General features: G+C 43.0%; 1 protein-coding gene across 1 annotated transcript; it reads right to left on the bottom strand.

The window, feature by feature from the left end:
* Positions 1 to 38,179: 38,179 nt before the first annotated feature.
* On the bottom strand, positions 38,180 to 112,378 carry SYNDIG1 (synapse differentiation inducing 1). Its single transcript, XM_008504989.2, has 4 exons — positions 112,303 to 112,378; positions 99,533 to 100,102; positions 88,432 to 88,569; positions 38,180 to 38,338 (listed from the first exon to the last, which is right to left on the bottom strand). The coding sequence occupies exons 2-4, from the start codon at positions 100,010 to 100,012 to the stop codon at positions 38,180 to 38,182; spliced, it is 777 nt and encodes a 258-aa protein (XP_008503211.1). The 5' UTR covers positions 100,013 to 100,102; positions 112,303 to 112,378.
* Positions 112,379 to 144,179: the final 31,801 nt, after the last annotated feature.

The following is a 144,179-nucleotide window of genomic DNA, read 5'->3' as shown; positions in this document are numbered from 1 at the left end:
CAAGCTCTGTTTAAAAATAGAAAATAAAACTAGGTGAGAAAAGGTTTTCTGAATATATCTGAAGTATCTATATGCTGATGAAAATGTGAAATGTGGAGGATTTTGCAGCTGATGTCTGAATCACACCAAATCAGTTAGCTATGGAATTGGCCATTTATCTTTTTTTCTCCCCTTAATTAAAAAAAAAAAAAAAAGAAGAAACTTAATCCATTTTGATTTCAAAGGAATCTCAAATCAGAAGCCAAAGATTAAAGGGGAGGAGTGGGAATGGCACATGGCAGTTTTGTTATCAGCACTGCCTCTTTCCTCAAGAATACTTTTGGTTTGTTTTGAACTTCCTTCTTTTTTGGTGGAGGCGAGAGAAGTAAAATAATTTTCTCATTATCTTTTCAGTGGAGAGAGACTGCAAAAAGACAGCTGGTCAGTGTTCCTTCTGGATGTCCTCTGAAAAAGTGTCTTGCATTGCTGTGCCTCCAGGAGAAACTTCTTTGTCATACTTTTCACTGCCTGTTTTCTTCTTCCTTGCTACACTGGTATTTCTGTTTAGTTTTTCTTTCCTGTGCCCTGTGGTTGCCCCCTGCCCTCTTCTCACACTTATTTCTACCTCCAGTCCCAGCAGTGGTGACAAAGAACAGAAGCCAAATTGGGTTCAATTGGTGCTGTCTCAGGGTCATTTTTCACAGCAGCTGCAGGGCTTATCAACTTGGTTATGTGCTTCCTCCACTCAATGCATTACAGATAGGACTGTACAGCTGAGTGGGTGGATGAAGTACCCTGTGTTGTCTGTTGTACTTAAAACCTATCCTAGTTCAAGTGACAGCTCACCATATCCCTGCTTGCTTTAAGCAAGAGTAAAGGAATGCTTTGTTCTAGTTCAAGACCCAAAAGAGGCAACTTCTCAATTTTTCTGTAAGATGCCAGTGAAAAGACTGCTCAATGAAAAGACTGCTTCCAAAAATGTATTCTGGGCTCCACAACTGAGTGCTTTAATTTTGTGATGGAGACACACATAAGAATGAGACTGATTCTCTGCTTCCAGTGCAGATTCCTTCCTAATTGAGCTGCTATTAGCAATCCGGGGCGGTGCACTGTGTATTTTTATGGACCAATAATAGATGTCGAGGGTGATTGGAAGCAATCAGCCTTCAGCCTAGAATTTAAAAAAGACCCAGATGTGTAAAATGATAGTCCTCTGAAGTCTTCCCTTCCAAGACTTACAAATACCCCAAGGTCCAGGAAAGCAGGCCAGCTGTTAACCAATAGGGAACAATCAAAAGACCTGTTGCAATGGTGTTGTGTATGGCCTGGGCCACTGCCAGCTGAATCAGAAGGGTTGTGGCAGATGTGTCAATGATCTGTCAGTCACTTTCAGTATGAAGAGGTTTTGTGTGTTCAAAATGTGCCAGTTTTGCTAGAGGTGGGCATGACATATCACAGAGGTGAGGCTTATGGCTGATCTGGAACACTAAATGCATTTCCTGAACTGTCTTAGAGAGCTGGGTATTACCAGTGAGTCTGCAGAGGAGGTGAGCCTTGTACAAGAAAATGCTTGATTTTGTTGCAATGCTCATGGGTCCTTGAGCACAGCTGTGCCAAATAGTATTGAATTTAGAGGGGCTTCCTATGCTAGAAGCAGTCATAGAATCAGACAGTCAGAGAATATGCAGAGCTGGAAGGGACCCATCAGGATAATCAAGTCCAACTCCTGTCCTTGTATAGGGCACCCCCAGGATCACACCATGTGCCTGGGAGCATCATCTAAATGCTTCTTGAACTCAGGCAGGCGTGGTGCTCTGACCACTTCCCTGGGAATTCTGCTCCGATACTCAGCTGCTCTCGGGGTGAAAAACCTTTTCTTAATATCTAACCGAAACCTCCCCTGATTCTGCTTATTATGTGTGACCATCTCCTCTGTCCCCAGAGGAGGTCTTGGACCTATTTGGGATAATGAAGTCATTAGTTCAGTCTTCGTGATCCGGTATTGCTCAGCATAAATCAGGACATCTCTTGCAGCTGCCTTTCTTCTGGTGCTCAGGAATGAGTCAAAAATGTTAATGTCTTCTCTTCAGATTTAGCAGCCATGGGTGCACACAAACCTGCATGCATGTGGGGAGCCCAGTGGTGGTGTTCAGAGTCACTGCCAGCAGTGCAAGCGAGCAGTATGTACAGTGCCTCAGACAAGCAGTATCCTCAGCTGAATTTGTACCGCAGAGCTACTGCCCTGGTGCTTCTCAAAAAATCCAAATCTGTTCTGTTCTCTAGCAGGCAGTGAGCCTTTTGACTTTGAATGATCTAACAAATGGGTGAAATGATGGATGCTAATATAAAAAAGATTCAGCTGATGGAGGGAGCAGAATGGGGAGGCATTTAATGTTTCTCAAGTGAGAAATCACTAGGGAAAGAGCAAGCAACCTGTGATTGAAAATAGATGCCAAAGTGTTTAAAGCCAGAGGAGAAACCTAGATCAAGGTATTCTCCATTTTGAAAGTGCAATGAAGACAAATTTCCACTGCTTTAATAAAGAAGAGTCGATTAACCATAACCTATGCTTACCAAGGACAGTCAGTTGTGCTATAATGGTATGAGATGGATAACTTTGAAGTCTCTCCCTGAACTGATGTTGCACAATGGTGTTAGTTGCAGCACTAAAATACTCCTTTCCTGGCAGTGCTCTGCTTCATCTGGGAAGCAGCTTCTGTCTGTTGCTTTATGCTTTCTTTTGTATTCCTAGCTGAATGTGAGTCTGTAGGGATATCAGAACAAGTGGAGGTTTCTGATGGAGTTCATGCCTAGGAGCTTTGTGAGATGATGAATGAAGATGCTTGGCCCAATGATGGGTTTCACATGTCACATTTAGAAGTGCAGAGGTTTTTGTGTGAAAAAATAGCTGCTCAATTGGAGGTATTAATGTTATTAAGATTGTGGTTAATTAAAAACACTCCCAAACCGGATCTAATGCACATTAGCCTGTAGGGTGGCAGCGACTGGGATTTTTCCTGTTTTACTTGTTTTTTTTCCTTTCTCACTCCCTCTCTTTTTTTTTTTTTTTTTTTTTTTTGTGTGTGTGTGTCCCCTGGCAAAGGTATTTGCTAAGAACAGAAAAGCACCATTTTCTGTGGCATATCCAGTAGCTAGTAAAGAAAAAAAATTGTTTGAGACCATTAGTTGCTGTGTTTCTTTTTCTGCTGCCTGTATAGCAAGGGAAATTTTGACTGGAAGAGAACTCTGGCTGAAAAGCAGTAAAGAAGTGCTTCTCAGTTGAAGAGCAGGAAAGGAGCAAAATTAAACCTGCACTGATCTCTTTAAACTGATCTCATAAAAATAGATGAAAGCCCTTTATGGATCTGCAATGAATGTGGTGATAAATCAGAAGCAGCTGATAATGTAAGAGTAATGCATATTTGCAATACAATCACCATGCGATATTAAAAGATAGATGTCCACTTACAAAGCAATGATGAAGCTGTTCTGGATGCCTTGAAGATCACCTTGTGAAACTGCTAGGTGAAACGAAAGGGTCCCTGTGTTAGATTCAAAAGAAGTTTCAGAGAGATTGGCGTTTGTGGAAGAAGGTGAACTGCCTTTGCTTTCCTAGCAAGGCTGGCCTGCAGATTGTGGCTCCTGAGCTGATCTGCCCAGGTCACAGTTCCAAACCTGTCTTCAAGATGAGGGATTCTACCAAGTGAGAAGGACAAGAATCTGCCTGCAGTGCTACCAGATTGAAACAGTGCCCAAAAAGTAGTGTGAAACCCTCATAAAGCATGCAGTAAATAAAAACATCAGTTGTGATTGTGATAAGATGGAATGAAAGCAGTAACTAACAGCTGGGATTAACAACCGAAAATTTCATATTGCTCTATAAACCTTGGGTTAGGCATTGCAGCAATGCACAGGGATGCCTAATTAGAGCCACAAAAGTGCAAATGTTCTCAGCACCCTCAGAGCAGAAGAGTCAGATGAATACTGCTGAGGTTGGGAAGCTGTTAATTTGTTTCATTTCTGTAAATTTCCATCCTTTAAGATGTATCCTCAGCTGGTACCCTCACTTACTTAACTTAGATCCAGTGTATGCAGTGGAGATATGGGAACTTGCATCCAAGACAGTGGCTGGGTGAAATTAAAGCAGAAATAACTGCATTATTCACGACTTTTAAGGCTGGATGGGGTCATTATGAATCTGTATCCTGCACTTCTACAACAATTCAAGCCTTTAAACTTTACCCAGCAATTTCTATGTCTATCCTATAGCTCCTGAGTTAGGATGCATCCTTCAGCCAGCTGGCTGTACAACTCAGGTTATGGTGATTCTACTAGGTTCCAAGGGAAGTTGTTGAGTGATTGGTTTACCTCACTGTTAGATATGTTGAGCTTTCTCAGTTGGCCTGTATTTTGGGGTTTTTTTGTTTGGTTGGTTGGTTTTTTTGTTTGTTTGTTTGTTTTTTTTAAGTCAAAGAATTCATACTTCCAAGTAACTTTTTAAAATTACATTGAAATAATTTAATACAGGCAAGAGCTTGGTGCTCTCCTCTGGATCCTTCTTGCTCCTGTCATGGTTAGCAAGACACTGTCTATTAAAAAAGTGAAATGAATGGATCATTGTTTTCCCTGTCTTCATCCATTAATTTTCCTGTCTGTCTTGGAGGTGAGCTGGCATATTACCAACCAAAGTAAACAGCTCATTTACAACCTTGATAACACTAGCTAATGACCTTGGGTCATTCTTCTGGAGCAGATGGAGATAGAAATGCTTCATGGGATCACAGCAGTAGTTGTTCCTGTCTCTTTCATTTATGCTCTACATCCCCACCTAGTGATTAACAGCACCTAAGATCGGTGCTCTGATCAATTAAAATCTCATGCCTGGATTTTCTTCTCTGGTCCTTCAGAGTGTTTGGCCCTCGTATTGGGTGTCATGTTGTGACCTGATGACAGGCACATACAAGGTGTGGAACTGTGCAGCATCTCCAATGTCACTGTATCCACCGTGTGTTGAGCTCCATCTTATGTTCACCAGTCATCTTGGAAGACTTAACCTGGAACAGCAAGATATTATGATGATGCATAAAACCATGGGGAGACCCTGCATTTAGTTTAAAGGTCTGATTAAGACAAACTGTATTTCTTTCGTATTTTCTCAGTTCCCTCTTGTAGAGGGATAGTATCTTTCTTCTCCCTGGTAATGAACTTAAAAATGAGAGGGTGGAAAAGGCTCTAGAAAACAACCTCTAAAGCATATGTGTGATGAGTTGACAAGCATCCCTTGATCTGATTAGACATGTTTTGAGCAAATGGATAGGTTAGTTGACCTCTAGAGGTCCCTTCCAATAAAAAACATTCTATGTTTCTATGAATAGGAGTCATTTGAAGCTGTGTTGTTATTTTAACATGTTTGTATGTTTTTATTCTGAGGCTGGCAGTTTATTTGCTGGGTTCACTTAACCAACTGGCTTGACATTTTTAATCATTTCAACATTTTTTTTTTCAAGTGCCTTAGCAAACCAATAAAGACCAATTAAGAAACCAAACAGATAAATTACATAGGGGAGCCCTGCCCCATAACAACTGATAAAATCACCAAGGTGCTCAGTGCTGTATGACCTCAACCAATAGTGTCAGAAACACTGAAACAGAGGGAACCTTTGACATCTAGATGGTCTCCTTTCTCTTCATCCTGGATCATTAAAATCTAGAACCAGTCTGATTTATGTGTATGTACTGGTTTGGGCTCCAAACCTTGCTCTTTCTTATTCCTTCTCCTGAAGAGAGTTTGTTGGGAGCTGTTTGTTTGCCCTGCCTTTTTATTCCTCAGAGGCAGCCGGCAAGTTGTCCTGTTTTGGATCATAATTCTCTTCTTTCTGAAGTGATGAAGTGGATGGCAGGGGATGCTCTTTGAGATCAGCTAAGCCATGATGGGTTAGCCTTGTCTAACAGCCTAGCTCCCACTCAAATACTCACCCACCCACCCCCCCCCCAATAGGATGAGGCAGCAAATAAGAAAAAAAACCACCACCCAGGAACTAGAAAGCTCATGTGTTGAGATAAATACATGAGGAGATTGCTTACCAGTTACCATTTCAGGCAACAGACAAAAATTATTTTATTGACATCTGATTTTACTACCTTCTCCCTCACCCCTCAGAGGAGGGGGGTTGGCAAATGAAGGATTGTAGCCATAAGAGCTCCTGTCTGCCACTCATTGTCCCTCATGCTTTTCCACTGCTCCTGCATGGGTCCTCTTCATGGACTGCAATTCTTTCTGGAAAAATCTGCTTCAGTGTGGCCTCCCCCATGGGCCACAGTTCCTGTCAGGAAAACCTGCTCCAGCATGGAGTCTCCACAGGCTGCAGTTCGTTCAGGAGATATCTGTCTGCTCCAGTGTGGAGTCATCCCCAGGCTGCTGTGTGAATATCTGCTCCAGCATGGTCCTCTTCATACACTGCAGGAAATACCTTCTCCACGGAAATCCTCTGCACAGGCTACAGGAGAATATCCACCTCTGTACCTGGAGTACCCCTGAGATGTGGCTGACCAGTCTGTGGTTCCTTCAGTTCTTCCTCTTGCCTTTCTTGAAGAAAAGAGTGATGCTTTCTTCCAGTCCACGGGAATGTTTTCTAATCACCATGGTTGGTCAAAGATTACTAAAATTGACCACAAAATCACATCATCCATCTTCCTTAGCAGTCATGGGTGCATCCTGTTAGGGCCCATGGTCTTACATATGTCCATTTTGATTAAATAACACCTGACCTGATCCTCTTCCACCAAGGGTACGCTTTTCTTGCTCCTTGGTCACCAAGGTCTGGCATTTTTGGAAGCTAAACTTACTTCGTAAAGACTGAAGTGAAAGCAGCATTCAATACCTCATCCTGTGTCACGAGGTTCCCCACCCATTCAGCATGCCCACATTTCTCTTAATCTTCCTTTTGCTATGTATGCACTTGCTTCTTGTTGACACCCTTGCCAGATTAAATACTAGGTGGTATGGCTTTCCTAAACACATATTTACGTGCTCTGGTAATGTCTCTATATTCCACCCAGGTTACCAGTCCTTTCTTCCAACTTCTGTGTACTTCCTTTTTATGTTTAAGATTTACCAGGAGGTCCTTGATTGTCCAGGAAGATCTCCTAGCACTTGTACTTGACTTTCTGCTTGTCAGGATGGAATGCTCTTGAACTTTAAGAAATTAAGTTCGCTTAAGCAGCTTTCATACCTGAAGATTTAAATTTCTAATATTTCTACTTTTTTTGAGTTTTCCAGGTATAACTTTTGTGGTGCTTGCTCTCCATGGCAATTACGTACTTATCCAGAAGGAGAGAAAATTCTTATCCTGGACTTAGTGGACTCCAAAACAAAAGAGTTAAAAAAAAAAAAAAAAAAGCGAAACCCAAAAAACCCAGAAAAAACACAACCCAGTAAATACGGCAATCCTGTTTGTGGAAAGTAATTTATGTCATTAAAAAAATATATTTTGTCTCAGTTTTTATTTGATGGTCAAATTCAATCTTATCAGAACTTACCCTAAACTTTAACAGGACTATACCAGTTTTGATCAAAGGAGGATATAATCTTCAGTTCCTCTGCACTAGCACAGCACCGTGGTTGTAGGTAGAGTACAGGATGAGGGACATGCATCCTCCAGGTCTGGATTTCCTGGTTTGAAATTTTGTACATTTTTCTTGAGAGCTTATTCAGAAGAAAGTGGTTCAATAATTTAGGTGTGGATGAAGCTATCTCTTTCTGGCAGGTTTGATCTCCTCTGTGGTTTTTTTTTTAGTGCTCAAGATCTACTACAAATTAGTTTCTCGGGGGAAAACTTACCTGTAGAAAGAAAGAAACTGTAAGTAACCCTCCAGCTCAGGCACCCTGGCCAAGTGCCTTATAGTGTCTTCCTCTTAGAATTTAATTTGTTCTAGTGATTTAAAGCACAGCATCACACTGAGCTCAGAAGCCTCTGTGCTTCCTTTCATCCCTGTCTTTACCGTGATCAAATGAGTGCTTATGGTGTACAACGAGACATTTCCGCATTATTAATAACAATTCAGGCCTATAGAGGTCCTGTTTGTTTCTGGTTGGGGAAATCTATCTGCGATGGCTCAGCAGCAATTGTATCTTCCTGTGCTTGCAGGTGATCATTAGTCAGTTTTATACATGCTGCAGTTCTGCACAGCCCCCGCCACCTCAGCTGGCAAAGAACAACACAAAAGGCAGAGTTATGGTTTTCAGCTTGACTGAACCCAGAGCCTTCAGGAGGTGTTAGTGGGCCATTGCAGGGAAAAAGTCTGCAGTGCAGTCACTTTGAGTTGCACCTGGTGTTCAGACAGTTAAAGACACTTAATTAAGCGCTCTGCTTTCTTGAGCTTCTATGAGCATCCTATAAATCACTTTCAAACTGGAAATTTGGGCTGACTCTCAGAGCAATTGGCCAATAAACATCCAAGGAAGATTTGCAGGATTTTTTCACAAGTAATCATGCTCAGTCTGAATAGCTGAGGTATGCTGTTTTTGTGATGTGTACATTTATGTTTCATTATGATGTTTCATAAATGTGATTTACTTTCAAGAGAAGTATGCATTAAAAGGCTATTTTAACTCAGAGGTGTTTATAATTTTTTCATCTTCTTTTTCTTTGAGTTGTTGCAAAAACTATCCCAGCCTACAGGATAGTGTGCTGTTACTACCTATTAAGCATACTAAACTATACAGTAGGTTCATGCATAGTAGATTTCACGGGTATAGATGGCTGAACTGAGTAAAGAAAGATAATTTTCCTCGTTTGTTTCCTTATTAAAACATAACATTTTTACTTCCAATATGGCTCTAATTAATTTTTCTAATGTGGATTTCATTGACTAGATTTAAAACTGAGCAAGAAATAAGTAAAATAAGGAAAGACCTGAGTTAGTGATAGCTATGTTCAAAATTTTCACTATAAACATTGTGATGAATATTTAATCAGAATTTTGAGAGCAGGAGAAAACATCTAGTTTCAGTGTTGAAAGCAGGTTTCTGAGGGAAGATCTGTTCCATGTCTTTTAGAAGTGTAAGGGTTGGCTATAGGGCAGCTGTTTTTTCTCATGAAAAGTATGAAAAGAAAAAATGTTTCATCCAAGCAATGCTTCAGGTTACAAGCATGCAGGCATAGCTTGCCACATAAAACCATATAGCTGCCATCGCAGCCCTGGTGACCCATATGCAAGAAGAAAATCCCAACCATCTCCACAAGCAGCTTTTCCACATGGTGTCATTTAGATTTTAACTTCTGGCAGCACCCACTCAGGCATCTCCTGACAGACACTCCTGATGAATCTCCCAACCTGTGAGTGTTGGGGCAAACTTCATTCACCTTGGCCAAATGAAATAAGTCCTGGATGCATTCCAGTTTCTGAGATATGTGGGCAGGGATAACACAACTTTTACCTTGCTAATATTTCTTGATAAAACCTTTTACTTGATCTCCCACATAATGGGGAAAGTTTTTCTACACGTGCTCCATCTCCAACATGGAGTCCAACTCGTAATGAGTTCATTGGTCACCAGCAAGGAAGGCCTGATTATAAGGAAGATATGATGCCTAAAAGTTACTGCAGGGCAACAAATGTGTTTGTTTCCACAAATCCCACTGCAATTTAGCTTTTCCTGAGACAGTAACTGTTGTCAGTGTCTGCTGGAAAACATGTCCTGCATAAGTAATGCTGACTGCAGTGTGGGTGCTGGAGGGGGAAATGAGACAAAGATATGCATAGAAGACAGAGCAGTGCCAAACAGACAGTTTATGAGTAAGTGCCACATGAGAAAGCTTCCTGAAGAGCCTTGGCCCTTGTTGTGCTGTTAAAAGCTGCCATAACTGGGGCACAATCTCCTCTTCTCTTTCACCTTTTCTGTTGTACAGCTCTATGGCAAGGAAGTTAATTCTTATATATTTGAAGAAGCAGCCACTTGGCTATATAGTGCCTGTTTTTCCTTTCACTTGCACTGGTTTTATTTCAGCCTCCTTTGTTGCTGTTTGTTGTTGGGCCAGTTTGCAGCAGTAATTGCTTGTGCTCCAGGAGAGCACATTCAGCTTTGTTTGCTGAATATGTACCAAATCTGATGATACCCCAAAGAGATCTGTAGTGTTATTGCCATGCTGACCTGCAGGTTCTTCAGGGAGCAGATGGCCCACCTGTAATGACAAACAGTCCAAGACTTTGATGAGATGAGCTCCAGCCATGTATGGGTGATTCTCTGAAAAATCATTCTGTCCTTCTAAATGCACTGTTAGCCAGATTCCCTATCTAGCCAGTAAGTGTCCCACTTCTGTAAAGACTAGCACGGAGGTCCTTATTTCTCTTATGTCATCTTCCCTGGCAGGGAAAAGCTGTGTATTGCATCCATGAGGTCTTCCTAGTCGAGTGAAGATCTGTCTCACACAGAGGGACCCAAAAGGCTTGTTCTCCACAGCAGCTGGAAAAGGAGAGAAGGCTGCTCCCCAAACAGGATCATCCGTGTGGGAAGATGGATGTCTCCTCACAGCTGAGTTTTCCTCTAGCAGAAATGGGTAACAACATCCCAAACAGCCACAGCAGGCAGGCTCTGGTTGGAAGATGACCTAAGTACATGACATCCTGTCTGCCCTTCTAGCCCGCTCTTATGCCTGCAGCAAGAAGGTCCTTTTTCCACTCTTCTCATGGCCTGGAGGCAGGGAAGACATTTCCTAAAGGGCATAAGAGGTGTGGAGTGTGTTAGAGAAGTGAAGCTGAAAAGCTGGATGGCAAGATGGAGTGGCATAAGAGGCCCTTAAAAATTTGCAGGATCTAAGCTTGTGATGCTGTTGTGTGTCCTCCAGAAAGCTTCCTGCCTGCATTTTTAGCAAGGCACTGCAGCTCTCTTACTGAAGTGACATAGGTTGCTATTTTCATTCTCTTTCGTTACTGTATTTCTTCTTTCGTCTTAGTCTTTTTTCTTTACCTTAAAAAAGCAACAAAAGCAAAGAAACAACAAAATCTTCAAAGCAGTTCAGTCTGGCAGTCTCAAGATAGCACTGCTGAATTCACCTTGGCAAGCTCTACTTGGCTAAAGAAATATTTGGCAGCTTCTTACTGCTTTTCTTAAGGAAAGTCTGCCCTTTTTGGTTTGTTAAGCACCTAAAATACCTGGGTGAGATTACAACGCTGTCTCTTAATGATCCCAATAGAGGCTGATGCTACTTTTTAAAGGCATATACTGCTCATCTTGTAATTGGTAGCAGACGATTGACATGCAAGTGTCTCATTTGGGGAAAATTGCAAATTAGAATGATTACGATGTTGCAAATTATAGAGAGATAGCACAGCCCATTTTTCCCAGTCCTGCTTGTGTGACTGCCACAGGGCACTGCTGAGGCTTGAATATCACCGAGACACTCTGAGTGATGTCTGCAGGTCTCCTCTACCTGCAGCAAGGAGCTCTGTCTGAGAGGCTGTGTCTGGTCTTGAGGCCTCATATCACAGGACTGTGTCAGCCTAGAGGAGCCAAGCTGTGGGTGGACACAGCCTTTGTTCATTATCTTGACTGTTCAGGAAGAAAGAGGAATCCTTAAACCTGAATGGTAATACTCAGAATAAAGGAGGATATATAGGGTGAGGGTAAAGGCCTGCCACAAAGCTCTTGGCAGCTCAAGCTGTCTTAGTCTCTCCACTAACGCATTCCTCTCCCCAACCCAGAACACTTAGAGAGTTTTGGTAGCATTTTTCCTCAGTATCATTGACTTTTCTGTGCTTTCTTGATCTCCAGATGCCAGAAGGATGCATAGTATTTCAGGACTGGTCTCGTTGTCACAGAATGACAAATCACGTGGTTTGTGTCTTTTTTACCAAATACTCATGCTCAGGGGTAACACTCAGTCCTGTGGACATTGCAAACCCATTTTTGGGGAACAGTCTTGGTCTTATGTGTTTCTTCTTGCTAGACACATTATTTTGCATATTCAGATCAGCTTAGAGTGATTTGTCCCTGCTCCCTCAAGTGGCCCAGCAGACTCATTCCCATCATTTTCTGCCGAGCTGCTGGCATTTGTGTCACCTGCCAGTTTTATCTCCACTGACTCCCAGAGCACAGCTGAAAGCAGGAAATTATTCTGAGCATATTTCTGCTCCTTGTGCCACCACTCTGAAGCTGTTCCTGTTTAGTGCTAGTTTCCCCTGACTGGCTGCTGCTTCATAGGAGCAGGTAGACATTTCTTAGTCTGTTTAGTACATGCTTTATTGATGCTATATAGTACATTTTCTTTAAAAACAAAATGTCATTTGATACTAAGTCAAAAGCCATCCAGAGATCTAAGCCTATTACATCTGGACAGTTACCTTTATCAAACAAATTTGTAATCTCATCACAGCATGAAATCAGGTTTATCTGACAAGCCCTATTTTCCTTAAGAAGAGATTGATTTACATTGCTGCATTTCCTTCTTCTTCACAGAACAGATACTGTATAGAGATTTATACACCAAAGTAGATTGATGTTAAAAATTCCTTTTCCTTTTATTCTGCTTGTGTTTTTGTAACACTGGCAAGACGTTACTAGCCTCTGAGGCTGCTGGGTGTATTGTGCTGCTCTAGGAAGAGAGGAAGAAGTAATTTCTCATAAACCAGAATGTGTCTTAGAGCAAAGGAACCAATGGGTTGCAGTTTGAAGGGCAAAGGAACTTTAGAAAGGTGACTCGTCTTGAAGGACAGCATCTTTCAGATGCAGGAATGGGACATCCTGATATTAAGAACTCACAGGACACCTCTCACCAAGGTAGCTCTGGTAGAGCGGGTAATGCTCTTTCTCTACATCCCCTAATGAATCCTGTACCTCTAGGCAGCAAATCCCTCTTATGACTCCCAGAGATGGTTGCCCCTGGCACATGGGGCTGATGGCTCTTCTGTGACAAATTATTAGGAAACAGGGTATCCTTTATTGTAGCTTTCCTGCCACTCTTCCTCTGTGAACTAGAGGCAAGATTTTTTTCACATAACCTACAAACTCAGAAAGACAGTTGCAGCAGGAGGCTGGCTTAGCTAGGCAGGGAAATTATGATCTGACCACTTTCATGTTCACCAAAAATGGAAAGGAAACAAACCAGTTGTTTTGTAGTATTAAGGACTGAGCACTCAGGAGCTTTGGGCTGAGGTGGGAATCTGGCTGGTTGCTGTAGTTTAGACAACTCATGTGGCTACACTTCAATTTATAGATGTCCTTAGTCTCCTGCAGTGAGCGAACCAGAAACATCCAGATAAAGGTGTTCACTTAGATGGAAACTAAAGCTCTAAATGCAGCTTCTTACCATATTTACCTTTGTTACCTGCTCAGAATAAAGCCAAGTACAACACATTAGCAGTGACAGTAGGTACCAGCCTTAAGGAGACCTTCTAAGAGCTGTCAGTAAAGATTACCTTTTGAATGCCTCACAGGTAATCTGCTTCCCAGCACAGGGAAGATCACAGTGTTTCCAAAAGTAATAGCCAGATCAATGCAGACTTACCATCTGGCTGATGAAAGACAGCTTTGATAAGCAGTATAAGGGAGGCTTGGTGAGTCTACATACTTCTGTGTTAGTGTACATTTCTTTAAGTTCACCTGTGACCATGTCTGTTTCCCCAGATTTCCCTGGAAATCCCTTGTTCACCTGACCTATTCCAACATCCTATTTTGTCCACTTGTGATGTTCTCCTTTTGGATTGCTGCCCAAGCTACATAAAAAGCCAGATCTGGGGCATCACCTCCTAGGGCTAAGCAGAGGTTGCCTGCATCACTGCACTGGCAGTCATTAAAAAAAAAAAAGGAAGAAGGCTGATGTGCTTGAATGTGGCAGCTCAGATACTGATGTTGGGCACAGCTGCTTCAGTGCAGCAACTTCTCACACTCCTTAGTTTCACTGCCTGTGGTCTCCTGCAACTAGCTGTAATGGCTGCAGGGAAGGTAGGTAAGTTCATCTTTCAAACAGGGGTGGGGAAAAGATGCTATGAAGGAGATGGAAGTATTCTTAGGAGACTGATCAAAGATATCCGTCTCCCATAGAGGATCTTTATACTCTGTGGTTTGCTTTGTTTTTGTTTTGTTTTGTTTTTTTTCAAAATGAGTCCAATTTTTCCCCATCTTATTTCATGGAATGGCCTTGTGTGTTATAACACTTTCTCATTGCCAGTGGGCTGCCAGTTTTTCCAGATATGCAGCTTAGGGAAGGCAAAAGGCTTACAGTAGAAGACATAAAGGCAGTACCTTGAAGCAGTGCTGTGCTGGAGACTGGGGCTGGTGTTCATGCTGGAGATGAACAGTGTTGCTGTTCAGCTTCACATATAGTTTATAAAGTGCGCTGGATCAGAACCAAATGCTGAGGAGTCCTTTTCTAAGAAGTCCAGCCAACTTACAGAGGTGGAAACGTTAGATGTAGAGTGTGTCTTGTATGGGTGGTGTCAGCCAGGCCACTTGGAGGATTGAGAGGAATTTGTGCCCCACAGCTGCCTCTTAGAGGTGAGGAGTGATGGATGACTTACCCTGCATCAGAGGATGCTAGATGTGTGGTGATGGAGGTTAGCACAGCGTAGTCCCCAGTTGACCTATTCAGCAAACAGGAGATGTCACAAGGAGCTGAGTAGCAGCAAAGCTTCCCACGGATGTAAGGAAAGGCTGGGCAAGCAGAAAGGCAGTTGCTTGCAGAAGACACCCCTGCCTACAAGGTGGGACATAACCTGATTAGGACCAATTGCTCTCCCCTGCTGATGAAGATGATCTAAGCTACTGCCAGTTTATATTGGTGATGCTGAGCTCAGTTTTAATGACCCCTACACCATAGCTTGGGTAGCAGCTGGAAGCACACTTGAGAAGAAAACATGTGAGCAAGAACAGCTAAAATTGGGCAGCAGCCTTCAAGGCTCAGAGCGTTCAACCAGCTGTGTTCCTCTCCTCCTGAGAGAGCTCCAGTGCCATGGACTGAGGCTGCTACTTCAACTCAGGGCTTTAAAACCCATCTTCATTCTTATTTGTGGATATTAAGAAAAGGCCTTCTTCCCTTGCCTCGTGGAGGCCTTGTGATCTCTCATCCAGCAGAAATTTGCCCCACGGGAAGACTGCAGCTGGAGGGAGGGAAACAGACTGATGTGGGTAATGCTTCTGAAACCACCTGCCTTTAACCACAGAAGTCCTATTTTTTCATCTTTTGTATGTGGTAACTGCAATTTTAGTCACCTTCCTCAAGACTAGTTTAGGAAACAAAGTTGCAAGTGAATTAGACTTCCTTGGCCGACTTTTTTTTTTTTTTTTTTTTTTTTTTAAAGCTGTCTCCAAATCACTAGTTGTCTCTGTTGTTAAATGCTTCATTCCTGTCTTAAGCCAGCCTTGGTGGCCAAGTACATCAGAGCTGGGTGTCACCACTGCAGGGGACACAGCTCTTCTCCCTATACCTCAGGCAGTGGGTGAAGGTCTGCAGCGACCAAGCTGTTTTGTGTTGGTATCCACATCTATATATCTATCTACCTGTCTAGATATCTATCTAGATGTCTATAGTATTTATACTGTACCTACCACCATGTGTGTGCAAATCTGGTGACTGTATTCCTTGTGAACATCCCTCTTCCACCACACACATTTGCCACAGCTCTTTATACTGCTGCTGATGCACAGTAGCCAATGTCTTCTTTCTTAGGTGCTTTGTCAGCTTTAGTGACATAGGGTCTGGTCCTTGTTGTGATTACTTGTGACAGCTGTTACAACCATCTGAACCCAGCACAGCGTGGAACTGATTTGACTGGAAGTTTTCATGGCATGTTTTTTTATGTGTTGCATATGAGTAGTAAAGCAAAGGAGAAAACCTTTGGAGTGACTTTTTACAGAAGAGTGGGAGGGACTTTTGAGCCTCTGTTTTCAAGGCTCCTGAGACTGAGGACTAGAGCCTCAGAGTGTCTGAGTGTCAAAGGTGGCTACTACACACTGTTGGAAGTGCCTGCAAGTAGGTTTGAAGCACAGCTGGGCATCTCATCCAGGTAGACTCTTGGAAGAACTTTTTATGAATTTAACATGCTTAGGAAGTGCTAAAAATATTGCTGGGAAGGGACCTGCACCTGTAACCTCCTACAGCAATCAGAGCTGGTTGCTTTTCACTGCAGGGACTGAGACAGAAGTCTTGTTAGGTGTTGTTTGAATTAGCCTCCTCTTGGGAAGGAGACTTCAGTTTCAAACTTCATATTTCTGAAAAGGGTATCTGTGACTGGTACCTCAAAGCCCTGTCTGCAGTGCTGGGATAACAAATCCTTGGAACCATTACTGTTTTGCTTTTCCTGTCTATTCAGATGAAGGTCTCTACTAAACACATACACAGCACCAAACACTCAGATCTTATGTGCTTCTGTCCCCACTCCCCTGTAATTATCTAAGTTCCCAGAGGGTTTGGCAGATTTTCAAGCAGTTTGAAGTTTTGCACCAATTCATGGTGAACTGTATGATTTTGAGTATCTAAATTTCAAAGATTCATCTAACACTGGCAAGAAGATAATTTGGAAGCTCCAAGGTTGAAGAAAGATTGGTGAAAGTTAGGGAGATATGTGATTTTGGCAGGCTTTTGAGAAGTATAATTTTTGGACACAATAGAACACCATGTAGATGAGAGAGAAGAAACAAGTGAGGATGGAAAAAGTTCTCTTTTTTATTTTATATGAAGGATCTGTAGAAGGCAACTTTGACAGTTCTTTTGCCATACTCTGCTTATTTTGCTTTGTATTTGCTGTTCCGTTATTTCCACTTCAAGCTTTATCCTCAATAACTTCATTTCTCTCTGTCTTTCTTTATCTTTAAGAAGCAAGGCATGAAGGAATCAAGATAAAACCAAGCCTTCTTGTCTCAGGAACGTTTGCAGCCACAAATTTTGGAAAACATGACCACTTAATGCTCCTTTAGCATTTTAAAATAAAATTAAATAACCTAGCAAAACAGTCCTATTTGTAGTTTGAAACTAAGTTATAAAAATTAAATGTCACTCTGGGGGCTGGGTTTTCAGCCAATTGAAACTGCTCCATCAGAGTCACATATGCTAATTAGCAGGACCTGAAAAGCTCTGTCTCTGCCTAAAACCATACAATGCTGTTAGCTTAATTTTTAAACTAACTCTGTACTTTTTGTAAAAAAGTACTTTTTTCCTAAAAATACATATATACATATATACATGTACATATAAAAAGAAAAAGAGATACTATTTCAAGAGAATAAATTAGTTTCCCTGCAGCCTTATCATAGTAAAACGAAACATATGTATCCTAGGAGATAAGAAGATCGCCTCCTTGACTAGGTTTTTAAAAAATAGTGTTGGGATGAGTAGCCATTATCTCAAAGAGTACAAACACTTAGCACAAGTGCATGGAAATAAAAATTAGCATTTCCAAGTCCTCAGCACATGTGGGCCATTGGAGCTTTGGATTTGCAGCGTCCAGGATGTAAGGATACTAATAAACTTCCTGCAGTTTTTACCACAGAGCTGATGGCTGAATTCCTAGATCCCCGCTATTACATGACCGTCTTTCAGCTTCCTTGTTTGTTTGTTTATTTTTCCTAACTAATGATAATCTGGATTCTTACATCATCAGAGCCAAACCCAAGGTTAAGTCTTGTTTCTGTTAGATTGGCATGTGTTACTCACAGGTGGGTATGCAGCAGAGCACTCCTCCTATTGTTTTGGGATTCACAGTATAAGGGTGAGAGACCAAAAGAAACAAAGCAGGAACCAAAGCACAATGATCGCTATGCTGGGCTTTAGCACCAGTCCTGAGCTTAATTTGGCCATGCTCAGCTCTGCCTGATGTTTGTTAGTGCCTCCTACAAATTAAGGCAACTGCAAAAGAAGCCCTTAGAACTTCAGGTTGGTGATGGGAGAGTGTAACTGATCTAAGCCTCACTGAGCCTTTCTGTAGTCTTTAAAGACACTGAAGTGATTGTCCCAAGGACAGAGTGCAGGATGTGCCCTTCAGGTTCTACTCATCATCCTCTCTCCTTTTTTCTCTCTATTCTTCTGTGAGCATGGCCTACCAAGCTGCCTCTTCATCCCTTCCTCACGCTGGCGATTGGGAAGTACTGAGAAGTACTTCTCATCCCCAAATATGCCTTTCTCCATCTCTGTCTCACAGGAAGGAAGGTAAAAGAGAGTGGGGCCCATTCGTCCTTCCTGAAGTCAATGAAAGATGGGAACAAATGGATCCCTTTCTGTATTGCTGTACTTGAGTGACTCCTGTAACCCAACAACAGAAGGAAAAACCCAGACCAGTAGGTCCCTGGCTGAGTTGCACAGATGACCATCTAAATACTGCTCAGTGGCAAATGGCTTTCCAGCTAAATGGAAGGTGCTCAAGAAATAGCCTGTTTTCATAACAAAGGAACATTTTTTTTCTGTCAGAAGGAAAATAGACTCCAAAGAAACTTGTCATTTAGAAAAAAAAGACACTGGAAACCAAAGATTTCTTTGTGATGCACCTCACATCAGCAACAGTGAAAAAAATCAACAGCCACAAATGAAGAAAAAAAATTAATTCTGAAGAAAGGAACAAGGTATGGAAAGAAGCAGGAGATGCTGATATATCAGTCTGTGTTTGAGCTTTGAAATTCATAAAGACTCAGCTGACACTCTGCAAACAAAAGTACATTTCCCTTCACTCAAGTTTTTTAATTCTCCAGAACTAAAAAATATGGCAAACAGATACTTCTTGGTATTAGTTCTATTGTATAAGGTAAATGCATACATCACTCCCACGCTTGTGCAGAAAAACTGAACAGTCAAAGTAGAATTTAGTTATACATTCCAGATATATCTACCACTCAGTTCAAAATAGCCATCACATGGTATTGTTCCATAGCCAGTTTCACCAGTAAACTGGTTATGAAGATTTGATAACTCCCAAAGCAAACCATCAGTGGACGTCCTCTGGAAGGGATGGGTTTCACAGTTCTTACAGCAAACTGGGTGCAGACGGGATAAGAATATTGCAAAGGCTGCCCCAACCCCAAGAAAAGCTGGGAAGCTGCTTTAGATGCTTCTCCAACTCATGGGTTTGAGTCCAAAAAGTGTGGTGAGAAAGGGAGCTACTGAGCTTTCCCTCTCCCTGACCTGTGGGTGATGGCTGTTCAGCCAGCTTGCTGCATGCAGGGGTTTCAAGGCAAACCTGAGAAGAGCAACCTTGCCCTAGGAGATTTGTAGACTACCTGCAAACCAGTGTGCACTCACACCTTTGTATGTTCACTATCTTCACTACCACTGAGCCAGCCTGTGCTGCCTCTCCCAGGCAATTCATGCAGCTGGGCAGTCCCTTGTAGCCTCCAGACTTTGCTGCTGTGCTGGATTTGAGCTAGGATGGGACACATAGCCTAAATTTTGCAGGACTTCAAGTCTGGTGACCTCCTGGAGAAGACACAATTAAAGATTGGTGCTTATAAGAAACAACAGTTGCCTGGATTTTAGTCATCAAAAATTTTTGCAAAGAGGTGTATGCTAAAGCAGCACCAAAATAGCTTGCTAGTGAATCACACCTGGGGAACTCTGGGGGAAGACTGCTGCCCCTGCCTAGTTTTGTTTGGAAGGTGTATGCAGGAATTGTGGGCTATATGGTGTTACGTGTTTCAAAGGTGGTATGTGGCCATGGAATCAATTTTAGTGCATGGCAGACTATCACGTGGTAGCTTTTTGGTAGACTGCTGAGCTGAGACACATAAGCTGTTGGATGCATATTTGGCTTTTCCCAGGTCTAGAGCAGCATGCAGCAAGCTGTAAACCAAGAGTGCCTGGGAGCAATTGCTCTGTGTTTCTGCATCAGGTTTTGCCACCAGAAACATCTCATTACGCTTGTTTTACCCCTGCCTCAGCATCCAGGACCCACCTTTGCCCCAGATGTCACTGAATGGACAGTAAGACTTGTGCTGGGTACCTGTGCAAGGCTGGGAAGTGGCAGCAGCTCCTGCACCTAATCCTGGCCCAGATGTACTCTCATGGGTATTATCTGCTCATTGCAGTTCTTTTGGAAACTACAACAGATGGACAAACATCCTGGACTTGCAGCTCTTTCTTGTTTTAAAGGACCAATGCCCAGAAAGTCCAAAGGCTCTGTCAGAAACCAACTGGCTCAGAAAGTGAGCAAATATGTGCCAATTCTGATGGGCAGCTTGTAATCAGAGGCATATCTCTGGATCTATTGGCATTGCTCATGCCTATCCTGCCTCTCTGACAGCTCTTGCCTATGTGTGCAGCGGTGCTTCTGCACCCCCCCATGTCCCTTGGCTCTGTTTTAGGAACTGCAGTCAAGGGATATGACAGGTTTGGAAATTCCTGACTCTGGAGGGGGTCACACCTGTGACTCTACCAGTACTGCAGTACTTGTTTTCTTCCCTGTATAACCAAAGTTTTCAGCATCTGTTTGCAGAAATGTTTCTTTGTTTCCCTTCTGAGCCCTGAAGGAGCTCATAGGCCTTAATGTCCCTGAGCAGGGTACTCCACCTGTGAACCCTGCCTAGGACCTAGGATCTCATTTAAACTTGGGCCTCGGTCCCTAGGTTGTCCCAACCTGAGCTGTGCTGTATATGAGTCTGTTTCCAGCTCTAACTCTGCCTGCTGGAGGGACCTTTCCCATAAATGTTATAGCTGTTATAGCTTTATCTCCTACTCCATGTCCAGCTCCAGCCTGGGCTCCCTGAAGGGAACCTGGCTGCAGTTCATGCCTTCACTGTCTCTGGGACTGTTTACCCTGTCCCACTCTCAGCTCTACTGACAATGCTGAGATCCTGTTGGGATTGTGCCCTGTTGGTGAGGTCACAGGCAGCACTGGAGTCCCCCCATCTCCTAAATGAATCCCTCCTCATGCTGCTCCCTGACACCCATGAATGTACAAAGCCTGGCTGGGTCCCTCCCTTCCTCCGAGTGAGCAGCTTGACTTTTTCTTTCCCTGCTCTTAGTCTGCCATGAGCCAAAGTGCCACAGTAGTGGGGGTATCTACAGCCCTGGTTTGCCATCAAGGAAATGAGACAAGGTGACAGTCCAAGGGTTTCATAGAGATGTGATAGCAGAGCTAAAGATAAAAATAGATCTGTGATCTCTGATATAATCTACAAGTAATCTTTGAATAGACCCCACAGAACATAAGATCATCCTTTTATTTTTGGCTCGTTACAAGATTTCTGGGCAGAAGAGTTGGCAGCACAGAGGAATACAATCTTGATGGGTAGAGATAGGTCTTCGTTTGCTAGGGTGTGAGCTGGAGTGCCTGGAGGTTCTGAGATGGTGTATCCTGGAGGATTGTGTAGTTATACAGACTTAACCAGAGTATTAATCTGATCCCAGGTTTTGGTGGGATCCTGGGGTAATGCATGCCAAACCCATATCAAAGTTCTGCAAATGCTGGCTGTGTAGCTTTGAACTACAACATCTTGCAACTCCAGCATTGTGTATTTCAGTTTGCTATGTTGAAATAGGATAGATAAAGCAAGGGAGAGATCAAGGTTCCCTACTGTTTGGGGGAGATTTGGATACTATCCAAGATGTTGAAAGGCTCAAATGCCCTGTGGGGTTTAATGAACTGGAAAAGGAAACTAATCAGATGATCACACAGCACAGAAAAATAAAATAGGAAAAAAAAAAAAAAAAAAGGACTGCTGTCCAGGAAATGTAAAAAAGTCTGAGTCCAAAGCAGAATCAAGGTGTCATGGAACAGGGCAGCTTTACATCAGAGAATGATGTCCTTTCTGGAGAGATGTCTCCAGTCTATGCAACTGCTCTTAGATGAGTTTTTCCTGACATGACTCCCTTCTCAGAGTGTTTCAGAATGGGCTGTCTTTTCTTTATACCAGTACCTCTCCACTCCCTCTGTTCCATTTCTTCTTGATCACAGCCCAGAGTCCTGTCTCTCAATTACTTCATACTGGAGGAGGTGTATAGCAGCAGGTGTGCAGCAGCTGGATCTAGGTTGTCTTTTTCTCTTTATTTTCTCCTGTATCTAGCCTTCTTGCTACAGCCTGTCTAGTCCAGTGCTAGTCTTACTCTCAGCTCCCATAGTGGTACTGGTGGAAGTGTTACAGTCAGTCTTGCTACAAACTTGGCCTTCTACAGCTTGGAGGAAGTCACAAGCAGGCACTTTGCCTGCAGGTTCTGTGGTGGAAGAGAACAGTCAGGGGCAGAGGAGCTGGCTGAGGACTCAGCTGCAGTTGTAACTTGAAGACTGTAATGGACTATGGTGATGGGAAGAAAGCAAGGGAGATACCAGCTCCACAATCTCATCAGGGAAACAACAAGAAAAGATTACTTCACTCACAGAGTCATAATTTTATGACATCACAAAGCAATCAGTAAAGTGGCTCCCTGGCACACAGTGTTTCTTAAATAGGCTTGATAGACACTGCATAGCTTCTGTTTCAAGTCTATTTGTATTTTGTCTTAACAGTACATCAGTGACTTTCAACTGTTCTGCAGGAGCATTTCAACAGTTCTTTGGGAAAAAAAATCTGTAGGTATTTGCATTTCCTTCTTGCCAAACAAACCAGACATCTGTCTTGCTCCAAAGAAGACACAACTGTTACTTTTGTTTTGCTTCATTAATACTGACAAAAACAAGGAGGACAGATCTGCAGCATTAACACAGCAACTGGGAGAGCCAGAGGAATCGATTCATGCAATCATAGAAGCATAGAATGCCATTTTCTCTTCTAATTATGGTCTTTGTCAGAAGAGTATGTTTTTAATACATCATGCATTCTGGTAAGAGATAGTGGGGTGTCTGAAGACTTGTATTTGCTGTGGACTCTAATTTGCCAGGCCACTGACTGCTTTCAGTTGCCTTGCTGCAAGGAGAAAGGAGCCAGACAGAACTGATGAGTGGAGATGGTGCTAAACATGTGGCACTGTGGTAATGGTGGGTATGAGCCTAACTCAGGGCTGTCTCCAGCCCTGAAAGACAGGATCTTTCTATCTTTCCCTGGTTGGGATTATCCTTAAAGGATGTGGTTGTACTGGAACAGCTGTAGGGGGGCAGACTGCTGCCCCAAATCACTGTAGAGCTAAGATGGGATGGTCTTTTGGACATGGATTCCCAGCTGTCCTGGCAGGACCCAGGGCTGGGAAACATGGAGGAGCCGTGTCAAACCATGGCTATTGGGAGAACAAGATCAGGGAATACACTGTTCAGCATCTGATCCATAAATAGCTTGTGGATTGCTACTAGATGCTAAAACCAGATGGTACTGAGGTGTGGTATCCCTTATAGAGAGATTCAAAGGCTTTTCAAAGTTGAAAGCTAGACTAGAAAGGCCAGCGCTCCAGTTTACCCCCCTGGGCTCACATTTATAAAGCCAGCGCTCAATTTTGAGTTCAACTGTAGGTTTCTCTTCTCATCCCAAGCAGGTCCCTTAGCAGTACCTTGGTGCTCCTGCTTGCTCTTCTCATCCCTATTGGCACAAACCAGAAAGGAAATGGTGCAGTGCTCAGCTTTTCAAGGGCTGACATAACCAGTTAAATAGGACAGACTTTTATTTCTTGTTGCCTGAGTTGAGAAGGATAAATTTTTAGTGACACCAAAGGGTCTCATGGTTCTGTGTCTTTTGTTGGTTTTGTTTGTTTGTTTTTAATTTCAACAAAAATTAATTGAGGCTTCCAAAGCCATTCCAGGCTTGATGGTGTCAAAGTAAATAAAAAATCAGTTCTAGGGACATTAGAAGCCAGTTTTTATTTAAAAATCTTTCACTGTAAGGCATTCCAAAAGAGCCTCAGAATTAGAAGCCCAAAGTTGTAACTGCGTATTGTGACTGACCTGAAATTTTTTCATCCACTGGTAGCTATAGGAGGTAAAAAATTATTTCATTCAAAATGATTTTTTTCTTTTCCTCTATCCTACTTCTTCAGTAACAGTGGTCTGAATTTTGGTGGTGTTTTTTTAGTGCTCTGAGACACTTAACATAGGACAGGTAGAAGATGACAGTGGAGATAATCAGACAGGAGAAGCTAAACGAAAAAGTAGAAAACTGGAGTAACCTGGAGAGAGAAGGTTTAGTTTCCAAATTAGGTCAGCTCAAGTCCTCAGCTCCCATGAGAAGGTGAATCACACACACTGTCTACAAAGTCCTGTTACGCATAGAAAAAGGTTTGCTTAGCCTCACATTACCCAGGGGCATGTAATTGAAACTCAGCCCTTGCCAGTGGGAAGGAAGGTCCCCAGCCCTCTGCCTGCTCCACAGGCAGTGTCCCCAGGGGTAGTGCGATAGGGGCTTGGGCTCTTCAGCAAGGATCCAGATCTGGAGCAGAGAGATCCAGTTTTGTATTGATTTGTAAACATTTATGGCTCATCTCAGGTGTTATTGTCCCAGGAGCCAGAGTCAGCAGGAGGGAGCTGTGCTGGTGCCGAGGAATGCTAGGAGGAGGCAGGGCCTGTCCCAGCAGCACCACCAGCACCACCCTACACCTTCCATCCTCACCGCTGACAGCCGCACCGCATCCTTGGTGCCTGGCAAGGGCCTCCTGGTTCCGGGCAGGATGGTCCAGGACATCTGCTGCTGTGGCTCCAGATGGGCTCTGTCATGGGGCTTGGGAACACGCAGGGCTGTCACTGAGGGGCCCCGCAGCAGCTCCCCGGCCTTGCTCATGCCCACTGCTCCCTGTTCTGCAGGGACACTCTCACTGATGCCAAGCAGGTGCTGAGCGTGGACGTGCGGCTGACCCGGGGCCGCAAGAGGAGCGAGAGGCACCTTCTCCTCCTCCCAGAGGAACTGATGGTCGCCAAGTTGCAATAAGCCCCTCAGAGCCCAGCAGCCTTTCCCTCAGCCCTGGTCCTGGAATCAGAACAGGGACACCTGGCATCAGCCCCAGGCCTTGACACCTCCGTGCTGGGTGCACCGCCATCCCAAGGGCAGGTGGGGCACAGACAGGGCCCTGCTGATTTGGGAGACCCTGAGGAGGTCACCTCCAGCTCACTGCCTCCCTCTCTTCTCTCGACAGCCTGTGGGTGCTGAGTTGTGAAGAGGGTGTGGCATCACTCTTCTTCATCTGGCCCACCAGGTTCTTCATTGCCAATTTCGGGTGAGTCCTGCTGCCATGGCCCTTGGCTGGGCAGGACAGCTACTCAAGCATGTCCCTTCCATCTTGTGAACAGCGCTGCCCTCCATGTAGAATCTGCGTGGGGAGCTGGCAGCATGCCATCAGAGATGCAGGGCCCTTTCCCAGGTACTGCATCCCCTGGTCACCTTTGGGTCCCCAGAAGGGAAGGGCAAAAAAGCAGCTGCTCTGGCAGGATGGAGAGAGCCAGGGCTTGGGCAGCACCTCTGTCTTGCCCCAGGGCACTTTGTCCATGTGTCCTTCCTCATGGTGTATGGCTACGCAGACACCTGCCTCTGCCCAAGGCTGAGGAGCAGAGGTGCTGGTTCTCCTCTCTTCCTGCAGCTCCTGGGTGCTGAAGGAGCAGTGTCCCTTTGATGCACATTCTTTTGCTTTCCAGAGCTGCCTTTGGAAAAACCACATGGCCCTGCAGGAGAAGCAGCCAGGGAGCACCAGGTAAAAGCCTTCCTGGATGCCCCACCCTCCCTGCTCATCCTTCAGAAACCAGCAGCAGAGACAGATACAGTGGTGGGATCAGAAGTGGCAAAGATATGGCAGGTCCATCAATACTGGGATAACTTTTCTTCTGTAGGACAGTTCCTAAGGAATATAAGCAGCTGCTGTTCCTCTCCCTGGCATTTAAAGTCTTGTGACTTTTCATAGGTTTTTTTCCCCTGGAATGACACATTGTCAGTAAAATGGGAGAGGTTGTTTCTCCAAAGTGTTAGGCATGTGCTTAATCAAAGGAAATGCCTTCAAAATACAACTGACTGCAGAAGCAAAACCTCCTGCTGAAGAAAGTGATATTGCACCACAGGGATATCTGCAGAGCTCTATCTTGGTAAGGTGGAAGAAAACCTGGCACAATGAAGTGGGCAAATCTTTTCTCGCCTGGAGAGGAACCACAGGGTTCCTGCTGAATAGCCCCCCAAACCAACCAAGTGTCACACACCCATGTGAACATTGTGTTCCAGAGGGAGGCCCTTGGCAGAAAGGGTTGCTGCTGCAAACCAGCCAAAGGGATCTCCTGGGGAGAGCTAAGGTAGCAATTTGACAAATGGGCACATACCACTCCAGGTCATCTCTTGCCAGCTGCCAGCTCCAACATTTCTGTCATAGGCACCTCCAGCTTTGCCACTAACCTACAACCCCACCCCTGAGAGCACAGCAGCCTCCTTGAGATACTCAGAAGAGCTGGTGATCCTTGCCAAGGACAGAAGGTAAAAAAAGTTGGTTATGGCTAAAATCAGAGCTGGCTCCAGGGGATCATGGCTTTCCCTAGATAATAGCACTGTGATGTGGAAAAGTTTGAAGGGTCTCCATGGGACAAGATAAAGAAAGGAAACATAATAAGAGGACAGACCTGGGGAGTGTGCAGTGAAGGCCTTACCAAAGAGAAGAGGAGAAAGAAAGAAAGAAAGAAAGAAAGAAAGAAAGAAAGAAAGAAAGAAAGAAAGAAAGAAAGAAAGAAAGAAAGAAAGAAAGAAAGAAAGAAAGAAAGAAAGAAAGAAAGAGCTAGAAAGAAAGAAAGAAAGACACTTTCGGCATTGGACCATGGAGAAGATTTTGGAAAGTCCATCAGATCATGAAGCCCAGGTGTGTACCAGGCTGTAGTGCTTATCTCTAGCACTGCTGTAACTCAGTCTAAGTCACTGCCAAGGAGTGATGATTTTTCCAGAATTGCATCAGCAGTCTCATTTTCAATTCTCTCAGTCACTACTGAGATATTTATTATTGTTTTTTTTGTTTGCTTAATGCCAGCCAAGGGACGAACCACCTGGCAAAGGAGTGCCACATTTCTCCTCACTAGGGGCTTGCTGCTCCTATGGTTTCTTTTCATAGACATTCTTGGCCATATCTGTTCCTCATTTTCCAGTTTGTCAGTAATGGTCACATTATGTATAAAGTGCTGACCAATTTGTTGGTGACACCTTTCTGGCTGTGTCTTCACATACCCAATACCATACTCTTCCTCTTGGGGATTGCCAATTTCTACTGAAAGGCCTCCCCATTGCATGAATTTGGCAACATCCTGCATATTTTCCCACAGAGGGTGTACCTTTGAGACACTTTACCTTATACATGCCTCTTGAGGGGTTGTACCTGTAGATACAAGTGCCATACTGACATGCTTCAGCAGTGGGGTCCATTATCAGGAGATAGACCCTAGGGAATCCAAAACCTAGGAATCCTCTCTTCTAATAAAATTTCAGAAACTCCCTGGCCTGATTGGCAGTGAAGAAAAAGCTCTGGCCATCCTGAAATGCTGCTTTCCAGAACAAGCAAATACTTCCATGGATTGCAATTTGGTGACTCAGAAAAATCTGTTAGTCTGTTATGGTTTGAGTGGGCCAGGCTAATTTTACAGTACTGACACAAGGACCTAGAGAGAGACATGAACCATAGGGTATCCCTTTTTCTGGCGTTCATGAAAATGAGAACAAATCCAGCAAGTGGACCTGTTGCTCATTTTAGCTATTTCCTGGGCCAAGCTGGTGTGCAGCTCACTTCTGGGATGGAAAGAATTTCTCATAAATGATGTTCCTCAATGAAAGTGGAAAAGAGTCATTCCTATTCCTGCCTTTATTGCTTTACCAGTCCTTTCCATTTCTGCTATTGCAGGTGCTGTTTTCATATTTATGACTAAATCCCTTTGACTCCTGGGCTGCTCCCCACCCCCACCATACAGCTGACGTTCACAATAAAATTATCTTTTCTCTCTTCTGACTATATCTGCTTTATAGTATTCTGAAGTGGGGAGATGAATCCTAGAGGAGGAATTTGAGATCGTCCCTTGCCCCAGCATCTTTTCAGTAGGCATCAGAGGTTCGTAGGCTTTAGGAAGCAAACCAAAGACCTCAGTCATACATAAAGGCTAACTTTGGAAGTCACCTGTGGAGGTCCTCTGGTCCAAACTTCCTGCTCAAGCAGGACTGCCTGTTTCTGCAACCTCTCTAGAAAACTTGTGCCAGCGTTTGGCCACCCTGAGAGGAAAAAGTAGTTGTTTCATGTGCAGCTGAAATATCCTGTGTTTTAATTTGTGCCTGTTGCCTCTGGTCCTCTCTATGGGCACTCTGTAGAAAAGCCCAGCTGCCTCATCTTTATTGTATCCCAGAAGGTATAGATATCTACACTGACAAGACACACACTCCTCACATCCCCCAGTTCTTCTCCCTGCTGAAGTGTGCCATCTTGAAAGCACCAGGGAACATTGGTATTCTTTGAGGCTCCTTGTCTTTCTGTCATGTAGGTGTCAGTGGTGTTTCCACCACCTCACATAATGCCTGAAGTGCTACCTCCCTCTGTGGAAATAGCTCAGAAAGGGAAACAGACCAGCCTGTGCACAAAGAATAAGCTAACTTGCCTAGACCTTTTCAGTTGGGTGAAAAATGGCTAATGGAAGACATGCCAGGGATGTGAAAATGATGAATGGCAAGGAAAGACCATCAAGGGACAGACAAGCATGTCTAATTCCAGACAGAAGACGTGGTTGTTATCTAGGTCAGAGTGAATACAACAAGGTGGTTCTTCATAGACCACATCGTTAAACTATTTGCTGCTAGATATTGTGGAGCTTGCAAGGTTTACAATTACAGCTTTTCTTATTAAAAATCCTTCCAGGAAGAATTCTTAAAGGATGCCATACCTGGAGATTGTGAACCCCATTCCTCCGTGTGATTTGGCCCATCTCTCACTGTGAAACAGCCTGAAGCAACAGCATTTTATCCTCAAAGCCTGGTAGCTCATAAAAACTCAGAATAGAAAATGGGCTTATATACAACATAAACATTTTAATTTATGCAGCTGATACAGATTGATATTATGCTGTAATTAAATTATATTCCCATGGGGTGTATAACATCAGTGTTGTAGTAATACAAAAAATTAGTAATTAACTCTAATCAGATCACTTTGCAAATGGCAGATTACAGATGAATAAGATAGCCAACAGTGTGTGTGGTGAGAAAAGGCAAGTAACAATGAAGAAAAGCTAATTTGTGCTGATGGATAAAGGAAGTGAAAATAACAGGAAATTGATTTTCAAAGGAGAACTTCTCTATCAAAGAAGACAAGAATGCAGTCTTAAAAGATCCACTAGTCATCATCCTGCAGTTCAGTTCTTGAAAGATATGCTACTTTGGGCTGTCACACTCTGCCTTAGGTCCCTCCCAGCTGCTCGTGCCTCTTCCTACACTTTGATGCTGAAGTGAATTAAGGGCCAGGAGAGCAGAATACACAGAGACCTGCAGCCAAAGGGGCCTTCCTGAGCTGCCTCCCAGCTGACAACCCCTTACTGATGACAACTGATGATGGCATTTCAGTGTCTTCCTCAGCATGCCAGCAGCACCTTGGCATGGAAATTTGGGTGCTAAGCAGTGGTTTCTACTAATATCCAGGGTCCTGCAGTGGTGCAGAGGCAGCTCTGAGCTCCAGAAAAGGATGGGATGGGAAGGCCCTGGCAGATGCAATGGGAAGACCAGTCTGAAGATGCACCTGGGCATGGGACTCAGAAGGACTGCAGCACGGGTCAGACGAAATGACAGATAGTGATCAATTGAAAGAAAATTCAAGATGTGCTCTTTCTAGCTGGACTGCACTTTGATCAGTATCAGATATTTTAGAGACCAATAATTAAAAAAAAAAATAGTCTGTGATGCATCTCAACAAGGTCAATTTGAAATGTTCTTCTATTTTGAAAGGGGTTTGGTTTTTATTTTCTTAATTATAAAATGTCCTTGAAAATTATGTCTTCCTGCAGCCAAGCTTTCCTTTTGATTTAATGACAGTTTCTGATGGAAATTGTTCTAACTGAACATAAAATGATTACAAAATATGATCAGCTCTAATTGATGTTGTGTGCCAAAACTATACCAACAGGCCCTTTCTTGGAGGGCAACAGAAGGGGAGGTTGTCTGGGTTTTTTTTTTATTTGATGATTCAACAAGTCACTGGATACTTGAAAGTTAGTAGTAAGAGTTCACAGGCAATGCTCCAGAAATTATCAATTGAACTAATTAATCAAATTAAATAATGAAGGAGGGTAAGGACAGGTTGTAATGGGTAAATTAATTTCAGTTTATTTTCAGAATCCTACAAAAAGGTGAAAAAATGAGAGAGGCATGCATTTGCTTCCATCATTTAGGGTGGGAGCAGTGCTCTATAGGTCCGTATAACATGATAGTGGTTTATCAAGTTTTTTGATGACACCATAGAATGGAAAGGAGTCTTGCAACAATGTATGTATGTGCATTGCCCTACCTGAAAGTGTGAAATATTGTTAAGCATTTTGCTGAACCAAGAACTGCCTGCATTTTCATGTCTGCCTCCTTTCTTCATTAGAGAGGGTCTCCACAGCTTTGATGTAATTAGAGAAGTTGGCATAATAGGAATTTTCAGTATCCCAGTTTTCTACCAGATTCAGTGCCAATTGTTGTTCTGAAGGCTTGGGTCACCTAATTACTTTCAGATATAACTTTTTCTCCATCTTCTACTTGACCATCTGTTTCCAGAAGTGCCACTGTAAGATGTCAGTTCTTTTCCTCTTGCATGCAAGGAAGTGTTATGCCTTTATGAGATGTTTTGGTTTACTTATTTCATAGTTCAGTTTTAGGGGTTGCCATTTGCTACCAACATTTGCCCCTTACATACTTGTGGCAGTCAGAAATTTTGGGGGCTGCTGGAGCAAATCATCCCTCGGCCTGCTCTTCTGGGGCACAGGGAACAAGAACCTGAGATTTCCAGTCTTCTAACTGAAGTCCAGTCAGTCAACACTTTCTTTTTTTCCAGTGTTTCACAGAGGAATAGACACTAGAAGTAGTGTCAAAAAATTCCTAGGATGGTCCTTCCCACAGGGATTCTGGTAGACTTTTGCCTTAATCATGTATGCCAGAACATCCTGAGGAAAGTATAGCAGATCATACTGATTTTTTCCCCAGCAGTGGACTACCAAAGACTATAATAAAAGGTTTGTTCCCATCCCTAATCTACACAGGAGTTTTAACTCTCACCCAGAGGATGGAATGGGTCACACAGCAGCTGGTGGGGTCCCAGAGACATGCCATGGAGTTTGACTGTGGGTGACCCAGGTGACAGGACACTGGCTTTAGGATGCTTCTCATCACATTCAGTTTGGCAGGTTAGAATCTCTAGCTTATGGTATTCACTCTTCATCAAAAGGGCTTGAGACCAGGAAGGAAACCACGGAATTTGCACCATGAGAGCAACAGAGCATTGCACTGGGGAGCAGCCTGCAGCCAGCTCAAATGGACACACAGGTAAAGAACGGAGTGTTGTACAGAGACAGAGTGTCACTGTGGAGAACCTTCTACCAATCCCAGGAACTGCACGGACCTTGCAGTAACACAGAAAGCTGTTGGATGGAGGCCAAGAGGAAGAGAAAGGTCCTGATATACCTAGACATAGGGGGTGGGGGTGATTTTCCTACAGAACATTTTATTTTAACGTCTCATGTGAGATTTTCCTATTTGACTAGTCCACCTCTGCTAGTCAGAGCTGTTGACAACCCCAGAACCACTTGTTGTGGACCAAAGAGATGGCAGAGCACAAATGCTGTGTGACCATATGCATTTTTTAGAGACTTCTAGGAGAGCCTCTTCAAGACACAGTTGCTTCTTGCAACTGTTCAGCAGTATATTTGCAAGCTACTTTCTTAATCTCAGTGTAGCAATTGTACCTATGTCCTTTCTGGTCTACAAGATGGCTCACTTCCTCAATAAAGCTATTACTCTTTCATGGCTCTTAAGTTGCTCATAACCAAAGCACTTTAGTAGTAATAAAAGCTGTTGCTTCAGAAATCTGTTTTTGAAAGAAAATCTATAGTGCTTAGCTTGCATATTGGCTCATTTTAACATTTATTTATTGTGGATAGTCTTCTTTCTTAGGTACATCTCAGATGAGGAGAAAATAATGAATACGTCAAGCATGTAGTAGGTATTCTTAAAATAGAAAGCATAAACCCATTCTTGGACAGAATGTGAAAATGTGGCCCCAGTTCTAAGTGTGAGACAATCACAACCCCCTGGGGCTAAAATTATCTGGCAGTCTGGGGGACTCTGGGGATTCAAAGAGAAGAGTTGAGACTTCTACTGGAACAGAATCTTAAAAATGGTGGTCAGCCTATATGCTTTGCGCCTTTTTCTTTTGATTTGCACAGGGAAAATGTCATTCTGTGGGTCATGCAGCAAGTTTGTGGCAGATAAGAGGTAGGGGGAGCAGGCAATACTCTGGAGGGAAGATCTGCCTTTCAAAAGGATTTGGACAGACTGGAGAAATGGATTGACATTCACCTGTTGAGAGGGACTCATGTAGGAGGGGTTCCTGTAGGACTCTCTCCCATGAGAGGGACCCTGCGTTGGAGTAGGGGAAGGCTTGAGGAGTCCTCCCCCTGAGGAGGAAGGAGTGGCAGAAACAACACGTGGGGAAGGGACCCTACACCACCAGTGCCTGTCCCCAAGTACCTCTGAGAGGGAGGTAGGAGGGAGGGTGGTCATAAGATACAGCCATGTTTATCTTTTTCCTTGTAGATAAAATTAGGATTATTTTCCTTCTCAAGTTGTACCTGTCTGTTAAAACAGTTAAACCTCCCTGTCCTTGTATCAATTAAGGAGTCTTTGTGTGGATTTTCCTCACCCTGTCCCACAGTGGGGGTGGGGGTGAATGAGCAGATGCCTGGTTGGTACTGGCTGAGCCTAAACTGTTGCACTTCGTGCTCCTTCTCTGGGGACAGTGATTGGGTATCTCTCCTCTGTTGCACTGCTCCTTTTCATGAAGTTTACAGACATTTTATCCTATTAAAGAGGTCAACATTCTCCCTCAAGTCCTACTGAAAATGGTTACTAAACTAAAAAGTCCCTTAGGTTAGACACACCCTGCAGGCACTGATGCTGGAAGAAACTGAGGTGATTCCAGAGCAGCTGCTGGGAGTTGGCTGCCTGTGAGTTTCCTTTGCCTCTTACTTACCAAGTGACATTTCCCAGGCTGTGAAAGGTGCACGGCAGCCAGCCCAGAGCAGGTGGTTTCCAGAGCCATGGGCAGGCAGGCTGATGAACTCCCTGATCTCTTCCAGCCTTGGTGTGCAGTGATGTGCCTTGTTATGCCCTCTTCTTGCCTCAGCAGGGAGCTCTTGTAAGTTAGCCATATGGTGGGTATTGCAAGGAAGATGGGAGAAATTAATTTCATACTGACAGAGCGAAAAAAATGCTCATGCTAGAAAGATTCTCAAAAGAAGACACTGAGAATCAATGGAGGTATCAGGGGATTATGGAATCCCATCAGATGGCAGATGTGTAATTAGTCTCTAACCCCAGCATATTATTTGCTAGGAGTCTCTCTGCTCCCTTGAGGTCTGAGACTTTGACAAAGACAGTTTTATTTTTCCCTCTCAGTGAGTCTCCAGCACTCCCAGTGCATCTTTTGAAGTTAATCCACAATGACATTGTACATTATATGATTAAATTGGAGCCTTCTGACCCTGGACTTTACAGCTTGATATTTTTCCTGGTAGTAAATCTTAGCTATCACTACTGCTTGTCATCTGGTAAAGATATCAGTGCCACCTCTTTGACACCTTGATTTTGAGCCAATTGATTGAGCCAATGCAGGATGAAGGTCTCACTTAAGAAAGAAAGGGAAGAAATGAGGCAGCTGTAGGCTTTGAGACTGGATTCTTTCCTCTCTCTGCCAGACCGCTTTGTAAACTGAACAGGATCTCCCTGTGTCCAATCAGACTAGGACAGAGCATGATGATACTTTCAAAAGTGATACCTACTTTAAAAAAAAAAAAAAAAAAAAAAAAAAAAAGTTGCCTGAAAGCCTGGTGAGAGCATAAAAGGAGTAATGGCTTCTGAACAACAGGTAAGTTTAAGGGGCACGTTCAAGCTGAACTGAATGACAGGTACTCAGTTTCAAAAAGTAGCTTTGAAAAAAGGAAAGCACCCAGAGTAATTTTCTTGCTGTCCTTCTGCAGATAAGCAGACTTTCAAGGGTCTACATTTACCAGTCAGTACTTCTTCCAGTTCATCATTCACAGATGTAGAATCCCTGTCTCTCCCTCCCTGGTCACACAACCTTTCCTTTCCCAAAGGAGAGGTTGCAAACAATGAATAATCACTCGCAACAAGCATCCAACAATGAGTAATGATCATCTAAAGAGTGCTTTCTTGGCTCAACAATCGCTGACAAGATTTCATAGCCAGTCTGGAATGGTATGGCTGTAAAGAAGCAGGAGTGATTGCTGTAGCTATTTAAGAGAATTATTCCTCTGTCTTTCTGTGATTTCCCAGTTCATGCAGCTTTGTACACCGTGGCATCACTCAGAAATACCAGTATCATCTGAGTAAGGGAGATGCACATACTGGTTTTTCTGCCAAATTTGCCTGAGTGCACCATATGAAGTTCATGCCAGATTTATTCTGGCTGGGGGTAGACAGGTGGGACTTGCTCTGACTCAGAGCTTGTGTGTGGAAAGATAACATGACAGCTTTTTAAAAATATATATATACATCTAAAACAGTAGACTGCTTGTCAGTCCATGTCCTATACTGGTTTAGAGCTGGTACTCAGAAAGCAAAAGCTGGTAGTGTGGTTTCAGGTGTGGTGTGGGTCACACAGGCTATCCTGAATGAAAGAACACAACACTTATGTGGCTGCCCAGTTTCAGAACTGTGTTTCCAGCTCAAGCAATAGGAATTCAGGATTTCAGGCCTCTTTCCTCCTGCTGAAAAAAATAGAAATACCCCCATGGAAGCTTGAAAAACTGTTTCCTCTGCCTGTTTAAGTATTTCATCAACATCAAACAAGGTCATAGGCACCCCAAGGCATCACTTTTACCTTTGGTTCTCGCTTCTCCTCTTGCTCTCAGGTATTTTATGAAAGTCTGGACCACATTTATCTAAGCTCTTTTTATCTGGGGCCAGTAGAATAACAAACATTTCCCACACTGATGCAGAAGGAGGTATTGGTATGCGGTACTAAAATATATTTACACAGCTGGGTTCTTCCAAGACTGTCTCTGCAGATGGTGAGATACATAGCCCACTCAAAATCTGGGTAAGCCTCTCCTTCAGAGAGGCCCTGTGTGCATGCAAAACTCAAAGTGTTTGATATTACTTGTGTGTGTGCATGTGTTTGCTGACTTCTTGTGAAACCATACATCTTTGCAAGGTCACCCCATTCACTTGCTCTGCTCTTCCAGCTATGTAAGAGTCGAGCCACTTTCTTGCCAGAATGGCCCCACTGGTGTGCTGGCCTGAGGCTGCTGGCCCAGAACACACCACAACCCCACAAGAAAGATTGTTTCAGGTGCACATGTAAACCAAAGATAGATCCTAAATTCTGTCTGTGCAACAGGCTGCTTCAGTGTCTCAAATGGGTGGTAATTTATAGCTGCCTCTTCAGTCCAGTGTGAAGTGAATGTGCTAGCCTGCCCATCTGGAAAAGATTTTCTAGATCCAGAGATGGCTTTTGCCTCTCATATCAATATCCAGCCTGCACAACCATCATCAAGGCAGATCTCTCAACCACAAGACTGGTTTGAATATTAGATTATTATTCTTGTTGGGCATACAGTTTCTGTATTTCCTTTCCAAAATTTTGAACTCCAGGCTAAATTCAAACTGGGACTAGGAAATATTAGTTTCTTTCTTTTTTAAATTAAAACCCTGTGTTTCTTCTTCAATACCATGTGCTCCAAAGTTCAGGCTTTGAAAGAAAGAGCTAATTCCCTACAAATCACACTAAGTGAAGAGCATGCTACATACAGCAATGTATGCTTGATACTTGCTTGTATGTTTCCAGAGTGACCAAGGTTGAGGGCAGTTTTGACTTCCCATTGTTCCTGAATGGGGAGAGTAGTTTGAAATGGGTCAAATGTGAACCAAAGTGAAATTAGACACCTGACTTCCAGGGGGAATGTAAGGCAGTGACTGCAACACATATCCCAGGTTGTTTTGTAAAACCACAAAGACCTGGTTGTTTTTTTACAACCATGATATACTTCGTGAGAGCCTGCTGTCAGCATTGTAGATGGAAATCCTGTGCATCATCCTGGAAGAATAAGGAGGCAGCAAACTGTGCTCTTGTCCCTCATCCAAGCCCAGATACTGCCCAACACATCAAACAAACACAGCGTAGGGACTATAACCTGCCCACTCACTACTGCCTTCCTTCAAAGGGCCTTCATGACAGTTACTAGAAAAAAGAAGTTGAAGCGGAAGAACTCTAGGAACTGACTTTACCTTAGTAGGGCAACCTGGCCAAAGTTCTGCATTTACTGCCCCCTCAGCTTTAGTGGTGGCTGAGAACTGATGAAGATGACTATAAGTACATTGCTAAACTCCAGGCTTAGTTTGGAGCCCAACAAACCAGCGCAAAAGAGGAACTGTCAGCGACTACAGTAGGCTTTTGGGTCCATATAGGTACTTCTTCAGGTAGTTGAACTCAGGGTACTGGGACAATTTTCACTCACTCTAATGCTTCACATCCATCCAAAGAAAGTGTCACACGGAGCATCAGCAGCTGTTGTATCATGTGTTTTAATAAACTGTATAACTAGCAGAAAAATAGTTTTGGATGTTTTTCTCCTCCCCCACCCCTAAAATAAAGAAACTTAAGTTAAAATTAAAATAATGCCAACCCCAAAACAGAAGAAAAAGCTGTCCCAGAGCAAAGCTGACACACTTACTACAGCATTGAAAAAAATGGCTTTGATGGCATTCCTAGGTAAAGAAAATATGTTTATAAAACATAAGGTAGTGAATAATAAAACACTTCTTGTGTAGATCAATTTTTTTCTCTCTGTGTAAATATATGTAGATACATATATACCTATGCTGATACACCCTTGGTGGAATGAAATGGTACATCTGTAAGACAAAGAAAAAAATAAATAAAAGGGTGACTGTAGGGAAGAAGTAAAAAAGAAAAGAAATTTATCATTTCAGTCAATCAAGTAAGGACAATGCTGAATTCCCTTACAATGTACCATTGCACTGTTTATCAAGGGACACACTTGTCTCTTCATGGCTATGCTGTGTCCCCAGTCCATGGATGAGCTTTGAGCTTGTAATCTGAATTGTCTCCTTCACTGCTCTGTGTATGAGCAGTAACTCAGAAATGTATGAAGCATTCCTTCCCATGGTTAGTTCCCATGCTTTACCATGATTTTTAGTTTAAAATTGTTTAGAATTTCAGTTTGCATTTTTTCCTCCAGGTTTCTTGCACTGACTGCTATGCAGGTCTCCATGGTAAGGCAGAGCAACCCAGATGAGCAATATGTACCATTATCATGAAGTGACTGGATGAAGGAATTCATTTTACAATGGATCCCGTGCTACTTTGACCTCACACTCAGTCTGCGGAGCCAAGACATGCAGTTCTGCATTGGATGGGCCTGTGGGTCACATCTTAATCCAAAAACAAGGATAGGAAAGAAAAAAAAAAAATTTTAATTTCCTTTTCTCTTTCCGTGGAAACCTACCCATGCAAGAAGAGTAGGCAATACCACTCTACACTGAGGTCTCTACTTCAGCCTTAGGCAAATCAGTCCTGCATTCAAAAAACAGAAAACATATTCTTCCTCCTGTTCTTATATTGCTCTTTCAGAGAACCAGCCACTGTCCATGCTTTCCTAGATCTCAGTGCTGTGCTTAACAAGCAAACTAAGCACAAGCTCGTGCTGGCTGCAAAGTTCAGGTGACCAAGAAAGTATTAAGAGAACAGCTCAGCTTGCCAGATTCTTATAAACACCATATTGCAATGAAGGAAACGGCAAAATACCCCTCCCCATATACCTAAATGCCTTCCTTCTTGTTTGTTTTATTCTCCTTTCTCTCTCTTATTCTTTCTTTTCTTTTTCTTTCTCTCTTTTGATCTTTCTTTTTTGTTCAGAGAGTCATGAAGAGAAGCAAGACTTGTGCATCACAAATGATGGAACTATCCCCACCCCAGCCAGCTTCCCACCCTACAATAAAGCACAAGCCCATCTTATCCTGTACCTGCCCCCCAGAAGGTGTTTCTTTCTTAGTCTCAATTTTTTTGTTTTCGAAAATCATGCAGTCTGATCTGCTGAGGAGTTCTGCAATGCAGGTGTCGGGTGGCTGGTTCTTTCACTTTCCTGAGTCTCATAAGTGATTGTTTTTGGACAGGTAGGCAATAAGAGCCACAGCCACCCCAACGTAGATGCCAGTTCCGATTGTGATGGACAGGACAGCCAGGAAGAGTGCTCGCCGTGAGCTGGAGCTTGCATGGTGGAAGTCCCCCTTGGCTACTGCTTTGTTTGTCTGCAAGATATACAACAACAACAATGCAATGTATTTATTTGTTTCATCTGGAAAGGTAATGCTTATTTCTTAGCTGTAACCTGATCACGGGACATGACAGAAAATCAATTGTAAATCAGATAATTTTTAGTCAAATGAGGTTATTTGCACAATTAGAACAATGTTAAAACTAATAGCATCACAAGTGGTAATTTTAAGTGGATTTAAGCTTTCCCACATCCTAGGACTTAATACGTCGCATTATGATGGCTTCTGAGATGACTCGGCCTCCCCTGAGAACATGGACAGATGGGCTATTAGCCAAGGGTCATGTCCCAGTAGCTCAGAAGGCTAAACCAAAGCTCTGGTATCTTGTATCACATCTTCTATGTAGCTCTGAGAACCCCAACAGGTGCCTTCAATAAAAATCTGATCAGCTGGAGTTTCCAAAATTACATGCAAGGCATTTAAGCTTGAGCACAATGAACCTCACAGAGTTACAGCTTGTTAGTACCACTATCAATAATGAACATAAAAACCAAACAGCAGACCAGTCATGCTTTTTTTGATACAGCCCAGGATATGGTTGGCACACCTTTCCGGTGCCTTCCAAACTTCTAATACACCTTCAAGGCACCTTGGAGCACAGGAGCCGAGAAAAGCCTAATATCTCTGCTTAAAACAGGTAAAGGAAAGCTAAAATTGAACAGGACTGATCTGTCCAGTGACAAGTCCAAGTCCACCTCACGCTATTACAGTGGGTCACAGTCTTGCAGCATGATGAAAGAAGGATGTCAATTTTATAGAGCATGGTGTGATATCAGCAAGGTCACGTGGCAGCCAGTAACAGGTCTCTTACCTAAAAGAAATATCTTGTAGAAGCATATGAGCTCCTGTGAGTTCTGAGACAGTCTTTGATCCCTCATTACAATGATCGGGGAATTCATAATGCTTTAAATGTATTTCTCCACAACTGCTATATTTGCTGAGACACTGCTTCAGTTTCACCTATTATTCTATTTTTGTCTTGCTTTACTCAGAGCAATTTACAGCAGCCAAATGACAAGCTTCCATGCTGTAAAAAAGGGCTTCTGGCCTGTCTGTCAATGACTTTATCAGGAGAACCATCTCTTCTCATTGATTAACCTGATTTTTTAAGCCTAATGCTTTATAAATGTTTCAGGCAGAAACACTGTCAAATAATACATATTAAAAGACAGACAGACTAGGCTATAGGCAGAAGGAAAATTATAATTTCAAACCAGCAATTTATAAACACAGTTTACACTTAGTGTCATGTCCTTTAGTTGAGAGGGAGAAGGCATCCTACTCACTTTGCAAAGAATGTCCAGCCAGGCTGCTGCATGGTGACCTGGGATTTAATGAACTGCTTCTGTGGGACATCCAAACACTCAAGCCAAGAGCCCATTCAGGAAAAAATGCCAGGGGTTTTGGGGATCATGAAAATATGTCTTAGGGTAATTTGAAATTCCTGACAAGGAAAGCAGAGAAAGCTTTATAAAGAGTTGGTCCTTCAGCTCTCCTTGAATATTTCCTTCTAGCATTCACTACCCATCACAGTATTAATAAAAGGCTTGAACAGAGAGGCTCCTATTCATAGAAATTAGATTGGAATTATCAGGTGAAGGTAAATGCACAGCACTGAGGGTATTTCAGCCTTTGTATAAACGGAGGTAAGCAGTCTCAGCCCTTGAAATAGAGGGAAGGTTTGAAAATGCTGAAACATTTCAATTTGAAAGTTCTGAAATGTTGCATTATGAAATTCTGCGATATTTTGGGTTGACCTCTTTTAAATGAAACTGTACAGTTTCAAAAAAGTATTTTTTCACTTAAAAATATTTGGAAACTAAAAGGGAAAAGAAACTGTTAACCAAAATGTAAAATTATATGAAAAACCATCAGTATGTCTTGATTTGATGCAATGAATGAGGTTGTTTTTACCCAAAAAGAGCGCTAAGCAACCCAAAGGAATTCAGAAGGTGATTTGTCAAGCACTAATAGCCTCTTTTCTGATAGGATCTCCAACCTAGTTACAAACTTGCTCACAGAAAGCTTTTTTTTTTTTTTTTTTTTTTTTCCTTCATGTGCTCTTCAGGGACAGTACTGACCCTTGTGAAAGGATCTGGCCTATGCTGAAAATGCAGCTTCTAATTAAAACTTCAGCCCAGCCCAAACCAGGTGTCTTGTAATTAGTCACATGCTGCCACAGAGTTACTGAATTTTGCAGCTCCTGTAATTACCATATGGCTAGACATTGCTTGAGGAACAACCCTGCACTTTCAGAGAAGTTCTAGTTTCCAACAGATCACCTAATATGAGTGGTGCTGTTTGCTGTTGTGTTTTTTAATTAATCAAATGCTTACTCTGTGACCTAGTAAAATTTAATCCCTCCTATACTGAATTCTGAATGTAGAGTGCATGGGTAAGGGCACATTGGAAGGACAACCTTATATTCCTCCTTTATTCTATTCAGAAATGTTCCAGTTGAGATGGAGAAATCACAAACCACATCCAAACCACACTCCATTAGTGTAAGAGTAGTGTGAAAAGATTTGCTTATCACTAAGAAAATTCTTTCTTGCTCTTTCCTAATTAGCAAAAACATTCCATTACTTCTCAATGTCACTATAAGCAAATTACAGCCATTCTGAAGGTTTAAATAAACAGCTCGAGAAAACACAAAGTGCAATTGAGGCCAATTTTTATAGGTTAGCATCCAGCAGTTTTTCTTGATTTTTTTTTAAACAAGAATATCATATCTGAATTTTGAGGAAGTCCCTTAGTTTTGGTACCCATCTAACAACTTATGACCAAGCACATTTGATGCCTGACACAGAGAAGTGGCACTCTTTTTGGAGGCTTCTATACCAGGAATACCTGCACTCTAGCAAAATCCATGTGGGAAATCAGGACAAGAATTGTGTTGAGCACATCAGGGAGCTCAGCCGGACCCAGTCTCACCATCTTTTCCTTGATGTGGTAGAAAAGGTAAAAGCAATGGTGATGAGTAAAAACAATGGTGATTAAACATAAAAAGAAACCAAGACCTCTAAATGCAGGCAGTGGTCAGTGTGTTCACTTCTCTCCATAGCGTCCCTACCTTGGGTGCAGCTGGCTGAAAGATATAACATCTCTACTTAGAAGGAACGACCATCCAAGCCCACAGTCAGACCTTGATGACACAGCAATTCAAATCTCCAGAGCCAAAATCGGCTGAAGGACAGAGAGCAATTATCTGTTGTGGACCTTTCTTGGTAAATGCTGCCAGACACAACATTGGGACCTCAGGCACCAAGACAAGCTCAGTCTTGCTTTTGGACACATTTGTAGGTGAAACAATAAGTGTTCTCACAACACCACTGTGGTTAAAATTATAAAATTATCCTATATATAATTTTTCATAAATTATTTTCTGTATAAAATAATTTTTAGAAGAATGTGTTTCAGATAAAAATAATGAGTAACGAAATTCCCCACCAAATTTTCCTTTAAGATGTGCTAGTCTGCAAACTAGTGCAAACCAGGATGTTTTAGAATGATGCTGCCTCTACTTCAACTAAACAGCACCACCATGGATGCCCACAGTGCCTATGATGGAGATTCTCTGTTCAGCTTTAGGTGCCAATCCCTACATCCATCCAGGTGTTTCTGCTCAATCAGAACTGGGGATGTGTACCACCAGGGACCTTGCCAATGCCCTGGGGCTGATGTACCAAATGGTATAAAAGCACTGTTTGTCCAGCCATTCATGCCCAACTGGGAAATGGATTTCTGTGAGAGACTTTTCACAGACTCAGCTCTGGACTCAGTAAATTGTATTTGTTTTGTTACGCCCTTGCTCTGAAAAGCAAAGCCCCAGCTATTAACATCACTGGTATTAACATCATACTGGACTCTGGAGGGTAATGCAGCCAGGACTGATGCAAGAATGAAGATCCAAATGCCTGACTAGTAAAGAGCTTGATTCATTACAGCCTCCTCAAGCTAAATGCCTTAATTTAAGCAGTAAGGAATACAAACAGCTATTCTAATGGGATTAAAAGTGGATGCAGAAGTATGCTCTTTTCCTAAACAGAATTACATTATCTGTGGAGTTTTACAGTACTTCTATCCATTCACTTCTTCCTTTCCTTGTCAAGACTGTGGCTGAGAGCCAGATGATTGATGAACCAATTTAATATAGTCTTTGGGCAGCAGCGGGATCAACAGGTTTGATAAACAGAGCAAGGGACAAGTGCAAGACATGGGATGAATTATAAGTGGGGGATAATTCATTGCATAGCACCAGACAAGTTCCCTCACTGTAAAGCTGGAAGATGAGATACTTCTCTTGCAAAGAGTTTGTATCCCTGGACTATCCCGCCTTTCAGTTTTCTCTTGGTCTGCATCCTTTGAATGCCCAGATATGACTATCAACTTGCCAGCTACTGCTACCAGTTGTGATGAAGGCTGGGTACTCCAAATCTGAAAACAAGGGCTTGTGCAAATACCAGCCCTGAATCAATCCTCTATTTAGATGCTTTGAAAGTAAGCCAGGAAAGTGAACAGGGCCATGGGAAGCAGAGGTAGGGAGCTCTGGGAGGTTTATCTTACTTTGTCTAACTAACAAAATTAAGGTCTTGTTGTTTAGAAACCAGGAACTTCCCTAGAGTTTCCACCTAAGCTTCCGCAAAACATATTCATCATGTCTCTAGGCTGCATGTTTTATAGGCTAAGGGAAGACGAATACTGTACCTCCACAGCTGCAAGGCCAAAAATTCTGCTGCATCCCACAGTGATTCATATATCACACTCACAAAATACCTTCTGATAGGCTGTGTCTGGAAACAAGAAACACATTGATCAAAATTATGAATTCTGCCTCATTCCTGCTGGGGAGCAGGAATGGCTCCATGCAGGGTATCCTGACCCCTTTGGTCTGGTGAAGTGAGGATTTCTTTTCTCTTCATGGGGAGACATCGTTAGCAGAGAGGAGAAATGCAAAGATTCCATGCAGCCACTGTCCAAACCCTGAGTATCACTTCTTAAAAAAACATCATAGAATGAGAAGCAACTCATACACAAAATCCTTCTACTTTTGTATCTTCTATCTTTCTTCTAGTCAAAAGCTCTGGCTACTGTTTTTAACCTGCCTAACTTGTACTTCTGCTGATCTCAAATTTCTGGGCAATATCTTCTGCCTTCAGGCTTACACTTCTTTTCAGTGATGGTGAGAAAAATTCTTTACTAATGATATAGAAAAGGGTGAAGTCAGGATTCACCTCTGAAGCATGAATGACATCAGGGAGGTGTGAGTCAGCAGGGGAAATCATGGGGCTTGCAGTCACCCAGTGTAGGGGCTAGGACATGGCAAGAATGTTTTCAGTCCTGAGAAGAGCATCAAAGGGACTATGGAGTTCCACCAAACAGCTTCACAGTCAGAAATGGTGATCTAAATAAATGACAAATTGTTCATTGCTCTGTCAGCATTTACAAATTCCACTGTGCCCATAGTGTAATAAGGAGTTGAGCCTGTGGCAGCCTGCCTTTCAGATGCTGAAGAGCTCTTTTGGAGGTTTCCATCATTTCTGCAGAGGAGTTAGCCCAGGAACTGTACACAAGTTTCAAGCAGCAATTCCCTGTCTGGAGCTTGCTGTGGAAACAGTGGGGAGCAGGCATCCCCTGAAATGCAGGCACTTCCGAAACAGATACACAAAACTCTTGGGCTTAATGGTGTACTTAATCTCTGATGATGATTAAGTTTCTTTTCCTCTTCAAAAAAAAGTATCCAACCTATCCTGAGATAGCCTTCTGACTGCAGTGTCTAAAAACAATTGCTGGATCATGAGAGAATTCCACATTACATTGTTCATAGGTAGAGACTAGCTCAGGATTAATGTTTTTCCCTCAGTGAGGGATCAACCCCACTCTGAGCATCTACAAAAAGCCTAAGATCTTGACCATATATGATCTCTCACTGTATGGTAGCACTGAGATTCAGTTGGGATGGCTGATAAAGACCTTGAGATAGCAAATGACTAGACCACGTGGAACTGCCTCTGGGGCTTGCTGAGACAGTATGAGGACTTGGGTAGTAGTGACAAAAGGATGATACAGGCATACTACCAGAGTTCTATTAGCACACAGGGAAGGGACAGATAAACTAGCATATGCAGCTGCTGCTACTATTTTGCTCAAGGCTTTGCCAGATGTCCGAAGTGCTCTGCTGCACTTCAGAGTGACAGAACAAAATCCAATGTGAAAACTATACCCCCAAAGCATTTCTTTCAACAATGAATCCTCATTGTAGAAAAGAGGCTTGTGCCCTCAGCAGCCAGAGCACATCACTGTGTAATGCAGTGAGTGCACTGCAGCAGACACATAAGCAGCCCTTCTGCCTCACCCCTTTCCTTGCCATGACTATCCCAAAACAAATCAAGCATGGTGGAGACAGAAAGAACAACCTGTGGCCAGGCAGGCTGGACAGTTTGGTGGCCATCCTATGTCTGGAGTAGCCTCTTGCATTGCTCTTTAAGGACAAGTGTAGTTTAACCAAATGTTATTCCAGAAAGCCCTTCAAGTGGCACTTCCTTCTCTGTGAGCATCCCCTTCTTTGCACTGCAACAGCATAGGAACTTCCAGCCTGGTCAAAATTGCACCAACTTGCTGAATGGTGATGGAGCAGAAAAAAAAAAGTGTCCTGAGTAAAGAGATTTCTTTCAAATTAAATGGTGCTCTATTGGTGGAAGGTAATGTATTTGAAATAATATTTATTCCTGGAAACCCATGAAAGAAGAAGAGAGTGTGAGTGGGGAGAAGAGGGTATAGATGCAGACTAGCATGAGTCAGCCTGTTCTGCATTATTGTTTCATAACATCTGGTTTTGAGCCATCAAATCATTTTGATATCAATATTTTCTACTGGAATTTGAAAATATGACGTAGGTGAAGACATGATTAAGCCCCCGGCTGGTTCTGCCTTTGGCATTTGATTGTGTATTCAACTGCAGATACAACTATAAATGTCCGAGTGAGATTTGGGCACTTGGAAAAACAAGAGCATAATAATGAGAACAGCAGGCGTAAAAGGCCTGAATGAGCAGAATATGGAGAGATGTTTTTAGACAAGCTCCACAGCAACAGCAGTTCATTTGATTGCACTTGAGAGAACGAGACCTCAGCCTGTGATGTGAAAGCAATTCTGGCATATACAGAAATTTGGATGTTTATGGTAAAGAAGATTATTCCCCCACTCTCCTTTGCTTTCAGCTACCCTTTTGCAGATGCTACCCTTTTGTGACGAAAGAGAAGAAAATTTAGGAAAACTGACATGTGATGAAGCCTAGTTTATGCACATACAAACACGTACCCACACAGACTTACACAGAGGTGACATAGATTTGTGTCTACACAATAGACAAATACATGATCTGCCTAAAAGGTTGGATGCAGCCACTGAGGTACCACTTGTTTATGAACCAATTACTAGTGAAAAATTCAGGCCCAAAGAAGCTCCTTTGTTTTTCCCACTGACTGTTTCTTCATTGTTTGAAGACACAGAGTTTAAAATGTGACAATTACTCAAGAAGGGAAATCTGGAAATTATCCATAGTTTTCATATTCCATTTTGTTCGTGGCAAGAAAATGCTGTCAGCTCAGGGGACATCAGAAGCTATTTCTTGCCCACGTTGACCCTAGCCCTGTTGCCTGATCTGGATTGGGATTGTCTGGACAGTGACACAGATGAGTGTGCATTTCAGGAATGTCAGAGTACCCTGATGTTGTATCTGGTGTGTGGTCAATAACAGAGGTCAGACACCAAGAGACTGTGGAGTCTCAGTCCTGGGACATATTCAAAAGCCCACTGCACATGATCCTGAGCAACCTGCTCTACCTGTTTTAGCAGGGAGGATGGTCTAGATGAGCTGCAGATTTCACTTCCAATCTCAACCATACTATGATTTTGTGAATTTTGTAAATTGTTGTGCAAAGTTGTGCAAGGTGTTATTCAACTGCCAATGTCCTTATACACAAACATGCCTGGAGAAGTTCCTGTCTCTGTTTCACAGGCAAAAGGAGGACTTTTAAAGTCATGTGATGATTTTGCTATGGTACTTCAGAAGGACTTGCTGGAGGTAGGTTCTTGAATTTGGAAAAAGATTTATTCAGATCTTTGTACCTCTGTCTTGCAATGCGAGGTTGGTGTACAGAGTGGTTTCCTGCTATCCATACCCAGCCTTACTTCCCTTGACCCTTCAGCTCCATTTGTATTGAGGTACAGTGCATGGTCCCAACTTGGATAGTTGTGGATTACAGACCTCATTGTTGGAACCTTTTCTGTCCATGAGAATGACCACATGACCCCACACCGAGCCAGGTGGATATGTGTCTAATGTGAAGCAGCAGCAGCAATCCCCAGTTCCAAGTTGGGGGCTCATAATTTTAGTTCAATTTGCTGTGTCTTGGCACAGATGAATAATTCATTATGTAATATCCTTCCAATTCAAAATGTCTGCACTACCAGCTGAGAGGGACATTCCGAGGCACCAGCTCTGTGTCATTTGTGGCGACCTGTCTTTGTTTTGCTTTGGATTCTTCTGTCTGCCTTCTGTTCCTCATTTGTCATGGAAGACAACGTTAGTGGGCACTTTATATTCAGTGTAGTGGCCCTGGTCTCTCTTACACAGACAAGAAAGGGGTTGTGGGACAAGGATGTGATGGGGGTTTCTGCCTTGGGTACCCTGAGCCACAGTTGGGAGAGGACAAGAATGTGGAGAATTAGAGACACTGCAGGTTTGAAGATGTCTCTGGGGTGGTTTCTCTTCTTGACAGGAAGAGATTTGATCAGAGAATGATTTTCTTCTTCTGACTTCTCAGTTTTCTAACCTGTAGGTGCTCCTATCTGAGCTGAAATTAAGCCACTGGGATTTAAGAGATTTATACAATCTCCTATCTAATAGACCATTAATGACTTTTTGAGGCAGGATTAAGAACTCTTGAGGAAAGATTCAACCTTGTTTGTTGATAACCAGATTTTTCTCAGCTTTCTGTCACAATCAGCCATGATTTCTCTACACATAATCTGTGTTACATTGTTCTTTATCTACTGCCAGTTTCATGTGTTGAGGACATTAAGAGTAGCACTTTCTGATCTGCTGCTGGCAGAGCTCAGTTTCCTCAGAACAGCTTTTTTCCCACCTTGGTTTCCCAGCACATGTGTTGGGTACCACAACAGTTATATGGAAGTGTCTCCTGAGTATTAATCCCTGGGTGTGGCATTTGCCAGTCAGCCCGCAAACTCTGCAGTGCAATTCCTCTGATCTCCACTGATTCTGTGGTGGCATCTTTCTAGGCAGAAAACCCAAACCAAGCCAATTCTGAGAAACATTTTGTCATTTGATATGGTAACTAGGAAGGTAGGAAGTAATCAGGTAACTCTTCAGCATGTGACATTAATGTGAGGTAATTTACTCTTCCTTGAAGGAACAGGTTTACCTTGAATGAACTCAACTTTTCGACAGAGTATTTCAGCCATGCCAAGATAGTCACTAGAGATAAAATGATGACGGCTACTCTCATGTGACAAGACCCTTTCTCCCCTTTCCATTCCTTCCACTTCCACAGAGATTACAAAAACCACACTTTTGCTGGCCCTAACCCTCACATGGAACCCTACCCACATCACCACCAACAATCTGGCTACGGGTTTGCTTTAGTACCAAAAACCTCGAATATACCAAATATACCCCCCCTCAGTGGCCACTCTCCCACTGTTGCTCAATATGGCTCCAAAACTCCATATGAAAGGGCCAGCAAAAAAATGCCAAGACTGACACAAAAAGTCACAAAACTGTGTTTTTTTTATTGCATCTGTTCTTTTTTCTAGTTTTAAACCTCAATCCTCTTTTCTCCCCCTCTCCTGCACCAAACATCCAACAGGGTAAGACTCTGGATCCCTTGCCAGCATTAACCAATGTCTCTACAACCTCTCCATTCTTTAGTCTCATCCCTGGGTTTAATTTAAATTAAAGAATAATGCCCAGTTTTCATTCATATTTTTAAATCAGTGAAATTTAATACCTTATATTAGGGTATTTAATTATATATTAAGGAATATTATATTTATATATAATTATATATAATTATATATTTATATATAACTTATATATTTATATAATATTATTTATATTATATATTAATATATATTATATATATAATATATATAAATATATTATATATAATATATTTATATATTATTATATATATAATTATATATTATTATTTATATTATTTATATATATATAATATATTTATATATTTATATATAATTATATTATATTTATATATAATATATATATAATTATATATATTATAACTATATATATAATTATATATAATTATATAATAATTATATATTAAGGAATTTAATACCTTATAAACCTTAATATAAAAGCAGGGAAAATGAGGCAGGAAAAGAGAAGTGGAGTAATTCTGCAAGAAAAGGCAAAAGCTGCAGCAAACCCAGGCTCCCTAAAGGTATCCCAGTGCCACTAAACTTTTCTATTTTAACATCAATCAAAAGGAAATCTAAGTGAATAACAAAGTCTTTAGAGAACAACTACAGAGAGCATCTGCTGGTTTAACTGTGCTGCTTTAGGAGACAAATCAGTTTACACTCCTACAGCTTTCTGTATCACCCAGCTCTGTTATACGTTCACCTCCAGAGTACCATCAAGGCTGCTCTTCCCAGTGAAGAAAGACTTAGTTTTTGAAAAGAGGCAAGGAGATTAATTTATGAGCCTGCAGTGGAAAGTGACTTCAAATTCATTTGTGGGGTGCTGTTAGAAGGATCCAGCTGACATAGTGTGAAACCCTAAAGGGACTCCTCCCCTTGCAAGAATGCCAGATACCTCATGTATCCATGCAGCTTGAATGGTGGGAGAGAGCTGCTGCATGGGATGAGCATCTCTTGCCTTCTCCCCTGCTTATTTGGACAGCAAATGGACCTCATCATCTATGTGATCCCTACCGCCCTGCTTACTTGATGAGCAAAATTGGCCAATGGATTAAGAAGTTATCAGTGAGGGCTGATGGACAAACAGACAGTTACAAAGGCCACAAAAAATTAATTCAAGATGAAAATTTCCCTAGTGTATGGACTATGTGTGTATGGTACCAGCAAAGAAATGTCTCATCTTGATTTACTATTGTTTGCATTGGGAATGCCCTCACAGATGACAGATATGAGAGCTAAATAGCAGCAAGCCATAATTCAATTCCTGCAAACCACTGATGGTCTGCTTCTCAAAGGAAGCAGGAAATCTCAGGCATGGCTCTACAGAGCCCAGGGGAAAAACACAGGATCCAAACTTCAGTCCCATATCTTTCTGCCCACCTCCCTTCCCCAACATCAGCAGCAGGTCCCTACTCTCTTGATAAGCACTTATCTGTCTCCCAACTTTGACTCCAAGCCCAGATGACAGTAGCAAACCTGTGGGCTGCCATCAAATTCTTGTTTCAGCTCTGGAATCCCTTGTGAGCAGTGGCAGAGATATAAATTCACTCTTCCTGGCAGACACTTTATGTCCTGCTTTGATTTTAAAAAATTGATGTCCCTTCTGATTAAAATTATGAACTTCTCCCCTATAGATAAAACAAAATGTTTTGGACAAATAAAACACTTCATTTATTTGTATATACTTCTGCTGTTGTGGGGGTTTTGTTGTTGTTGTTGTTTTTTGGGGTTTTTTTGTGGGGCTTTTTGTTCGTTTGTTTTGGTGTTTTGGTTTGGTTTTGATGGTCCATTCCCTGAAAAATGTCAAAGTTCATAAGGGACTCCCTTATATCTCCATATATATCCATATATCTCCATATATGTAAAACTTTTTTTTTTTTTACTTTTTTTTTTTTTTCTACTCAGCTCAGTAGTTAAGTGTTTTCTTTCAAGGGACTCTGTCTGCTGGAAAATTCTTTTAGAAGCTGTATTTCTGAATTCATCGTTGAAATTTTACCAATGTACATACAGTGGATATTACTTGGGAACACCACCAAGAAAGTATTACAGAAGTACATGCTTGCTCTTTTCTTAAAACACTCACTTCCTGTCTGCTTACAGCAGCACTTGAGACAAGTTACCAAGTTCGATGAATCCCTTGTCTGACCCAGAATTTAAATCTATTCTTTGGAAGGTTCAACATTGTTCATTTATATAGTGCAGGGCGATACACTAAGATAATCCATTATGCTGAGATGTTACTTATTTGGTTAAGAGAAGATTTTTTATTTTGTTGACATTGGAAATACACCTGTTTAGCATAGGAACTAAAGCCACTACATTTCAATTAAAAATAGTCATGTTATTCTTAACTGAAGTATGCAAACAGTATGTGAAATACTGGCTGAGACTTTTGTTCCCATTTTTACCAGAATCTTCTGGTCTAATGAAAGGTAAGGGAATAAGACAGTGTATTTCTGTCTGTCTTATTTCTTTGATTTTTTCACTGTTACCACTGCTTTTACAATAGTTTCTATATTAACATGGCAAAAAAAATATTGAGTCGAGTCCTATGAAAGTCACAACTGTGTCATTTCAGAATACAGAAACTTCAAAAGCTCTGGAGGAGAAAAAAAAAAGTAGGAGAACTTTTAATAAATTTAAAACAATCCAAACAGGATTAAGGACTAAACAGAGATATAAGCAAGGGACTAAGCATGAAAAATGACATTTCTTTCTGATCAAGGGCAGAAAACCACAAAAAATGTATTGAAAACAAATATGCGCTAGCGTAATTTTAAAAAGAGGTAAAGTAGTTTAAGTACTTTATATAGATAATTTTGAAATATTTCACATATTGAGTATTTCTTAGGGTTTATATATATATATACACATATGTAGTGAAATGAGGCAACCAGGTGCCACTAATTGCCAGGGAGTGAGCATGAGCTTGTGTCAAGCCCACCTGTGCCTAATTAGGGTGGGCCCCCACTGCACATGAGCAGGACCAGGGGGCCAATAAAAGGGTAGGGTGAGCCTTGAGTGGCCCAGCCAGCTAAGACACAGTACTGCAATGCCCAGGCCCTGGGTTCGAGACTCCTCAGAGCCTCACCCTGAGGGCGATGAGCACTAGTGGTGCAATGAAGGTAATACAGTGCTCCAAGAGCAACCAGCCTCTCTGCAAAGCGTGCTCAGGACTGAGCTGAGCCTGTGCTTCAGGACTCACCTTTTATTGGTCCCCTGGTCCTGCTCATGTGCAGTGGGGGCCCACCCTAATTAGGCATAGGTGGGCTTGACACAAGCTCATGCCCACTCCCTGGCAATTAGTGGCACCTGGTTGCCTCATTTCACTACATATATACACACATACATTAACCAAACTTTGCAAATGAAAAGTATCTTTCCAATTGAAAAAATTGATTTGTTTTTTTCTGCTTGAGAATGTATTGGTATGGGATGATGCAATGCTCCAACCTTTTGAAAATGTTTTTTGAAAAACTTCTGTGACAAAGTTCTCAAAACAACTCTTTTTTGAAATGTATACTATACACACAAATATGATCTTAACAAATCAAAATTTTGGTAGAAAAACTTGCATTTGGCTCCAGTATCAGTCACCATTTGTTCAATTTTTAATCACTTCTCAGTAACCAAGACATGCTACTTCTTCAGAAGCGTGACCTTTTCTAAGGATGTTAGCTCCCCTTTTTAGGGCTGGGATGGCCTCAAATGAATAAACTCCTGTGGAGTAGTGACCCTCCTGAAAAGACATGACCTAGACTTATGGGGTATTCTGTGCCAGTTGCTGGATGGAGACGTGGTATTGACTCTGTTACCCTGGAAAACACCTAAAAGAGGGATCCTAAAATAATTATTATGGCTTGTCTGCTCATATTGTGGGGCGGATTTGGACACTGCAGTTGGCTGGTGATGTGATCACTGAAGTACAAATATTTTCTTCATCCTTCATACCTAATCCCCAAAGCTAGGATGGGGAAATAATGAATAAGGAGAGAAAATATGTAGTGTAAGACAGGCATCCTACCCAGACACCTACTAGCATCTACTAATGCCAGCTACACCTCTGCACAGGCTGAAGAAATGGTATGGCATGCTTATCTCTTGACTCAACTCTATTCTCCTCTAGAGGAGGATTCAACAAGATCTCATTTTTTACTACAGGAAAAGTTCATCAGCTGACCTGAAAAAAGTAATTTGTATTTGTCACCATTGCTGTTGGCATGGAAATGGAAGGTCTAACCTTGTATTAAGCTGTCAACACTCTGTAATGACTGCTCTGTCTTTCCTATGACTCAGCACCTGCAAGACAAGAACTTCATGTTCTCCAGCAATAACACATCACAGTGTTGTCATGCCAGCAGATACCAGCTCCTAAACTCATATGTACAAAAGTCCTCTATCCTCTTACTTCTGTACTCCCAGTCAGATGGTCTTGTGTTTCAATGGTGCAGTGGCTTGCACACCTGGGGAGTATGTCAAAGGGGATTATCTCAGTCCTTGCTCTTCCCCTGCAGACTTCTTCCCCCTTGATCTCCTGTACTCGGTTCTGATTCTCTTATTACTCTTTCACTGTTCCTATTTCACTCTTTTTTTCCCTATCCAAACAGCAGCTCTGCTTGTGCTTTTTGTGGACATGATCTCCACCCTTTAAAAGGGGTGCAGGCTGTCTGAAGGCTGGGAGATGCAGGACGATGGGTTCTTACGCTGATTTTTCAGCAGGAAAAGAGGTCTCTGCAGAGCTGAAGTGTGGGTGTACAGAAGACATCCAGGCAGCATCCCTTCCAAGGGATGGGAAGCTGGAAGGAGCCCAGTAGCAGCCAGAGTGAGCTGGAAAGGTTTTGCTCATTCTTCAGCTCCACGGTGAGCAGGGCAGAAAGTTGGTGGGAGATCAGAGAAGCTCTTCAGAAAAGCTGCTGCCGAGGAGTGAGTCACCTGCCTGAGCACTAGTAATAGCCTTTCAAAAAAAACCAACCGAGTTTGTCTGCGGGCATCACAAAAAGGCCACTGAGACTCCACACCTGCAGTGCTTTAATCAAAAGAGTGAGGGACCCCTGCAAGTCTTGAAGCACAAAGACGCTGGTTTCGAAGGCAAGAATATCCTGCTAATGTGCCTTCATCATGTCTGAGTCAGCTCTTACTCCTGCTCTCAGAAAGAAATCAAACTGGTTTGAGACATACATCCTTATGGATTCTCTAGCTTTAGTACTCTCTCTTTCTCCAGCATTTTACTAATGCCTGCAAGTAACCACCTTATAATGTTTCCTCACTGCAGGCTTACTTCCTGAATCTCTGATTGCCATATTAAGAGAAAGAAGCAGGATGGAGCAGGGTTCCAGCAATTCTTACACTGGCATACTGGGACCATTTTACTTTTGAATCATAGGGACCCCAGCCAGAATATTTGTTGCTTTCTTGACAAATGGTGGAAGGAAGAGACCATTCCAAATGTCTCTTCTCTATTTAACAAAATGGTCCACGGGGGTAGAGCTCTTCCTTGGTGTAAACCCATTAGCATATAAACATAAGTCCTGATTGTCCAATAGAGACAGCACGGTTGGCTAATAAGGATACTGCTTAGTGGCTCTGAGGGGTCATCAACAACCTGGCCAAGTTTTTTAATATCAAATTATTCCAGAATGCACAAACAAAACCACAAAGTCTGTTCCTTTTTCTTTCCCTCTCCTTCATTTTGTTGCATACACACAGCAAATATCTCACTCTCCGTGATTTAATTTGCATTGCTGTATTTGCCAAAAGTAATGAAAAATGAAAATCAAGCTCCCTCTCTCCAGTCAGTTGGCTTGTCTAGCAGCAGGCAGATCAAGCTTGAACAGCAGCTGCTGCAGATGCCAGGTCCCCATCAGCAAGGAGGCTGTGTGTGTGTGTGTGTCCCCCCGTCTGCACATCCTGTGCCGAGCGGGACCACGTTGGAGAGACAGGGAATGCACAAACACATTCACCGTGGGAGGACTCGACCCAGATGCCACTTTCTGTCTGTGAAGAGGGATAAAAGCCTCAGCAGGATGCCCTGGTTGAACAGAGGATTCCTTCTGTGAAATGCAAACCTCAGGAGTCAGAGCAGGCTCCCTTTGATTTAAAAGGACTTGGCTTCTTGCTCTTCAGTCACATCCCTTTAGGATACTGGGAGCAGAGTGTGCTACTCTGGGCACCTGGCAGGATGAAAGCTGCAACAGAGAATATCCCTTTTACATTGAAGTCCCATTAGTTTAGCCATCTCATGTCCAGGACTACTCCATCACATATAGGCAGGCAGAGGAATGCTATGAACCTGCCTTGGCTTTTCCTGCAAAACCCAGTTGAAAACGTGCCTGGTAAAGACAGACTTTTTGTGGCAGGGTTCAGCACCCCTGCCAGCTGAACTGTTGACAGAACACAGTCAGTGCTCTGCCTGTCCCAGCTTGCAATAACACTGGGAACAGGAACAACAGTCTGTTGAGAGCTGAGCTATGGGCTTTTCCTCAGCTGGAGAACCAGTCTGCCTTGGGATCTGACAGCTCATGGGCCACATAACTTCATTTTCACCAGGGTTTTCCCAAGAGCTCAGACAGCTGGGGACAGAGGGAGGGTGCAGGCAATGTTAAAATTTGACTCCTAGGAAGGTCCCTGAGTAAGAGTAGGATAGAGAAATAGATCTGGTCTGCCCCTGGGGACCAAGTCTTCAGAACTTGCTCAGAGTGATTTCAACCATGTGGTGAGGGGTTACAAGGAGTAACAGAGCCATCTCATTCATGCAGCTGAAGTTTTGCACAAAAGGATATGGAAGAGGATGGGCCATGTCCAGAGGCAGCAGCAGCAAGAGAGCAGCGTAAAAGTCTGGATGCAGATGCAAACTGGGTGTGTGCTTAAGCATCCTTCACACTACAACAGAGGAGCTACAGAAGGGGGACTGTGTATTAGTCAGGCACAAATCTGGTCCTGGTCTAATACTTCCACTGTATTTGTCCATCAGGAGATTTCTGCAGGAAGTAATTCAAAAGGGGAGGGGTTTGGTAATCAATTATTTCAGAGATCCATTGCTCTTCTCCTCCCCCTTCTCTCTGTTTTTCATCTCTCTGCCCTGCTGGGCTAATACATGCTTCATGATTGAAATACATGCTTTCTGAAAATATTCCACTAAAATATTCATTAACATGTTTTCATAATTTGAAATTACTTCATGATAGCTATGCAGCCAGAGTCTAAAGCAACCCTCTGCCATTGGTGTCTGGTGCTTGCCCACTGTCTCCTTCTGCTTCCTGTCTCTCTCCCACTTTTCTAAGCTGCAAGACCTTGGGGATAGACTCATGCTTTTTTCTTATCATTTCCAAGGTGTTAGCTTTCATTTGTAGAGCACCTAGACAACAGGGATCCTTACCCTAGACAAGTGCTGGTGGCAGTCAAAAAGATAGTGACCTTACCAAAAGTGACAGTAAGTTAATTGCCCACTCTTTTCTTCTCCACTAGAAATCAGGACAAGGCCAGACTAACTATTTTGGGTACAGGATACAAATGTTATTGCAGGATGCTCTCTCAGCCTTAGTTCCCTTTCAGTTCAGAAGAAAGTTCTCAAACTAGCAAGGATTCTAACTGCAAAAACACTCTCTGAGTATCCGGTAAGATATACTGTGCTTTTGCTTACATTTCCATCTACCACTACAGAAAAAAAAACCTGTCTGCAGATGAAGGAAATACTTCTTTCTAGTATAACTATAGGTACAGCTTTTCCTACACTGTGGAGTTACTGTGTAGTTCCTCATGGAAACAATATATGCAAAACTTTCAGAGATGGGAAATCACTTTCACAGGGCACAGCTCCACCAGCTCCTGATGAAAGTGAGTTCTGCGTTACTTTGTCCTTGACTCCTTCAGCAAATGTCTCTGTGACATTTTAAACCTCCAGGTGAGACAGATATAAGACATACTCTATGGTGTCTGCATGCTGGAGTGTGGACAGCAGCTGAGGAGGTTTCCTTCCTATCCACTTGAAGGAAACCTTTCAGGGGATGTGAGCAAATAAATCCCATAGGCTAGGAACGGGCAGAAAGAGAGATTTCAAGTGTACAGGCATACCTGGGATTAGGGAAAGGAAAGGAAAACAGGAGGTTTTTGAAGCCAGAATGCCTCCTGACATCTCTGGAAGATGGTGTGAAACAGCCACAACTGCCTGAGATTCTCTTAGCCCTGAGCAGCAGGACAGATTGCTAGTGGTGTCCACACCACTACAGATGTCTTGGTCTGAGATAAGAGATAAGTGTTTGTGGATATGCTTTCCCTGCACAGTGCCAAAGGAGCTGGGTAAAGGAGCCCAGCATTGTGTTTTGGGGCACTTCTTTGTCTCACTACCAGTGCTATGTCCTAACTTGGACCCACCAAAACTCCTTGCTCAAGCTGTGTGATGCTTTTTACTTGGGCTAGCTGCTGGAGTGGTCAAACTGTCTGTAGGAGGCTGCTAACAACATTCTTATTGTCCATTCTCGTGAGAAGGCCCAAGGAGAAATTTATTCCACCAATGGGAATGACACACTTGGAGGTTCACCTCAATAGAGCACAGAGGACTGGAGAAAGTGCTTTCCAGGCCCCTGACTATGCAGACAGGAGACTCATCCCCAGACAGTGTCAATGATGTAGCAATGAGTGCAAGTGATTGGGGTTGATACAAGAATACCTTCTGCTGTATGAAAACTGTATGCAATACTGGCCATGCAGGATCTTCATGGGAAAGGAGAGAATGCACAATTTTATGGATCAGCCAAGCAGATCCAACAGTACATTGCTAAGCTGTTATTGGGTCATCAGTGATGAACCAAGCACCTTTGATCTCACATATGTACCAAAGCAAGGGAGTTGCTTTCTGGAGCACCTAGGTGAGCAATTCTCTGGCGATCACCACTTTGGGCTGGATAGTGTGAGAGCTGTGAACAAGCTAAGGCAAAGACAGTGACTCCACAAAAAGAAAACCATCGATACTGAAAACAAAAGCTGTCTTGCCAGGCTGGAACGAGCCCCATTTCAAGAAGCCCTTCACTAGGGAGGAAAAAGTGGTTTTATTATTTGCAAGCATGTGGCTTGGAGCAAAGCACCAGGTCATGACAGCAATCTCGAGTGTGTTCCCAGTTGCTGTCGCTGCTGTTGGAGCAATGAGGCTGAGTCACTGCAGTGCTTTTTAAAAATCATCTTACTTCCTCTTTAACTTCATATGAAAGAAAACTGAGGTTCTGGCCCTTGCCCACAGAAAGAAAAGTAATAAAAAGGATGTCTACAGCAATTTGAGGCTACCTTACTCCCTGCTTTAAGATTCCCAGTGCTTTTGGAGAGTTTTAAACACTGGAGTCCTAGTGCAAGTACATATATATATATTCTCAGACAGTTCTTCGCCTTGTTTGTCTCTCTTTCTTTGGTTCCTAATTTTGCCAGAGTGCCTATGGGAGGGTAAAGCAAGGGAGCTGTACTTATTCGAGGGGATAACTTAAATAAGTGAATTAATTGATAACTGATTCACATCCATTATTGTACTGTCTCTCTGCATTCCATGAAGCAGCATCTGGCACCCCTATAATGCTGTGGCCCTATACAAAAGGTGGATGGAGGAATGTGAACTTACACGACTAGCTTCACAGCCTTTGAGGGACGGTTGCTCTTTGACATTTCCCAACAGCAGAGCTTATGAGGTCTACTGATTGGCTGCAAGTGGGGTCGTAGGCTCAGGCTCTTTCTCCAAAATGTCCTGTTTACTTCTGGCTTTCCTGTGGTCTGATCTGAAGCTAGGTGAAATGTATGGGACACTTCCCAGTGGCTTGAGAAACTGTGAACAGGTTCCTTAGACAAGCCCTTGAAATCTGATTACTTAGAGAATTTCTTTAGATATTAATTTTTTTGTAGAATTCTGTTAATATTAAGGTCAGCTTTTTCACTATCTCTCAGCTTTGATCTGGAAAATAACTTTTTAATCTGGCTGGGGTGGCAGAGAGAAGCTGCCTGAGTGTACATAGGATATGATAATCCTCTTGAAGCAGTCCATGTGTGGACACGTTTTCCTTCTTCTATTCAGCTGTTCCTTTCTAATACAGGTTTTCCTACTTCAGCAACTGCAAAGGCAGACTGACGAATTCAATTACAGACAAGAGTAGTACTCAATTTTCCCCTTTCTACTCAAGAAGTGCTTTCCTTTCATAGAAGCAATGTGAAGCTTATCCATAATTGAGCCTTGCTGGAAAGGTTATTCCAACAGGGTATTAAATTCTTCCTGTCATAAGGTTATTCACCTAGGGATAACATTTCTCATGCTCAACTTCCTTCTTCATTTCCATTAACATTTTACTGTGAGTTACTGTTGTATTTGTAATTTCCAATAAAAATCTAGAAGTTTTCAATGCCTTGTCAAAAGACCAGAGTGAGTTTGTGAGAATTTGTGAAGAATATATGGGGAAAAGAAAGGGGGAGGCTGACACATTTGCACAAACACTTCCACTGGGCTGGAAATGGTAATGCACAAGGAGGTCTCTCACTAAGCCCCAGTGAGCACTTTTTCTGTAGTGTATGTGCAGATGAGGTGGGACATGCACATGGTATTGCCAAAGATGGGAAGCAAAGTGGAGTGCTACCTGCAGCAAAGCATAAAAGATGAAATGCATCTCATGAGACTATATGCCACGAGGTCCTATCACCACTTATAAAACAAATATTTAAAAGGGAATGGAGCAACTAGAGACAATTGGACACAGGCACTGCTGAAATTATTGAAATCCAAGCAAACAAGGATATGAAGATGTGTGTAAACCCAAAAGACAGTAGTGCCCTTTATGGGCCAGTGTCCCCCCCACTAGCATACCTGTCCCTCTTGCACTAAGTACTCTGTAGAGAACAGAGATATTCTGTCTTGGAACACTCCCCACCAACAGCAATCAGTATGATTTTGCTGCAAGAAAGCCAGGAAGGAGTTCATGCCTGATCTTCCAAGGGCAGAAACCATTTCATATTTGGAAGAAGGCCCTGGGATTATCCAGATCTAATGCAAAACTTGTTTTCTATAGGATGCAAATGCAGGAGACCACTTGCACACCCAATACAGCCTAATGGCAGAAGAAAGGTGAATCAGATTTAGTGAGACAATTTTAGCAGCTCATTTTCAAACAATGTGACTGAAATGTAGCACCTTGGAAAAAACATCCACACCCACATTCACATTCTGAATCAGTGCAAGCCTATGTGCTTGTTACAGGATTTAATTCAAAAAAGGAAAACTCCTATATAAGAAAGGAGAAGCTACCCTCTCAGTGCTGCCTAAAGCTTAGTGGCAAAACATCATTTTCCCTGTGTTGTATGATAGGGATGGACTTGGAAGCAGCAGCACAATAGTTAATTGAAACATACTGAACCATCAAAATACGGTCACTTAATACCTGACAATATTTAAGTATATGTTGTGGCTTAACCCCAAGCATCAACTTATCCAAATATTCAAAAGATAGGATTTTTAAAATGTGTTCTATTAGCCGTTACCACTGTTCTGTGGCTGAATTAAAATTAAGACTATTTCTGCACTTTTGATACACTCACCTATTACTCTGTAGTAACACCATTTTAAAAAGTAACATTTATTTATTGTCAGCCTTTAAGAAGAGAGTTAGTGATTCAAATTATGGTGAGTGGATGGAGTTTCAATAATTTATTTTATGTCTTTTTTCCAGTTTTTATAAAATTTGTGCATTTGTATAGATGTGTCTTTCAGGGGTAGAAGGCATTTTAGTGGTGGAATAATTGCATCTCATAGAGTATTGAATACAGGCCAGTTACGCACAAGAGAATGTCAGGGACATTCCTAGGTCTGTATCTTAATTAAGGGTCTCAGTTTTTATACTCACTTGCATTACACTGACATGAATAATATATCTATGGAAAGAAAGAGCAGTTTAGACCCCTCTAAAAGCAATACCTGTCTTGAAGTGAGGGGATGAGTGATAAATAAATCAGCAATGTAAAACTGGTGTTACTGTAAATATTGGGCAATAGCTTTAATAATACAGTTAGTTAATAATACATACTGGCTTCTTTCTTGAAAAGGATATAGTTATTTAAGTTTCAACTGCTGCTAATTTATTTTATTATTCTAACTGACTTATTAATACCAGACAAGTGCTCTTCCAGCTTGTAAAGGGATAGAGCACAACATATACTTTTCTTTAAATGTGATAGAAGCACATGTGAACAAGCAAGTTCTTGGAAGGGTTCCCCAGCACCTAAGGATACACAATCTGCCAGCTTTCAATGTTTCTGCTATTAAAAATAATGCTAAATTACCTCAGTAGTAACATTTTTTGCATGCCAAGTGCCACAAGGTTGCTGAGGAATATAAAGTAAGTGGCACTTTTGGAAGATGCATGCCCTCCTCCTCTCAGCAGGTCAGGCTTTTCATCAGCTTCTGGAGAGCAGGCCTGTAGGATGGCTACAAAATCATGCTTCACCAACACAGCCCACCCATGTGGAGCCAGCCTGAGCATCCAGGACATATGTCTGCAAGCCAAAATCACATGAAGGTCTTCCAAGGAAATCCAGGGATATACAGCTCAAAATCAAGGCTCATAATCTGATGTTGTAAAGCAGAGCATTTTTCTGTTACCACAAGTTCTGCTTCTGAAATCAGATGGATGAGTTGTTATGGCAGTTCCTGCATTGATCATGGTCTTGAAATTAAAGATGGTTAAAATCTGATGCCTTACCAGCATGCAAAGCTTTTTCTGCTTCACAGGGATACCTGTCTAGCTCTAAAGTAGAAAGGTGGGTGACTGAAAAGCAGCCCATTCATGGTAGTGTGGGAATCCATCAGACAGATCTCTTCATTGCTGGTCCTTGAGTGGATCTGGGCTTATCTGTCTCCATGTGCCAAACCTGGATATTACTCCTTGGAAGCAATGAGTGGAAAGGAAAGGTCAGAAATCTTGCTGTCAGACATCCCCCTAACTTGTTGGTTGTCTCATGGTGTTTACTCCACTCTTCTGGGATGAACAGGGACTGGAGTCAAGTCCCTGGGGGAAGATTCACCAAGCAAGAGAAATCAAGAATGATGCTTGAAGACTAAGCCTGTATTTAATATCAGTCATTCAGGAGGTCACTGATACTTCCTCTTCACATGCAGATGGTTAGGATAGTATTGATATTTTCATTTTACATAGAGCTGCTTATCTGGGAGTTGAACAGTGTCAAGTGCAGAGGGGACAGAGGTGGCTAATTGCTTATTCCAGTCAAGATTTTAGCAAAGGAGAGAAAGTGAAAGAGGAGAGGGTGAAAGAGAGAGAGAAATCAGTTTATGAACTGTAGTACTGGGGATGTACTCTGTAACTGAAAGAGACTTAAAAAAAATTACAAAGCCTTGCTGCAATTAAAGGCCCAGAATAAACATCAGGAGACTGCAAGCAGCTCCTTTTGGTGACCCTTAACTTCTTTGGAATTCAAAATATATTGACATTTGTACTTTATATCCAAAAAAGTCCTACTGAAAAATTCAACAGAATGGGAAGGTTGTCATAGCACAGAGTGGACTGTCAACGATGCTTTGATCCAGTAAAATACTGAGTGCTTTGTGAGCTCTGGTTTCTACCCTGCCCTACACCAACCTTATCAAACCCATGGGAATGCCAGTACTGAGTGTGTCTCAGCAGCACCAGTGGCAAGGGTGTTATCCTCCCCTTGGTCCTGCTTCACTGATACATCTGAAGGCAGAAGAAGGAAAAGCAGCATCATATGTACAGCTGGAAAAGTGCACACAGAAAAGCAGATGGAACACACAGTGATGAAGAACTGCTCTGAGAACTACACACTGACCAGCAAGAGACTCAGGCACAATCCAGCAAGGGCAACAGCAGCCCAAAACCCAATGGTCTGTGTCTGTAATACCATTAGAAAGTCCCTGTTAATCTTCAAGCACTGGAAGTTTCCACTTGTATATTGTTATAAAAGCCCTTGATGTTGTTCTGACTGTGGCAGAACAATGTATCTGCATGGTGAAAGAGTTAGAGAAGGAGCACTCCTGATGTTCATCTTTGATGCAGTGACAGACCTCAGAGCAAGAGAACAGTTCTTGACACATCCAATTTTTTTAGCAAGGATGTAGTCAGTTTTATATATTGCACTGGTTTCCACTTCACTGGATCATGGACCACCACTCATCCTCAGAATTTTTGAGAAAGTGCCATACTGGACTCAATAGTTTGGTCATCACTGGTCTCATGGGCAGAGCAAGCTGGGATACCCAGGTCATAGCGCACATACCAGGTTCAGCAATCACTTCACGGTTTTAAGCAGCTCGTCTTTTGACTCTTGACACTGGTTAATGGGACATATCCTGTGCTTGAATTAATTGCGAAGTGACATCTTGATTATACACAAACCTATGTGCACTTGAACATACATAACCATACATGTATATAATATGCAAATAAAATCACTGTAACTCAGATGTTGGCCTTGAAAAGAGTTCAAAACCTTCTGGATCAAGTTTTGAGTGAGGATCATTCCTCTTTTTAGGGACGAAATCACAACTTTCCTGCCATTGTCAGATGGTCTCTGTGCTAAGTGGGGGTGGCATTTGTGTTTTGCAAATAGGCCTGGGCTTATCAGCATGGACTTGCAGCTTTCCTCACTGTTGTTAAGCTTCCTCTAAAACTTTCTGAAACAGTGTTTTTACACCCACCCACACAGAGGATGGCGCACTGGCAGGGCTTTTTGGGGAATTTAGCAACACATGTCTGTTGGGAAGCCACATAGGCAGTAGCAGCTGGATCAGAGACACCTCTTGGTGCCTGCACCAGCTCTTCCTCCCACCTTCCCTTAGACAACTGCAAGGACAGTAAAAAACCTTGTCAGGGGTCTCACCTCAAAAATCAGAACTTATCCTTTGCATTAGTAATTTTAATGTGCAGTTGAGAAAAGAAGGGGAAAGCAAAATCTCAGGTCATGCAGTAGAACCAAGAAAACCTTTTGGGTTTCTTAGTCCCAGCTTTCAGTTGAGGTGGCCTGTTCTTCTTCTGGTTGATGTTTGAGCTTAAACAACTAGAAAGTTGTTAGAGGAACCAGTGGCTCCTCAGAGCAAGGATACTTGGTGATGTGGCACAGCTGCAACTGGGAGAAAAATGCAAATGTGAAGCACCAGCCTAAACTGCACTGGAGTTTGTTCATGTCTTTGGCATGCAATGCTACCTCTGCTTGCTGCAGAGGTACATGCAGGGCTTACCAAGCTCCATCCATGCACACAGAGGTCAGGACAGGCTTCTGCAGATGGGTAAAGGAGACAGAGGGTCAGTGTGTGTCAAGTCTTTCAGGAGATGTGGCAAAACATGACCCAGAAAACCTAGGATACCCTACAAGCATTATCAGCATTGGCAGCCACATAAAGGGGAGGGCCCTACTAAGAGAAAGCAGCAGATGAATCCTTGTGGGATAACAGAAAACTTAGAAAAGGTTTGGGGGCAGAAAGAGGTAGGAAAGGTAAACAAACTTCACAAGTGAACCAACCAGGACAAATCCCTAGGGTCTTCCCTAGGATCTCCTCTGGCATCTTCTCACCTATTCTGAACAGCTGGTGGAGTAAAAGCCTGTCTCTTCCAAGGAACAAGCCCCAGAGACCTCTGCTAGTTTCTCACCCCAGTGATGCAACAGTGAAATGCCATCTGTGGGGCAGACCTCAAGTGGCCCAAGGACAGAACATCTCCAGGGAAGTTTGATTCTGCAGTTCCACCTTATGAATCAAAGCCCAAATGATGATCAGCCCATGATGAAAGCCAAATAACCCACGTGAGGACTGAACATAATGCTCGCATTTTGTCTGTATTGATCCAAACCCTTGGAAGTCTCATCTTTAATGTTGCTAGGCTTGGGGAAGAGACTGTCCTTAGATACAAAAAAGCTGGATATCATTGCTCACTCCATCAGCAGCAAAGATGTTCCTCAGCAAGTTTAGAAAGAGCAAAAACTAAGAGCATAACATGAAACAACAAACACCAATAACTGAAGAAAGGCTCTCTATACATAGCTTCCAGCAGTGGGAAATACCTGATGTCTTGGGAAGTGTAAAAGGGCAGGACAAGGACATCATGCTACCTCCCTTAAACAGTCCTCTACTCTTCAAGGGAAGGTTGCTATGGAAAAGAAGTGATTTAAAAATCTCAGAACCCTTTGTTCATTTTGTTCCTTTGTTCATCTCTTTTTGCAGTGAAAATCTCAGCAGAACCATCAGCCTGGCTAATATAATCACTGACAGATCTTAAATATCAATAAACATATCTGCCTTCTGTAATTTCAAGCAATGTTCCAGAAGGGGTGCTGCAAAAGCAGATGTTTGCTTGCATGAACTGGTAAAGAGGACGTGCATGTCAAACGGGGGATGTGCAGAATGCAACATTTGCAAAAGAGGGTGATAGAAATAGCTGTGACTCCTAGTGGAGCACACTGTAAAAGTGCTCCTGTTGTAAGTGGATAAGTTGCAACGGAGGAAATAGCTGTCAGCTGGCACAGCTATATAACCCAAACAGCCAGAAAAAGACCCCTGAGGGGAATTTGTCATAGCCTTTTCTTCACCAGTAAACGTGCAAGGCAGAAGCCTAGATTTACAGAAGCAAACAGAAGAGCCTGGATGGGAAGAGTTTCTCTCAATATATTTATGATGTTTGCCTGCATATAGAATTTGACAGAATTAGATTGTTCTGTGTGAATATCTTTCTGGAAATGTGGAAAAAAAAGCACCAAGAAAAGGAAAATGTTTCAGTTCCAACAATCCGCTGCAGTGCTGCTCCAAGGCAGCTGCAGTTTGCTGGCTGAATGTCTCCCTCTCAACTAAGGATCACAGTTGCCACTGGGACTACCTCCCCACTATCATGCACCGTGGCCAGGAAGCCCTGGGATGTTACTGCAGGGAGTCCTGTCAATACTCAGGAACACAAATATAAATCATAGAATCCCAGAACTGTTTGGGTTGGAAGGGACCTTAGTCCCCCAGTTACAATTCTCCTGCATGGGCAGGGACACCTTCCACTAAACCAGGTTGCTCAAGGCCCCACCCAATCTGGCCCTGAACACTTCCAGGGAGAGGGCAGCCACAACTTCCTTGGGCAACCTGTTCCATGCAGGAGAGTAAATGTGTATGGAGTCATGGAGCCTTTCAGCTACAAAGTTGGGTGGTTCTCTCTTGTTTTGCTTCTCCTTGTGCATTCTCACCCAAGCATTTTTCTTGTTGTTGAACTCTTTCTGTAGGGAGCTTAAAAAAAAAGAAAAAAAAAGAAAAACTCTGCTCTTGGCCAAGCTGTCAAAGCTTTTTTGATGACCATAAACATCCTAAGCATCCTAACACAGTCTGCTGGCATGAACTGGTAACTACTCTTAGTCATTCAGTATGAGTTTACGGAATACTAAGAAACCCATACGACTTTTCCTCCTGCTGGAAGAAACTACTTTTTATTTTCAGAGTATGGAGGGTTAGCATAATAAAGCACCAAAAAAGTAAACATCAATCCAAAAATACACAGTCAAACTCAGCAATCCTGCAAAAGCAGTTAGCTCATCATCTAGGACAGCTGCCAAAATAGTACATTATATGCCGGTTTCATATGACATCAGACCAAGCAAATCTGAGCAAGTTACAAATGGGACTGAGCTCTCCTGTCCATTTGATGAGATTACCTTCACCAATCAAAGGACACAAAATCAGCAGGAAGAACTGAGACACAGAGGACCATGCAAAGATGAAACATTATTCTTCAAGGTAAGAGATTCAAAATAAGTCTTACTGTGTAGACAGCACAAGGAACAGCTCACATATAACAAGAGTAATTCAGAAAGAACCAGGCCAGAGTTCTGATCTCTCCTATTACTCAGAAACAGAGTATAGAACTTAAACTGAAACCTAAACCCTAGACTCTTAAATGCACTTTTAAAATGGCAAATGGAGGACTCTCACCCAGTACAACACAGTGTCCAGATCTGGAAATCTCTTTCTTATCTCTTAATGAAAAACATTAGAAGTTAAGAACTGGAATTTAGGATGCTAAAGCAAATTTTTGAAGTCTGGAAAGACATCTCACAGGATGGAAAATTATTTTTTTTGCTCCAGTTGATGGACAAAGTACTTGTAGGAAGAGTCAGGCACTAGGTATTTACTGCAAACTCTACCCTGGTCCTTGAAGTATTACTCCTGGTATTACTTTTTATTTCCATCCACCTGCTTCTGTGGCTTTAAAGAGTGCTGGCATCATGCTTTCTAACAAAGCTGAATGGTAATCTTGACAGGAGTAGTAGCCCACTGGAATTTGTAAAAAGGCTAGTTCAGAAAAGGCTGGAAATGTACTACATATCAAGTAACCAACAAACTAATTTAAGACAGATTGCTGCTGTGTGAAATTAAACATTACTGTGTTTTTTTCCACCTGAAATGAGTTCCAGAGCACAGAGCAGAGGTATAATAATATATGTGCCAGTATATATCAAAACAGCATCACAGAGGATTTGGGCAAAACCAAATAAGAATAAGAATAAGAATAAGAGTAAGAATAAGAGTAAGAGTAAGAATAACAATCACAATCACAATAATAATAGCACTATCTATAAAAGCTGCAAAGCCATTCTTGACTGTTCATCTTGACTGTTCTCCATCCTCTGCCCAGGTGAAGTGTTACTGCACTTCCCCCTCTAGAAAGTTTTTTCTGAAGCTGAACCATGACCCACCTTACTGAAACCTACGAGTGATTTTTTAGCTGTCCTGCAGTGGATGTAGAGAACGTATTCCTGCCCTGTTTACACCTGCCCTTCCAACACTTGGAGAGCATTCCTGCATTGCTTCCTGTTCACCTCTTCTCCAGACTTTTCCTCTGTTCGGATCTACAGCAACAAGGAGCCTTAGCTGTTTTAGAAGCTGATAACACTGCCACACACTGAAAATGTAGGCAACAGCAAGAAGAAGGGCTGGCACAGGCACAGGTAATAATATGTATTATGCTCAATTTTATGTCAGGACCAGAAGGCTCTTTATTACATGTATTTCTTCTTTACAGCTCCCAACAGAGCAGCAAATGCATATATTAGACATTAAAACTTTACAATGCAATCTATGTAAATCACAAATATAAAGCTATGTAATGTTCTCCCAGTGATCTAACACGAGCATCATCAGCACTGTCAAAGCCAAAGGGGATCCATTATTGCCTTCACTGGCATGAATTCACTGGCAGAGGTTAAGAGAAAGGACTCCTCCCTTGCTTGGGTTGTACCTTCCTAGCCAAGAAGCCTAGACAATTCCTGCTGACTAAAGGACCAGCAGCTCATTTTGTCACAGAGAAACTGGCATGAAAGCTGATCCACAGGATCTTGTGTAAACGAAGTCCTGCAGATTCATCCCACAAAGTTTCCTCTGTTGTCTCCTTCTGGAGGTATCTGGGAGCTGGAGGCTGAGCTAAGTCCTAGAGAGTCAGAACACCACATGCTTAAGTGGGAACCCCAAAAACTTGCATAATGGCAACCTATCTTGGACATTTCCTTGCAGTCAGGGGTTCGATGAAAGGGATTTTCTGAGGATGGTGCAGAGCTAGAGGGGCGTGGGGTATCTCTTGGCAGTGCCATTCCCAATGTAAGGAGACTTATTCAAGAAATTTAGAAGATGAAGAAGGAAGTGCCAAGGGTACTGAAGTTCCCCTTGATTTGAGGGAGAAGGAAGCCGTGACAAAATTGGTTTAGAAATCCCAGAGGTCTTGCCTTTATTCCTAGCTGGGGTTTTAAACCAGAAATGTGTTCCCATGCTCCTGACCTGCACACACCCTGCCCAACCCTGATGTGTTAATGCCACCACAGAGCAGCAGCTGATGGAGTTTATCACTGCACCACTGGCTTCCCTCTGAGGTGAAAGATCACTGTAACCTTGTCTTGAGTTTTGGGGCTTCAGCATGTTTCCTGCCCATTTTCCCAGCTGGGGCTTGAAAGTAAATGTGGAGGAGGCAAAACAGAGGTACATGTACCATTGCACAGGAATGCCTGCAATCCAGGGTGCAGGTGGCATTTTTCTGACATTGGGGATGTTTCTGGCCCCTTGCAGCACCTGCATGGGAAACTGCCCACAGACAACTATTCATTTCACACTCACCTCTGAGGAAGCAGATTCATTTGCTGTGAATGATGCTGTTTGAAGACGTTTCACTAAAGGAAAACTGGCTTGTGAACCTATCAGGAGCCCTGGGTGCTGAAATGGTCAATGGCACATAGTTTCATGTTAAGAGGCATTTGCCCCCTGAGGGCTGTGTTAATGGAGTCTGACTGGGTGTTGATTTGGTTATCCTTTGTTGCTATGTATATGGATATCATTTTCCACAGGCAGGCAGGCAGCGGGTTAATGATCCTTCCTTGGAGAGGCTGAGAGGCACTGAACTCTCACAGAGATCCCTGTCACAGACAGATAATCAGAGAAGTCAGGGCATTCCTGTGGAGAAGGCTCAGCTGAGGGGATGGCTGCTCCAGCCACCCATACTACAGAGGGAAGGTTTAGCCCATGTCCACATGCTGCTGAAGTCACTGCAAAAGCGATCCTGGGAGATAAGGAGTGAACTTGTCAAGCTTCCTGGGAGCAGAACGGATGCAGATCACCAGAAATGTATTATGTCTTAACATGTCCTGTGGATAATGATTCTGGGGGGTTCTCATGACATTAGAGAACACGTGTAGCAAGTTGAAAAGGTTAGCATCCAAATTGCATGCTGGCATTTGCTGAAGTAAAGCTGTATTGCCAGGCCCTGCAAAAATGCTCTCAGGAGAAGCAACCAAGAACCTAGGCTTGCTGTCAGGAGTGACAGCAGAGATGTCAGAACAGCAGTAATGAATGAGTAAGGAGAGAGGCAGGCAGTATGGACTGGCTTATGTGATATTTCAGCTTCTGAGAGTTTCAGGTGAAACGCATGCGCTAAATAAATACAACTCTTTGCTGTGGTATATTTCTATATGGTATGTGTTATATGTGGTATTTAGGAGCCCCAGATGTGAGTATGCATGCAACAATCCCATAGCCCTTTAGGATGGTCCCAGCCCCATGGAAAGGCAGTGATGTGAAGACCTTTGACACACATCCCTCAGTCTTATCTCAAGGGCATTAGGGTCCAGGTATGCCAGGTATGACCCTTTCCTCTCCAACAGCTTTTGTTTCAAGACCTGCCTCTCATAACTCTGGATTTCCAGCAGATCACCTTTCTTCCTATCAACCCATTATTTTTGACTGCTGAACCTGGAGCATTTCCAGTCACAGGTGCCCCCTCAGCAGGGATGCTCTGTGGCTTTATTGCTCCCAGTGAGTTCAACCAGTGGTTCCTGAAAAAACAATAGCTCTAAACCCCAAACCACTAAATCTAAAGGAAGTCACCAAAAGTGACTTATGACCAAAGCAGTTGTGGAAAGTCATGCAAGCAAGAATACAAGCAAGAACGGGTGGAGGTAGAAACAAATTATTTCCCTATGGAAAGACTCTTTCAGCCCAGAAAGGTGAGATCTGTTTAAGCCTCATTTGATGCCACCTGGGTATTCACTTTATTTACGTCAACTGCAAGCTCCCTACTCACAGACCCACAATTCTTGAAGAGAACATTGTGTCTTGCTGTAACGTGGTTTTCTTGTTTACCATTCTAAATAATGAGATGGTAGGGGCAGACAGATGGGCAAGATGAACTTAAAGGTCTTTGCCATGCCTAATGTCTATGATTTTATGAGTCATTTTGGTCAGAAAAAGAGGAGATGAAATGTTTGAATGGAATTAAAAAGACATGACATCATGGTACTGTTTCCTTTCTTTGGAAGTAGCAATAAACTGAATTATGCTCAGCCACTTATCATTCACAAAAAAACTTCAACTTGCTTTCTCTAAAATATGTTTCCACTCTCTCCTAAATCAATTCACCAGAAAAAAGCAAGAGGCTTTCTCTTGTATACGCAAAGCAGAACAATTTGGTCTTTGCGAAAGTAATAGAATTTCAGGCATCACAAACAAATCAGCAATGTCTCGGTCATACACAGAGCCAAACATCAACTGAAATACCTCACTGCAGCCTTTAACAGCACTTTTTTGTTGTGGCTGATTAGTTGAATACCCTGTCCAACTAGGTCTACCCAAAATTACATAGTGAGATCCCTTGGCATGGCTGTTTATGCTTTGCAAGAGAAATGCTTTCACTTACTTATTTGTTTTTAAGGTGAGAAGTCACGATTTTCCCCAGCGGACTTGATGGCACAGTGAAACTCTCAGTGTCACATGATTTCATATGAATTTGTGTTGGCTCACAAAGAGGCTTGAGGTGGTTCCAGGACTTCATGTTGTTCATTATCATTACAAAGACAGGGGCTCACCTGCCACCCAGCACATGCCTCTCCTTTATTCACTCCCTTGAAGCACAGGAGCCCTTCCTCCAAGCACAGCTCTCTCACTCCTGACACCTCCGAATCCCAGCCATGGTCCAGGTCTTTGCTGCAGAAAAGGAGGATCACAACTTGCCAAGAGTGAGCGAAGGAGGAGCACTGCCCATCTTCTGTTTCTCCTTTGCTCCAATGCAGGTTGAAACACTGCCTGGTTGCAAGAAGGGCTTTGAGACAAAGACATAGCAGCAGACAGTGGCAGCCTGCTATGAGCTGCAGTTTCATCTGTAAATGTTTGCTGTGACAGAGATATTGGAATATAATTCACCTCATTTTAAAAGACTACCCCCTTCAGTTTTGACAGCTCAGTGACCCTTGAGACTTCACGTGGGGAGAGAGCAGATGGAGCCTCACAATGTGAGCATAGGTTGCATTAGTTGACTTGCCCCTTTTATAGTGATTAAATGCTAGCAATGAGGAAAGAGCTTCCCAGCTCATGTCAAGGTTTCTGCTTTTTTTTTTTCTTCTCTGTCATGCACGTGGTATAGAGAATAATAAAAATAAGTGCTACACATATTTGCTTCTGTATCTGCAGGGCTGTAAAAACAACCTCAGAGATACCATAACTAAACATTACATCTTACCAGGACTTCTTCCCTGCCCTAGATCTCCAGAGCTTCCTAATCAAAATGGACAAAAAATCTTTCCCCACAAATGGCCAGATTTTCCTTTTCTTCAGAGAGAAGCCTCCCTTGCCCTTTTTGCTTTGCACCACTCACACTAATGCCATCACACCCTTCCAGCTCTGTCCCCCACCCATTAGCTATTGCACAGCCTGACCCCTTCTCCTCCAAATTTCCTACCACTAACTCTTCCACTCAAGCTAAAAGAGCTATTTGTTTTTCAGGTGTTCACAGGCACAGACTGAAGCTGAAAAAGCAGACACCAATTGCTGGAAGGCATCATCTTAATCTACATCTTTGACCAAGTATGGGAATGCACTGAAATGGCAGAAGAACAAGCAGATCTACTGTTTAAATGAATAGATGACCATTTGCTCCTGCTGCTGACTAAGTCTTCTGAACTCCTCATTGTGAAAATAGGTTTCAGGTCTTACGATATGTGCCATCTTGTAAGAGCCCAGACATTTTAACTCAGCCCCCTACATATAGGAATGTTTTCCCTAAACAGTGATCCATGTCTCCAGGAAAAGGCATGCTCCAAATATAATTCCTGTGGTTTCTGCAAAGGTAGAAGGGTAGGTACCTGGCATCAGGGCTTTGAGTGCAGCAATGGGCTCTGTAGTCAAGTGCTGTGGGATCGCTCCCAGTGATGATGACACTGTCATGTGTAACATCATCCCTGGCTTCCTGTTACCCATCCCTGCTGCTTCCCAATGCCTCTGAGCGAGGGAGATCACTAAGAAACTATTTGCATGGGATGAATGAAAGTTTCTGTACAAAAAAAGTTATTATAGAGCCACCAAAGTTTTACCCTCAGATTTTATCAATGCTTGTGGCAATCAATTTGAGGTTTATTCTCAGGGCTGAGGTTAGTATAATTCTCTGCTCCATCTGGTCACCCTGAAATGGAGGCTCTGGCATTCCTAATGTGGATGCCTGAGAAAGACCTGAACTAGACAACATTTCCATGTCTGTGCAGCAAAAGAAATACCAGGCTGGGTATCTAGCCATTGTCACTTGTAGTAGCACCACTGCCTTCAATCTCCCAATTCTCTCCTGATTAATTACGCAGTCAACAGTGCATAAGCAGTTGATCCCAGCAACCCATGCACTGGTACAAAGCCACATCCCTGCAGGAGCAGGGAGAGCACACATCCTCCTGACTGTTACAACAATGTCCCCAGCCTAGACACCTTACAGGATAAGCAGTGCACATCATTTGCCAGAGTTTACAAATGGTGGGCATTTCTACATTTTGCCCTTGCTTCCCAAACACAGCAATTGCTAGGAGGACTGATCCTACTTGCTTTGCTAGGCAGATGTAAGCACATACGGTTGAAAACTCCAGGTTGGTGAGGTATGGCCTTGTAGATTAAAAGAGAAGCTGAACACACTGAAAGGGTGATTTAATGTCGACAATGCATCACCACCATGTGCTCATACTGGAGATAGCAGACTGCACATTCTGCCAAAGAGATTTCACAGAGGCTGTGATTTTCCTTTGCACGGAGCTATGACAGCAATCTCTCAGCTTAATTAGCAATTGCTGAAAATGTCACACTTGGTGGGTGGTAAATTATTTTGGCCTTATCAAATAATTTTCAAACATGTGGTTTCCTTTGTGGTCACAAAAAATGTTACAGCCTCAAATCTGCAAGGGAAGATATTACAGAGGGGCGGGGGAGGTTTTTGTGATAGCAGCATGTCTCTGTAACAAAACTATGACTACAGTGAAAACAGGAGTCTCTGCTACAGGTTTCACCATGACATTGCTCACTGTGAGATGTTCAGGTCTCACTGATTTCCCAAAATGAGTGGAAGCAGCTATTAGCCCCAAATCACAACAAACCAACATAATCTCCACACACGTACTAATTCACAAGAAAAACAGACATGGCATCGCACAAGCCCCTAGCTCCAGCTCTATCTGGGCTGTGTGGTCTGATCTGCAATGTAGAGAGAAGTTCAGATTCCCATCACTTGACCCTTTTTTTCTTTTTTCTAAAGACCTCCTGAATTTATGGCCTTGATGACAAACTGTGGCATCTTTAATATCTAAAGCTAGAAGCCTCAGATATGACTCTGACGGCTGCACTGGCAAGCCTGGCCTATAACAGAGAAGAAGGCTGTTCTCCTCCTTCTGAGAGTTGCACCCCTTGGATTTTTTAAGAACCAGCTTGGACTTTTGGTTGCTGCACTCCCATAAAGGACATGTTCAAATGCCTTGATTGCCTTTGCTGTCTGGAAACCTCCTTGAATTCCTACTAAACACCACACCATCAACTGACTCTTTCTTCCCCTTTTCTAGGGGGCCCTATCTGATGTGCCAGGTGATGAGAGAAAACAAAAATCTCCCATCTACAGTGGGTTTGCTTTCGACACTTTTTGCCTATGAAGTTGCTTTTCCAGTGCTGATGAATCACTCAGCAGCTTAAATCTCACTGGCATTCAATTTGATCCATGTTCCTCTGCTTCTCTGGGGTTTAAAGATAAGCAGGAAGGTCCAAAGGTCCCTGGCACCAAATGATAGGTGCTGGTTGCAGCAACTTCCGTCGACGTACCCTGCCATGCCTCCCAGGGCTCCGCAGCTTCAGGGGGCTGGTCTGCTCTTTTCCCCAGATTAAAATGTCTTACTGTATGCAAAACCACAGGCAAGGCAGATTTAGTTCTCTTCTGACACAGCCAGCTTCTGTTGTTTCCCTTTCCAGATCTTCCAGCACTGTCATTTACATGTCTCTCCCCAAGTAAACCACCCCAGCCGCTCATCAGGATAGCACATGAAAGTAAGTTCAACCTGCAGATTGCAGTGGGTATAACTGCACCCAGCAGGATGCTATTTTTCTCTTCAAGATAACTGTAGCAGAGTGTGCCAGCCTATTCATGCTTCCTGCAGGATAGATTACTCCTTCTACACATTCTCTTCTTCTGGGAGATCTCTGATATAAAGGACATTGACACTACTGGCTGCATTACAGAGATGAGCTGCCTGAGATATTGCTGCTCTAATTAAACAGTATGGCTTTTTGTAATTAATCCCTAATGGGTTTTGAAGATTGGATTGTTCATATTATCCTGACCACAGTAAATGGGAAATTTCCAATCCAAGGAGCAGTGGATACAAGGTGCAGATAGAGCAACACCAAAGCATTCAGAACCTGACAGCAAGGATAGCAACACAAGGTAAAGCTGCACCATGGCCAGAGAGTCTTAGTCATGGTCCCCTTCCAAAGGCATCCTGCAGATGCTCCTTCTTTTGTCTTCTGCAAATGAAGTGGAACCAAGAGTCAGGTTCAGCCCTTTCTGAGGCCATACCACAAGACATCTCCGTGCCAAATCTGGCAGAGGCGTAGGCAGCCTTCAAATGTACTTACTGCTGCTTTATGTACTGATAGATGAAACTGAAACTTGTGCCATTATTAAATGCATTAGAGGTCTAATCACCATAGAAATTCAGGAGAGTAGAATTACTTCCAAGAGTGAGCAAGTGCTTTTATTGCAGTGTTCCTAGCTCATTCCTGCTACCAGAAGAAGCAATGGTGCCTTCTCAGCATACTGGCCAAATGGCTTAATGAGGTAAGTCATAACCTCTAGTCATAATGAACATTGCAGAAATTTACTGGTTTTACTCAGTTTCTTTTTCTTGAATATTGGAACTGGTCATGTGCCCAAGCACAGGATGATCTGGGTACCCAGTGGCTACGGATGCAAGAGATCCTAGAGAAAAGCACCATCCACAGAGAGTGACATCATCAGGAGATGCAGGAATGCTCTTATAACCTTTACAAGACGAAGGCCTTTTTGTTTCTGAGATCCCATTTCCCTCAGTGAAGGGGAGCCACTCTTAAGCCTCATTCAGACACACTGTGTATAAAGCAAAGGCTGAGTTGGTCTCAGTTCACATAGGAATACAGGAACCCTGAACTGAGACACTCATCCAATGCCACAATAAAATGTTGTTTCTAGATCTTACCTTTAATTTTGCTTAAGTGCCACTTCATTCTTTCTTTTCAACGTTTCTGCTAAGTAATTTTAAGAAATGTACAGAGAACATAAGCCTCCACTTGCAATTCATAGGCAAAAAACAGGCAAATAATGTCACTGATTCCCCAGGCTGAATTCAACACCCTGTAATATGTTGAGATTGCTTGATGTTAATAATGAAATGAAGGGAAACTAATGTTGCTTATTGCTTTTCCAGCCAGAGTGCATACATGTACTGGAAACTTCTATGATAGCCTGCTTTCCCATTAGCAGATACATAAAGTATGTATTATGGTTTTGTTATTATACAACAGAGAAGTTATTAGAAATGGGGTAGAGAGTCATAAGGCATTGCCTCTATGGCACAGTTAGAATCAGGATATCTGAAGGCTTGAAACAAAATTGACAGGAGGAAAAACAGCTGAAGTGATGACAGAACAAAGTGAGATACGGAAGAGTAAGAGCCAATGCCCGAGTGATTTGAATATTCATTATCATTATGGTAATATTGAAAGCCCTGGAAAACAAGAAATTTGTGTTCACCACAATTTAGGAATAGCCACTGAATGTCATGGGACAAGGTGGTCTTCACCAGGAAGGAGGGAAACATAAGTGACACATCCTGAAGACATATCAGGAAAGGCCTGGATGATGCTCGAGGTGAGTCTAGCTTAAGCTGAGCCAACCTGTCACAGCTGTGCTTCAAACTGAGATTAGGGGGATGCACTGAAATTTTTCAAAGACAATCTGAACAGTCTTTAGACTGATGCTGTGTCGAGGTCCCATAAGGTTACAGAAGTTATCGCTTTACAATAGCTTCTGTGTAAGTGCAAGCTCCTAATTAATTGCTTAATTTGTTGCAGTTTGTAGAAACCTGCTTAGAACAATGCCATCTGTGTGACAAGGTCAACAAATTAGGACACATTCGGCACAATTACCAAGTGGGGTGTACTGAATGAAATCCAGAAATTCCAGTCTGGGACAATTACTATTTAAATTAGTTCAAAGGCCCACATGTCTCTGGACACTGAATTGCATTTCCTGGGTTATCACACACAGGAGGCTTTGCAAGTTACTCTGTCTGCCATTACCAGCCAAAGAGCCACCTTCAGCTTTTGTAGCAGATCCTTGCCATAAAGTAGGGAAGTGCCAGCAGCAGCTACTAGTCCCTGAACCATGGGCAGGGTATTTTCCACCAACTTTTTGTCCCCATTGTGAAGAGAGGACATGATTCCATCCACAGATACCCCCCATCAGATGACTGAGCAATAAAAAGTCCAAATTCAGAAGTGGCTCCTTAAGAGGGCCTGGGAAGAAGGGATTTGTTCTTTCCTGCTTCCACCATCACATCTACACTTCCAGCTAGAGACAGTAGCTGTAAGGAGAGGTTCCTCATGGTGATACACATCATGATGCTGGGATGGACACAACATCCATTGGCTGTCTTTGGGACCAGGGACTGGGAATTCTGGGTAACAGCTGCTTTGAGCTGCATCCTTTATCCTGGACTTCATGATGGAAAAGTACTCACTTGAACCAAGTCAGGATTAGGAATATGGTTCAACAGGGACTGTCAATTCCATCGCTCCTGCTATGACCTCTCTTCCTTTAAGTCTGGCTTCCTTTGCCCTCTTTTAGGAAGCTGAGTCTCTCTATAAACACGCATGGGCTTGCATTCACTCAACCAACCATGACTTTCACACTTCATGGAAATAATGCAAGAAATGCCAAGATATGGAAATGTCATTCACAGCTCATTGCTCATTATGCTCCATAATGGGTGTATTTTAATACCAAACTGGCACAGGGGAAGGGAAAATAAATATTTTCACACTGTGGTGTTTTCCCCTCCCAAGCACATAAATACTACATTAGCTTTATTGTACAACAGTACATTAAGATCACATGCCTTGATAGGTACATTTTAATGCCCTGCCTACATCTGTGGATACAACTGGAGGCAAAGCATCCAGCAAATGCTATTGTTTATTAGGAAACAGTGCTTGGGAACAACACAATTAGATAATTAACTCATTTTTTAACTTCTTATAGAAAGATTTCCACCATTTTAGGCACAAATGAATCAAGGGCTGGAAAAAGGGTACCACAGAGAGTATGGTATGAGATAGAGACTGTTACAGATCTAGGCCAGGGCTAGGAGGTGAGTATGTGTCTATCTGTATGCCTGCAGCAGCCCCGATTTCTGGTGGCTGCCTCAGGGAAACGGTTGCTGCTGGGCTCAATATTTTGTCCAGACTCATGGGAAAAAAGTGCAATCCCTACATCTACTTTAGTAGGACAGGTTTATTTTCTGTTGGTCTTCTTGGCTCTCAAGCTTCCTGGCTGGCATAGAGCTTAACTTCTTCATAGAGGTCACTGCCTCTATGCAATTGACGCTGCATAGTCACCTGCCTGGACACTGCCACCAGCAATTGGAATCCATCTTTTACTAGGCTGCTTTTCAGGATCCCATGATATGACTTTTTTATCAGTTTTAGTTTTCACTTGAAGAAACCCTTGCACTCAGTGGGCAAGCCTGTAGGCTCACTGCTGGGACAGCCATAACAACCATTTTCCCTGGAGTAAAACCTCAGTGAATAACCACAAGGGAGGTTCATGCTGCAAAGGCACAACACCTGAAAAAGGAAAGTCTTCTCCCTTCCTGTCTCAGATATTACATCTGTTTGTACAACATCTGCCTTCCTTTCCCAGGTTCTGCCTTGTTTGTTTGATACAATGGATAATCCAGTATTTATTTAATGCTGGAGAGCATAGTCATCACTGATGAAAATTCAGTGAACAGTTTTAGATATAAACTGCACAGCTGCAGGTGGGTCCCAGTCCACTCTTTCTCACCTGGTTCTTATAGTTCATCCCAAAATAAATATTTAAAAACTATTTCTTTTCTGCTGCTGAGAAGTTCATCAATCCAATGAAAAATTACAATTGTCTGACAGGCATTTGTGGGTGCCTAGATTGCCAGAATCAAGTCTACACTTGTTCTACAAGTGTTTTTCTGCAGCCCATTTGAAAGAGATAGGTAAATTGTAATCAGAAATGATCAATTCCCTTTGCTGTGCATCCAAACAAAGCAGTAATTCAGTAGCTCTCACCAGAACATCTACTTAGCTGTATATTCAAGACTAGAATATAGCCCCAGGTCTTTGGTATGTGATGTTGATCTCTGAGAACAAGGAAAATAAAACACCTGAGCATTCTGTAGACAGATAAAATGTTAACCTTAAGTCTTTGCTACTGAAAACATCCATTCCTTTACTGCTGCATATATAAAACTTCAGACGTGTGTGCCTTTTTTCATTTGTTTTTGTTTAGGAAAAGGGTGCTGACACAGTTCTGAGACAAAAGAAATGTCTACTAAATAAACAGCACCCAAAGAACTACTCTAGACACAGGCTCTGTTCTCCTTGCCATGGGAGAATTCTAGGGACATGAGTGACCACCTAGGATGTGAGAAGCTTCATCATATCAACAGGCTTCTGAAGCACCATCCAAAGATCTTTGGCTTTTCTGACAACAGAAGCAGACACTAGGATGGCCAGAATGGAGAGGCCATGTTCCACTCTTAGATCTGCAATCGGTCTATACTTTTCTCATGCCTCTTTCAGCATGGTGACCTACTAGGGAGGTATATAAAATCATATGCCCTGTTTGCACCCCTGGATTCTTTTTTGTCCTCTCCTGGAATATAATCTGTCCTCAAGACTTTACCTTTGCAGATGTGAAAAATCAAGTATTAACCAGGACATATGGAGATTACTAAAAAAAGACCCTCTATGTCCCCTCTAACAAAATACAAACTTGCTGTCTAAGCTAAAAAAACACCAAAGGAACACTGCCTGAGACTAAAAAGTTGTTTAAACTCAGTGAGAACTGCCTAAATGACAGGGGCCTGAACCCTGTCATCAATTGCTGTTGAAGATTTATTACTCTACTCTTTAGGTGCCTATACCAGACAGGCCTCTGAATTATTTTGTGAATACTACATATACACAAAGACACTAGTGGCAGGTGTGCAAGTAACTTATTGACAATGCATTATTCTGCTCTGAAACAATTCTCATGGTCTCATAAGCATGTGAAAAAAAAAGGATGCCTGGAGGGAATAATGTTTTATAGCCCTGGAGCATGAATATGTTGACAGGGGCTCTGGCTGGCTCAGCATAATGTGTGAAGCATAAATGTCTGACACAGAACAATTCATGTACAACCTGTGCCATTCTGCAAGATGTTCTTGCTAATAAAAGAGACCCCTCATCTCCTCAAACATTTTGAGTTGGTATCCCTTCTGTCTCAAAACCTCCTTGTAATTAAACACTTGCACAATGAACTAAAATCTTCAGGGAATGTTATTTGCGAGCTATCTTTCCACTTTAAAGTTAGCTTTAGGGCAAAACCAATCAGGCCATTCATTAATCTTATCTTTTTTGTAGCTGTAGTTTATGACTCGGGAGATGTGACCACAAGACCTAAAGGACAAAAATAAATGAAAAGCAAGTTATATGAGACACTTATAAAGTTCCGTGATGCAAGATCTCACCCACAGCACACTGAAATCAGCAGCTGCTGACACACAACAGCTTCTAAATGACAATTTTCTTCTCTGAACAATCTCTTCTCAGGAGATGTCTACCCCTACAGGAAAAGTCAATATGAGCAAAGTCTACCCATATCCACACAGCTGTCTGGCAGACAGCTCCTGCCTGGAAAGCCAAGATTTAGAGATGCTGATAGTAAACCCCACTTCAGAGCAAGCTATCCTGGGAAATCAAAAGGTCATGAGACACCCTCTTCCACTCTGCTGAGAACTAGGCTTTCCCTCTCCTCTGAAAGGCGCAGAAGTTGCAAACCTGGAAGGTACTGATCCATGTGATAAGATTCTTTGCAAAGCCACAATGGATGTGACCCAAATGTTCCCTAATCACGGGCCAGGGACATCAATTTCAGAGCTCTCTTCAAAGAACAAGATACCCAGCACTCTCATATAGTGACATATGTTCCTGGCTATCTCAGCTGGTAGTTCCTCTCTGTATCACAGCTGAGAACAGCAGCCATGTTATTTGATGCTGGAACAGGCTGTGCTGTTCAGTATTCGCTACTATCCTCTGCCTGGCAAATGTGCCATCTGCCTGATGGCAGCAAGGGGAGGAGTGTGAACAGCAGTGACATTCTGTAGACCAGACCTTGTGAATACAGTCTTGTCTGTGCCCTGGCCATGCACATGCTCTGCAAGCCCCATGGGCCCTGATGACCTGGGGCATCATCCTCTGAGCACTTCCCTTTCACTCAGAGCCTGCACAGAGGAACTCAGTGTCAAGGGAGAGCTCCAGACCCCCACAAAACTGTCCTATAGCTATATAGATACACAGATATCAGTGTAGATATATTCTTACAGTGGATCTCCATCCTGCTCAACTTGTGCTGCCCAGCCAGGGAAAACAATGTGCACAGCATTGCTCCCTTCCCAAGGGGCAGACCCACTCCCAGTTAGTATCAATCATGTCAACAGACCTGCCAAGGGCAGAATGCCTGGGACACATACAGGCAGCCCCCACCCTAACCCCCTGAGCAGACAAGCTAGACAAGGGGTGAAAGCCATCAGCTAAAGGTGATTAGCATAGGTCATGCTCCTCAGTCCTAGGCTTGAGTATAAATGCAAATCAAAGCACAAGCTATGTATGTCTGAAGAGCCATATGCAATTTAAAGACAGCTGTCTTGTGGTAGCTAAAATTATGGTGTCACTCGATGATCTTGAAGTGCTTATCCTTGCAAGCACTGTGTTTTAACAGGAGTGCAGGCATATGCACTCATACTCACAGAGACAGTTTGCAAGCAGAGCTGTATGAGTAGTTTGCAAGCAATGCTCACCCCACATTTCCTCATATACAAACCTTTTTTTTTCAGAGGTTTCAAACTCTGCCAAACCTCAGATGTCTAACATGCCAGGCCTCCATAGCTATTTCTGTGTTACGAATCTGGCTGGAAGAACTCTGCTCTTTCTTAGAGTGAAGTCCCAGAGCATACAGCTCAACCAGGTAAGAAGCTAAGCCCAGTGAGAGAAGGGTCTGAGACCTATAGACAACTAGGGGTGAAGTCATGTAAGCAGGGACTGCTCCAGCACCATTTGGGGGACCTGCATGTCAATGTCTCTGGCTTGGTCTCCTCCTTGGAAGGACAGTTGGCAAATCAAATCTTCCACAGAGAAGTGAGCGAAGAGGGTGTGACTTCCAGTGAAAAATCAACTAATGGCTTGGCATGTCAAGAAATAATAAGCATTAAATAAACAGCATCTATATTCATCAGCTAGTAAGATTGAAATAGGCTCAGAGGAAGCCATACATCATGGTGTCTGCCATCTACCTGGCAACTAGGATGCAGTGTGGTCAGCATGTTGAATGTCCCAGGGCCAGGGCTCTCACACTAAAACAACAGCCATACTGTTGGCCTTTGGCAATATGAGGAAGACACTGACAAATAGTTCTGCTGGGAAGATTTCTACCACAAAAGTCCTTAGCAGCTCCATGTGAGGAGGATTTAATTTTGAGGGCTTTTTGACCCACTTCCTGACACAAAAGGGTTTGGTTGTCCAGAGTTTTTATTCATAAGCTTTTACAGATCAAAGACTACAGAATTTCATCAGAAGGATGCCTGCATGTGCCTGTGCTCACAAGCACGCACAGAGCCAGACTTAGAATGTAGAGATTTGTTTTTTGAGTGATCAGCACAGATGTAGCAAAGCTTTGTGTAACTGACAGCAAAGACAGGGCTGAGCAACACCAGAACACACCCACTACCCTACAGCCAAGCTGTGTGACCCAAAGCAAGAGCCTAGCTTTGACTCAGGGATTGTGTGATTAGGTATCCTGCTCCAACACACCAAAAAAAGTACTTTTCATATTATATTTACAGAAGCTAAAGCTCCTCTTCTTTTGACAATTAGATATTTTGTACAAGTGCTACTCAGTCCAAGAAATGATGCAGTGCTGAAAAATCAAAAACCTCTCTTGAAAAAGCAAAAGCCTGCTGTCTGCTTTGCCAGCATTGCCTTAGCAATGCTGACCAGCACATCCTGCAAGTACCTAGCTTGGCCTGTAACTGCACATATAACAACTAAAGAAAAATATACTGGGTTCTAGGTTTGCCTGTGCCTTTTCATCTCAGAGGTAAGACTGCACCACTAGTACAAACATACACTCATGGCTGTGGATGTCAACTTCTTTATAGTTTATTATATTCTGTTTTCTGATGCAGAAAAGTGGTGCATAAAGACAAAAAAACCCCAAAACAAAACAACAGGGTGGGCTGGTAAAGCACAGAAAGATCTTATCAGCATCAACAGCCAGATTGGCTGCTCAGAATTACACCTAGTATGTTGCAGGTTGCACTGCTGTCCTGTCTCATGGTTTTCCCAGTTCAGATGGGGTCTATGAGCCATGTTTCTAATGAATAAGCAACAGATAACACCTGGCTGTTATGTCCCTGCCCTATTCAGCAGTGGCTAGACATCAAAATCTTATGCAGAATAGCTAAGAATGTGAAATACTTTCATGTGTGCTGAGTACCTAATCTCTGGTCTCTGATAAAGGTTAAGTTTATACTCTCTTGTCCCTCCCTGTGGGGACATGAACATTATCTCTACTCAGTAATTCTCTAACATTACCTACCATTCAATATATTTATTGATGACCTGGATGAGGAAGTAGAGTGTACTATTAGCAAGTTTGCTGATGACACAAAACTGGGTGGAGTGGCTGACACACCAGAAGGCTGTGCTGCCATTCAGAGAGATCTAGACAGACTGGAGAGTTGGGCAGGGGGAAATTTAATGATACAACAAGGGCAAGGGTAAAATCTTACATCTGGGAGAGAACAACCTCAAGTACCAGTATGGGTTGGGGACTGAGCTGTTGGAGAGCAGCAAAGGGAAAGGGACCTGGGGGTGCTGGTGGATGGAAGGATGACCATGAACCAACAATGTGCCCTTGTGGCCAAGAAGGCCAATGCCATCCTGGGGTGCATTGGTTAGTAGATCAGAAGAGATGCTCCTCCCCCTCTACTCTGCCCTTGTGAGGCCACATTTGGAGTATTGTGGCCAGTTCTGTGCCCCTCAGTTCCAGAAGGACAAGAAATTGCTTAAGTGAGTCTAGCGTGGATTGACCAAGATGATGAAGGGAGTGGAATATCTCCCTTCTGAGGAAACACTGAGGGAGCTGGTTCTCTTCAGTTTGGAAGAGAGGAGAATGAGGAGTGACCTCATTAATGTTTATAAATATGTTAGGGACAAGTGCCTGGAGGACAGATTCAAGCTTTTCTCAGGGGCGACTAAGAATAGGACAAGGGGCAAAAGTTATACACTGGAGCATAGTGTATAAATATTAGGAAGAATTTTTTCACTGTGAGGGTGACAGAGCACTGGAGCAGGCTGCCCAGGGAGGTTGTGGAGTCTCCTTCCCTGGAGAACATTCAAAACCCACATGGATGCCTTCCTCTGTGACCTGCCAGAGGGGACCCTGCTCTGGCAGGGGTTGAACTAGATGATCTTTTGAGGTCCCTTCCAACCCCTAACTTTCTATGATCCTATGATCTCTCTCTTCTCCACAGTGACCCCTGAAACTGTATGTCAACATACAGTTTCTTGAGAGCCTCTACCTCTGAAAACTGGATAGCAAGTAATAAAAGAATTCAGAAGTTACAGTGAAGAATGACAAGGTACTCCTTTGCCTGTTCATGTATGCCTTGGGTCTGCATGACAACCGGAGAAAGTCTTTTCAAGCAGCTCACAGTCCTGACTTTTCTTTAAAGACAATCCAAGCTATGGTATTTGGAGCTGTGCCTACTCAAGCAATCCATGGGCTGGGGAAATAATTACAGAGCTGTGCACGCCTCAATCACTGTGCTAGGGAGGTAATTAAGGCACGGAGTAAGAGAAGCAGACGGGAAGCAATTGCTCTCATTGCGCTTGGATTGCAGACTGCTGCCTAGCAGGTTTCATGTGCTGCCAGGGAGGAAAGAAGGTTTGGAAGCTATTTGAGCACCTAAAGATACCAAGAAGCATCCAGTGGGATTTTTCAGGTATACGTCTATGCTAGCCTGACAGAAATCCAAGGACGTTACATGGAAGATGGATAGAAGTGTTGTTTATATCCTTCTTTCTGCTCTGGTCTGGCTGGCATCTTTCAGAACCTTTGGTGGGCACTCACTAGGAGGTGAAGGATTCCACGTGCCCAGCCATGTCGCACAAGAGAGAAGGTATAAAGTGAAGCTCATTCACACCAGGCTTAGGTCTCTAATAATTAATTTCTTTTTAAAGAAGGGAAAGAAATTTGTGCCAAGGTATTGCTCTCTTTCCTAAAAATAAATGCAGAGAGAAAAAGTGGATTCAGACTGAAAGGACTCTTCAGGATTATCAACCTCCACCAAGCAGACATACTGACATGCCCTGATAAATCACCTTGTAGATATAATGGTAAATTTGACAAGACAAAAGATATATTTTTAAACTTTTTTCTGACTTATGTAGCTTCAGACTTGCCTAGAAATCTACAAAGCTAGAATTTCTAGAAAAAAAAAAGAAAGCTAAAGTATTCCAGTGGGAGGAGATTTAAAAAAAAAAAAAAGTGAGGGTTTTTTGACCAGTCACTGTTTGTGAAGGAGCATTTTATGGTGAAAGGCATATAACACTTATATTTTCCTCTGCAAAAGCATTGGAACACCCTCTGTCTAAGCCCTTTAGACTCACCTATAAGCTGTTAGGAAAGCAGATGATCAAAAAACTTGCAAGCATAAAAACTCATGTGCTCTGTTTGTAGTCAAAAAGCAGCCAGCTTTGCTTGGGATAGGGAGACCAACAGGCAACACCCTACTAATGAAAATCGGATATGCCAATGGAATGGAATTGTTCTTCCTTTCATAGAGTGCATTTCTGAACTTGCCATTCCTCCCTGCTGGCTCAGCTAAACCTCATGCACATCTTTGTTTCCACCTGCACAGCTGCATCATTCCATACAGATGCACTCCAAGAAATCAGAAAATCAGACAGCAGCAACAAATTGGCAAGAGCCTTAGAGAAAACAGTAAGCTCCACATAGAGCAGAAATAGCCCTTATAAAAAGCACACTGCTTTTATGGAGCACAGAAAAAACTGATCTATTTGTAAACATCACCTCTGAAATTTTGCAACATCCATACTTGTATAATTCTTTCACTCAATGACACAGACATATGCAGTGTAACTATAATGACAGGTACTGCAGGATTAAACAGAAAGCACTTGTGCTTTTGGACTGAGCTGCACTGCAAATATATCTTCTGCAAATCAGGCCTTAATCTCTAAATGCATTGCACCTAGAGGGTTTTTAAAGATTTTTAAAAGGTTTTTTTTAAAAATTAATCACAAATGCTAAATTCTGTCACAAAGAATCCATCTGCAACCTTTGAAGTTCCTAGACAGAATTTTTTTCAGACAGGGCCTTTTTAGTAAGGACTATACAGGCTACTTTTGAAAAACCAAAATTTTCAAGAGCTCAAGCAACTAAAAAGAAAGGGGCAAATGCAAGTGTCAACTTTTGATCTTTAGTTATAGTTCTAACTTTTGATAAAGGATGGAGAATGTTACACTACCCCTTAGTATTAATAGGAGATCTCAAATGCTATTCAGGAGTTCAAGCTGAAAGACCTAAATAAAAATCACATGCTCATAGGACAATGTTTCAGAGCTTCACATATGAAACATCATTTTGAATGGTTTATGCTCCAAAGCATGAGTCAATATAAGCATAGCTAGGTGCAGGATTTTGGTGATTTATACCAACTATTTTAGCCAATTCTCAACTATAGAAGGTTTTGGCCTTAATTTGAGCTTAATTTTTCCACTGGAAAATGTCAAATTTTGGGGTGTGGGGTTTTGCAGAATTGCCAGTTTCATTGAAAGCTGGTGGTTTCTCACAGCCATGAGGAATGTGCTGGAGTAAAAGGCTGGCAGAGAAGGTGTCCAGAAAGCTGACAGACTGGTGTGCCCATGCTAGACTGGGGTGAGCACAGACTTGACCAACTCTCTGCAAAAGACTTGGGAAAAGCAGTTCTGAGTTGATTCAGATGTTGGGGAGAGCTAAGAGACAGGAGGAAAAGAGTATGCTGGAATGGCATTTTATTATTATTATTATTACCATTTTTAGTGAGGAGGTAAGAAAAAATTTCTGCTTCAAACACAAAAGCAAAAAGCAGAAGTCAAACTTCTCTGAAACACAGTCCTTTCTCCTGTATGGATTTAGTCACAGCTTGTCTTGGTGAATCCAAGGGCTTAATTTAAAAAGATTAATTAATTTACCACCTCTCAACTGAATAATAGCAAAGTACTTCCCTGACCTTTCTTATTGACAGCTCCTAGTTATAGGCAGCCACATTAAGCATTCCCCAGTATTATGCTAAACCAAACCAACATGTAAGTTTCCATTTTCCAGGGCCTAAATCCTTCAGGACAATTATCTTTTTTCTGCTTTCATGTTACCTTTTCCATCTTCCCTTATGCTCCAACTGAGGTAGTAGGATCTCATGGATCCATGCTGGCTCCTGGGATCAGTTCACAGCTATTTTGGATGCCTTGTCTTTCATACACTGGCTTTCAGCACATTTAGATTCTTAGCGTTACTGCTTTTTAGTACTTAACTATATAGTTTGTTTTGCATTTATTGGACTGTGCTGTGTTTTCATTGCTTAGATAAAACTAGCTACCAACCCCCAGGTCTCCTGAGGGAATGCTACCACAGGAAATTAATGAACACACTGTTTTCACCAGCACGGAGCAAACACAGTGCTAATGGTGACAACTTCTCAAACCCTCCTTGGTCGCAGCACTGGTGAAAAATCCTTCCTAGTCCATGTGTGTGAAGAGATGGGGCCACTGAAACTGCAGGCAAATAGTTCTGCTTGAAGGACCAAATGGCAGGATACAAAAGTGTGAAGATCTCACCTGATTGCTTTACTTTTTACTGTCATCATCATCAGGCAATTCCCTTGACCCAAACTTTGGAAATCAATAGCACTCAAATAAGGAAATTTGTTATTTTCTACTGGATAATCCTGACTTGTCTCAGAGCCTTCAAAGTTCAATGACAGGCCCTCTCTTTGTTACTGAAGACTAGGAGCCTTCAGATCTGAAGTGCTGGCTCAGTCCTGAAAAATCCCCAATGTTGGTAAATGTTCACAGCAGGCACATGAGAAAGGCAGGTGAGAAGGTGAATGATTTTGGTGCTGTTGAATCATTTGCAACAGGCATTGCTACCATCAGTAAATATAAGTGAAAGTTTCCTTGCAGTCACTAATAAGAGTTCCAGTGTGACCCCTTTTCTGTCGCGTTTCATTATCTACCATCCTGGGAAACTCAGTAATTACTCTGCAGGCACTTGTGAAGACATACTTGTTGAAACAAATGATGGGGCACGAGGTGACTATTAGGCACTGGCTGGAAACCAGTAGGCCTCTCTCATGAATGAAACAAACCAAAACACTGTCACTTCTCTGGTAAAAATTATTTCGCTATTAAAATTGGACAACTAAAACAGGCTGAGCAGTTTTTTAGGGGAGAAGTAAATTGTTCCTGAAAAGCTAATTCTGCAAAGCAGAAATCATTTTTCTCCTCCTGGAAGGACATTACTCAATTTGCTTTTCCAAATTATCAGCTTGGGAATCAACAGATTCATTTTCCCAGTGGAAAATCCAAGTGTCTGAGATATCAAGGGTCTTTTCCACTCAGAAGTCACATCTATGGAAATGCCTAGCTGGACTCTGTACAGCCTGACATAGAATCTGGCCACTGTTGACTACAAGCTAAAAATATTTTGTAGACTCCTCCCTCAGAAAACTATCTCACAAGACAACAACCACTATCACAGAGACACAGCAAAGTGGGAGATGCAACATCCTGTTTAACCACTGCCCACCACCCTGGAGAATGTCTTGCTCAAATTTGGGTTTTTATGAACTTTCCTTTCAGGTGTGGGGTGATGGCTACTCTGTGGAGGCAAAACTCTGAATTAGCAGGAGATGTTTTAACATACCTCATGAGACAGGTAAAAGGCAGCAATTCCCAATGGCCAGAAGCAGCAGAGCATGGAGAACACAGTGAGGCCAAGGTGATCTCTTGGTGGCATCATAAGGAAATTATCTTCACTTTCAGTGTCACTTGAATAATCACTCTGAAATAGCAAGGAAGAGAGAAATGCAGAAGTGTTGGTTAATGCCATTGATGTCCTGACTATCAATCACCAAGAGCAACAGAGTAATTCTGATCAGAAAGCCCCACCCATGTATTCCACATATGAACCAGAAGGACAAAAAACGTTCTCTCTCCTACAACATAATACCCAGTCCTGAGCTTACCAAGAGATCTTCCCTAGCCAAAAACCTTTCTGATGTGGGGAAGCTTCTGACAGTTTGGTTAGCTGTCTGCCTTCACTTATTCCAGGTTCTAGGAGAGCTGCACCCTGACACTGGAGGACCTGGGCTTTAGGGGAATTGAGAAGCTTCACCAATTACAGTCACTTTAGTTTAGCAGACTAATCCTTCATGATCACTAATATTCTTCTCTACATCACTGCTCCTTTCATGCTTAACAGCTTCTTTATAGATTTACATGGAACTCTTCACAATTTTGTCATAACTTCACTAATCTGACTGAAAGCTTCTTATTCTTGCAGAAGCCTGGGAATAGCATAATTAATTCATTTTCAAGGTTTAGGTGCTTTTCTTTACTTAATATTAAGCTAGATGGGTTCAAGCAATCTGATCAAACTATTATCGGTTGTTTTTTTTTCTACAAGTGTACCAGCACTGAACCCTCCAACAAAATAATAAGCGAGCAAAAGAGAACTGGTACAACCATCAAACAAAAAAACAAACAAACAAAATACCACAAAACCCACAAAACCCACCAGAAAATACAGCAAAGAGCATCCTTTTCTTGATTAAAATATCCTATTCATCAGAAGAGCAAAGTTCCCTAATAGTTACTCTCCTAACAACTCTCGGTTACTCCAGCCTTTAGCTGATACGGTAAAGACAGAATCAAGTTTTCCTCTTGAGAAGAGATCATCTATCTTGTCAGTCAGGTGGCACGCCCCTTTCCTTCATGTTGCTAGAAAAATCCTAGGATGAAACAATGCAAAATACATCCTGATGCAGGTGCACCACCTAAGGGACAAGATACAGGAGGATGACAGGCTGTCACAGAGCAGCAGCTACTGACAGTCTCTTCATAATGTTGAGGGATTAATCCTTTTCAGACATGACATCTGGTTCCAGTGGTTTCCACTGAAACTACAAAACCACATCTAACCAAAGCACAATGAGAATATTTAAAGAAGGCAGCATCTTTCCACTGCAAGTCAGGCTCTGTGTTACAGACACATCTTTGTGCTTTAATGTAAAAGATATAATCTCAGCAAGAGCCATAGTCCTTCCCCTTGCCAAGTGAGCTTTGTTCTCCACAGCCCATGAGATGTGGTGCTCTGAGAATAGATACCTGTGCAAATGGCCCTGTAACAGAAATGACCCATTTCTGAAACTGCTGGCACACGGTGGAGATTTCCTGATTACAACGGGTCCTTCCCTTCCCCTCCTCTTTTTCCCTGGTAATATGGGAAAAGGACATGAAGACAACAAACTGTTTCCCCAAAGGGCTAGGTGACACCACCAGAGGGAAGGTTTTCACCTGGTGACCCAATTGCAGTGTCCTTACACAAGCTCTTTGGCTCTTTTCTTATTTACATTTGTTTTTCAGTTGTGCACATCTCTGCAGCCTGAAAATGCATTAGGAAGAAGTGATATGGGAAGGACACAAACAGGAATTCTGCAGAAATATGTCTACTTCTCAGACAGAATGTGTGGGATTTTACAGCAGCTGGAATTGAAGTGCTGGACAATTTGACAGGAAACCTTGACCTCTGTATTCAAGGGGACTGCCTCTGACACTTCCCAAATGACTGGTACAAGAAAGTCAGCCTTGAACATAACCACAAATGTGGCTACTCTGGAGACTGACAGGGTGATGCTGAAATACAGATGAATTTTAGTATGTGAAGTTCAAGTAGCTGCTTCAGTTGATAGTAATGCTTCCCCATCACATCAGTGCAGCAGGGAGGGGAGAGAGTAGAGGATATTTAAGAAGGGATACCGAATAACTTATACACCTCTGTACACAGAGCTGAATGATGGGTGTGCACTTTGGACTGTTGTGTTTCACGAAGCAAATACCCTGAGAAAACCACTAGAACAGAGTTCTCAGTCAAGAGCAAGCTCAAAATATGCCACCTCTGTGAGGAAGAACAGGAAGAACAAACGTGAACCGTGAAGAGGAAAGGAAAGGTACTGTGCTACAGATGTGTACTTACTGGGTCCAGTTCTGGTACCACCATTTCCCAACTAAGCTGGAGAAATAATGAATCAGAAGGCAGGAACGGGCATCATGCTGCAGAAAGTCATGTACACAGGAAGAAAGCAGAGAAGCCAACTACACTTGTAAGATAAATTTAAGATGCAATTTCATCACAGTCTGCAAGTGCCTGCATGAGTAGATAATTTCTTATGACAGAGAGCTCTTTCATTTGGCAGAAAAGCCGAAGAAATCTCAGTGACTGAAAGCAGAGCAGATGATGAGCAGACACAAGGTGCAGATTTTTCACAGAGAAGGTGATGAATGCTCTTCTGCAGGAATAATGGAATTTCTATTACACAAAAACTGAGGCTAGCTATCCCTAAAAGCTGTGCTTTACCACAACCAAAACATTATGACTGAACAGAGGGTCTGCATACAGCTTGCTGTGGGCTGCCTGCAGCATATAGGTGGCTGGACTTGATAGTCGCATGGTCCCTCACAATGCTGAAACACAAGGCACACTGGAGAAGTCAGAAAACAACGTCTGCTGTGAACCACAGCTGCTAGGAACCTTTGATGGATATTCAGGAAACAGCCAGTTTGCTATTAACTCTTTTTTTTTCCTTCAAAGCAACCAATTAAGCAACATGCACACACTGCATACAAAGCTAATTTCTGGTATGGCCCTGTGGGATCTGCTTCAAATCCAGATGGTTGGGTGGTCTGTTTTCGACAAAGACCAACACGTGATGTAGCTATAAGATGATATGTGCTCTGTTTCCCTTCATACGATGCCTGTTTCAGTAATATAGTTAAACCTGATGCCCTATTCTGATCAGCACTCTGCATCCCTTTGCTCTTCTGCAAGCAGTCTGAGTTCACCTAAATGCAGCAGATGGTAAAGGCAGCATCCTGGATGGTAGCTCTCCCACCAATGGTTGCAGTTTACCACTGCTCTGCCTCCACACAGTTACTTGTTATTGAGCAGCATCTGGCTGATGCTTACTTAAGAGGTGATGTATCTAAAATTTTGTTGCCATCATACATTCTTTGTCCTAGTGATGTATTATTTCATAGAATCAGAAAAAATTAGGAGTTGTAAGGGACCTCAAATGATCATCTAGCCCAATCCCCCCTGCCAAAACAGGGTCACCTACAACAGGTAATTTATGTAAGCAGGTATTTATTTATTTGTTTGCCTACTTCTTTCTACCATTCTGAGTTTTGCAGTTGCTCCCCTTCAATTTTAAAGATATTTAAATAGTCCATAATCCACTGGCCTGGCCCAAGCTTGTCTTGTTTCCCCAACTTCCAGTCTAACTTGCCTTGCCAGTCATGCAGCCAGACTTCTAAAATGGGTTCACAGAGGTCTCTCCTTGCTTGGAAAGCTTTTCATATATAACCTTGCAAACTTAAAACGTATCAGGAGCAAAAAAATGTGAATGCAGCTGTCTATTTTTCCTCCTCTCCCCCTGGATTTTAATCATGTCCCATACAGTCAGTCTGCCTGTACCAGTAATTTGCATTCCATGCATTGCCACTGGAAGGAGATAACAGCAGGCAGCAATACACAAGATCCATACAGCATCTGAATAAACAGACATAGTTCCCACAGCCTCCTAAATCATACTCTTTCCCTGGCAGACAGCATTAATCACAGTCATAAAGTAAATACCCCTAATCTCTGTGTGAGTGATAGGGCTCCCACTCAGCAAGAGGACCTGCCCAGCCTGCAGACATTGAGGTTCCAGCCAGGAGAAAAAGAGCTGGTGGTCCCTGCAGAGCAGAGGGTCTCAACACTGCTTGCTGAGGAAGATAAGGGACACCCTTCTTCCCTGAGTCATGTCAGCAGGAAGAGTAGCAGTATACGCTGCAAGCGAGTGGGGTGACCCTTTATGTTTGTCCTCTTTTTGCTTTAGAGCTGACACAGCTTCCTTTGCAGTCCAGTCCTCAAAAAAGTGTGCCTCATCCTCAGCTTCTGCAAATGACAGCATGCAGCTCATCCAAAGCTCATTCCACTTACAGTCTGGAGCCCAGGGACTTCACTGTGTAGTGTCAGTCTGACAAGTCAGAGAAGAGATGATTAGACAAGGAATCGCTCTGGGCCCTGGTTGTGATTAACAAGATTCATAGCAGGACACTTGGAGACTGATGAAGGTGACTTCCCAGCCATGCTCCCTTCACCTAATAAAGGTTAATATCCCTTGGCAGGGCTCAGTATCTCCAGACTCCAGTGGATTCTCCATTAAGGAAGAAAAATAAATCAAATACAAATAAAGTGTAATCATTCTTGTAACCTGTTGCTAATAATGTGCCTGTAAAGGAGTCCAGGGACATAAAGCATGTCTTGTGGGGTCAGATCAGTGGTATACTAAGCCCCATGCTGTGTCTTTGACATGCAGCAGCAGGATGTGACATACAACTGGACGTTCTGCAGTCCATCTCTTGTGTTCCCCCAGCACCCACTACTGTTGTGTAAGATATATTAGAAAGAAAAGCTTTGACAATTCCTGTTAATTTTTATTTATGGAAACCTCATTCATTAATCTATCCAATTCCTTTATAAGTTGCCAATTGTTGTGGCAGCAAGTCACCAACAGTTGACTACTCTGTGAAGAACAATTTTCTGTTACCAGTTTCATGCCAATCTCTTACTAGCTCCCTCAAGTGTCCCCTGCTTTTAATACTAAAAAGCATTATACTAATACCTACTACTATAAAACCTATACTAAACCTAATACTGAGGTTTGGCAAACTACATCCACTTCATTCTTCCCCTTCATGACCTTGTGCAACTGGCTGATAGAGCCCTTGGCCTTCTCTAAAAACTAAGAGTCCCAACCTTTTTCACTGCTCCTTGTAAGGAGACTGATACTTCATCTTAATAATTTTCTTTGCTCTTTTCCATCTCTACTATGTCCTTAAGAAATGTGGACAGCAATTGCCCACCCTATTTAAGAAAGTGGTCTGCACTGAACTTCAATACAGGAAAAAAATGCTGCCAGCACTCTGTCTTGTTCTCAAAACTGTTCTTCAAGATATCAAACATTTTCTTGACTTATTGGCTTGCTCTGTTATGAGGGACTTCATAGCACTGATTTCTCCACTGTCTTTTTCCTGAGATGTAGCTCAGCATTGAGTTTGCATGGATTAGATTTTTATATACATATAAATGTATTAGTTTCCACTTATCTACATTGAAATACCTCTGCCACCATTTTGCCAGGGAGCTTTGTGCAGTCCTTCCAGAGTTCTCCTCTGGCATGCCAACTGAGTACCCAGAAGAAATTAACACAGTCCACAAACCTGGATGGATCTTGGTGTTTCTAGAAATAAGAGCCCAAATGTTTTAATCTTTCCCATGTTCCTGTGTTCCTCTGAGGATGTGCCACATGACAAAGGAGACCAAAATGACATTCCCAGATCCTCAACTCATCCTTAAGTGAGGCAAGACATTTACTGCAGCATTTTCTTCAGCTCCCCAAGGTGCAGAATGGAGAAAATACCATTTTCCCACCTCTTAAGAAAGCTGTGATGACCATGGAATTCATTAGTGAAAATGAGATGCAAGATCCTAAGGGAAAATGGCCACAAAAGAAAGTACCTAAAGCATTCAAGACCTGCCTCAGATGTCATCCATTCAACTGCCTCCCATGTCTTCAGTAGGCTGACCCTTTACCCAAGCTGCAGAGCTCTCTGGAAGGGTAAGCCTATCACGCTCAGCTCCCTGGGGGGGTATCCAAATGTGATTTCTGGTTACCTCCTCCCAGAGGAGACTCAGGACACAGGAGCTCAGATTTTTTAAGTACAGTGCAGGACCCTCTAAGCCTATAGAAGCTGGCCACATGGAGAGAAATGGCACATGTCATGGGGCTGCATGGAATAAATCCCCTCCAGGGCCTTCTCTTCACATTGTGGAAGAGATAGAAGTAGTAGGTGTTTGGGAATGCTGAGAAAAGGGGTTAGATGGCCCAGGACATCGTTTAAGAGTCCTGCCTCTACATTGCTAAGCTCATGTTAAAGGGATGAGTTTCAAACAGCATCCAGCAGTTTGTAGGGGAAAAAAAAAAAAAAAAAAAAAAAGAGAACATTTAGCTTGAAAAGTGCTACATTTCCTTTCTTCCTTCAATCCTCAGAGCATTCTATTTATTTCCTTTTCAGAGACTGTTTCAGACATTGCGGGGAAAAAAGGAAAAAGGGTTTTAAGAGAGAGCTCAGATGTATTCTTTTATGCGACACATATGAATAATGCAATTTGCTGCCATCAATAGCTTAGGTTCCTCTAAATAAGCCATTTATCTAGGGGTTAGGAGGAAAACTAGTAGTAGTGTAATATGAAAAATTATGTTTCTGGATAAAAGATGACACTGGATTTACACATGAAGTCCAACAGGAGGACATTTCAGCTACCAGTTCATAGTATTTCACTGCTGCAACATTTGACAAGTTATCTATCCATTAGTTGTGGCGTAAAGAACTCATAAGATATTTATAAGCATTCCAGATATACCTAAACAGGGAATCATTTTATCTCAAGGATGAGCAACAAAAAGCAAAGCTTAAAGTTTTGACAGAGTGTGCAGCCTTCTGCTTTCATGCCCGGTGATTGATTGCTGGAGTGAAGTGGGGCTGTATATGCTAATGAGAGCTGTTTCAGAAATGGTTTCCCATTTCTGGACAATTATGATTTTCACAGCAGTTTGAGTAACCTTTTATCAGGCCCTGAGAAACGCTGCTAGGAAAGAAAAAAAAACCCAAACTAAACAACAAACAAACAAAAAAACACCGGTCCCCAAAAAAGTAAGTTAAACTTGGCCATGTTGTTGTAATGATGCACATGACCTCTGTTTAGATGCCTCCTGCTCCTCTGCAAGATCTCCCTGATTCTTCAGAGTCACGAGGCTTGGAGAGGGAAGAAGGTGCCTCTGGTTAGGCAACTTGTCAGAGACACTGGTGAGCTGGATAGACCCATCCTGAAGAGTAACAGAGCAGCAACCCCAGCAACCCATCTGGGTCAGCTCTTCAAACCAAAACCAAATTACTATCAGTTGAAATAACTGGTGCTTTTCAGATACTTTCTCTGTGGTGAAATTTTCTGCAGGAAAACAACAGCCTGTTTACCAAGAGCCCAACTTTCTTCAAAAATGAAATCCTGACAGAAACACACTTACCTGTAGTGTCCATTAAAGCTGTTCTCAGCATGTGTCCATGGACTCCTGAACCACTTGTAGGAGTCCATGGATCCATGGACTACAAAGGGGTGAGTTAGGTGTTTCTGCACTTTTAAGAAACTAAATACCTGGTCCCAAAAAATACCCAGACAGGTGCTTTGCAACAACACAGGCGATGCAAAAGAGAAACGGGTAAGGCCAGAAAAGAAGTAACTCACAATCCCAGGCTTGTTCTGTCTCTCAGGAGGATTTTTACTGAGGTGGCTAAGTTAGGAATACTGTTAGCCTTGTGCTGACACATGAAGAGCAGGTGGTAGCCTCCAGTTTTCAAGAGACAACAGCTCTTGTGCACAAAGTTCACCTCTTTGCTAATGTTTGCAAAAGCATTGAATACTTTTAAGAGTTTTTTTTCCAGAAAGAAGTGCCAAAGCATGTATGACAAAAAAAAGCCTTACAAGAACTGAGCCCTGATCTGCTTTTCTACTATGTCCCTCGATGAACTGTGTCATGACAGTCAATGAGGCAACATCCTCAGTAACGTGCCATGAATCCTCAATGGCAGAATCAAATCCTTCAAGGCTCTCACAGAGGAGAAGGAGAACCTTTCATCTCTGCTGTATCATCCTCCCTCACTATTCTCCTTTAAACTCCTGCTCCTTTTCTACCCCACTTCAGGCCTAATATAAAGTTTAAAAAAATAATTTGCTTCTTGTCAGTTATTAATGGGGGGGAAAAAAGCTTTCTCGTGGGATAGACTTCACCTTTTTTGCTGGCTTCATGCTGTCAAATTGTCAAAAACGTTGACATGTTTAAAAACTTTTTATTGAGAGAGATAGAAGTAAAACAGCGTGCTACAGCACGGCGACCGGGGAGCCGCAGTCCCACCACCGGCTCCCACCTTCAATAAGGTGAAGCTGGCCCTTTATTCTTTTCATAAAGCCCTTCCCCTCAGTCTCCCATCAGTTTATCATTGGTTCCCATCCCGCGGGCTCTCCCAGCACTGGTTCTTGCTTCGCGGGCTTTGCTCTGTTGCCGAGGGGAACGGTTACACGTTAAGTCCCTGTTTCGCGGGCCCCTGCAGTCGGCCCCTCCTCCTGTTCTGGCTTTTCTTCCTTAAAGTACACTTACAAATACACCCCAAAACAACATGATACAACAAACTGCCTCAACAAACTGACAAACAAACATTATTAAACTGAAAGATACACTCAACAAAACAATAAACTGCAATTTTAAACCCTTATTTTTCACACAAATGTATCTCTCCTCCCCATATTTCTTCATTCCTAGATGTATCTACAGAATCTGGGTCTTTGGGGGTGCTGCCAGTTACTTCCCACGCTGAGATCTGTGGTGCTAAGTTCAGCTATTCAGCAGGCTGGTCATTTGGGTCTGCTTCATGGAGGAGTGTGAATTCACAGCACTGCAAAAGGTTGGCCAAATAAAACAGCAATAGAAATTGATAATGGCCTGGAAGCAGAGGCCTCTAACAATATGAGCAATGCATGCGTTTCTAATCATGCAGGTCTTTTCCTGGACCTTATCCCTCATTTTCTCCTCCCTTTGTCCATTCTCTTGGTTAAGAAGAAAACCCAGCACAGAACAGACCAAGATGCATATGGGTGCATTTTGTGAATGTCTTCCTTCTCCAAGCATTCTATATGTGTAGGTAAGGATGGCTGTCCATATACCTTTCTGTTTCTTAGCACAGCAGCACCCAGGAGGTTTCAGTGAGGCTGGGAATTTGTGATCAGGTGCAGATTTCCCATATAAGGGCTTAATTTGATCTCAGCAGGCTACAGTCCAGTGAAACAGGACAGAAACAAGGATAAACCAGGGAAAATGATGCACATACTGTCCCAGCTTGATACCAAAATTTGCCCAGATTCTTTCATTTCTCCCCTGGAGATCTGGGGAGGGGGTAAGTCACTCCACCCAGACCTTAAGTTTTACAAGTGGTTTTCTAGAAACACACGTTCTCTATGAAAAGTTGATCAAGCTTCTGCCATAACACTTTGAAGAGACATCCTGATCAAGGGCCCAACATTGTAAAGGAACCTTAAAAATCCCACCAAGAATAGGCAAAATGTTTACAATATAAAACATTTTCTTCTTTTCCCGAATATTTTCCTGGTCTTTTTAAGCCTTTCCTCCAACAGCTGTCTAAAGATAATCTGGCTGGATTTGGACTGACAAGAGGGACATTTATTTTTCTGCCTGTACCTTACGGCAGTTGTGTCAATAACAGCATTAGGCAATTAGATGCCTGCTGCAGTCACTTGCATCACTACTGAGTGAGAGAAATTGGGGCAAAAAGGCAGCACTTAGGGATTTTGTTTTGATTAAGAAAATGAGACTTCCCACAGCCAATTTTGACATGCTGTAGAAGGGTGTGATTTGAGCTAACACCCTCACATGCCTCAGAGAGAAACTTTTTGTCTTACTGTGGAGGCATTGAATACAGCATTACTAGCACACACAGGGAAAAACACCTCTCTCTCCCTACGTTATCAATAGTAAGAGAAAAGTGAATAAAAGAGAAGTCAGGCTCTTGTTGGGTTGCCCCCGTGCTGATCACAGGGTGGAACACTGTTATTACAGGAGGTGAAAATAGAAGTTGCAGGACTTGGTAGGTCTCAGTGGAGAAAAATCCTGCAGTAGAGAAACACAAGAAAATCATCTCTTGATCTCATTTTGGACACTCAAGTTGAAGCTATGCCTTTGCTCCAGCCAGCCAAACAGTCTTTGCTAAGTTAGGATTCTGTGTCCAGTGCTGGAGAAAGTTTTCAGACCAGCAGCATTATGCACTCCCTCCACCCCACATGCACTAGTGAACACAAATCTGTACTGCACTTGGGCAGCTGGTTTCATCCAAAACCAAAAATATTTTTAAAAGTAAAAAAACCTGCTTCATTTAAGAAAGCAGAATGTTGATTTCCAGAGTATGCACCATTTGGAGAACAAAATGTATCCTACTTTACTGTGAGCAATCAATGAAGCACAGGAACCTAAAAGAAAACATTTCACTTGGGATCTAATGAAGTGTTCCACTCCATCAGAGAAAAATCTTTTATTTCAGAGACACTGGATTCATTGCAGCATGAAACCCAAAGACTTTTGGGTTTGTTTTCATTCAGAGACAGAAAGATTTTATGCTTTGATCCAGTATGCAAAGCAATCTGCTTTATGCCCTGCTCAAGTCAGGAAAAAATAAGAGATGATGAAGAAGAAGAAAAGCTCCATGGATGTGTGACAGATGCTCCTGATCCTCATCAGCATTTAAGAACGTGAGTCATCTTCAGTTTCTGACCTGCCCACTCAGAGGCAAGAAGGAAATGCTAATGCCCATTAGGGCCAGTGAGAATTTTACCATTAATATCTACAGAGCCAGGATTTACCCATCAAATAAAGGTAAGTGACTGCTCACTGTCCTGGCGAGAGGAGAGAGCAACACAGATGATGCCATGCAGAGCAGCTTCTAAAGCCGCTGATCCCATGCAGAGCAGCTTCCAAAGAAGGTGATCCCATGCGGACCAGCTCTTGGAGACTGAACACTTAACCCCAAATATGCCCTTGCGTCCCAGCCTTCCCCACATATCCCACATGACATCTGACCTCTAGCTCCTGGAAATCCTCCTCTTCCTCCACATCGTAGGAGAGTGTATGAATCTTAATGTCATCTGCTGAGAGATCAATAAACTTGCTGTCTGGGTACTCCAGGCTGTCTTTGGCAGGAGATCGGTCCTCGATGAAGGTGGTTTCACAGCATTCTGAGCCAATGCTCTCACCCCACGAGCGCAGAACATTCTCTGAGTAGAGGATGATGTTGGGCCGGTAGTGAGACTCCACCGTCTGTTGCAGCATGTTGGGGTCCAGGAGCTGCTGGACAGGGTCATTCCTGCCATTCTCCAGGCAGCTGGGAGAGGAAAGGCTCCCTGCTCGGTGGCTCTGGTACTGGGGGGCTGGGTACACAGAAACCAGACCATCTCGGCTCTCTGTCACTAAGTTCCTTGTATTAATTAAACCATTTCTTTTCCCAGCTTCAGCTATCTTACTGTGCATTACCACACTGTTCTGCTCAACCAAGCCATCCATACTGGGAGGTGTCTGAGGGAGTGGGACGGGTCGTCTTTATTGTGTTGTACCTCAGAGGCAGGTCACACTGGGGCAGTGGCTCCCATTTTCCTGATGGAGAAAGGAAACAGACACCAAGGTGAGAATATAGGCAATGAATTACATACCAAAGCACCCAAATCAGCTTGTCTGTGGTAACACCTCATGAGGAAATGCAGCCCCACATATGTACACACCCTGCGCTAGCTCTCCAGATATATTCCCATTCTGAGGGGCAAAAAAACCCACCCCAGATCCATGGGGTGAACAGGAGCAGATGACAGTGTGTAGAGTGGACTGCCTGTGATGCCTCAGTAATTGTGGGACCCTTCAGAGAAGGACTATGATGCCTCCTCCTTCCACCCATAGGTATGCCACTGTCATTCTGGGAATCATGTCCCTTTCCTCTAAATGCTCTAATAAGAGAAGTGAGGAAAAGACACCAAGATAAAAGAACAATTTTCATTTCTCAGAAATCCACAATTATGAAGGGAAGGCAGCTCATGTGTTCAGCTGTCAATCTCCACAGCCACCTTTCACCCCTGGCAAGTGCCTACTACTCTTTGAAAACTGAGTTGTAGGAAAAAAGAAGCAGACAGTGCTCTTCAAATCAACTGAAAAAAACACCACCTGAAGATAAGAGTGGATCTGACCCAGAGGAATTAAAACTCCTCTGGACAGTGTCTCAAATCCCATTCATTTCTTTGGAAGGCCTACTTCTGATGCCTCCAAGGCTGCCACATGATGACATTAAAGGGTTGTCATGGGGCTTGTCAGCATTTCCATCCCAGGAAGGATGGAAGGACTCACCAGGAAGACATGGAGGCATAGTTGCTTGAGACCCAAGAGCTGGTTCCTCTCGCACAGGAACAACAGCTGCCCCATCTCACCAGACCATCAGCCTTGCTCTGTTTCACGTGGGCTACATTAAGGTGTGAGAAATCAAAGGGACAGCTCTGAAAACTGAAAGTACCTTTTTTCAGCCCAAATGTTTTCTCACCAGGGTATCAGTTCTGCTCAGGTGCAGTCAAAGGAAAAGGTTTTTCAATTATGGATGCACCTGCCACAGCAACAATGAGCTTGGGGTTTTGTTTCTGGGCCTGACCATAGAAATCACAGAAATGTTCCAGGCTTAAAGAGCTTCATATTAGATCCTCTGAGGCCAAATGCTTAAGGTAGGATTACCTATCCTCAGTGTGCTGCCTAGAGGAAAACAAGAATTGCACATACAGTCACACATACATATGCATTATTTTTATTTGATGTTTTCTATTTCCTTTTTATAGCAGAGATCCTCTAGCAGAGCAATGGTTAGTGAAAGCCTAATTGTACTCCACACACCTGCAGTCTCTCATTTGGCTTGCAAGAGATATTTAAGCCATTCCTCAAAGCTGTTTTACAGATCTTCTGTTTTTTCACTACAAATGAGGCAAGAAACTTGTGTAGCATACAAGAGGGCTTAACTAAGTGTGCTGCAGTGTTTGCATTCACAGCACTCAGTTTAGCATGTAGGAAAGCCACTTTATTGTGATATCAAATTGTTCAGTGATTGTCCTAGGTAAACCACCAGGAAAGTAATACAAGTGAAAATACAATACCGGGGATCCTGTGGAATTATTCACAACACAGGTCACAGCTCCAAACCTGGGGAACCTGCTGACAATTTGCAGGTTAGCTTGGACTCAGTTTCACCAAAGGATTATGCCTAAAGCCCTCAATCCCTTTGCAGCAGATAAGACTGAAAGGAGGTGCCCTGCCTTTCCAAGGAAAACTCATTTCCATATGCAGCCAGGCCTGTGCTAAACGAACAGAGGACCATGTCCTCTTCCTGTTGCTGGCAGGGTAACATCAGCCTGTGTCGGCTCAGATATATTGGTGTGAGGGGGAGCTACTTGTGGAGCAAACAAGTGAAATTCAGGAGATGTGAGTGGGTGAGGAGGCTAATGTGTTGCACATCTGCCTTAGGACTGGTGCTTGTGGCATGAGTCCAATTCCAGAGTGCTGGAAAGGTGGCAAACCTCCTGTGGGCTTGCTAAACTAACCCAGCTTTGTAGTTTAGAAGGCTTCAGAGGAAGGATAGGACCCAGCAACAAGCACAGTTGGAACACTCTTAGTAGATGATTCTGCGTCTCCAACAGCTTGCCCACAAACTTTCTGCTTCTTCATCTCTCCTCTCCCAAAGAAACAAAACAGAAGTACAACACCAAAGGCAGAAGCTCAGAAAAACTCAGTAACTGAAGAGTAAGTTGTCAGGAGACTTTGCTTTGTCCCAACATTTGACACCAACCATTAACCTCACTTAAGTCTAAGAGACTTCCCCCAAAACTGTACACCATCTCAGAAGAATTCTTAGCCTAGCCATTTGTCCAAGCAAACTGAGATAGCGAGACAAAATACATCACAGTGTAGTAAAAATTGGAAGAAGATGCTCAAATCACACAGATGTCCTCAAAGAAAAATGGATGGAAAGGTCAATAGCTGGTCATTGCCTCAATGTCTGCAGCAAAGCTTGGGTCAGGACTTACACCTCCATGAAGTCACACCATTCCAACAAAGGGGTTTGTCTTGCTTGAGCAGCACTCAGGAAAATGCTAATATAAAGCAGTTTTATCTCATGCTTTTGAGCTGTGCTATCTGATTCCCTTCAGGTTGTCTCTTCATTCACCTGTCATCCAGGTGACACTTGGCTATAGATTATGAGGAAGGGACCCTCCCACCTCTTTAAAGCTGATTTTCATGGGGACTCTCCAAAATCATGGGAAATTAAGACCATTCTTCAGTTCTTCTCATAGGAACAAAATGAGAAAATTAAGCAGAAGCCACAGGAAAAAACATGTGATAAAATGCCTAAGTGACCTGAGACCCAGAAGTATTTCAGAATGTCACTAGGCCCTCTCCCAGACAATACCTATGCTGCAGTAACTAAGTGCCATGCATGCTCCTCAGAAGCTCCTCATTTTGTCAGGCAAGAGATAAAAAGCATAGACACATTTGATGTTGGACCATTCAGCCTGCAGCTGACAGGATGGATCCTGGTAGGTTTCATTTACTAGACATGAGGGAGCTTGTGGTGTTGCTCCATCCTACCGTGGATCTAAGCAGCAATCTGGCTGGTGCCTACCTGTTATGCATTTAAACCAGTCTTACAAACCAGTCTTGTAGATTCTGAGTGATACCCTCCATCCCCCCTGGGATGGAGGAGGGAGGGAAGAAAGCATTTGAAATGAGGCCAGGACAAGACAAGGAATATCCCCTTCCCACACAGAGCTCCTCCAGTAACAGGGCTAATGCATTGCTCAAGGTGTCCTCTCTAGAGTCCCACACAGCACTGCAGTTTGCATGCCTCAGGGAAGGTCAGCAAAGAGAGATGCAGATGGCAGCATGCAATCAAAGAAAATTGTTTAACCCTAGAGTCATTTCCATCTGTAACTCGCTGGCTACCTTACCAGAGCCTATCTTAATGTTCTTGGCCCTGCAAGTGTAGTGCTTAATGGCACTGACCTACCAAGACTCTTATGCCTTTTCATTATAATACCTTAATAGAAATAACAACAACAACAATAATAATAATAATGATAATAATAATAATAACAATAATAATAATAATGTGGCATTGATTTTTCTTTTTCAAGTTAAATTCCTGAGTGGCTGGCCTAATGCTTTAAATCAATAGCACCTTGATTGCCAGTGCATTTGATGCATAGCTGAAGCAAGGTCAATTGCTGTCTAGGGAAACTGAGAAACAGTTGAGGTACCCAGAGCTTCTTCATCAATAAAAAGGCAGGATTAAGAGTGCTGTCAGCCACAAATGAAATTTCACATCCTCATGGATAAGAGAAACCTCCCCAGGGCTTTTCTCTTCCAAACCACAGACTGAAGGAAGTTAAATCAGATGTGCATGGCCTTTGTAACCTCCTATTGCCTTAGTGTTGGTGGGAGGGTAAGACTCAAAAGTTGAACTTCATTTCAGCTATTTCAGACATCTAAGCATGTTCCTTGGGAGAAATTAACTGCAGTTAACCAAGGCGCACAAGACCAGTGGGTTTGGTCTCCCTTTCAGAGTAACAGTACCCTTATAAAATACAAGGGAGACCCTTTCAGCTTAATATTAACCTTCAGATGAGTGAAACTGGTGAAATGAGCCCCTCAAGTTCAGATGGAGGAGCTATGAACAGGGACACATGGTCATGAGTAACACTTAGACACAAAAGGCAAGTGCTTAAGCAAACAGCTCAGGGCTTGCGTCCTGCCTGCAAATGAAACCTTGGAGGTGGATTCAGTCACTATCCTTTCAATAAGACATGGTCCCAACCTGGGCCAGGCTTACAAGCACATCCTAAAATTAAGATTGCCCCAGTTTCCATGTCAAACTGCAGCCCAGAGGATCCCAGATGGCAGTGCAACTGAGCAGATAACCTCTGACTGACCACCTGAGGCAGCCAAAGGATACCTTCCCCGCAGGGAGCTGACACTTAAAAGGAAAAAGAGCCATTCTCATTACCTAAGACCCCAGAGAGGTTTCAGAATGATGCTGCCGAGAAATTGAAAGTCATCAGGACCCTTTAAATAAGAGAGCTGTTCAGTCTGCTCCAAGATGCAGAGTTAATTTAACTGGTTTGATTCAGGTTTCATTTATCTTTGCACAGTTTGAATTTCTCCCCACAAATCATTCACTGCTAGTCAGGATAACCAGAAATAATTCTGCATTTTCAGACTTGAGGCTGGAACCAGAAGTGACAACCAACTTCAAGCTATTGACAAATAGCAGATCAAAATGCAATCTAATTTCTACCTCAGGGATTAGAAATTTCTACCCAGGTATCTGGTATTAAAAGTGAAACCAATAATTATTATAACCATCATTCTTTCCAATTTCTTGAATTTCTCTTTCTGTTTTTTATTTTAACAAAAAGCTGCAACCACTGCCAACTCAGTCTGCAGTGCTGAGGTTTATTAAGCTATCAGTTGTGTTACAGCAGAGCCCAGCTACAGGAGCTGCAATGAGAGCTATGCTCTGCTGGGTGTTCTGCAGACTCCTGCTATGATGACAGTGGCTGACAAACTAATTAAAAAAAGGGTGTGAGACTGAGAAATGCAAGTTGTAAAGAGGACAAGGAGAGAACAGCTAAATGCTATGCCTGGGGCTCTGGGAGACAAGGAGCAGAAGGCAGCTTTGGTACTGCTCACCATCCCAAAAACTCCTTTGGTCCCCTATGACCTGGCAGGATGCTGTTGTCCTGCTGCCTTCTGCCCTTTGCACAGCTCTAGCACAGCATCAGCGTGTTTCAGCCTGCTGGAGATCCCTGCCAGGGACCAGAAGCCCTGTGTGCACAAGCAACTATTCAGTTACCTCTGGAATACTAGACTACAGTGGAAAAGCCCCAGCCCTTTCCTCACAACGGATAAGAAAGGCATTAATCCAGGCAGACCTGACATGGCCAGCCCAAAGGCCTGCCTTACTGGCAGGGATGAAGACAAGCCATAGTGAGTCTGAAGGCAGAGTCCCTGTTTGCTATCAAAGTTTATGGCTGTATCTGCTGCCATTCCCTGCAGATCTTGCAGAACATCAGCCAGAAGAGCTCAAAGAGCTCATGTGCCTCTATGTGAGGGTCTTGAATATCAGGGGAAATCTCTTCCCCATGAAAACAGTCATGCATTGAAAAAAGTTGCCTAGGGAGGTTGTCCAGTTAGAGGTTTCTAAGACCCAACTGGATGAAACTCCGAACAGCCCGGCGTAACCAGGCTGACATTTTTTTGAGCATGAGGTTCCTTAAACTTGCATTACCCTGTGATCCAAAGCTCTCTGCTCTGAACAAATTCCAACCTGTCTCCCATGCTCCCAACAAGACATTCACTCCTCCCACACCCTTATGCCAGCTCCTCAGTGCTGGCTATATCATTTAATGCATCTAAATCTAATGCCAGCAGGGCAAGGAGAGACAATAACTATCCTTTCTCAGGGCCATGCTACTTCAGAATAAACTGAAGCAGCGTCAAAACTACCAGATTCAACAAAGTACTGCTGCATTTGATACTGGTTCCCCCACTGCCAGCACACAGAAAGCAGACAGGAGAAATCTTTCCTGAAGAGCAGACAAGACAAATGGTGAGAGCTGCAGGTTTCAACATGGTTTAAGGTATTCCAAACATCTAGAAATTGCAGCAATGTATACGGATCTTTTACTTGAGAGAAATCACAGGCAATGTATGCACCACCAGAATTGATTACAAAGTGAAATATTCAAGGAAAGGGAAGAAAAAACCCCCTTTTCCACTTGCATTTTTCTTCTTTGATTTAGCTGAGCTCATTAAAATAGGTCTTGTTTTCAGGGAACGCTGCTATTTCAGCAGCTAAAATTCCTTTTGACCTATTAAGTAAACTGCAGGGAGTTTCGTAAGGCAATGCAACTAACTCACACTGGGAGAATTAGAAATGCAAGCAATGGTAATAGCTAAATGTTTAATTTCTAACAGTGGAAGTAAAGTGACCTCCATGCTATTGTAGTATTACCAATATGCATCAAATCCACTGAGAGACATGAGCCTGTCCTGTCCCAAAATAATGTCCTGCCTCAGAATACAGTGAACGCCTAAGGTCATAGTACCAGAGCAGGAAATAAAATACAGGTCTCTTGATTGCCTATCCAGAGGTGTATTTAAATGTGGAAACAATTACCATATGCATATTAGATCTGCCTGAATAATTGATTGCTTGATTCAGTAGCTTAACCAAAGAACGGAGAGGGAGAAAGGAGGAATTACCTTGTGTTGACCTAAAACACAGAATTATCTCTGCAACAAAATATTTCCTTTTTAGCAGATGGAAGCATCTTACTTGAGCCAAAATGAAATGTACTGTTTCATTTATTTATTTTTAATTGAACAACCTAGCTTTAAGTTCAATTTGCCTTCAGTAAAAAAATTACACGTTCAGGTTTTTCTAGCAATCCTCCTTCTTGACTAACTGTGACAGCCTCAGCTCTTTGTTGAGTTCAGTCCAAACACACAACTTTTTTCATTTGCTAAAAAACCTGTACTTTCCAGCTAGCAAAAAACCTGACCTGATTTACCTGCCTTAATGCAAATAACCTTGGCTGCTGTGGGAGGGACCAGTATAAAAACACCTTGCTGTTTGCGCAACTTATGGCAATTTTGGGGGAAAGGGAAAGTGGTAAAAAATAAGACTCTGTGGCTTTTTAAGCAAGAAATTCATTTCATCAGTTCAGTCAGAGAAAGATCAGTGTTGGAAAGATACTATCAGCTACCTAACTGTGTTTGGAGACTCGAATGCTATGAATTTGCTGGTGATCTCAGGGTGTACCTAAAAAACAGCTGTATCCTATCCTAACTCTGTCTCTCCCCATAGGCAAAGCCTTTGCCTACATGCCCAACACACACTTGTCTCACACCTTCACCTTCTCTTCTGGCTGCACAGATGTATCCTCTGCTCTGAGCCTGGCTACCTGGTCTCACACAGAGCAAAGGTTACCTTTGCACTTGCTTGTGTCACCAGGTCTTCTGCAGAACTGCGTTCCGGGGGTCCCCAAGATCACAGAATAGGACCATTTGACAACCCCAAATGCACCAGCCTCATGATATCCCTCTGAGCTCCCCACATCCATTTCAAACTGGGCAAGTAGCATCATAAGGACTGATACTTGTTTTAAAAGATGTAAGGCCAAGCTGACATTTCTTTTCCTTCCACCTGTCCCAAAAAGCTGTTCTGTTAAAACACTCTGATTATGTCCAGCACAAGAAAACTGACCTTCATGACATAATAACCACACATAATGAAAGAGCTCAGGTCATTACCTTCATCAGTGTGGCCAGGCTGAAAGATGTGTTTGCGAACTCAAAGAGCAGAAAATTGTGCTGCCTTCCACTTTTGAACCAAATGAATACAGCTGTTCTCTGGGGTGTATAATTGCATCCTTAATCATTCAGAGTGCCCTCACCAAGAAAAGTTTCATCCAAAGTGAGTCCCACAGACCTTCTTCATGAAGCAAAAATCACTCCTAGCCAAGTTTGGGGCTTACTTCCCATGTTACTCATGCTTTGCAGAGTAACAACTTATACACAGCTGAACTGCTTGTTTCACTGTGTATTCACTTGTTTAGACAAGCTGCATTCTTAGATGGAAAGATGCGATGGCTCATTTCTCTTGGTTCCTATGCCACAGAGTACTGGAGAGTCAATCTAAGATTAAGTTGTCAGGAAGGGACTGAGTTACCACCAAAAAAACCCCTACACCTAATTTCAGTGATGCCTGGTGCTGCAACAGATTGCCCCAGCCTCTAAGCAGCCACCTGATGCTCTTCCCTGTAGCAAAAGGCACAGCAAAGTGAAGTTCCTACTGCAAACAACAGCGCACCTAAATGAACACCTTGAGGATCACCTAGGAGTATCAACATCAAAGCATCACCTGGCACTCTTGGTCTGTCTGCAAGCTGACTCCACTGCTTCCCTTCCACCTAAAATCCCCAGTGCACTGTGTTTGTAAACAGGCTGGCCCACAGACAGAAACACCCAGATGTGGCTCCAGGAATGGTCCTACTAAGTCACACCTCATTTCTGATCAGTCAGAGACTGGTCTTTGCATATACTCTGTTCACCTGGCTCTACTCATTTCCACATTGCATGCAGGAACCTGCCTCACACTTGTTCTGCATGTAACACACCAATGCTACGCTCTAGGCTACGATTTAAGATACCCTTGAAGATGGAATGATAAATAAAGAGAGGACAGAACAGGAAAACAGCCTAATAGTGCAGACCTGGTGCAAAATGAAGATTTCTGTATCTCCTGTCCCAACCAAAACACCCCAGGTTTGTAAGTCACTTTGCTAGAAAAAATGCTTCTATGATACTGTAAAATTGCTGGTGCCAGTTCATCAGGGTGAGAATGATTAGATTAAACAGCCACTGCTGGGGCAATAAAATCAACATTGCTTCATCAGGCTCTAAAACAATTGCAGAGCCAGGAATACCCTATGGGACAAATGCTTTACAGAATAAGTGATTTAGCCATAGCAACACTGGTAGCTGGAGGAAGATAGGACAGGCAGGGAAACGCTGAACACTAACATCAGTGGGCATAGATTGACCTTTACAGGCCTTTCTTAACCCAATACTCATCCCTTCTTGCAGAAACCAGAGTTGAATGAATAATGGAGCCCACGAGACTCTGGGCATTGCCAGACCCTGAAGAAAAATCTGACAACCTCTTTTTTTCTGGGATTTACGAGCTAGATTTCTGTATGGGAGGCACAGGGGTTTGGTTAGCAGCATTTCAGTTCAGCATTGCCTCTATGATCTTTCAAGCCACATGCAGTGGGGAGAAGGGAGATCATTTTGCTGTAGAGAGTACAAGAATAGCAGCTGGAAGGTGGGTGGGTGGCATGAGGACACCAGGCACTGGGAGAGGACTGGATCTGCCACTGCTCATAGCAGGGAGCTGCTGTGGGAGATGTCCTGAAGAAGTAGGGTGAACATATCTGTCCTGCAGGATCTGAAGCCAAGCTACATGCCTCAAGGGACCTATAATGAGCAGGTCCACATCAAGGAGCTGAACTATTTGATTATGCCATGATATTCCATATATGCCATGATAGCACCATTTCAGAGATCTTGATTCTCTCTGAGGATTTTAAGGGATCTGATCAATCAAAGCACATAAACACCATTAAACCTCTGCTCAGGTTATGACAACTTGATGTAAACAGTTCATTCTTCTTGTGCCTCAGTGAATTAAAATCTCAGAGCTTAAGGACAGAAATACTTGACAGCACAGATTCTGATGAACAGTTAATGAGGGAACTTTACGCATTCAGGTTTTATATAGATACTTATACACAGCTACTCATCTACAGGGATGCTATGTATAAAATAGGGAGTGCTAAAGGCATGCATGGACTCATATCTCTCATGTACTGCAGTCTTGGATAGTGCAATGAAAACAGCCAGATTTTGTCACTCTTCCAATATTGTGACACCAAACTCAATGCACAACTTTTTTTTTAATTATTCTTAGGTGGTGTAAGTTGGACCACTGCCACCTGAATCCTCAGGACCACAAATATTTAATGCCGAGGAGCGTTTTTTTGTGCTGACTTCTAAAAGCAGTCTCCAACTTTTACTAGAGAAAGGGTATTCAGAAACACTTGATTTAATAGCCAGAGCATGTGTATTCAAACACGAGCAGATACATACTCTCCACACACACACACACGCACACTACTCATTCACAGTTGTCAAAGCAAAGTCACTGAACATGGACAGCATTTTCCTCTTGTTTAAATCTCTTCAGTTCTTTTCTATTTTTGGTCCAACTTTGTACAGTGGCTTTGTACAAACAATAACCTGCTAAAAGTCAAGTCTTAAAAGTGAAGAAAACAAAAACTGGAAGCCCAGAATATAATCTGCAATCTCAATAACCACATAGACAGTATTAAAAACTCTCCTGGAGAGAAGTAATAATTATTGTCTGCAGGTATTAATTTATAGTAAAGACAATAAAAGGCATCCAACTATACTGCACCTTTTCTCTAATACTATTCTCAGAAGCAAAAGCATTTTAAATCCACAAAGCATCAGTTAAATGTGTTCAGTGCCTATATACACCAGTACTGCATTACATCTGCATTTGTATAACGAAGAGCCTTCCTATGCATCTGAGATTTATTCCAGAGTGCATGGTACCAGTGGTTTGAGACGTCTGCTCATTCACCTAATAAAAGGAAACTTCATTTAATTCCTACAAATGCATTCATCCTAGGTATGCCCTGTCATGACCTGTAGTACCAAACTGTCAATAAAATGTCACCTTGGTCAGTAAAATTAGAAATGGATTATTCTTTGGAGCAAGGTAATTTGAAACTAAAACGAAGAGCATCTAAATGCATCTATTTTGGAGATAATAGCTCATTAACTATAATTAACAGCAGGTCATTTAAATGGATGAATGTAGAAAAATACATTCTCTGCTCTGACTGCATTTTATAATACACAATAATCCCCCTGTAAATGCCAGTTAACTCTCTTCTCGGGTTTAAGAATATCAAAGCATCTTTTAATTGTTGTTAATGCCTTGTTTACAAGGGATTACTGTCTAATCATTTGTGATTTAAATATTTAATCTCCCTAGAAAGTTTAGATCTCTTTTTTTTGCTTCTTTCTCCATCCTTACACGCTGAGGCTGCAGCCTTCTCCTCCAGTTATTCTGCACACAGTTCAACAGATTGTCCCCGGAGCAACTCCTGCCACTAGGTAGCTCCCTGTTTTTTGGGGGGCAGAAAACCCACCACCACCCTCAGTTCTGCATAGAGACCCTTGCACCTCTCCTCCTCCAGCGTTGGACCAGTGAGCACTACCAGTCCTGTTCCAGGAAGGCTTGCACTCCTGCAGTCCCAGTTCCAGAAAGGTCTCAACATACGTGCCAGCCTCCTCCTACAGAAGGCTTCTCATTGAACCCTTGTGCCTTGCTTTAGTGACCCAGGAAGGCATGGGGGACTTATCCAAGGTCACCTCTCTCTGCTACTGAGTAGCAGAGACCACGACGGTCTCCTCGCCTTAACTATCCCTCTCTCCAACTTAGCCGTCGCTTCCCGCGAACTAAAGGATGGAAAAAAAAAGCGCCTTTAGAGCAGGGTGGTGAAAGGCGAGGGCAGCTGTGGCTGCACGGAGCCCAGCCTGCCTGCCGCCTGCCCCCATCTCAAGCTCTGTCCCGGAGCTGTCATGGTTCTGTGCTCAGCCCCTACCCCCAACCTCCTCCAGTGCATCTCTCCCCTCCCGGAGCAGAGGCTGTCCTGGACTGGAGAGGTGGCCGAGTGCTGGGAGGGAAAAATCCTCTGCCATAGTGAGCTGAAGGCACTGGGGAAATGAAGGAAAAAGAAGGACACCCCCCCTCCCCCCGCAGTTTCTCTTCCAGTTCTCCCAGCCCAAACCTTGCCATGGCACTGGAAAAGCACCCCCCGTGCAAGACCGGTCATGCTAATTCCGGCTCTCGGCAGGGCACCGGGGAAGCACCGCTGCGGGCGGCCCCTGCTGCCTGGTGGGGCAGGATCCCAGCCGACCCGGCCTGGGAACGAGCCCCAGCCCCTGCGCTCCGCGGGGATCCCACCGGAGACTCTCCACCGCGGCAGCTGAGGGAGCCGCGGTGTCCCTCGCCCCCGCTTCGTGCACGACGGCCTCGCTCCGGAGGATGGGCTGGAATTTGGTGCATGGCTTCCCGGACAAGAGATGATGAGGGGCGCGGGGGGAGTGGGGTCACTCACCTCCCTGCAAGGTGACCCGCAGCGCGATGCTCCCGCCGGGGGCTGCAGGAGGAGAGGTGCGGCTGCCCGGGCCGGCGGCGGCTCAGCGCCCGGTCGCGGCTCCCGGCAGCATCCCGGCGGCGGGGGCGGCGGCGGGGGAGCGGAGCCGGGCAGGGCGCCGCCTGCACCGCCTGGCTGCACTGTGCGTTCAACTAGCCGGGAAGAGGAGGAGAAGGAGGAAGAGAAGGAGGGGGCAAGGGAGGGAGGAAGGGAGGGAGGGAGGGAACAAGCAGGCAGGCAGGCGGAGGGAGGCAGGAGAAGCAGCTCTGCGTGGCTGCGCGGCCAACTTTCCTCCTGCAGCAAGGAGCAGCCTCACATCCCCCGGTGTGTACCTGCCTCGGGGTGTGCACACCGTCCCCCAGTTCCCTGTATCCTCATCTGTGGGCCTTCCTCCGAGACAGGGGCTTTCCACTGCTCCCCACCCACCGGAGCTCAGCGCCCCTCCCCGGGGCAGCGGCTCTTCTGTCCCTGCCGCAGAGGCAGCGGGTACGGGTCTCCCAGACACACAGGCACCTGCCAGCGCGAAACTTGACACACCGACTCCCCGAGGCCATGGGGAAGCTCCAGAAGGTCTGAAGAACTTTGTTTATGTGTTTTATTTTTTAGCGTAGTGACGAGCACACCCGGGCTGCATGCTGCAGCGTGGAGGGGTATGTTCTCTGCTTTCCTAATAACTCTACATAATGTGGGTAGGCAGGGTTCATTCATTTCTTTTCCCATCCCCAGCAGGCTTGCTAGCCAAGTAATTTGCCTAAAAGCTTCTCTGCCGCCACTTCTTTCTAGATGCTTCAACATCTATGGCACAAAATACTGTTGGAAGACCACATGCCCTGTTTGTATCACTGCTCTCCTGTGCAGTGAGGGAGACAAGGCCCCTGTGTGTTGTTGCCTCCACGTCCCTGTTGGGTTCAGACTGTTTTCTCTCTCTGCTTTCTTATTGCTTGTTGTTATTCATACTCCCAAAATAACACGTGCCAAAATCTTTGCTGAAGGAGGATGTTCAAGATTTTAAATACGCATTAAATGACTAGAGACTGTCTTGGGGATTTTAAGCAGAAAATCCTGCCAGCCTCATTTCCCCTATTTCACAACTTCTTGGTTATCTTCCAAACTCAGTTTTTTTTCCAGTATATCCTAGCAATAGCCACAAAAGAGTTTCCATCTTAGTATCTGGTCCCTTGGTCATTTCTGACTTGCTACAGACTTCAGGGAGCTTTTTGGGTCTTGCAGAAAACAGTCTCTTCCTTAATGTAATAGACACTGGGAGAGAATCAATATGTAATCAGCAGACAAAAACAGCCCCAAATTATGATCACCCTGATTCTCCAAAGTGCTTTTCACCTTTCCTTTTTTGGGAATGGAAGCCTGTAAATCACTTTATTATGCCTTTACCGAGTAAGACTTTTAGGAAAAAGACTGTCTTTCTGTTCTGCTTGCACAGGAACAACACTGTAGGGGGGCTGGCTTGCAACCAATGCCTTCTACCTGCTAAAGTGCAAATTCTTATCATCAGGCGTTACTGCTACTGGTTAGAGATACCAGCTGGCCTGGATGGCTGGTGAATTCCTGGCAAAATACAGTATCTTGGTGACCACATGTATTTGTGAAATAGGAGGAAATTATTTCCAAAATGAAATTTTTAATTTTTCTTTGGAAGAAATAGCATTTATACAGAATGGAGCAGGGAACATATTTCTGGGTAATCAAGTCAAATTTTCTGGCTTCCAGGCAGCCACATCCTGTAATCCTGTTTGTTTCCTTCTAACACTTCCAAAATGAAGCATTTTCCATGCTGTTATCAAGGTGAGGTTCAGTAACATCCAGGAGTAATTGTTTTCTCTAACACTGTGCCTCCACATTTCCCATTCTCCCATTAGCACTAAACTAAGCATATTCTTCATGTAGAGAGGGTATCAGGCCTAAATTGGTTGTGTTTTGCAGCACAAGTAAGAAAATACGAGTAGTGGTGCAGTCACCATCCAAACACATTGGTTGTGATTGTTGCTATATTTGTTGTCAACCTCATCTCTTGCTGAAAAACACACAGGAAGGAGTTTACCAGTGCTCTAATCACTGTTAATCATCCCACTTCCCTATCTGCATGAATCTTGCCATAAAATGGCCTATTCCTTACCCTGGGAAGCAAATGTTTGGTTGGACTTGATGATCTTTCCAGCTTGTTGCTTAGATCAGGGCTGCTGCATGGACATACTCTGTCCAAGCATTAAACCACTGACTTCAGCGGAAGGACTCTGAGGAACAGCACCTGGCTGGAGAGTTACACAGTCCTATTCTTGCTTCTCTTGGTGCTCTGAGCTACTGTTAGCAGTCACTCTGTAGGAGCCCTTGGAGACTGAGTTACTCTGAAAGCCTGCTGGCCACAAGCACCTGGGAGGAGGCGTCACAGCATGGGAGCAGAAGAGAGTCCCTGTTTAGAAACCACTTGCCAAATGCTGCAGGAAGTGAGGATGAGCTTTGTGGCAGCCCTGAGGATTTGGAGAGCATCATTAGCTGGTATATCTGTTGCATCTGTTGATGTGCTAATATGTTCATGGGAGCTGGTGGGAGAAATGTTAGCCTGTCATCCTCAGCTGTCCAAACAAAATCTGAGGGTCTCTGGTGTGGTGTATGCTCACAAAGGCCCAGGACACCCTGAGAAGGAAAGCAATAAAACAAGTGTGTGCATCTCTGGGCTCTGTAAAGAGCAGCAGCACCACCTATCACCAGAGAGGGAAGAAGGTGGTAGGACAAAGTGCTGGTCCTTCTCTGTTCCCACTACAAGACTGAAGGCCATATCTTCTAGACAGCTAATGGGAAACTTCCTTCTTCCAGCAGAAGAACCCGGCTTAAATCTTCCCTGGCAAACTCTCCGCTAAAGACTCCTGGTGGCTCTGTGCATGGCATCCCCTCTTCCTATGGTCTAACATTTTTTACTTCAGAGGAAACAGAATGTCACTCAATGCCTCTAAAGAAACAGCTGGGTGGTGGATTGTCCTCCAAGGTCACCTCAAGCCCAATAGGAACAGAACCCAGTTTACATGGCAATGGTTGTTGGCTTAAGAAAGGTACCCCAGTGCATGTGCTTAGCCATAACAACTTGGGGGTTAGGGTAGCTGTGGAGTGATCTTGTGGTGCAGAGCTTGCAGAGGGAGATGAAGGGTTTGGAAAGGAGAAGGTTTCAGGAGAGAAAGGCTGAAAGCTGATATTTACAGTGATAATGAGCAAGGAAACAAAAAACAAACCCTAACAAACAAAACCACACAGGCCTACAAGACTCAAGAATTGTTCATCCTTTATGGGACACAACTGGGCACCAGCACCCTGTGCTCCTCAGTATGCAGGGCTTTTGCTTGTAGGTCAGCACATATGGGTTCCATCTGCTGAAAATCCTGGCACCATAGGCACTGGTATGTTCTGAACCACATTTCACTTGATCATTATTCAGAGTGATGTTACAGAGCAATCGGGAAGTAGCCCTCCAATCTGTAGCCTGCCAAAGAAAAGAAGAATCTTTCCATTTAATTAGATCAGACCCCAAAGGTGTAGCCAGGAGTGCTTTTAACTTTCTGAGAAAGAAAAAGGGGTTATCTGAGATGGCTGAGCTGTGTGGGTGCTGAAGCTTATGTTGATGCATTTGCTGGTAGTACTGAAATCAGAATAAAAATGAAAGCTTGGGTTAACCCAAGCTGAACATTTTTTTTTTCTTATTTTGTACCTATGGCAAATGGAAAAGTAAAATATATAATTTTTTGGCTGAGTGAACCGTGTAGCTTAGCTCAAATGTTTCATTACTTTGAACTGTTCTTTACTGTTATAAACTGGATATGCACACTTGCAATGGAGGAAGAATCTAAGTGCAATCACTGCCATTCTTTGCCTGACCTGCAACAAGAAGGTGTGGCTGCTAGATACCATCTCCTGTGAGGGTGAAGTAAACAGGCTGTAAGACATCTGATACTAAATTAATTTGAAAGGATCTGTTAGCAAAATGGTAGTAAGACAAGACTATCTTTTTACATACACAAGTCCTCAGCCCAGTCTGTGAAAGGGGTTGTCTGCATCTCCTTTGCTCTAGATAATTTACATGAATGTAGCTGAAATGGCCCAGTTTCTCACATGTCCAGGAGCTAAGAGACTCAGAAGCTTGGAAAAAAATTGCATTGCTTTTGTTTTGCCATCTGTGCCTTGTCTCACTGCATGAAGTTCTCATGTTTGAACTTTTTGGGATTCTTCCAGGAAGTCTAATAGAAAGCACTGGCACCAGCACTTACCTATTCACAAGGCAGCTCTTTGACCAGTTCGGATGGCTGCAGGGAAGAAGGGACTGTACCATTTCTGTGCCTTTGTGCATTGTTTGCCTTCCAAGGTAGCCAGGAAAGGCATAGGCTAGTGCTAATTGAGAGGTGGCCATCTGTCAGACAGGAAATATGCCAAGGCCATCTTTTGATTTTTGCTAAGGCAGGAACCAATCATTGGTGATAGTATTTAGGTATTACAGACCTTGAACAGAGTCAGACAGATGATAAAGGTTCCCCTTGGATATGATTAGGGATCTTCTGAGTTGTTCATCATCTCACACTGCATACCTTTTCATCTGCTGGGAAACTGCAACATAGCTGCTTTATTTAAGTCAGATATTTCTTGGGCGCTGGGTGACACTAAAATTGACCTATTACTTGTCTTATGGTGTTGCTTAGGCTCTTGGTATATAAGGAGATGTATATGAACATGGTAAGAAGCAGCCCTTTCCCTGGAGATCTGGTAGTAGCCAGATCAGGAAAAGGGCTGGGGTAAGAGGGGGTACCCACCAGAGGTCTTAGGGCGAGATTTCTAATGGGCATGTTGATGCCTAATTTGGGCAGACATTAAATTAAATGAGCTGCAGATTGTCAGATTGTCTTGCTTCAGCATCTTCAAGAGAGATGTCCAGGCTTGTGGAAAAGCCCTGTGTGATCCATTCAAGGTTGATGGTCTCAGCATGGTAGAGCTGTACCTCTGGAGCAGTGGCTGGAGGCAGGAGGATCCCCCAATAGCTAGGGAGCTGAGCTCTGTGAATTTTATTTCCACCTTGGCAGCTGCGATTTGAGGAGAGTACCATGCCCTTTTCTTGCTGCCTGCAGCCTACAGAGTTTGAATCAAGCCTTATAGACTAGTAACCTCAACATGTGCATGAAGGACATGGTGGTTTCCAAATTCTCCATCACCTGGCAGATTAAAACAAGTCAGTGCCTGTCCTGTAACATTAGGAAAATGCTTTGGGTTTAGCATTTTCCTTCCTGCACCAACAGACCATAAAAATATGGTAAGATATTCACCTCCAAGTCCCTTACTACACCTTTCCTGTGGCAAGAATACAGCTCTACTGCTCCTCAGGATGCTTACCAAGAATTTGCCAAAGACAAGACTTGTTAAAGTGTGCAGGCAGATGACAAAACTTGGCCTCAGGTTTCACTACTGGGACAGACCAAGAAAAGTGCAATGGTGATTCCCTTCTTGCCCTGTGCAATGCAGGACACCAAGGAGGGACTCACCCATGTGTGATGTTCAGAGTGCTGAAGCTCACACACCAGTATATTGCCCAGACTATGGAGCTGCTTTTGAGGCGGGCATGATCAACTTGTCCAAAGCTAGCCAGTGCTTTCAGGCTCCAGGTACCTGGAGGTGGTTTGGGGGAACTGATCAGGCAGTCTGGACCCTCCAAGACCCTTCTCGCTCCAGGGGAAAAAAGCATGATCTTACATAAAAGACAACTTTTTGTCTCCTGTCCTTTCTGACCATATAAAGAAGTCTGGGTCCCAAACTGCTTGTTCTTTTCACTTTGTTCATCGGTATATCCAAAATCTTTTTTTTTTCTTCTCCCTGTGAGAGTGAGGGGATCATCTATAGCTTATGGTTGTCTGCTAAGCTCTTTAGAGATTCTTATAGGCAAGCTGAGTTCTGAGATCCCTTTCCCACAAAAGAGACCTATATTGGAAAAAGGAAGATATTTTCCATGTAAAGGCAATAGTAAATGTAGTCAGGGACAGATCAGACTTTTGGTGTTCAAGCAAATCTCCCAACTGAAATCAATGAAGGGTTGTGCTTCCAAATTAATTGTATGCTTCTGTCCTTATCATCTAGTCATGGAATCAAAAGTGATGAGCCAACAAAGCTGTACTAAGCTGCTCCTGCAAACAATCACCATCAATAATGAGAAGTACTAGAAGAAGTACTCTGAAATTCAAATCACAAGGAACATCACTTAAAAGGGAACTTGGGGGAAGTAGAAATACCGTACACCACACATTAATTGTCCTGCATGTGACAAAATTCTCTGTATTGCTGTTACTTAGCAGCATTAAATTTAATCCTATATTATTAATGCTATACCTGGGGTGTAGTTATCAAGCTGTCAGCCCATTTCTTCTGAACTAGAGGCCTTCAGATGAGGTAAATCAGAATAGTTCCACTGCAGAGACTTGGATATACAGCCTATTAGGGAACTGAGCCTTTTTTTCTAAAAAGGGTTAAAGCTTAAAAAAAAGTCAAAACCATCATCACTGTATATTGCTCCTCTTGCCCAAGAGTAAGGGTAAGCAGGGCTCAAGTCCCTTCTGACCTGGAACCACTCCCTAAGCAAAACACAAGCAATCTAAAAACTCCTCCTGGCAGATTTAACAAATTAAATTTTGAAGGTTAAATATTTAATAACATGCTAGTGATTTCCTCCAAATGGATGCATTAGTCACTGTTATATTCTATTTGTCTTACAACCAAACTCATCAGAAATTTTGCAGATCTATTTTAAAAGAAATGCTATTTATGGGAGCAGGAAAAGAGCTGATAAAGAGTTCATCACCTTGTACTCCCCTTTCAAGCACCTAGTTACAGGTATCTTTTGCCCACCTTTCATCCTGACCCCCAGTGTGCTCCATTACAGCAGGATAACATCACCTGCACCCACAGCACCTTTCACATCCTTGTGTATGAAGGAAATAAAATATGCCTTTATGTGAGCACACAGAAGAAAAGGGGAGGCATGCTGATTAAACTTCCCAAGGAAGAGGGAAAAGGAGAAGGTTGGTTTTGGCATATAATTAAGCTGATTTCTAACTACCATAGCTGACATCAAAGAAGATAAAAAGTGCCAAGTTTCCAAACACAGGGAAGGAGTTCTCTGTACAGCAGGGTGCAGATCTGTGGAGCATCTTACTGAGAAACACTGCAGATAGAAGAGCTTATGTGGATGCAGAAGGAAATGAGACAGCTTTATGGAAGAACTGCCCGGGTAAGTGACTGAGTTACCATCCCTGGAGGTATTTAAAAGATGTGAAGATGTGGCACATAGGGACGTGGTTAAGTGGTGGACTCAACAGGGTTGGGTTAACGGTTGGACTTGATCTTAAAGGTCTTTTCCAACCTAAATGATTCTATGATTCTCTAAGAGGTTCAGTGAGGGACATTGAATAGGTAAAGCATATGTCTGGTTTGGAAAAGCCTGGAGTTGCAAAGTGCTGGGTGCTAGAATGTAGAATAGGATTTGTTAAGTGTCAACATGTTCACAGTGTTCTTCTAGCTTTCCATCAGCACCTATTTTTGGCCTCTGTTGGAGAAAGACAAACCTTTGTTCTGATCCAGGATGGTTGTTCTTAAGTTTCTGTGGCATTCCAAACTGCCAGAAGTACTAGAAATTCATCATCTTATTGTAAGGGTGGAAAAAAAACAAGTGTATGTTCAATAGCTACCTCTTCCAGATAACTTTCTGGGGCTTTTTTACGATTCTAACTTAGAGTTTTGTGAGTGTTATATACCCTTCTTTAGTCAAGGCTGAGTTTTACAGGCACCATCTAGCCCTTAATTAAAAATGGTACCATTTTCCATTAAAATTGCCCCTCAGCAGGGATTGTTTGAGGGTTTGGGTTTTTTTTCTGTGTTTTGTTAAGTGTTTTTGTATGCTTCTTTGTTTGTTTTTCTTTTCAGCAGTTGTTTGTTTTCCTTAAGAACTTAGCTTTTAAATGAAAAACTGAACCCCTTTCTACAATATTTAGGTATTCCAACTTTTCCCATCTCCGTTAATGGAAAACTGCAGTGCTCAAGGTTTGGAGAATATTTTTGGAAGAAATGCCACAACTTCTGATGAAGAACCATTTCAATCTTTCTTAAATTGTCTACAATGCAATACTGATGCAAATAAAAAGAAAGTTTCTTCAATTTAAAGATGTGTTCTAGGTAGGTTTATTTATTCTTACAGAAAAAAAGAAAAAAGGGAATCTGCTTGGATGCTTGTACAAAGTTGCCTGTTGATCTGACTGGTGCTGATGTCCAAATATCTTAGACAGCTTTGAAATGCATTCCCTTGGGGTTTGGCTTAAAAAAACAACAGACATTTATTAATCTTATTGCTCCTTAATGTACTAGAAAAAAATTTTGCCCTGCATTTCCTCTATGTGCATCTACTACAACATAGCAATTTACTCCTACATTCATGTTCCTAACCAGTTAAAGATACTTTGGATGGATAACCCAATACTTTTGAACCCCAAAAGTCTGTCCCTTTGCTGCTAGATCACTGGCAATCTTTTTCATTCTCTTTTTTCTACCGACAAAATTCAAATACATTATGCCAGTTTTTTGGGGGTATCTACTAAATTTCTTTTTGCTGGGTTAGTGCAGATTCTTACATACAAAGTAACTCCATTAAATGCCTCTTGCCTGCAGGGAGTTAGTCTGACATCTTTACCTACCTCTTGTAATCTACCTGTTCTGTAAATTACTGGAATCATTGGGACAGTAGCATGGATCCTACATTTCTGTGTAACACCAGAAGAGAGGAAGAGAAAGCTTAAGCTTGGGGATTTATCGCAGTCATTGCTTCATAAATAATGAATCATATACAAGTACTGGGGTTTTTTTTAGTCCAAAAATCTCCTCTGTGCCAGGGAAATGCAGAGCTGCGTCCCAAAGGCGAATTTTCTACTGATTAACAAGAGGAAAACTTACAGCAGACCTCACTGAGCGTACAAAATGCAGAACTCAGCACGATCTGCTCAGGAACGTTGACAAAGCAGAATTACTGAATCCAAATTGGTATGTACAACCTCAGCTCGAACCACAGGGCTTGTTGTGGAAGGCCAGTGCTATCACTTCAAGCCATTGCGATTTCTAACTGGATGGGGTGAATCAGCATGGCTGATGAGATTAGGTTGATTTTCATCTGGCTATACCCTATGGATACTACGGCCCATGACCCTGCTTTTTGAAAAACTTAAAACATAAGAGCAACTGGCTTTACATTTACACAGAAAACAGATGTATGACTATATTCTCATTGTTCCATATTACAAAAAGCTTGGACACAGACTGCAGAGACTATGATTTTGGGTGGTTTAGTAATGCTTTATGCTTTGTCCATCTTTCTTCTCTATATGAGAGACCCATGATGTCTTTCTGGAGGGAGCTGAGTAATTTCAGTGGGATGTACTGAAAACTGACTGATTTTTCAGCCCAGTTAAAAAGGTGGGATGAGAAGGTACTGAAGCATCCTGCAAAAACCATGAGGAAATCCTTAGTTTTCATCCCTGTGAACATCTCAAGTTTCAAGGAAAATGTTCACTGAAAAGGCAAATTTAACAAAGAAACCCAAAATGCTGGGATGTTCACACTTGGATGGAGTGTGTGCCTTTGGTGTGCTGCTGCTTTGCTGCTAGAGAATGCCATGCTTTGGTTTCTTCAAACACAGGTTTTCCAAGTGTCACAAGTACCAGCTGGAGTATTCTCCAAAAATCACTCAAGAGTTCTCCTTGCTGGTAAGGACACAGTCTGCCTCCCATTAGAGCAATAATAGAGCAAGATAATGAATGTTTTTTTATTTTCTTGAACCGGGGGATCTGTGATTACTTCCACAATGGCCCTTGAATATAGTTTTGTTCCAAATGTAATTGTCAGGGGACAGATTTGCTTATTTGCTGCTTGATATGACCAACATAGAGAAAGGTAACCACACAGCCTCTGCCTCTGATTAGAACATCTCTTTGGGCTGCTGTTGAGCTTCAGAGATTTGAAAGCAGGGCTGGATGCACATATGTTGGCGTCATCCAGAAACATGAGCTGCTCTCTGATCAACACTTCAGCCTCCTCTAGTCTTGCTGTGTGGTTTGCAGTCTGGGTTAACTATAGTCATGCTGCTTTATAAGCAGCAAATACTATTACTAACTTCTGCAGTGTGTGTCTAGCCTAATCCAGTTTCTCCTCTGGCATTTCAGTGTCTTGGATCCACATAATCACACTGGGACGGTAATATCTGAGGCACCTTCATGTGTGATGCCCACCTGGAATGTAGCTAATATATACCTTTCACTGGGAGACTGGCCATAGCAATCATTCAGAGCCTATCTGGCAGACATTTGCCCAGGAAGCACTGCTCGAGTAATATAAGTAATTTCCTAAATGGAACCTCAGCAAATTCTGCATTAGTTATTCTTACACCAACTTTTGAACCTTGGTTTGAGTTCAAGAAAGAAACCAAACAAGACACAATTGTGGTCACAAAGCATTTTTGTGTGGATTCCAGATGCTGTGCCAACTTGACCGAGAAATCTACATCATCTGCATCTTTTATGAGGTCATACTGGCACTGACAATTCTTGGGCTACTTACTGCCTGTTCTAAAAACCAGGCCATGGCCATAAAGAGTATCCCCAAGTCAAGTATTCACCCTGCCTGTGTTCCTGTTATGTTGAGGAACCCGAAGGGAAGTCTTTTTCCCATCTTGCTGTTGTGTGCATGTGAAGGTCATACATTACATGCAGCAAGTTATTTAAGCTGCTGCTCCCTTGTACACTGCCTCCCTGCCTATGGAATTGAAAGCAAGTTTCCCATCTGTGAAGGCAGCATGTAAAGAGTAGCTGAACTGCTGGTGTCTCTCTGCCAATAGCTGTAGGACATACAGCACCCATGGCTGATTAAACAGCAGTGAAACTGGATTGTTCTGAGTGGTGTTTACAAGTCATCAGTAGCTGAATTTTGGCCAGAAGAAACCAGGCATTGCTTTCCTGGGAGCAGACGTGGGGCTGTGATTGGAGGACAGTTTCTGCAGTCTGAGACCAGACCTCTGCCTTTGGCAGTCATCTCATAGCATCCCCCTTCCCCTCCACTGGGGTCTTGCCAGATCCCTTGGCTCTCCAAAGCAGCTCACAAAGTATGACTGTGGCTGATTCAAGTGCGTAGGCTTGGAGCTCTGCTAAAACTGAGTCACACACCATTGTTCAGCAAAACTGAAATTTCTGCAACATAACCTTTCCCATGTAGAGACATGCCAGTGACTTACGCAGTGAAAGAGATTTGTAGTGTGCAAAATGTATGCAGTCCATCTTCTGGTGTAACTGCAACATGAGAGTGGAGATAGCCATCTGGCCTGTGGTGATGTGTAGCCATTGCCAACAAGTGACAGAGGCACCTGTTGTCTACAAGGTATTTGAAGGACATGATGAACATGAATGCTACCAAGCAGCTGTTAGCAGAAAACTTCTATGCTTCACTTAGCTTTTGCTTTATAGTCTTTGTGGAAACTCTATTTCAGCCCAGATCTTTGTCACTGGGGGCTTTTGTTCTTATGCATTGGTCAACCAAAGCTATTTCATGGGCTTTTGGAATCTCAAGAAATCATCTGCAGAAGTTAACATGGGGACCCAGCATTGCATTCTTAACTATCCCAGCATGAAGTACAAGGGCTGGTACAAACTCCTTGAATGGAATAGCTTTTATGTCTTCTAAGCCTCCAAGGTAAACAGAAATTTATATCACTGTTTGCTTCAAGAAGATCCATTTATAATGCTAAGGTCATGAAAGATACAGGTTTTGTTGATGCCTCCCTGGTGATCACTGCCCTACATAATCCTTCTCCATCAGGCTGTAATCCAGCAGCTATCTCTATCAGGGCAAGTCTACCTTTCTGAGACAGGAACATGTGGTAGGAAACCTGTGCAGGAAATTCAGGTGATCAGATGCTCTGTACAGTTGATAACTCCTTCAAGCTGTTGCTCAATGCTTGTCAGGTGGGGCAAACATGGACCAGAAATTCCACATCTTGGGTAGCAGCTCAGGGCAAGGATATTCAGGATGAGCTATGGCTTTTAGGTTAAAAAAGATGTACTTGCTTCTACCAGCTCTTGGAGGAAAATCTTCACCGAGTGCAACAGTGAATAAGTGCATAAGAAGCAATGTCCAATCCCAGTTTGCCATGCTCTTTGTCTTTTCACAATCTGTGATTTCCTCCAAAACTCTGTTGTGGAGCTGAAAGGAAGCAAAGAAAACTCTGAGCTGCCTCTTCAGCCTCCAGCTTGCTGCTGGTGTTAGAATTTGCAACCATGGGGGCCCTTCATGGGAGGTAGAAGTTAATGCAAACTTCACCAACAGGGGTAAGATAATTTCCAACTATATTCTGGCTGAAGCCAGAATGTCAAAGAATAATAGAAACATAGAAGAGTTTGAAGTAGAAGGAACCTTTAAAAGTCATCTAGTACAAATCCCCTGCAGTCAACAAGGACATCTCCAAGAAGATCAGGCTTGTCAGAGCCCGGTCCAACCTGACCTTGAATGTTTCCAGAGATGGGGCATCTAGCACCCCTCTGGGGAAACAGTTTCAGTGTTTCTCAACCCTCATTATAAAAAAAATTCTTCCTTACATGTAGTATGAACCTACCCTCTTTTAGAATAGATTTCTTCAGAACTTCTTATTTCCTCAGGAAAGAAGTGTAAAAATCACAGTGCTAACACAGATCTGATGCATGCAGATGGGCTTTGCACGAGCCCCAGGTCCGGCTAAGATGCTGCTGCATCCTGCCAGTGAGCAACAGGAGGGAAGGTCTTATTCTAGGAACCAAGACCCTACTAAACAATTGGACACTGGCACCAGTCTGTTCCAGGCTGGGGGATGGTTTCCACTGGGACACTGAGAACTGTAACTTCCATGGGACTCAACAAGTATACGGGGACAGAGACGAACAGTGTTTAACTTGATGTAACTGCAGTCACAGCAATTTGATATGGGTATGGACTTGGACTCACTGCTGGATGAAGTAAAGCTGAATGCTGAGGTTGAGAGTCCACTTGGTCCCTGGAGCTGGGACAGTCCTAGCTGAGGATGGGTGGCTGTCAAAGTGGTAGCTTGCTCTTCCTCTCTCTTCCCACAGATCCCATGTCTGTACCAGGATGGCTGCCAAGCAAGGGAGAGCAGAAACATGCAGCCAAGTGGTAAGTGGTTTATGCTATTGCCTGATTGATTTTAAACTGTGCTTGCATGGCAACATAACTCTCATGACTTGTTACATAAGATTAGAGATGTTTTTTTCCTAAAGCATCACTGTGACTTGTAAACCCATTGTGTGCCAATAACAGCAAGAATCTGTATTTAAAACCAGAGCTTCAGCAGGTGCCCTGCACACCACAAACTCTGCCTCTCCATCCTGGTGGCCCATGATGGGACAGTGATGTGGCCCATGTTGACTGCAGCAGTAAATCACTGCGGTGTGAAGTGGCCAAGGTTCAACTGTTCAACTGCTATCCTTGCCCTCCAAGAGTGGCTTGAGCAAGTACAAGGAAGGGACATCCTTGTTTGTGTCTCTGCTGTGGCCCCTTAAAAACCTTCCCAGGTATTTCCCCACTTCAGGGAGCTGGTACTCCCTTGCCTTTCCAGTGGCAGGTGTTCCAGTCTACTAGAGCCATTACTGAGTGGGGAAAAGCATCACAAGGGCTCCTCTTGGAATAAAAGAAACCTGCTGTTGTAGGAGTCTTCAAGATCACTTTCACATGTGTTGAGGAGTGTTTCAGACCTGTGCGTACTCAAAATGATGTTCAGCTGGGAAAGTCCAGATGGAAAAGAGAAATCAAGCATCTTTGTCAATACCACAAAACTTTGCTTAGTCAATGGTTACATATGTTTTTTAATTAAAAAAGAAAGGAGTGAAATAAATCTATGTAATCATGATGAGACTGGTTGTCTTGCCAGATTTTCAGAAGTAACCTCTGAGGAGTCTCCGAAAGTAGAAAGGATGGCACAGCAAACATGACTGAGCTGCAAACACCAGCTTTGTTTGCAAGATGAGAAGAGCTTGTTTTTTCCAGAAAATCATGTGCTTTTTATTATACTCCTTTACAGTCCATTCAGAATATGAAGACCAACCATTACACCCAACAGTGTGTACCAGAATCTCAGCTGTGACAGATGACAGAGTGCTATATCAGTCAGGCTGTGAGGAGCAGGTGTTGGCTCCTCAGCATCCTGCCAGAAGTGCCCTGGCCAGACAGAGGTGTTGGCAGACTTTGGTACTTTGCACATCTGCAAGGAGGAAACAACCTCGTGTCCTGCAGCCTACAGCACTGTCTGTGCAGTTCTTTCAGGTTTCTATCACTGGGAAGTCACATTTGTGGCATGTAGAAACCTGAGCTACTGAAGACAGAGGAAGTTTTGCTACTGACCTGCCTGTCTACATTTTCACATTATTGGTCTGCCTATACATTGAGAGTTATTTCAAATAACAGGTGTTTCCTGATGGTGACAAGAGATTGCCTTTAATCTGTGCCACATATCAGGGCTGGAGTTTGAAGTTCCCTGGCACACTTTGCATTTGTAATTGGCTATTAATCTTGAAGGGCCTGACTGGGAAGTTGCAATCTGATGACACTACCTACAGGGAGAACAGGAAGAAGCAAACAATTTTATCTTGGTGAGAGGTGTTTGACTGTTTGGGAGATGCTGTGGAACATGAAGCAGCTTCTTAAATTTTTCTCATTAGGTCCTTTCAATAATTGAGACTGGTTGCATGTTTAAGCAGAACATGAATCTCAGCTCTGCGTGACACCAAATTCTTACAAAAGGGGAGAAGATGGGCTAGACTGGAATAGTAGATCTGACTAGAAATAAAAATGTTTCTCCTTTTTGTCTATACCAAGACATGGCTTGTGAGTGCAATGGGAAGATTTCCTGACTAGACTGGGTGTGGTCCACACAAACACTCCAGCTCTGTGATGCATAGCACAGGTAGTCAGAGTCCTTCTGGGCCCCTTTACAGCCTTACTCTTTTAGGATTCAAGGCAGATGATAAGTCTGTTCTGCCTTACCATCTATAAGGGAACAAGAGAAACTCCCTCCTGCAAGACCCCATTGCCACTTTGGTTGTTATCAGGAAGCCTGAGGGAGCAGAAAAGACAACTGTTTAGAAACCATGCCTTACACACATGGGGGTCTTTCAGGGTCTGAAAATGATCAAGATTGGAACTCTTACTTCTTCTTTCCTTCATATCTACTGTTTTCTTTAAGAACTGAAGACTTTCTTTCTCCCATGCATTGTTAGATTAAGGATTAATTTTGTGGGTCTGCAGTTATAAATCTGGTTAAAAAGAAACACTCTAAACAAGGAGCACTGTGAGGGAGTCTTATCCATGTCAGGCAGTATTTTCTGAGTTGCCTCAGTATGAGAGGCAGGGCTGGCCAAAATGTGTCTGTTGAAATAGGCAGGAAGTAATTTTTGACAGGATGAAAACAATTTCCCCCCCCCCCCCCCCCATCTTTGTGTTACTTTTCTTTTTAATTCACATGCTGTATTCAGCAATCAATGTGTTCGGTGAAGTTATTTCCACATCAGTTCCTTAAAACATTTGCCCTTTGTGTGTCTCATTCTTTCAGCTCTCTTGGTATCCAGCATGTGGCTGAGGGTCAAGAGACAGCAGAGTCTTCAGCACTTCTTTGGGAGGTCATTACCTTAATAAAAATAAAATGTTACTTGGAAGAGAAAGGCACCCCATCATAAAAATAAATAATATTTAAAACAACTAGGTGATGCCTTCTGCTCCCCAGGGACCATGTTAGAGATCTGGCTGAACCATGTCTATCTCTGTGTAGAAACCCACTGAGGAGAAACTAGGATGTCTCTTTGGGTCCTGCAGGCATAGAGACACCAGCTTCTAGACAGCCTAAAATGTGCTGTGAAATGTCCTTCAGGCACCATGGTGGGTTTAACTTGTCTCCCTTAGAACCAGAGTAGGAAGGCTCTTCCAGCTGTGCTCTGAGTCACAGTCTTCCCAGCCTTTGGAGAGACTTGGTGAAGGAAGGAAAATCACTAGCTTATACCTATGAACTTCCCTTTGCATTCAGTTTTAATAATATTGATTTTTTTAATACTTTAGTATTACAGGTTAACAGTATTTTAAAAAGCTATTCTGACAAACAAAAGCATCTCAAACATAAATGTCTGCATAGGACACCTTTTGCATGCTCTCCACAAAGATGGTGGAGTTCATACTTAGCTGCAGGACCTGGCTGCCATCGCCTCCAGCAGCAACCACCCCAGGTAGATGCCTGGAGCAAGAGCTACCTGACCAACAGGAGCTACCTGACCAACAGGAGCTACCAGGAGAGCTGGTGATGTTACTGTGACTGCTGGCGCTGGCTGGCCACAGCACTCACCCAGCACTCTGAGCTGATCCAAACCACTGGCCAAGGTGGCAGTAGGCACTGGCATGGATGGCAGGTGAGGCACTGAGATGGCAGGGAAGGTCATGAGAGTGACTGGGTGCCCAATATGCGGGGCAGCTGCCCACTGAAGGCTTTGGTTGAGCAGGGACCCCATGAGAACAAAGCTGGTGACTGACAGAGCCCATGCCCTGGGATAAGTACTGTCCTCTGAAGTCGTCCCTGCACATTTTTATAGATCAACTGTTTTCATTGCGTATGAAGAGGTAATTTACTTTTCTTTTATAAGTAAATGTATATATATTAGAAAAAAGATCTGCAAAGAAATTAACTTGTGTACAACACTCTGGGTACATGCCCAGTCTACCATGTGTCAGCAGGCCACTGGCACACAAGAGTGACTGGGGTGAATGCTTGACATGACTAATAGAAGGAGAAAAATAATCTGCCCAGCTGGAACAAACTCTTCAGTTCCTTGATGGAGGGTCACTCACACAGTGGCTGCAGCATCTGATTGGATCCTCTGCCTGACCTGAGTCATGTGGACATGGAATTACCTATGATGGTGACTGTGATTAAGTGGTAGAAGGGTCTCTTAAGCAAGTGGTTTGCAAAATGTCAAAGGAAATTTTATGTCGATTGGAATGAAATGATAACATAGGATAGTAACTGTCTTGTCTTACAATAAAACCAAGTTCCAATTAACATAATGTTTTGACTCCCCAGCACAAAATTCCAGGACATTTTAGTCTTGCCTTTGCATGTGCTAAAATTGTTTGGATTTGCCCGTCATTTCTTACTCATGATCCTACAGCTTCTCTTGTTCTGGTCCTTATTTCTTGCAGACCATCCTGAGTACATCAGTGTTATCAGTACAGCCTGCTCATATATCTCGCTCTGCCAATTATCTTTACCTCAAAGAATCTTGTTTCTTGTGGTGCCAGAAAGAAAAATCTCCATCTTCCCTTTGAGTCAATGGTTTTCTGCCTTTTTTTTTAAGAAATAAAGAAAAAAATTGTCCTTATGACATTCTCTTTTTTGAACAGTCCTTCATTAAGTACCCCAATTGTATTTCTAATGTATCCCTCCAGCAGGAGTATGCTTCTTCACTGAAGTTTGGGTCTGGCAATTCTGCACTGTTTATATAGCTATCATTAAATGTTTCTGTTATGTCTTAACCTTGCTGCAATATGTAACCTGCTCTCACTTGAGTACATGGTCATTAGCATACATAGCATGACTGCTGCTGTTGTTATTCTCGTTGTTACCATAATGGCTGGGTCCAGAAGTGAGAAGCAGCTTTAGGCATTGTTCAAGCACAGACAAGCCCTGTCACACAAAAAACCCTCTAGTGTTGCTCAAAATAATTCTGAAATCATTCCTGTTAATATCCTAGTCTCCCTTTAAAATATCCATCTTTACCCATCTGAAAGCTACCACCACATGGGATGTGTTTGAATGCTCAGTTTTCACAGTGTTCCATTCCTTTGAGCCTGTCTTTTTCCCTGTTAGGAAATCCTAATTAACATTTTCATTTCATTACTAGGTCCAGGCCTTAGTACTCTGTAGGTAGCCACTGATCATTCAGTCCCCAGATGAGATGGAGGTTTCTCGGTGCAAGGAACACTATAGCTACAACAGGAGCAGACCCAGCCCCCAATACCCTGGATGGAGGCAGTGGAGGGGCAGTGGTTCCCCAGTAGCCAGACTGAATACAGGTCAACAGGATTCCAGTTTCTTATCCCCTGTCATAATACATATGCTAGTCTTGGGGGGGAAGAGACACAAGTGTACATACTCTTTCTTGGGATCTGCCATGGAAACAGTTAAAAGATCCCAGCTGAAAGCTATCTGCAGTATAATTACAAGAATGGCTGTCTGGGAATGAGCTTTTCATGACCATGGCAAGGCAGAGCTTTAGGATCCTCACCACAACGCAGGGCACAAGCTATCAGAGATAGTTTTGTCAGCTTTTTTTACCCTGTCATTTTGGACTGAAGTTTTAAAACTGTTTTGGTTATTATTGAAGCAACAGCAGGATTGAAAAAGTGCACTGAGCTGCATATCCCCAAACCTCTGGGTCCCCACCCCCATGGGTTCCCATATTGGTGTGACTTATGAAGCAGTTGTATCGAGGCAGGGAAGGAGAGGTCTGAGCCAGTTTGGCCTCCAAGTGCTCATCCATGAAACACAAGAACAACCATCTTCAGGGGATCAGCTCAAGAGATCAAACTCTGCACTCTGCCTCTTACAGTTCAGGCAAATGTTTGCTCTTCACAGGAGGGTATAGGCAGGGTAAACACAGAGTTATACTTGCCTAATACATTAACCTTATGTAAAACATTTCTGAAGTCTTGTGTATAAAAGGTTGCAATGGGAGAGAGGGTGTTTGGGAATAGAGGACAAGGAGGAAGAGAGCAAACAGGAAAATAAGGAATAGGAGGAAGAGGAAGAAGAGAAACAGGAACAAGATTGAAATCAAGGGGAATATACCTCTTCCTAGAAGCTTGATTTCCATGTCCCTGTCCACAGACAGGCAGAATTTAGAAGTATGGGCAGGGACTGGGCTGTGCCACTTGCCCTTAGGGCCTCTATTTACAGTGAGAATGCAGTCCAAGGGGCTAACAGAACAATAAGGATGGTAAGACTCAGAAAGTAGTCATTATTGCAGCATCCCAAACTTATTACAGAAAATGACTCCTGACTTCAAAGTGCCAAACAGATCTTTGGGCAAGACCTGAGATAAAGGAGGTTTGTGGGTGTGAGGTTCCTTCTCTTCATTTTCTTCTCAACATTGCAAAATGACAGTGTTGGTAATGAAAGCTGTTAGCACTTTCATGAATGACTGTCTCCATCACAGACAACAGCACAAAAGTTTTAACAATACCATTAATAATTATGCGTGGGACAACTTATCTGGAAGCCTCCCACCTTGCATACTTTCTGCTGAAGGAGCTACGTGAAGTAGGATTGTGTGCATATGAATTAATCATGTTGTGAATCTCCATAGCTGAGCTCTTTTCTGCTCATGGTAGCGCACACTAGCTGCATATTGAAAGGCTAAAAGCTTTGCTCCCTCCCCTCCGAACTCCTGTAACTTGCTTGGTTGTAGGGGAGAATATTAATTCAGTGCTCAGCTGTCACCTGGTATTCCTGACACATCTGAGGACTTGTACTGCAGTACAGAACTCCTCAGCAAGGGGATGGATGAACGGGCAGATAAAGAAGATCAGGGAATCTTTAAATCACGTTTTCTTGTGATTTGAAGCATGGTTCTCATTTTTCTTGCTTTGTTCTCTGCTAGACATTTGAAAAGATACTGAATTCTTTCTGAAAATGAAACCTACTTGTACGTTTCTGAAAGTTCCCACTTTCAGAGCTTGTTCTATTTCTTGCTTTTACAGGTAACTGCAACTATGGTACAAGCAAAAAAAGCCCCACAAACCTATAGATCTAATACTGATTTGAGCTTTAAGCCTAAAAGCACTTTGGGTTAGACACAAATGCTTTTGCTGTATCCCAAAATTGGCTTCTGCAAGAACTGTAGAAGATGAAGTGGTTGTCCAAACCCAGGCGCATTTTATAGCGAAGGTATAAATTGGTTCTGAGCAATTACATGACTTTAATAGCAAGTGACACTTAAACTGAAGCTGAGGGTACCCTACCTGACTTGGATGGCATATTTCTCAGTCCCTAATTCTGCAATGGCAAACAGCAATGGTTTGCTCAGTGCCTTTAGCTGTGGAACACCCAATACTAAGTTAGACACACTGGGAAGGAGAACAGTTGTTCCGAGCCCATGTCAGTCCTCTGGGCTCTCAGAATTTGGCTTGGTTTAGATTTTTCCTCAACTAAGGAGTGAAACCATTTAAGCTGCTGAACTTTTCCAGAGCATAAATCCAGTAACAGGATGGAGAACAGCTCTGCAATTGTAGTGTATTTTTGAAAAATAACAATTATTATGGGGGGGTTTTCTTTTTCTGCTTGCGTGTTTCATTTGTTGATTATCTGGATTTTGCTTTCTATTTGCTTTCTATTACCATAGCTAAGGATTTCCTCTGGGTAGTATGTTGCAGCCAATGATGACTATGTATGCTATAAATACTGATGACTGGATTTCTAGGATAGTCAGTTTGTTTTATTTTGTGCTGTTTGCCAGGTCACATAGAGAAATGGTAAGGGTAATTCTGACTGAAAAGCTTGTGAGTTGTCTGAGTTAGTGGATAAATAGGTGCATTAACCATGCGGTAATTTGCATTACAGTGACAACCTTGTTTACTGAAGATCCCATTACTTTCACTCTAGGCTTGCACTACAGATGGTTTCTCAGACTAATACTGACAGATACTATTTGAGCATACCAGAAGTGGACTAGTTTTTGGGTGTGATTTTCAACCCTGAGCCTGAGAGCTGGTCTTAATCCCTGTGGCAGTGCTATTTTTGCCTTTGATGTGTGCAGGATCAAACCCAGAAGCAGGATGAAGGAAAAACAAACAAACCAACAACAACAAAACCATCATCAACCACAAAGCACAGCAACAAAAAAACCCCACAAAAACAAACAAACAAACAAGCAAACAAAAAAAAATAGGAAAATTGTTCAGACTATCTCTGGCATAGTGGAGCCTTCTAGATCACCCCCCTCCCAATAACATGGGTGTTTTAAGTGATTGGTGAAGTAAATCTCAGTGAAGTGAAAGGAAGTGAATGAGGGTTTTACCAGCCTCTGGCAGTGGAAGCAACAGGCTCTGCATATTCATTGATTAGATCTACATCATAGGAATGGGTGTTCAGAGCTAATGGTGGGTTTATTTGTTACATCTGGTTCAGAAATGAGAATGAATAAATTATAAGCAGTGGAATGCAATTGGACTGCTAACTAGTTGTTTTGACTTGCTTACATGTGAGAGAAGGAAGGAGGGAGCCAAGCTGAGCTGTGAGCTCTGCATGGGTACAGAGGAGTTGAGGACTTGGTGAAGAGCAACCTGGGCCTTGTCACTAGACCTGTTAGCAGGTCACTGACAGCTGGATGGATAGATACCCCTCAAAATCGTGCTTATAGTCTGGATCCTTCAGAGAGCACTGATAGACCCTGGGGGTGGCCTGATGAGGATGAAGAGCTAAGTGCCCCTGAAGCAGGTCCATCCCTGGTGGCCTTATATCATGATCAGTTATCCTTGCTCAATAGAAGTTGTGCATCAAAGTGAGTAAGGAGGCCACAAAAGGAGACGGAGGGGAACTCTTATGAGTTACCAAACCAAATCACAACCTAGTTCTCCTGAGTTCACCATTTCCTTGTTAAAAATATTTGTCTGTGTCCATATTGGGAGTGTGTCTGAAGCCATCCTCAAAGCAGTGCTTGCCTGTTCGGTGGACCATGAGGCTGCAGTGAGGGGTTTGGTTGGAGCCTGAAGGTAGGTGTTTGATGCCCAAAGAGCCCCTCAGAACTGATCACAGAATGACAGAATTGTCATGCTTGGAAAAGACCTCTAAGGTCCTCCTGACGCACCTCATCTACATAATTTTGGGATACTTTCAGAGATGGTGACTCAACCACTTTCCAGTGCCTAAGTACTCTTTCAGTAAAGAAATCCTTCCTAATATCTAGTCTTAAACTCCCCCTAGTGCAACTGGCCATTTCCTCTGGTTCTTAACCAACATAACACAGACATATCTTGCTGGTGTCTCCTCTTTGAAAGTCCCCTGCAGCCTTCCCAGGGCTTCTCTGTGGTAGGAGGAATGCTAGCAGAAAATAACAGTAGCTTGGTCACTGCTCAAGCCTGGGTGGGTGAATACCTGGAGAGTCCACTATCATGCCAGTGCTGACTTCCCACTAAGGATTGGCTTCAGAGAGAAAGCTGAAGATCTTTATCCATACCTTCTTCCATTCTTATAGTATGAGCACCTCTGGCATTTCTCCTCCATGCCTGAATAAAGAATCAAGACTGGGCATTTTACTGACTTCAAGATTTTTGTAGACTTCCTTCAGGATTATTATGCCTCAGTATAATGAATAGGTAAGACTGGGACCCATGGGAAGCCTTGGAAAATATCTTTATTAATTTTTGTTTGGTTTCTCTTGTTTTGGAAACTTTTCCCCAGGAAAAGAAACTGTAAATCATCTGTCAATACAGAAACATTGGGAAGGGGTCCAATTTTTTTTTTTTTTTTTTTTTTTTTTTTGCTAGTTTGCCTAACATAAATTTAAAAAGGCCTCCTACTTGGATCACAGACACAGTATCTAGTCTTTCATTCTGCTGTGGAAGGATTTGCTTGGGGAATGCAAAATATCGTCTTGCTACTGCTTGTGATAAATTAAATCATCTTCCTAGCAGCAACACTTGGAGCCTAATTTGGATTTACAAGCCCAGATAGCAATTCTTTTACTGTAGCAGCATAAACAGCTCCTTATATGAATGAGAAACAGGCCCAGTGTGTCCCTGTAGATATGAGGACATGTGTGAGAACTAAGAATTTAATTCACTACATCTTCATTTTCTTAATGGTGTGTGATGTTGTTCTTATCACAGCTGAACTTGGAAGGATGACGCCCAAAACACTTCAACCCAAATTAGTGATTGGAAAGGTGAGTTGAAGTTTCCAGAGTCCTAAGACTCTTTCAGGGCATAGCAGGTGGTGAATTTTCTCCATGTCTGTTGAGGGCAGGATGGAAGAAAGTGGTCCTGTTTTATCAGGGTGTATTTAATCCAGAGTGTACAGGAGCATGGGAATTCATTGAAACAGGAGGGCTCAAGGCACTTCAATGAGCCTAGCAGAACAAACATCTGGGATGGTCGAGATAGCCTGGACTTTCTCTCAGAGCAGGAGGAAGGAGTAGGTCATTTCTTAGGGAACAGGGACCATCACTCAGGGGGCAGATCTAGGACTGCCTAAGACACCTGACTGGACACAGTCTTACTGTAGGCTGTAACTCAGTGTATCTCTGCTTAGCAAACAGGCAAGAACATCCAGGCCCATAAAGATGTCCTGTGTAATGTTTTTGCTATATAATAGTAGGATCTTCAGATGATATTTAATGATGAGACTTTAAAAATCTTACAAACACACAAGTTTGTTCTGAATTTAAAAAATCTAATCTGAAGGTGGTCTAAATCAGGTTCCCTACCCCACCCCACCCTCAATTAGTGAATTCCTGAGACAAGCTTTGTGGGAAATTAGCATCTTCCAAGAGAAAATGAACTTTTTGAAATGTACAGTGACATCTCCATATGATATGCCAGCTCCTTTCTAAATATGTGGAAAATCCTAAAGGTTAGCAAGCTTGCAAGCTGAGTTGTGACCAAAACCAACATGGAAAACCTGGGCCACATTTGTGGGTTGACAATAGCATGCATCAGAACACCACTTGAGCTGATGATCTGAACCACTGCACATCAACCTTCAAACCCTGCCATAAGCACTTCCTGCCTTCTAGGTACGAGAGATTAATGTATGTTGACCTCCAGGCTACATTTAGGCAGAAGTGAAGAGGCTCTTGCTGCTGCTTTCAACAAGTCCCTCTGCGAAGTGGTCAAGTGCTACAAAGGCTCTGCCCCTTTCCTTGGGGCAGCACCTTGCCCTGCATGCAAAAAGACAGCTTGTGCCTTGTTACCTCCCTGATACTACTCGTGGCAGGCTCCAGCGACTGCAGTGATATCCCTACCTGTTAATCTGAGTGCAGGGAGCCATCTGGCTGAGGGAGAGCCATGGATTTTAATTCTTTCTAGCATTACTTTTCTAGCTCGTTTGGCTGCAGGCAATGGTTCAGCACAAAAGCCCTAGGGAAAATTAGAAGATACCAACATTTCTTCCATCTTTCAAACTCCTGTTTTCAAAGTAATTGAATTTTTGAGAGCTGGCTTCTGGGTTTTCAGCACCTGAGGGTAGTAACTTCATGCAGGTCTCTGTGGCTTGTTTGCCAGCCGACATCCGTCAACAGAGATCCTGCCATGGAAGAGTGAAGAAAAGCAGCACCAAGGGACAGCCTGATTCCAAGCCCCAACACATGCTGGGATCCACCTTTCTTATTGAAGAAAAGTTTTTGGAGAGAGTAATTTCATGCAGTGAGCCAGAGATACCTAGATAAGGTACTGAGGTGTCAGAATGGGCTTGGGGCTAAGTTGCAGACACACAGAAGGCGGCAGAGCTCTGTGCATGTCAGCGATTTAACAAGGGCTGGTGGTTTCACTTGCCATGAGCATCAGACTTTTTCACTTGGAGTCTTTCTCTCTCATTCTCTTTGCAAAAGAAAGATAGAAAAAAAAAATACCAGCACCCCACAGCCCATGTCTCCCTCCCCTTTAAAATTTCTTCATATAGGATATTTTTTGCATTGGTGTTTTACCATTTTTGCCAGTAACCCACAGAAAATGAGTCACTCTGAGCAAGCTGGAGACAGGCCAAGGGCAGGCAGGGGAAGGGATGTGGATGCTATTTTCCCTGCTGTGACAGATCCCTTATGCTGGGCTGCTGGGTAAGCACTGCTCTTGGCTCTCATGTGAGGCCATATGGTGGGAAGTAGGTGGGAAAAGCCTTCCCTATCCAAATAGAGGTCCTCTTCTGTTGTGTGTGCTCAGGGGGTGGTTCCCATGTGTGCTGCAGCTTTCTTCTCCTCCAAGCCAAGCAAGAGGGTCTGGGTTTAGCTACAGGGAAGTTCTAGGTGGGAGAAACTGTTCTCCCTTTAGAAATTTGGTTTGAAAAGTCCCTAGGATCAAAGAGAAAGTGGATGCCTGAAGGCTTTAATTTATATGGCCACCAGTTTCAGCTGGTTTAACTGCATCAGTCTTGTAGACTAGCAGATACAAACTCCCAAACCTCTGGAGAAAAAGGGAGCTGCTGTGTTTTGCAGGAGGGACTGGACTTAATCCTACAAGGACACAGAAGCAGTCTGTGCATGTCCATAGCCCAACTTTAAGGCCTATCATCCAAAGCAAGACATGTGGAGAGATAAGGAATAGCAGTCCTTCTTCTGCGTTGGAAGCATTTTATGCTCAGAATGCACTGGGTTGTCTGTGAGATGGGGCAGGATCAAGACCTGGGCTCTATATTTCTGTGCTGTGAGGAGGTGCTGGAGGCAAGATTTGTCAAGAAAGGTAATATTTTTTTATGGAAGAAATTCACAAAGGTGGATAAGAAGGACAAGTTTTAGAGCTTCCACATCCTTCTTCATGTCTGAAGTAGGAGCAGCAGAGGATGAGCCAGGGTACTGAAATTCATAACTCTGTACACTAAACATCATGTGCTCTATAGAGATATTGGTTTTATGGTACTTTAGAATTTTTCTTTCCTCCTCCCAACTAACAGCTTCTTGATCCACTAGCAGTAAATTGCCTGCCACTCTCCTTTTCTTTCTCCCTCTCTCTTTTCCAGAGGACTAAATGAATTTTTAACCTCTCCTCATGCTAAAAACACCCTTCCTCCACTTACTGGGTACCAGCTACCTGTTCTCAGCAAGTTAATTAGTCAAATTAAACCATGAGCAGTAGTTCTCAGTTTATGTTTACTTTTTAGTAAAGGTGATTTTTCTAAACCCTGGGCATCTGTGGACTACACCTGCATTGCAAATGGCACATGTGTGGGGGCACTTTGTACTCAGTCACTTTGAACCACAAAACTTATCACCCACCCACCCCATTATCACTTCAGGAGGCTTAGTCACTGGGCACAGGAAAATTTAATGGACAGCATCCCTCAGCTCATCCCACTGAGAAGTGACAGAGGGAGGCTCAGATCCAAGACAGCTCCCAGACTGTCTGGAAGGATCTCTCTCTCTCTTTGATGGGCATCTAGAATTTAAAAACTGAATCTGAGCCTCACAATTACCAAAAATAGGGCTGGCTAGATAAGCAAGTGAATATAGTGTGGGGTGGTGTTGGAGACTTCTCCATGAAAGAAATGGCAACAGTGGCTTTTCCCAGTCTCCAGCTCCAGCATCCCCCCAGTCCATCCAGGCATTCTGGGGAGCTTCTTTTCCTTGCGGAGATATGGTTTTCACAAGAGATGGCAGCCAAACATGACCTGGGATTTGCAGATGTAATCAAATAGTCAGAAGACACTTCTGTGGCTTCTGCAGAAGCCCAACGAGCTGTGGGGTGCTGAGCATTTGCTGGGATGGCTGCCTGGCTCCCTGAGTAGCACTGTCAGAGTTGGTCATCCTGGTGCCTACGCTAGATGAGATGAGGACCCTACCAGGCCTTTGAGTCCATCAGACTTTGACTCCATCCACTCTCTCAGGGGAGAGAGAGGATTGATAAGAAGAGCAGATAGTTATGCCAAATGGTGAAAACGTGCATTACTGTGGTCAAGAGGGGCTGGGCAGCCCTACAGCCATAGCTGCATCTCACCATAGTGTCACAAGCCTACAGACATCACCCAGCAAGTCTTGCAGTGCATCCTCACCTGTACTTCCACCAAGGGCCATACCCATGAGGTGGCTGCAGCCCAATGAAGGACTTGCCTCCAAGTTATTCTTGGTCCTAGTATGCCTGTTTTTCCAAGCGTGATTAATGTACACTGAGAACAGACTGGGGAATTTTAAGCAAGCATTTTTGTGATGTTGTTTCTGCATCATGTGAGATCAGTAGAGGTAATTGCTCTACAAGCAAAGACCTCTGGAGGAACAACACATCAGACTCAAGCAGTCCCTCTAAATTAATCTATTTCTCTTCTCACTATTCCTACCCTTTGCTCTTCACATATTATGGTTGTAGCCAGTTCTGGAATACCTTTGCAAAAGTGTTTTCAGGAGATTCTAGGCGCAGCTGGAAAGGCATTGTTTTGAACAAGCTCATTCAGCTGCTGGAGGATGACAGTTTTGGATGATCATATTAAATGTTAATTTAGTGAAAAAGTGAACCAAAAAATGTGGAAAGACATAGGACAGGCAGAACTGTTAATTTGAACACTTCTTTTGAGAGATCTGTTTTGATTTTTCTCTTCAAAACAACCTTTTAAGGGCAAATTTAGCTCTGTGTTTTTAAAATAAAGAAAGAGTAATTAAAGTGAAGAGTCACCATCTCATTTCAGTTACATCAAATATTTCTGCTCACTGAAAATATCTGATGAAGCCTGAAGTTTCATCTCAGACAACTTAAAAATATTTCTACTATTATTATTTAGTTCAGCTACTGAACTGAAAAAAATACTTATTTGCACATCTCTGATTAAGGCAGAGAGAAACTTATTTAAGCACTATGATTAATTATGCCTCTATTACCAGCTGAGCAGAAGTGGGAATTCCAAGTCAAAGGGAAGTATTTCTTCTCTTTTCTTCATTACTTTGGGAAATGACTTTGAAAATGCATGTATTCCCTTCCACTTGGGTAGAAATTCTGCATGCTGCTCAGGGCTGCCTCATGACATAAGAATTATTAACCTTTTGTCTGTACTGTACCTATTGTGACAAGGGCTGAATTAATTTGTTTTCAGGTGTCAAGTGGCTTATTAACATTAAACAAAAAAAACAATGTTGCTTTTCTGTGCTCACCCCAGTGTTTTCCATGCTTCTCACTCTCATTCCTAAATGTTATATTGTTGATGTACTTTCTAGGGGTCTGGAATAAGGAGGAGGATGAATAAAAGAAGGGTGCAAATTCGAATACTGGTAACATTTCATCTGAAAATCCTGATGTTTTCGTTAATAACTGACATGTTCCTGCTTGGAAACATGCCCTGTCCTTCTGTTCTCTTTGCCATAGTTGCAGGTTGTCTTCTGAACCCTTCTTTCCCCTTTACAAAAGAGCAGCAAGTAACCTGCAGGTACTGGGGTTCATTGAAGAAATGGGCATCCATTTCCCATACATGAGTACAAAGACTACGTATGTCTCTTCTGCTTTCTTTAAAATGCATTTCATTTGATAAATGGCCAGTCAATACAACCATAACTTTCTGGGTTTTTGCTCAAAACATTGATCAATAGATGTTGCAGCTGTCTACTGTCAAAGATTTGATTTACTGTGGATCTTACAAAAGCTGAACTGTTCTGAAGTAATTTCTATTCTCCTTAAATTACTTTTGAATTTGCCTTGAAGCAGCTATTCTATGCTGCCAAAGGCTCAACAATTTCTCACAATCAGAAATTTCTCCAATAAGAAAGAAAAATGCCTTAAAGCCCTGCAGTCCTTTCTGGCTCTAATCTCAGCAATATCCCTGCAGGTGCATAATTCCACATATTTAGGGACTAGCTCCAGCTAGTTGTCACAGAGGGCTGAGACAGAGCAGAGAGTAGTCATGGAAAACAGCACATTATCATGACTTGTTTTCAGCGTTGACTAGACCAGACATTTTTGACTAGCATGAAAGAGCATTGTCAGGTCCTTAGACATCTCAACTGCCCTGAGACCTTCCTTGTCTGGGAGAGCAAAATCTCTGATAACTGCCAGGCAATCTGCTGCTTAAATGCTTATAGAAATGGAATGCATAGTTTTCCTGAAGACTGTTGAAAACAGGCATCAATAAGTACTTTGCAAGAAAAATACAGCTTTATTTTTTGGGTATGATTGATTGAGGATGGCTACAATAAGCTTTAGCTATCCTTAAAGAGATGTGTCCTGCTCCATTGGAACTGTGGTAAAAATAAGGCAACAAGATGACAGAGGTGGCCATTAACACATCCTGTGCAACCAACTCACAAATCCTTCTGATCAACCCTTTTAACCTGTCAGCCAAATTCCTATTGTAAGACACTTGGTCAATAAGACATTTTGTGATACTGAGCACCTTTAGAGCCTTATATAACAAAAAAGATGCCAAGAAAATTACAGGCTCACAGCATTTCATTCCTGACCCCCCAGGAAACAGGACTCTGGGGATTTAGTCACTTGTATCCCATGGAGAAAGAGAATTTATTATTTACACTAAAAGGCTCACTACTAGACCCAATGTGCCTTCCTCCTCACTCCCTCTGTGCAGTCCAGACAGGGAGACTCATGGGGAAAGGTAGGGGGCCTACAAAAATGCTGGGGAGAGACATTTAGAAGGGCCTCTAATGCTAGGACAAGGATAACAGTTTTAAACTGAAAGAGGGAAGATTTGGTTTAGACATTAGGAAAAAATTCACACAGATAGAGGTTGGCCAGGTTTAGTTGTGCATGCCCTATTCCTGGAAGTGTTCAGGGCCAGGTTGGATGGGGCTTTGAGCAACCAGGTGTAGTAGGTGTCCCTGCCCGTGCAGGGGGGATGGAACTAGATGGTCTTTAAGGTCCCTTCCAACCCAAACCTTTCTATGATTCTAAATAATGATAGTATCAGATGGAGGTGTTGGCTCCACCAAAGGACAAACACTTCAGACAGTTGAGGGAATGGGCCCATGTAGTGGCCCATGGGCCCACTTTTTGTAATCCATAGTGGACCTGGACATTGCTGAAACAGTTTGGTTTAGCAACTCCCTTGTAAATCACAAGTCTTCAACAATTGCAGTGATGCTCTGACAACTGTAGACTCTTATACCACTCAAGAACAGGCTGGCCTTGGTCTGAGAGATGTGCTTCTTGTTTCTACTGGCCTCCTCCCTGTCTCAGATCTGGGAAATAGGGTAAAGGGTGGATAGACACGTAATTTTGATTTCTATACTGATCCCTCTGTGTCCCTGTCCTGGCAATGCACAGATGGGCTGACTGGCAATTTCAGATTCAGTAATGATCTCTGCAAATCATCATTACACAGCCAGACAGATAAATAATTTCATTTTCTCTGCTGATCTCTTTGGGTAAACGATATTTTCAGATTTTGACTCAGTTCTTCTAGCAGCCCAATAGATAAGCAAACAGGACGATTCAGTTCCTGCTTTGAATTTTCAGGTCCTTCTAAATTTGTATTAACAAGAGATTCCTCATCTGTCTTTGCCATCCCTCCTGCCTGCCTCTTGCCTGGCTTCTGGTTTGCCTTGCAGCATCAGAAAGGGTGTACTGCAGCTGAAACTAGTAGTGAAATGTCAGGGCTGGACAGACATACATCCTCTGTGCTACCTGGCTGTGACTCAGTGCTACAGGCATCTGGAACGAATCAAAAGAAGGATTACATGTGGGGGAACTAGACAGATTTGTTTTACAAACTCCATTGTTGAGCTCCACCAGCCACAGAATGCTTAGCACTGCTGGAGCAAGAAACAGGGTTTGAAGCTGAAGATACCAGATGACAATTAGCTGTGGTTGGCATGGTCTCCATTTGCTTAGTTCCACTGTTAAGCTCTATTCCATAACCAAGCCTGTTGCTTTTTGATGGTGCCCCTTGTTGCCAGGCAGGACACCCTAGAGGTGCTACCCAGAGTTTTGTGCTTCTCCTGCTTACCACAACCACCCCTGTAAAAGTGCTGAAGGCTGCATCTGTATTGATGCTGGTGTGATAGAAGTGCTTGTCCTCTGCCACTGTCTCCAAAGTCAAATATGGGGTGGTGGAGAGGTTAGAGAGGTAGGAGGTGACAGAGGTTGGAACAACAGGGACCAAGATCCCTGCTAACAACCTTTTTTTTTTGTGGAGACAGTTAGGAGACAGTGTTGCATTTTTGTTGAGGACCAGAAAAGGTTGATTGAGAGCATGGATGTGAGTAGGTCCTACTTCTCACACTCTCCTTTTGCTCTGGTGATGTGGAGAGACTCCTTGGCCCTCTCTCTTGCCCCAGCCTATCTCCACAGTCCCAGGACACCTGAACCTACCTCCTCACCCCCCCAGAGCCTGGCTCAGGACTCCTGGTAATGCATGTGGTGCACGCACTTCTCCAGGGACTTTGATACTCTGGTTTGGAGCAGAGCCTGTAGGATGGCAGCGCAGCTGAAATTTGGGACTGAGGAGTCCCAGAAGACTCGCGGATTTTGGGTGCCAAAATATCATGAGGATCTGTGACTCAAAGTTGCAGCCATCTAGATTCCTGTGGTCATCTTGTGCTATGAGTATCTCCCTCAGTTCTCTCCAACTCCTCAGTCTGGACCGATGGCGCTGCGGCATTCCACTGGTCATGGCATATTTCTTTCACAATTATTTTAGCATCCTCTGCAAGTGGTTTGTAAACATAAATATATTTCCTGTTCATTTCATGCTGCTTCATTGCCAGGGCATCCTAACCCTCAGTCCTTCTCCTTGTTTACTATCATCCCCTCAATGTAGGGAACTGAGATCTCACAGTCTTCATGAACCATCTTTTCCATGAGGCAGGAGAGGAGGCAGTATGTCCTGGGTCTCAGATCATAGAGCCCACAGTGAGCTGTGTCACTTTTGTATTGTTGGTTAGCTGGAGAAAATGCTGTCTGGTAAAGAATGGATTTAGTTATGGACTGAAAGGAGTTTAATGCTACTGCATCTGTCAGACACAGAAATCTCAAAAGACTTGAGACTTTTTTTCATTCCTTTAAGGCTGGTTGCACAATTTCTGTTTAAAATGTTTCATTGAGATAGCACA

The sequence above is a fragment of the Calypte anna genome, chromosome 3, assembly GCF_003957555.1.
Source record: "Calypte anna isolate BGI_N300 chromosome 3, bCalAnn1_v1.p, whole genome shotgun sequence".
NCBI classification, from domain to species: Eukaryota; Metazoa; Chordata; class Aves; order Apodiformes; family Trochilidae; genus Calypte; species Calypte anna.
The sequence above is the reverse complement of the archived record's forward strand: the minus strand, read 5'-3'. Positions and strand labels throughout refer to the sequence as shown.

What these genes read in the sequence shown, in the direction of transcription:
- SYNDIG1 (XM_008504989.2), bottom strand. Translation starts at nt 100,012, where the DNA reads ATGGATGGCTTGGTTGAGCAGAACAGTGTGGTAATGCACAGTAAGATA. An exon ending in AGGATTTCCAGGAGCTAGAG is followed by an intron (nt 88,570 to 99,532) that starts GTCAGATGTCAT and finishes TTGCTATTTCAG; the next exon opens with AGTGATTATTCAAGTGACAC. An exon ending in CCTTTTACCTGTCTCATGAG is followed by an intron (nt 38,339 to 88,431) that starts GTATGTTAAAAC and finishes TATATCTTGCAG; the next exon opens with ACAAACAAAGCAGTAGCCAA.